Source organism: Canis aureus, chromosome 10 (genome assembly GCF_053574225.1).
Source record: "Canis aureus isolate CA01 chromosome 10, VMU_Caureus_v.1.0, whole genome shotgun sequence".
NCBI classification, from domain to species: Eukaryota; Metazoa; Chordata; class Mammalia; order Carnivora; family Canidae; genus Canis; species Canis aureus.
Window position 1 is genome coordinate 75,831,251 of NC_135620.1, and position 116,305 is coordinate 75,947,555.

The 116,305-nt window shown below is 48.4% G+C and overlaps 1 protein-coding gene, 2 long non-coding RNA genes and 2 other non-coding genes across 11 annotated transcripts; 2 read left to right on the forward strand and 3 right to left on the reverse strand.

Annotated features, from left to right (window-relative positions):
• Nucleotides 1-6,169: 6,169 nt before the first annotated feature.
• C5 (complement C5) lies at nt 6,170-81,442 on the reverse strand. 2 transcript variants are annotated; one of them, XM_077913127.1, is made up of 41 exons: nt 81,304-81,442; nt 77,499-77,691; nt 74,622-74,784; nt 70,593-70,663; nt 67,501-67,592; nt 65,278-65,360; nt 62,903-62,993; nt 60,782-60,896; nt 59,167-59,293; nt 57,070-57,185; nt 55,029-55,214; nt 53,936-54,139; nt 52,029-52,238; nt 51,756-51,905; nt 50,568-50,697; nt 49,480-49,542; nt 47,927-48,121; nt 46,596-46,689; nt 44,929-45,002; nt 44,052-44,191; nt 40,146-40,373; nt 38,642-38,702; nt 36,150-36,239; nt 34,505-34,717; nt 33,959-34,034; nt 30,873-31,032; nt 29,709-29,804; nt 28,772-28,943; nt 26,461-26,666; nt 24,618-24,770; nt 22,151-22,213; nt 20,840-20,921; nt 19,814-19,871; nt 17,777-17,879; nt 17,320-17,394; nt 17,099-17,204; nt 16,182-16,265; nt 15,247-15,336; nt 12,284-12,367; nt 7,315-7,453; nt 6,170-6,714 (listed from the first exon to the last, which is right to left on the reverse strand). In XM_077913127.1, the coding sequence occupies exons 1-41, from the start codon at nt 81,366-81,368 to the stop codon at nt 6,573-6,575; spliced, it is 5,043 nt and encodes a 1,680-aa protein (XP_077769253.1). In that variant the 5' UTR covers nt 81,369-81,442; the 3' UTR covers nt 6,170-6,572. The 2 variants fall into 2 exon arrangements, with proteins under 2 accessions (XP_077769253.1, XP_077769254.1); XM_077913128.1 differs by lacking the exons at nt 6,170-6,714; nt 7,315-7,453; nt 12,284-12,367; ... (16 more) ...; nt 38,642-38,702; nt 40,146-40,373 and adding an exon at nt 42,739-43,275.
• Nucleotides 14,758-14,948, reverse strand: LOC144322860 (U2 spliceosomal RNA). The gene has a single exon (XR_013388472.1). It is a non-coding gene; the product is annotated as a U2 spliceosomal RNA (small nuclear RNA).
• On the forward strand, nt 19,997-20,130 carry LOC144322845 (small nucleolar RNA SNORA70). Its single transcript, XR_013388460.1, has one exon. It is a non-coding gene; the product is annotated as a small nucleolar RNA SNORA70 (small nucleolar RNA).
• A 73-nt stretch (nt 81,443-81,515) lies between the features above and the next one.
• LOC144322766 (uncharacterized) lies at nt 81,516-97,993 on the forward strand. Of its 3 annotated transcripts, none has more exons than XR_013388415.1 (3): nt 81,516-81,739; nt 91,944-92,111; nt 97,626-97,993. It is a non-coding gene; the product is annotated as an uncharacterized LOC144322766 (long non-coding RNA). The 3 variants fall into 3 exon arrangements; XR_013388414.1 differs by lacking the exon at nt 97,626-97,993 and adding an exon at nt 92,188-93,110; XR_013388413.1 differs by lacking the exon at nt 97,626-97,993 and adding an exon at nt 92,212-93,110.
• On the reverse strand, nt 93,115-101,647 carry LOC144322767 (uncharacterized). 4 transcript variants are annotated; one of them, XR_013388420.1, is made up of 4 exons: nt 101,496-101,647; nt 99,439-100,666; nt 93,667-99,389; nt 93,115-93,209 (listed from the first exon to the last, which is right to left on the reverse strand). It is a non-coding gene; the product is annotated as an uncharacterized LOC144322767 (long non-coding RNA). The 4 variants fall into 4 exon arrangements; XR_013388417.1 differs by having other exon boundaries at nt 93,115-99,389; nt 99,439-100,340; XR_013388419.1 differs by having other exon boundaries at nt 93,115-93,781; nt 99,942-100,666.
• Between the last annotated feature and the right edge of the window lie 14,658 nt (nt 101,648-116,305).

Below are 116,305 nucleotides of genomic sequence, written 5' to 3' on the forward strand. Positions count from 1 at the left end.
CTAACTCAGGAGACAACTCAGCAGTTTTGTTTTTCAGCGTCTGGGACTCATAAACCTGGAATCCTGTCTTCGTTTTTCCACTAGAATTTTCCTTGGCTGGGAGCCTGGCCCGGGCCTTGGCCAAGAGGTTGCGCTCGGCCGGCCCTCTGCCGGGCTCCGTCCTCCCCACCCAGGGCATGGCGGCTCTACAGGTGGGGAGACTGAGTCAGGCGGTGGCAGCGGGGATGCCGCCTCGGAGGAGCCTGAGGGAAGCCTTGCCGGGGAGCGGCGTCCAGGGCGGCCCGTGGCCTGCGCCCGCGCCCCTCGGCTCGTGGGCCTGGAGCAAGGGAGGCGGAGCGGAGCCTGGGCGGCCGGGCGGGTGGGCCGGGGCGGGCCGGGTGCTTCACTCCCTGGGCCGTGGGCCGTTAACTGGCCAGGAGGGAGAGCGCGCAGGACCCCGGGCCTTGCTTTTGATGTCGTCCCCGTCTGGCAGCCCGCGGGCCACTGTCCCCACCGTGGTCAGAGCGGACGACCACCACTGCCTGCTGCCCTTGCGGGACCCGCAGCACTCGTCGCATCTGCGTGGCCAGGCCTGGCGCCCCTGGGCTCTGTGTCCCGCTTCCCGCACCCTCCTGTGGGTGCCCCCCTGTGTCCCCCCAGTCGCTCACACATCAGCATCGCTGTGGGCTGCTCTCCCTCGAGTGTCTGTGTGGGCATCTCCGTCCCCTTACAAGGACACGGCCCTGTCGGAGTGAGGGCCATCCTCGCCCCGCCGCGGCCTTCCCTTGCCCTGACCAATTCCACCTGCGATCACCCTATTTCCCAAGCAGGTCACATTCTGCGGGGCCGGGGGGAGGCTCCTGGGGGGGCACAGCTCAAGCCATCAGGCCCTCCCTTCCCACTTGGCGCATCTGTATCTCCTCCTGCCTTCCCCGCGTGTCCTGGCACCTGTAGCCTAAGTCGGGGACCGAAGCATCCTCGATTTCCCCGCCCCTATTCCCTCCACACTCCTTGTCCCACCTCCAAAAGCTCTCCTGGGGCTGCCCGTGTCCCCGCTAGTTCAAGCCACCATCACTTGGTGACACCAGCTGCAAGAGCTCAGTGGCTCCCGGCCTCCCTCACCTGCCTGGTCTCACACCCTCGCCTACGCAGAGCACAGTGTTCTAGGGATCCGACCCCCGCACCCCTGCCCCCTGCCCCCCACCTCCCTGCCCCCCGCCCCCCTGTGTCCCGGACCACGGCCTTTCTCTGGAATGCCCTCTCCGACCCTCCTACAGCTGCTCCTTGTCACGAGGTGAAGACCAGCTTAAGATCATCTTATTGACCGACACTCGGAGACCCTGCGACCCCCTGGTCAGGAGCAGCCACCGGTTGTTCCCCACCACACGCCCTGATTTTATTTCTCTGCAGAGAATTTTGTAAAGAGGTTATTTTTTCTCATTTCTGTAGGTACTTATTGCCTTTTGCCACAGTTGCAATGTAGTTCCTGGAGAGCAGGGGACCTTGTTTACCTTGGTCACACCATCTAGGACCGTGTCCGGCACACAGGAGGAATTCAATAAATATTTATTAAATGAATAATTAATCCTGCCCAGAAGATCTTTGTTTGTGAGCCCTACCCCACTCCACCCCCCACCTCCACCCTTTTGGAAATTTATTCTATGCATTTTTTAAAATAAAGATTTTATTTATTTATTCATTAGAGACACAGAGAGAGGCAGAGACACAGGCAGAGGGAGAAGCAGGTTCCATGCAGGGAGCCTGACATGGGACTCGAACCCGGGACCCGGGATCACAACCTGAGCCTCAACCGCTGAGCCCCCCAGGCGCCCCTGGAAATTTGTTCTAAATAACCAACAGGAGGAACAGGGGACACACACCCACTTTGGGTCTTGACGCCTGTTGTCCAAGTGGTTTGCGAAGCTGTGAGGTCAGGTTTCATTTCTCAGGCGACTTTCGAATCCCAGGGGCCAAGGGAGTGTCTGGCCTGGGGGAGGGGGCGTGGCGGTTAGAGACACCGAGCGGCGGGTTAGAGCTGCTGCCACGGGGCTCGGGCGTCCCCGTCCTCCGTCCTCCGGGCGCCCGTCCCGAGGTCAGCGGCCTGGTCGGCCCGCCTGCTGCGCCAACGCGGTGTGGCCGCGGGAGCTGGGGCGACCGGGGAGCTCTTCCCGGGGTGAGGCCGAGTCCCAGAGGCCAGCTGGGAGGCAGGAGGCTGTGCCAGCCGGGGACACAAGGGGGCTTGGGCCAGGATCTGCTCAGCACTGGAGCGCCTCCGCCTAGGTCACGGGGTCGGAGCTTCAGGTGCGTCTCTGCAGAAGCTCCAGAAACGCAGGCCTGTCCTCGTGGCTGCGCGCACAGCCGCTCGGCGCCCCCAGGTGCCCCGTCCAGGTCGGCCACAGGCGCTGACGACTCGGGAGGACGCGTGGGCACCGCTGCGGGTCGGAGCCTGCATTCCTCAGGGGGCCGCCGGCTTCCTGACGGCGGGAACCACCCCTGGGGCAGAACAGTCCAGAGTCCTGAATCCGGCCTCCACCACCTGCAGGCTCAGCGCTCCCGGGGGGCGGGGGTGCTCAGCCTCTCTGTTCCCCACTTTACTCCTCTGTACCGTGGCAGTAGCGCCGCCCCACGGGGTTGCTAGTGCATTCAGAGTCACGGGTGGAAAAGACACAAGAGACACCTAACACCTGGGCAGCGCTTGGAGGGCAAACGGGTCTCCCAGGTGCCGGGATGTGCCCTGGGCACGTCTGCCAGCGCCTTGCGAGGGCAGCCTGCGGTCCCCGTCGTGGCCTCGTGGGCCTCCGACCTCCCCACCGCGTCTGGCTGCCCCCCGCCGTCCCCCCTGCCGGTCCGTGAAGGGTGGCCTGCTAGGGCCCCGCCTGGCTCCAGGCCTTGCCCTCTGAGGACCAGCTCCGTGGCCCCGGGGCAGGGGGCAGGGGGCAGGGCCTGGGCGCGGGGCCCGCGGGGTCAGCCGGGCACCCCTAGCCTGCCGGGCTCTCCCCAGAGAGCGCTTTAAAGTGTGCGTTTCTAGGCTCGGCTCAGAGCCTGTGCTCAGCAGGGCCAGGGTGAGGCCTGAGAACCTGCCTTTCTGTCTGTCTGTCTGTCTGTCCTTTTTTTCCTTTAAGATGTTATGTGTTTGATACAGAGAGAGCGAGTACAAGCGGGACTGGGGCAGGCGGAGGGCGGGAGAAGCAGGCTCCGCGCTGAGCAGGGCCCGACGCGGGGGACAGCGGACACGGCTCCTAACCCTGCAGCCCCACCTGGCTGATGTCGCTGCTCCGTCTTCACAGGCTTGCTGACCTCAGGAGCATTGGGGAGGTCCCCGACCACGGCAGGTCCTACGTCCTCACCGTCTCGGTGCCCCGTGGTAGCACGTCCACCGCGTCCTGTGTCTCACACACACACACACACACACTGCGGCCACCCCAGGGGCCGTTTTCATTTGCACGCTCGGCACATAAGGAAGGAGCAGCCACCCGTCGGGCCCAGGCCCTGGGGAGTGGAGGGCACGCAGGGGAGGACACGCCAGGTGCTGCTGCCAGGTGGTGGCCCTGGCTCCCCGGGGGCCCTCCTGGCCTGTGCCGTCGGCGGGGAGCTGGGCAGGGGGCTGATGACAGGACCCAGGGAGCCCCATCGGGACCTGAGCGGGAGTCAGGGGACGCCTAAGTGGCCGAGCCCTTGCCGCACTCCCGGGCGCCTGAACCTCCCGAACTGTGGGGCCCGCGGGAGGACGCCTCGTGTCCATCGGCACGTTTGCGTCCTTTGAGGGGGTGGGGGGCCTGCAGCGAGACTTCCTCAAGTTGTGCTTAAACTGTGCCGCGTCCTAACGTCATGCGGAGGTCCTCGCTGCACCCCACGCCCACCCTGGTCAGGCCCTCACGGTGACTGCGCCGGAGCCCAGGGCGCAGGGGGCCCGACGGTGCGGGCGAGGGAAGGCGTGGAATGGGTCCCTAAGCTCGGGCCCAGCCGCCCACCACCCCACCGAGGGTGCACAGCGTGGCGGGGCCGCGGCCCAGGCGCAGGTGCTCCCCCGAAGGCCTCCTGCGTGGCCCGGCAGGTCGCTCCCTACATGTGTCGCGGGGGTCCCGGCAGTGGGGCCACTAACCTCCTGGCTTACAGGCGTGAGAGCAGAGGCTTCGGGAGGCAGAGCAGGTGCAGATGGCCGGGCGACCCCCCGGTCCCCCTGGAACCCCCCCCCCCGTCCTGTGGTTGGCGCCTTGGAGAGGACGTGGGTGTGTACAGGTGACGCGGAGGCAGGGGGAGGCGGGCAGTGTCCCCGCAGGGCCCACGTGGGGGTGCACACAGATCCTGTGGTGGGGGGCCTGTGGGGAGGCGGCCGTGTCGGGGGGTGAGGCCGTGTTGGGGTGCGGGCCTGGCGGCAGAGGGGACCCGCAGGGCTCTCGTCCCTCACTTCCGTCGCCCGTCCCTCCCCCAGGCCAGGTGTGTGGGAGCAGAGACGCCCATGGGGCCGGTGCCGAGTTGCACGTGGGGAGCATCTGGCGGGGCTGCCCCGGGGCGGGTCCACGGGGACCTCTGCAGTACTGGTGGGGCGCACGGCTGTGCCCCGTGTGGGCGACACGCCGGGCCCATGAGCCTGCTGGGCGGCCCGGAGGTGACCAGGCTGCCGTTGAGGCTGCGCCGCAGGGGGACACGGCACCAGCACCGGACACATGGGTCAGGATGAGGAACACGACTCTTTCAGCATCAGGTTTGAGCAGAAAATAGGACAAGAACGTTGCCCGAACCACGAGATGACGAGCCACCCCCTTCCTGGCCGACAGCACGAGGCTGCCGCTCCTCCACGCGGGACCTCAGAGGGTCAGTCCCCTCCCCTGCAGCCAGGCCGCATCCTGCCCGAGGCCACCAGGCCACCAGCGCCCCGGCCCGGCCTGCGGGGCCACATCTTCCTCACGCAGCAGAGAGGCCTTGAGCGTTCAGCCCCCAGTTCCCAGGCCGCGGGGACACAGGGCCTGCCACGGTCCCTGCGGGGCAAGGTCAAGCCTCGGGCGCGGGCCTTCCGCTGCGCATTCCCGGGGATGTTCCCCGTCGGGCCGCGCCAGCCGTGGGGGACAGCACGGTGCAGCCTGGCCCCGGGGCCCCCAGGGGTGCCAGCACCAGGGCTGATGGGCCCGCGGGGAGGAGCGGGGTGGGGGGAAGCTGCTGGATTGGCGGCGACGCGGCCGCGGGGTCTGGCGGCTGTTTGGAAGCCCTGCCACGGGGGACCCACCGCGAAGGCTGCCCCAAGCTTGGACAGCGAGCAGCGTCCATTGGGACACAGACCCCCCCTCCCCCCGGGCAGGGTCCGGGCCGCGGGCTGCACCTGCCGAGGGAGCTTCCACGGGAGCAGGAACAGATCCGCACTCCCGGGAGCCGGAGACCTCGGCGCTGCTGCCAGGGCCCTGCACGCCTCAGCCGCTCCCCTCGGCCATGCGCGGCCTTGTCCTCGGTCAGTCACCCTGACGGCCGGGCTGCTCCGTGGGTCACCTGGGGAGGTCTCCGCGGAGCTGCGTAAATCCGGCGAGAGGCTCCAGCCGCACCCGCCTGGGTCTGAGGCCACTGTCGAGCAACGGGCGCGACGTAACCGTGTGCAAGACGGGCGTGTGTGCCCGGAGCCGGACGGGCCGCTCTCGGGCTCGGCCGCACTAAGCGGGCAACGGCACCCTTCTCGGCCTCCCGTCCCCGTCCGTAAAGCTAAAGCGGGCCCATGACAGCCCTGCACCTCGGGGTGGGGGGGTGGGGGTGGGGCTTGACACGTTGAGTGGGGCCCTGCGTGAAGATTCCCTCGCGAGATCAAAGAGCTACCCCAAAATGTCACTTAAAAATCAACGTCCTTACAAATCGGGCGGGCCCCGGGGACCTGGTTGGGGCCAGAACACAGTCTTCCCGTTCCCACTCGGTCCCTCTCCTCCAGGTTGCTGCCCGCGGCCTGCCTTCCAGGGCAGCGATCCTTGGCCGGAGCAAGTCCCGGGGGCATGGCCAGGTGCTGCGGGGGGGGGGATCCCCACGAGGGTGAGGAGAGGGCACTGGAGGGCAGGGGCCTCCCACCGTCTGTTTGCTGAGGGCCCTGACGCTAGGCCTCCCGGGTCTGCGCTGTGGCTCTGTCCACCCGTCCCGCCTCCTGGGGGGTTGAAGCGGCCCCGGCGTGAAATAACAGCCCCCCCCCCCCCCCCGGTTCTGCACACGGAAAGCAAAGTCAGGTTTTAATGATCCATTCTGTGTTCCTTGGTGTTTTCTTTCAAGCAAAGGCCATGTGATGGTAAGATACCACACTTCAGTGGGGCTACTCTTGCGTCCCCAGCAAGCATTCCTGAGCGGCGGGTCTAGGAGCCGTTCCGATTTTTATTGCATCTGGTGTCCGATAACCTTGGAAGGAGGCTCTGTCTCCATGCCCCCCAAGGCCATGTTATTTCCGAAAGTTACAGCTCTTAAAATCATCCCCCAGTTAAAGCAAGTGCCATTAATTCTAAGGAAAGCGAGCTTTCCCACTAAGACCAGCCGTGAATGGTTTTTAGGAAAAAGAGAAGAAAGGAAGGAAGGAAAGGAAGACCCTTCAGCAGCAAGAGCCCAGGGTGAAAACTGTGCGTAGCTCAACTAGTTCAGGAGCTTTCACAGCCGTTTAGAAAGATGTCTTCCGCAAACTCATCTAAATTGGCCAAGAATGCCGGGCAGGCTGGGCACGCGGCGTCCGCCGTAGGCCAGTACTCAATCCAGGTCGAGGAGTCCAAGGGGTAGATGTACCTGCCGAGAAAAAGGACAATGGAGCAGCGTCGCGGCGGCCGCGGGGAGAGGGGGCCACGGCCCCGGAAGCCCTGGAAGCCCCGGCTGTTGGGGTGGCTCAGGCCCCTCGCGGCCGCGTGGTCAGCCGGGCTCTGCTCACCGCCCCCCCAGGGAGGACACCCCCAAACCCCAGGAAACTGCTTGGGGCTCCCACGATTAAAGGCAGGAACAGTATCTGTTTCAAGCCCTATTTTTCAAAAAGAGACAATAAAATGCATAAACACTTCTCTCTTACAAACAGAACATGTCGTCTGAGACCCTACTGAGGGGTGGATGTTGGGGGGGGTCGGATGAGCGCCCTCGAGGCGTCGTCAGACCCGGGCCCCAGGGTTCATTGATCAGTGAGCACTCAGCCGCCCTCTGCGTTTTGAGTGGTTCGTTGTCTTAAATTCGCGTGTTTCACTGCTTCTGGGCCTTAGATCAAGTGTGAATTCACACCATTGCATTTAGGCTCCTAACTGGTGGGCTGCTGGTTGACAGCAGGACACAGCGGAAACACGTAATTAAGAATAAATGACGCCTGGTTTTGAAGGGAAGAGCAGAAACTCCAGTAGGACTTACTTGAAACTGAAATTGTGTTTTATCTGGAGGGCTTCTTTACCCATAATTAAATAGCGTCTTCCTTTCTCCAGCTCAGCGTTCGCACACGTGGCCTTTTTAATGAAGGTGATTTCAGAGTCTTTCTGGGCAGCGGCCTCGCCTGGGAGACACACAAGTGGACGATCACATGCATGTCACGACGCCGTGAGCACAAGCGCCTTAACAACTCCAGTTCGTCCGGCTGGTGACCGAGGGGTCTAAGCTGATGCCGAGCGGCTGCCGGGGAGGGGCAGCGTCCCTACGGTTATGGCTCTGGGATCTGGAACCAGGCTCGCTGCCCTTTGCTGGCTGTGGGGCCCTGGACGGGCGAAGGCTCAGACCTCGCATCCGAAAGGTGGGGACGACGCTAAAACCCACCCCGTACAAGTCCCGCAGGAGGCCGTGAACGGTGAGGAGGGCCTAGGCCCGAGAAGCGCGCCGGAAGCACTTCTTCCTCCCGTAGAACCGGGAATTGCAAGACCTTCTCTACGGTTGAACATTAATCCCCAAATGTCACATAACAAGATGAAAAGGTTATTTGGTTGCTGGCAATGACCGGCTTTGTAGAGACGCGAAGGGTGTGTGAAAGGACTTGGAGGACTTGAAAGAGGGGAACTCTGGGACCCCCAGGGGAGGAACCCGGGAGGAGTCGGGACGCAGGCTCCCTTACCGGGCACGCATCCCCTCCCCTGAGGCCGGGCTGCCCTGCACCCGGGTGCATCTGCACCTCTCAAGGTCGCCAGCAAACACCCCAGATGTTCTTCGTGGTAAACCGCTGTCTCTCCCTTCCTCCCACCGTACCTGGATTTCTGTCACAATGTTGGCGTCTATGCGTCTGTGTCTTCAGCGAGGCTGGGAACTCCCTGAGGCGGGGCCTGGGCCTGAGCCATTGCTATAGACTCGGACCTGGGGGTCAGCTGTTTAACTCGGACAGAGTCATCCGAATCATTAAATCCTAAAAAAACTTCGGAACCTAGACGTAGTAGTGACTGCATATACGGTGAACCTCGAGTGTGCACACCTACGCTCCAGCCGATGTTTCTCCCCTGATGACTGTGAGGACATGACTTCCCCAGGCAGCAGGACCTAAGCTGCATCCCCAGCACTGTTTACCAGCTCGGCCCCGTCAGGGTAGCAGTGTTGCTGCTGGGGCCTTACTATTATTTTCAAAAGCCTTTTGCTGTGGAAATCTGCAGCCTACTCAGAAGAGGGACTAGGTAACTAACCTCAGCTTCTACGGTCACGGACCTTTTCCCCATTTACATCTTTACTCTGAGCCCCCTGTGTTTTAGGGGAAACATCAGCTCATCATTATTCTTTTTTTTTTTAATTAACTTTTTTTAATTTTTATTTTTTGCTCATCATTATTCTTGAACTGCATGGTTGCCCTCTGCTCTGGATAGTTTAGTTTTTAGTTTGGCTTGTTGTTCGTGTGCAGCAATTCTTGGGTAAGTGGTAAATAGGTGGTGTTCTGATATTTACATAAATTTAAAATTTATATATATTAAAAAATGAACACCCAGAATGAAGAGATAATAAAGTATGCAAAAATCTCTTAACATTTTCTTTTAAACGTCATAAGTATGAATCTTCCAGACAGACAGGAGGACAAAGAAGAAATGATACTGATAAAAAAAAAAAAAAAAAAAAAACAAACTACAGCTTGGAACTCATCTGATACTGTGCAATATTCCAGAACAACCTGGAGTGTCTTCTGATACTATGCAAGAATTGGTACAACATCAGACAAATAATTTGTATTTCCAGAATGAAGAGCACTTGATTATTTCAGTAAAAATAGGAATGGCTTATTCTCCCTTAGAATGTAAAAGCTGGTTGCAAACGGTGCTTCCCGCCCTGTGAGAAGATCAGAGTGCTAACCACCTGTTTTCATCAGAGCGACAATCATGGTTCAGATTAAAAAAAAAATGTGATCATCAATGAGAAAAAAATAGAATAATATCACAAATCGATTTCATACAGTGAAACATTTGAAATAATAAAAACCAGAAAAGCATTCTTTTTTATCAGAGTATTGATCAAGCAAATAGATTTGGAAAGCATTTATTAGAAGCTAACTCTAGTCTATGGCTAAAAATGCTCAAGCATTTTTGTACTTGAAACCCTCGAAAGAATTTCAAAGGAGAAGAAAATCAGTATAAACATAAAGGTACAATGTAGACTTGCGGTCCTACGGACTGCAAAATTTCTATCTACTGAAATGAGAACACAACTTTTTGGAAAATATAAATAAGGTGACAAAATTTCAATCGTTCTTGAGAAATCGACTACTTAATATAAAAAGTGATAAAAGTCACATAAAATTTAAAAATGGAAACTTTGACGATAACTTATTGGGTTTTATTGATTGCAAGGTACTGGAAGCAACAACAGAGCAACATATCAAACTGTTTGAGAGAAAAGGAGTCAATGAGGAATATTTATGTGAACACCTTATTGGTGCAAATAGAATGTTAGAGGAGAGCTAGGCTTCAGCAAAAATTCTGAAATTCCCAGCTGTTCCATTTGGCATCAACTGAATTACCCACCAAGCAGGTACCAAGTGTCTCTAGACACTACATAGATGCGAGCCAAGCAAAAACTCACCTTACATATTATCTTCATAAATTTAGTGTCTCCTACGACATACCTAATAGGACACTAGGCCAAAGTAAGTCATAATAGGAAAAGCTTTAAAAATTGCAATAATGAAAACTGGAAAAATATTGGGATTTTGACAGGCAGCTGGTAGTGCTAGCATCACAAAGGCAGTTTGGAAATCCTACCAAGCCCGATTGGCTCACTTTGATAGATGCTGTGGGATAGGAGGAAATATTTGGAAAGTGGATCGATATGTGTTGGTGATTTGCTCATGATAGTCTAGCAGTTATGTCAATACCATCTTCAGATGTTCAAGAAAATATATTTCAGCTTTAATAAGCTCAGAGATTAGAGAAAGAATAGTGGAATTGTATAAAAAATAAAGGAAACTATGAAATTGGAGCAAGAGCTGTTATAAAATCAAGCATGATTATAAATTTGGTGTAAAACCAAATAAAATCAATTTAAGGGAAAAGCTAGTTATACGAAAATGTTTTTGTTTTAGTGACAAAAGTAAAAAAAAAATACGATGAACTTCTAAGTTCTTAAAAAAAATTTGTGAATCCTAAAACTGCATCTAAGGTGTTTGTAAAACTCTCAGGGTTGAAGGGGAATAAAAATTAAGAAAGTCAGGAAAGCGAAATATTCAATAAATCCTCAAATTTCAAAAATTCAGTAGATTGTTGTCATGATTTAGCTGGTAATAGAGCTACATTATCTGTTAATTATTATTCGCTGATAATAATAAATAATATGATAATAATTATGATGATGATGACGATAATAATACATTAAAAATGTCAGACAGGGTCCGAAGGACTAGAAACATTTTGAATGTAATTACTACCAATTTAGCAGAAGCTGAGAGAGACTTGGGGACCACGAACAATATTATTGCTGTTAGGAGAAATTGCTTATTGAGATTCTACGTCGTGTAAAGACTATCAATTGAATAAAGATGTAATTGGAAAAGTTTGATGCGGTTCCTCACTGTCAAATCAAAGCTCAGACGGGGCAGTCCTGTGCTGAGTCAGACAAAATAAGAACCGACAATTTTCAAAAATAAGAAAACTTATTTGGAATCCTTAGAATGCTTTAAGGAATCCTTTGTGTGACCATTTATATAATTTGACAAGTAGTTGTGAAATATTTACAGCTTAGTTTAATTAGAGAATAAAAAGGAACATAGTTTACAGTGTTTTATATGTTATTTTCCACATGAATTCATTTCATTGTATTGGTTATTAAAAGCCTCATTGACCCTCACCTGGCGTCTAACCCGCCGCTCTGCGCTTCACAGATGCTCCGACCTGGTTTCCCCGCTTCTACTCTGATCCCTCCCACGGGGAAGCCAGGATGGTCTTTCAAAACCATAAACAGATCATGTCACTTGCCTGCCTCAAACCTTGTATTAAATAGCTTCCCCTTGGACTTCTAGAATAAAATCCGAATTTCTTGCCATGCCTTATAGACCCCTGGGGGGGCCCAGCTTCTGCCCATGTCTCAGCTTCATCTCATACCAGTGTCTCCCGGTCTCGGTCACTCAGGGGCTCCTTCAGCTCCTGATGGTGCCAGGTCACCTGCTGTCTCGGGGCCTTTGCATGTTTGGTTTCCTCTCCACCCCATCCCTTTAAAAATGGCTCACTCCTGGGACCCCCCGGGGGGCCCCGCGGTGGAGCGGCTGCCTTCGGCCCAGGCCGGCACCCCAGGTCCCGGGATCGAGTCCCCACAGGGAGCCTGCTTCTCCCTCCGCCTATGTCTCTGCCTCTCTCTCTCTCTGTGTCTCTCATGAACCAATAAAATCTAAAAAAAAAGAAAATGGCTAACTCCTAATGCCACCCCTAAAGGACGCTGGTATCGCACTGAAGGAGTTTCTCACATGAGTGAATGACGTGTCTTAGATGTCTACCTGTTACAGTTGATAAAGGTTTACTTTGTTCCTATTCTTTTTTTGTTTGAATGTGTCTCCTTGAACACTCTGCCTATTGATTTTTTATTTTATTTTTTTAAAGATTTTACTTATTTATTCATGAGAGACACAGAGAAAGGCAGAGACCCAGGCAGAGGGAGAAGCGGGCTCCCTGCGGGGACCCCAGTGCGGGACTGATCCCAGGTCTCCAGGATCACGCTCGGGGCTGCAGGCGGCGCTAAACCGCTGGGCCCCCCGGGCTGCCCCAGAATATTGATGTTATGAAGGCGAGGGCTCTGGCCGCGTTGTCCAAGCTGTGTTGTCTGTGTCTAATGTAATGCCTAGTCTATCAATATAATGTCTCACATAACGGTAGCTGGTAAGTACTAAATATTTGTTGAGGGAATGAATGAATGAATGAGTGAACGAATGAATGCTTACCAGCTTTGTAGACATCCAGGAGGGTCGCAGTGTACTTAATGAAGACATTTTCCTTAGTGATGGATGTGATATGGACTTTATAAGCTGGTGGAAGAAACAACACAGGGATGCAAGCTTAACATCACTGCCGCCACGTCCAGTGAAACCGGAGTTTATCGAACAAATGAGAAATGAAACCCAGCTCACGCGCTTACGGGCCCCCGAGGTGACTCTTCTCGCACCTCCTGAGTACCCCCATCTGCTTCTACTGATCGTGACTAATGATTCATTCCACTCAGTGATCAGCCCCGGCCACGGTCACAGGACGGGCTGACTAGGGGAAGAGCAGCATCAAACTAAAGGACCGAAGCCTGCTAGACAGACAGACAAAACACGCCTCGTCCGACGGGAGGCTCAGATTAGAGCCCTTTAGGGTTAGCGGCCATGCCCACGGGGAACGTGCCCACGGGGGGGCCCTTATCCATCAGTCCTGCCTGCCCGTGGGCCTCGGGTTCCCTCGCCTTGACTCCGCGGATACCCCCCAGGGCTTCGATCTTTGGATTTTGATAGGATTCCGTGATCTGACTCATCTTTGCTTGGACTGGCAGCTGACGTGAGACGTTCTCTATCCTGTTTTCATCCAGGCATCGATTTTTAATCCACGGTATTAGATCGCAGTTTTGGACTGAGCACCTTGAAGGGACCTATCCCTTCCGTGTAGTCTAAGAAAAGTTCCTCTCATTTTTGCTTTTGATGGGGTTGGAGTGAATGGCCTCAGAGATTCGCCCATTTTTGAGATCCTAGCTAGCAAGAGGAATGAACGAATTCTCTGTGCCGGAACCAAAGGCCAAATGAATTAGTAGTTAAAACAGATTTTAAAATGTCCTGAATATCAGATTTATAAGTCTCCGTGGTGGGTATGGGTAATGCCTACTATGCGCCTAAGAGGAGGGAGGGAACTATTTTCTTTCATTTCTATTTATTATTCCAATACCAACCCCTGGACTTCAAAAAAACACAGACAAGTCTTTTCTTGAAAGTAGTAAACTAAATCCAGATGGCATTGGTTGTCTGTTAAAGTACTTTTCTGATATTTAAGAGTTAAAAATAGTTCTAAAATGGAGGAGATAAATAATTTAGTGAAATTTTTATTAAAGCATCATAGTATTCAATTCTCAATGTATCTTAAAAACCGCAGTGGGTCTTGGCTGAGTTAGGCAGCTTTTTAGCCTCTTTAAAGAAAATCAGGGGGCACCTGGGCGGCTCAGTCGGGTAAGTGTCTGCCTTCAACTCAGGTCAGCTCCCGGGGTCCTGGGACCCGGTCCCAGGTGGGGCTGCTGCTCAGCGGGGCGTCTGCTTCTCCCTCTGCCTCTGCCTCTGCCCTCCCCTCCCTTGCTCACGTGCTCTCTCTTTCTCACTCTCTCTCTCAAATAATTAAGTAAAACAAAACAAAAAAAAATTAAGTAAAACCTTTTTAAAATATCAAGATGAAGTCTATGGAAACACAATAAGCCGTACCCAGTTCATTCTGAGGGCTGTATTTCCAGTAAGAGAGTTCAGTGTAATGCAATGGAAGTAATGCTGGAGACCAAGATGAGTCTTAGTTTTACTACTTATTTCCTGCATGACTTTGAACAGATTATTTAATCTCCTCGAGCCTCAGTTTCTTCAGTGGCAAACTATAGATGATTCTCTGTTACCTCAAAGAGGTCTTGTGGGACCCCAGTGAGAAACCATATATGAAAACAATCAGTAGACACACAGCGCTGAATTCACGGTACTTCTCTTTCTTTTATAAATAATACCCTACTTTCAATACACACTAAAAGGTTTGAGATAGTGTACAATACGCTCTCTTCCTCTCTACAAAAAAAAAAAAAGAAAAGAAAAAAAGAAAAAAAAATAAAGCCAGAAATAAACATTAGAAACCGTGGACAGAAGACAAAGGAATGAATCCTCTGAACTTAGGAGGACTACAACCACACTTGGGCGTTTGGCTTAGCTCTGAACAACCAGAAGATATTCCTTTTGAAGAGGAAGATGGCGATTTTGCATATGTTTAAAATGATTTATTTATTTTTTTAAAGATTTATTTATTTATTTATTTATTTGAGATAGATACAGAGAGAGAGAGAGAGGCAGAGACAGGAGGAGGAAGAAGCAGGCTCCATGCCGGGAGCCTGACGCAGGACTTGATCCCGGGACTCGATCCCGGGACTCCAGGATCGCGCCCTGGGCCAAAGGCAGGCGCCAAACCGCTGAGCCACCCAGGGATCCCCCTAGAATGATTTACTGTTGATATTTTTACCTTGTCTTTGAAAGGAGTTTGGAAAAAAAATTTTTTTTTCAAAAAAAATTCTAAGCCCCTAAACCACCTTTGTCTCTGCCTCTGCTTGAATGAAATCTTACACCTTTGTGGCCTCTCAAAAGTTCTCTCTCTCTCTCATATTTTTTTTTTTTTTTTACTCTTACATGACCTTTATTCCCCGCCCCGGAGTGGGGGCACCGTTCCTGGAAGTCCCGCAATACCAGGTCAATGCGTGGAGTGGACGGCCCACACTCCTACTCTATCTCCTAATCCCAAAAATCCATTTAATATATTCTCCTCGGACAGAGGATGTATCAGATGTTAAACTGACAAGAACAGATACTACCCTTGATCTTAGCCAGAAGGCCGAGAAGTGATTCAGAAGTTCTCTTTGGATATATTTTAACTCGACATGTTTAATTTGATGGGATCTATTGGAGTAAAGTGTCTTGGCTACATGCGTGCATCACTCCTGTCATTTCAAATGAAAGTCACATTTCTTTGCTGCAGGACAGGTAATCTTGCAGGTTAATGCTGAAAATCCATGGTGTTTTCTTTCAAGGGAACACATGGAACGTAGGATCCAAATTCACTGTGGAAAGTTGTTGATCTCTCTGATCGCGCATTCATAAAATTTCATGTTCAATAAAACTCTACATAGAAATTTTGAACTCACCGTAGGCAATATCTGGTTTACAGGCGGTTTCTTTCCTCGCATCTGCAGAGATCGTCAGATCCAATTCTGCCTGCATTTGTCCGCAGTCAGCTGGATTTTGTGAAAAATGGTAAAAGTTAGATTAACATAAAGAGGCAGACACTCCCTTTGGCAGCAAACACAGTGTGCAGAAACCCTGACAACCCAGTAGGACCTAACACATGCCAGGTGCCAAGACCTGTCCATTTTTCCCTCTTCCATGAGGTGAATCGTTATGTAAAGCAACAAAACAAACAAAAACAAGAGGCTTAGAATGGGTAGTCACCCCATATTCATGTGCTTCCATTAAGAAAGGAAGAAAAGTTCCCATTTTGGGTATGACTGAAAGTCCCTTAAAGGAACCACAATGATAACTGGACTTATTCTTGGCTATAACTTGGTACAATCAGTACCTGAGAAACATGAAAATGCGATGGTGTTTGAAAAACAAAGTAAACCCCGAACCAACCCAGACCCTCAGGGAGTCAGTTGTTGATCATTGTTGAGTTCTGGGTCTCTTCCTTGACCAAGGAGACGGCCTTGGATTTATAGACAACTGAAGGGAATTGAACAATAAAGAGAAAAGGACAAAGAAAGGAGCTAGTGGCTCCATCCTGAGCGTCTGTTCTCTCAGACCGGGGGCCTGGGCCTGTCACATTAAACAGACCCGGGGAAATGTGACAGCTCCACACGCTGCTAGCCCTCGGCCGTCCAACACTCGTCTAGCTGGCGCTTCTCTGCCTGTGGGCAGTAGGGACTAGCGGGGTGTTCAGACGCTGCTGAGGAGCAGCTCTACAGCATCCAAGGAATCAGCGGAGACCTCTGCTCCCGAGACGTGACGGTGGGCCCATTAGCCCCGGATGACGAGCGGCGTCTTTGCACAAGCAGGCGGCCTGAACGTGTTATGTGCACTTTACCTTCTACGCATTTGCACGTTACTCCTTCACAGACTTTCTGCAGTTTGGAACCGGATGGGCTATAGAACATGGTGCACTGTTTATCTGCGGCAATGAAAGCGTCATTAGGAGCGGGGCCGTGATTAGCACACAGCACATTTATGGCTCAGTGGGTCTCTCCCAGGGGGCCTCGGAGGTCAGTTATTCCAAACCCTTCTTTTTGTGACTTAGGTGCAGGGAGGTTAAATCGTGACTCGTCTCTTCTGGTGTGGCCCCCTCGACCCTCCCTCAGAGTGATTTCCCCTTCTGTGCTTGAAATTTTACTGTTCGATATTTATTTCTTAGAATCAAGATATTTGATGCTTCGGCGAATGAGAGGAGACAGGTTGTGTTACATGAGCGTCTACAGAGAGGCCTGTAATCGTTCAGGCTGGAGAGAACAGTGCAGGAGGGGCCAGGTATGTTCCGTGTGATTTCAGAAGATAAAACTAGAATGAATGGGTGTGAGAGTTTGGTTCATTTCGAGAATCTTTTTTAACAAGTAGAACTGTCTAAAGTGGAGCTGTCTGTCTTGCAGACCAAAGAGCTCTCTGATCATGTAGTGTTCTCAGAAAAGACCGAGTGATCCAATGTGGGGGTCATTCATTCATTCAACAGTTATCGATGCACGTTATGCACCAAACACTGTGTTGGATCTGAAGGGGCACAAGGATGAAAACGTTGTGTCTGGGTTTGGTGAGAACAACATGACAACAAATAGCTACAACGCAACGTGACAACGGCTATAACGGAGCTCTCTGCAAAATATGATGAGACCAAAGGTGGAGTGGTTGATTCTGGGGGGCTGAAGACATGGGGGAGGTAAGTTAGCTTCTCCCGAAAGGAGCGATGCAATGACTGCTGTGAGGAAGGCCCCTGAAGAGAGTCGGAGGGATTACCTGGCCTGTGGTATTCGTACACCGTGAATGTGGCAGGACTCAGAAACCCAACTTGAAAAAGCTCAAATATCCGGAATCGAACACAAAGGAACTCATCTGAAGGAATCTGTTGAGTAGATTCAGGGATTGAGGAAATTATGGGAGAGAAGAGACTCAGCGCCTTAAGCCCGTAAGTTCCGGGTAGTGATGGGAAACGGGCGCGGGTAGGAGGTGGCACTTACGGAATCGAGCTGCAGGATAACATGCCCGTCTTTGATCTGGTAGTCAGTGAGCAGCTGATCCACTCCTTCCACAAGCTGAGCGAGGACAGGAAAGCTCGCATTTAATTTCATTATTTTTTTTTAAGGTTGATCTTTTTTGTTTAAATGCGTTCACCCGATATCGGGGGTGTTAGACATGGGGTGTAATCCAATATTCAAAAAGTCGAAGAGCAGCTCCCCCCCTTGAAAAAGTCTGGACATGTAGTCATACGCGCTCACGTTTTGTTCAGACTGGGCCAGGATGCGCCCCCACTTTACTTTGAAAAATCAAAACCAAGGTCGATTGTTGGTTTGGAAAGAATATTCTAGGTGATTCTATGAAAGTGATATGTTAAAATGAAAAGGAAATAGCTTTATCTGTACGAGAATGCAGTAAAGAAAACCCAGCATCCAGAACAATATGTAAGAGAACACTTACAGCTCGTAGGTCTTCTATGTTTGCGCTGACTCCGGTAGGCAGGGAGATGTCCATCACGGCGTGGGAGGACCCAGATGATGATTCTTCTTTGCTGGGCTTGTAGCTGGAATAAATCAGAGATTAGGAAATGGAGTAAATAAGTGGACAAGGAAATCCCAGATCAGAAATGAGTGAAAAAAATGAACAAGAAATTTACATACAGAAAAATCCAAAGCACTTCATAAAACAAGATAATGAAAAGGAAAATAAGTGGACAGGATTGTTTAAGACAAGGCCTTATTTCTTAGTAGGCTTTAATTTTTATTCAGGCCTCCACTTACCTGCTTCTCTATAACCCATGCATTGCAATCCCTATATTTTAGAGTTGCAAGAGATCTTTGGGTCATCTAGTCCATCTCTTGGTTCACTTGACCAATACTTTATTTTTTTTAAGATTGATTTTTTATTTTTTAAAATATTTTATTTATTCATGAGAGAGAGAGAGAGGCAGAGACCCAGGCAGAGGGAGAAGCAGGCTCCACGCAGAGCGCCTGATGCAGGACTCAATCCCGGGACCCCAGGATCACGCTCTGAGCTGAAGGCAGACGCGCTTAACCTCTGAGCCACCCAGGCGTCCCTTAAGATTTATTTATTTGAGAGAGAGAGAGAGCATGAGTGGGGGAGCAGAGGGAGGAGGAGAGAGAGAACCCCAAGCCGACTCCACACCGAGTACAGAGCTTGATGTGGGGCTTGATCTCATGACCCTGAGAACAGGACCTGAGCCGAAACCAAGAGTCGGATGCTTAACTGACTGAGCCGCCCAGGGGCCCCCTGACTGATACTTTAAATAACGGAGCTGGAAAAGACCGTAGAAGTCATTCAGTCCTTTTAATGGACTAGTTGAGGAAACTGAGGACGATGGTTAGGTACTGGTTCAAGCTCACACCACTAGTTCACTCTCCAGAGCTGCATAAATCTATTGATTCTCATTCCTGTTCCCTTTCTAGGGGAGCCTATTCGAAAGAGAAAATTTGTTCTATGTTGGAAAGAGACTCAATAAGCATGTTCAGGAAAAGGCTGGAAGGAAATACCCGAAAATGTTCACGGCTACTTTCTCCGGATGGCGAAAATATAAGTGACGATCTCTTTTCCTTTCCATGCTTTTCTATATTTTCTAAGTTTGCCACAATGGATACTTTATCTTTCAAACACTGTTTTAAAGACTATCGTCTGTCTAGGAGGGAGCTAAGGAAAAAGGCAGAGGGGGGTAAAAATGGGAGAGCTGGTGGGTTTTTGGTTTTTAATGATAACAGAGGGAAAAAGCTCCGCTTGAACTGGGGGATCAGTTATTTTCCGTCTGGAAAAGGCAAGGAAGTGGACTCTCCTCCCCTACAGCCTCTAGGAGGAACGCAGCCTATTGATTTTTAGGACTTCTGGCCTCCAGAATTAGAAGAGAATAAATTTGGGTTTTTTCACCATTAAGCGTCTGGCAAATTGTTAGCTGGCAGCAATAGGAGCCTGTTAGACCAATGTAGGTGCCTGGGTTCGTCAGCAGAGGGTCAGCATCGGTGGTTCTCCCCGCTGGCTCCCGCCAGGATAACCTCCAGGGGCGAGGCCAGAGCTCTGGGTAGTTCTGAGCGCTCTCCCGCTGACCTCCACGTGCCGCCCGAGTTGGGAACCACTGGCTGATAACGGCCGGGGATTTTTCTGGCGGAGTGTGATTTTTCTAAGTAGGAGACTAGGAGCAGCTTATAAGAAAATCTTTTGCTTTTTCTTTTCCTAATACTTCTATCTCCTCTCTACCTTTCTGGGAGATAGAAAAAAATAATAATATTACAGTGTTTGAAGAAGGCCGAAAGTGGAAGGGAAAACCATGAGCAAAAACATAGCTGTTCTGTACGGGAAGTAGCTAAGAATATCCGTTATGTCCTGCATGTTAAAAAGTGCACGATTTTGCATCTTACAGGCTTCATAAGATTCAAAAAGATACAAAGAGAGAATACAACGGCACAAGTCAGACCTCGAAGTCCGCGCTCCCCTTGGTGGAAACAGGCTCACCTGGCACATGCTATGATGCGCTTGTAATCCGAGTCGCTGTAGCCTCGGAAGCTGGAAGCTAACACACACAAGGACAAACAAGCAAACAAAAGTGACAGTAAACCACTCTGAGCTGTTTTATACCTGTCGGAAGGGAATAATTGATGAAATGGTCTCTGAACACACTTAAAAATGATCTATGATCTGCAGCCAATTAAGCCGACTGTGCTCTTTCTCCATGGGGGCCCAGTGTGCCATGGCTGCAAACAGTAGCCTCCTTGGTAGTGTACGCAGCCTGTTGATTGTATGGGTTGCCCTAAGGGACCTTGGAGACAGCCCTTTGTGGTCGACTTAGAGGTCTGACATAATGTTATCTCCAATCTAGGCTGCAGACAGGTATGCGAGGTGCCTTTGGGAAGCCCCAGGGCACAGTAGCCAGGGTCCACATTGGCCAAGTCATCATGTCCATCCGTACCAAGCTGCAGAACAAGGAGCATGTGATTGAGGCCCTACGCAGGGCCAAGTTCAAGTTCCCTGGCCGCCAGAAGATCCACATTTCCAAGAAGTGGGGCTTTACTAAGTTTAATGCGGACGAATTTGAAGATATGGTGGCCGAAAAGCGGCTCATCCCAGATGGCTGTGGGGTCAAATACATCCCTAATCGTGGCCCCTTGGACAAATGGAGGGCTCTCCACTCATGAGAACCTTGCACCACCCGAACCCTATTCATGCCCACCAATAAATCCTGCTTCCTGTCAAAAAAAAAAAAAAAATGATCTATGATTTGGAAGTTGGCACTTCCAGTGATCTTATTTTTTTTAATATTTTATTTATTTATTTATTTATTCCTGAGAGAGAGCGAGGCAGAGACCCAGGCAGAGGGAGAAGCAGGCTCCATGCAGGGAGTCCGATGTGGGACTCGATCCCGGGATCCCAGGATCACGCCCTGGGCCCAAGGCAGGTGCCAAACTGCTGAGCCACCCAGGGACGGCCTCGGGCAGGGGGAGAACGGGGCACAAGATTACAGTGCAAACCACGCTGCTTTACCTTCTATGTCTTGGGTGTCAATTTTCAAATCAAAGCTGCAAACTTCCTCAGAGGTACTGGTTTTTTGAACCACGGTTGTCACCTACGTGGGGACGAGTGAACAAGAGCATTTTATTCAGAGTAGGACGGCGGGGAAGGCACACTGGCAGCACTTTTGCTGCAGATGGTGTGCCTGAGGTATCGTGTCTACAATCCAGTGCAAATGGGGTGCAGTAAAGACTCATTTCACGGTAGCTGGGACTGTCAGCAGACCCCACAGTTTGTAGCACAGCTGAGAAGCCCCCGGAGGGGAAATAAGCAACATCTTTCCAGCCAGAATCTTCCCAAATCCCACGCAATCAAATCCGAGCACCCGACTGTTCAGGAAAGCTCCTAGGCCTCTGACCCTTGAACCCAAGCACTCTGATTTTACGCATAATATTACAAGGCTAGGGGGATCCCTGGGTGGCGCAGCAGTTTAGCGCCTGCCTTTGGCCCAGGGCGCGATCCTGGAGACCCGGGATCGAATCCCACGTCGGGCTCCCGGTGCATGGAGCCTGCTTCTCCCTCTGCCTATGTCTCTGCGTCTCTCTCTCTCTCTGTGTGACTATCATAAATAAATAAAAATTAAAAAAAAATGTTACAAGGCTAGGATGTGTGGTTTTCACCCGGGCCCCGCGCCACTGTGGTAAACAGCACGTCACAGGTGTGCATGGAAGGGCAAGGGCGCTGCGGGAGGGCGTGTGTCGAGAGTACCTAGAAGCGACAGAGAGGTGGACAGTCCATGTCCCCACCAACCCAAGCTGCCATCTTACAAAGTCTTTGAAGGGATAAATGTGCTCAAGATACGAGCATCATTGGAATCATCGATAGAATGCTAATTTATGCTTACAGTATGGAATCTGTCTTACTTTAGCCATTTGGCAGTCACGAGCTTTTCTAAGCTGTCTACGTACGCGCGTGCAGTCTACGGCTACAGTGAGGGCAGCCTGAGCCCTTGCGTACACACGTCCATCCGCAATGATGCGGGATAAACGGGGCGCGCCTCTGTTACCAACCATAGAAAACATGGTACGTGTGTTGTGTCCGCACACTCGCATCATGCGCACATACACGTCGGGAGCCAGAGGGTGGCTCTGCAAAAGGTGGACCATTTGCAGAAGGCGGTTGTGAGGACAGCTCCCGAGAGCGAAAGAGACTTAGATGAACGAATCCTACGCTGGTCGAGGTCACCCAAGCCCCGCTTTCCCCGACTCTGTGGCCCAGTCCCTGCCTTTCCGTCGCTGCGTGCAAGCGGGCATCCCTGAGGTCGGCTCCCTGTGAAATACTTACGTGCACCGTGGCCAGGCCGTTGCTGAACCCAGTACTGACCACGAGGTCATCATTGAGAGGCACCTGGACAGGGGACGAGAAGCCGTGCTTTCTTGTCTTGTTCGATAGGAAGGAGCCGGAACAACGCCAGGCCAGCTTCCTCTCTAGGATCCAACGGGTCAGAGCGGGAAGCCTGTGCACACAGACGCCGGAAGCCCGGGAATTCCGCCTCCCCCCTGCACGCGAGGACGGCGTCTGGGCTCCCCCGGGCCGGCCAGCAAAGCCAGCTCTCGGGAGCCGCCTCTGGTCACCTCCCCCCGGATGTACGGCTACGACAGAGCTGGACCTTCGCCTCCTTTTGCCAACAGAGGAAACTCCTTTCACGGCCTCTCGGTGCCGTGTCTCCTGCACTTCGCGCTGGCCTGTTTACCAAAACCCTCGGCAACCCACCCGCACCCCACACCCCAGCACCCCACCCAGGCCTGCCGAACCCTTGGGAGCTGATGCTCTTCTCTCATCCTCAAACTCCTCTCCGGGGCGCCCCGTCGTCCGAGGGCCTCCTGGTTTGTGGACAGCAAGGGACGGACCACTGAGCAAGGGGCCCAAGGGCTGGCTCCCGGCTCCTCCAAGTGCGCGGCCGTCCTTCCCCGCGTAGCACACCAGTGCAAACGGGATTTATGTGCCTCACATACGGATCATGTGCCATCAGCCCTTCCTCTCAATTTTAGTGAATGTACGTAAAAAGGCCAACTTCCCTAGTGCCCTGCTGGAACACAGCAGCGCCCACCGCAAAGGCAGCGCACCAGGAGGCTGCTTGAGGAGTGGGTCCCGTGGAGGTAGGCGGCGAGCGAGGCGGGGAAGTGCACGCGGCACCCGGCCCGGGCCCTCTGCCCTCCTCCCCAGTCCCCACACTGGCTCACGTGCCTGTGGAGCATGGGCTGTACCCCACGGAACAGCGGTCTGGCCTCACGTCAGTGGCAGGTTCCCACACTTGCTTGTCCCCAAACCTTTCTTGTGTGTTGTATTTCAGGACCCGCTGGCGTGGAGAATTCAGAGCCAGGTACGCGTCGCCGGGGTCTCATACACCCATGGTACCATGGGCTGGGGGTTCAATTACTTAAGCATAGCAAGGGGCGGGTAGCTGGGTGACGGCACTGGGAGGCCGCACGATGAGAGGAGCACTGGGTGTCAGACTATACGGTGGCAAATTGAATTTAAATTAAAAAAAAAAATGGTGACGATTAAAAAAAAAAACGGCGAGGGCGCCCTGGCGGCATTACCCTGCAGAGAGCTGAGGCCAGCGCGCCCCAGCCGCCCGCCGCACCCCGCAGGCCCCGCTGCCTCCCGCTGAACCTCCCGACAAAGGGGACGCGGTGCCAACCCGGGCGCCACGAGCACGTGCACCTGCCAAGGCCTGGGTGCAAAGCACGACCAAGTGCACACACAGGCCACGTGGCCGGCAGGCCCCGAGCACACGGAAGAGGGCCCGCCGCTGCCAGCACCTCGTGGCCAGGTCATTTGGTTTTTCAAGAGCATCTGGAAGCAGATTTTTATTTGAAGTGTCTGTATTTTTAAGTGTTGGAAGATGTCCATAGCTCTACCCATATGTCATACCTGTCTTTTTTTTTTTTTTTTTCCTATGAGCCACTAGGGTTTTTTTTTTCATTAAATTTTATCTGTCACGCGTATTTACTTTTCCTAAACATGGACTCGTGGAGGATATAGGCAGTTAAAAACTATTCCAGTTATTTGTATATTTAAATATGATTTAAAAGCATCTAAAATGTGGCAATTAGAAAAATGTATCTTAGCAACCGTTTACTGGCAGCTCCCCTTACTGATACACAAACTAGTTTTTCCAACATGTTCTTGTCTTTGGGAAATTTTGTAGGCCATCAAGGTTTTCACTAAAAAAAAAAAAAAAAAAAAAATATTCCAGGGACACCCCGGGGGGCTCAGCGGCTGAGCGGCTGCCTGCGGCCCAGGGCGTGACCCCAGGGTCCCGGGTTCGAGTCCCTCCTCGGGCTCCCCCCACGGGTCTCTGCCTCTCTCTGTGGCTCAGCGGTCCAGCGTCCGCCCAAGTGCGTTTTCTCTCTTCCTCTACCTCTGCACCCTTATGTGTACTGGTGCGTCTGGAACGTTCTTCCCTTTTCCTCACCTGCCTACGTCAGTCTGATTCCTCCCAAATTAACTTGCACACCTGGACGTGTTGGACAGGTTCCTACCTCTCCCCTTGGGCCAGGAGGCCCTGCTCTGTCCTTCCACATCCCTGTCAAGGCCCTCGTTCTTCACTGTCTGTTAAAACAACTGCCTCCCGAGCACACAGTTTCTTCAAATACTTTGCTTTGGACCCCCCAGTGCCCAGGGCGTAGCAGGTGCGCAGTACGCTTTTAAGTAGGAAAGTGATACATTTGTGAAATAAGAGTGGAACACATGATTTCAAAGGTCGCACCCAATTACAAAATACTGTGAAAAGCCCTTCATTTACCTCTATTGGCCTCCCCAGGAAATTCTTCTCTGTCATCTTATAATGGTAGAGGTCGCCTTTATGCTTATAAGAAATCTTGACATCCATGTTCAAGTGCAGTTGTTTAATCAGGAGTGAATATTCTGTGAGGCCCTCGATGGCATTGATTGTATCCTATCAGCAATCGGCGGGGCACAAGAACAGGTTTAGCTCGTTCATGTAATCTCTAGTTACCAGTACTCTTCCTTACCAGGGGTGGGGATGCGGATGCGCTAACCCGTGCTGCAACTCCAGCTGCCTGAGTGACATTGGTGAAGAGCCCCCAGGTGGAGGAGGGGGAGGGGAGGAGGGGGAGGGGGAGCAGAGGGGAAGGAGAGGTGGAGGGGGTGGAGGAGGAGAAGGTAGAGAGGAGGGGAGGTGGGGAGGGTAGGGGGAGGAGGAGAGGGAGGGGAAGACAAGGGGGAGGGGGAGAGGGAGGAGAAGGTAGAGAGGAGAGGGAGGGGGTGGGGAAGGCAGAGAGGAGGGGGTGGGGGAGAGGGAGAGGGAAGAGGAGGGGAGGAGGAGGAAAAGGTGGAGGCGGAGAGGGAAGGGGAGGAGAAGGTAGAGGGGAGGAAGAGGAGGAAGAGGAGGAGGAGGGGGAGGGGGAAGAGAAGGTAGAGGGGGAGGAGGAGGGGGAGGTGGAGAGGGAGGGGAGGTGGGAGAGAGGGAGGAGGAGAGGAATGGGAAGACGAGGGGGAGGAGAAGGTAGAGAGGAGGGTGAGGGGTGGGGCGGGGGGGGGAGGTGCAGCAGGGGTTGGAGGAGGAGGGAGGAGGAGGGAGCGGCAGTAAGGGGCCCCGGGGCAGGGGCCCGGAGCACCCCGAGTGCCTGCCCCCAGGTGAGTCACTGTGCACATTGCCACCGAGTCTGTGCCCGACTGGGTCCTTCGTCTCTGCAGGTGCCCCCCGGAGGTCCTCCGCCCCCGTCCCCCCCAAAGCCATCTGCATCCCCTCCCCGCCCAGTGTTTCCGGGCGCCGTGGCCTGTGGCAGGTACCCACGCGCGCTGTGGGACAAGTAGTTGATGGAGGAAGAGATGGATGAATGTGATTCTTGTCGGCCTCCTCGTCCTCGTCTATGCAGCCGGGGAACGTGAGCAGCTCAGGGCTGTCCCTTATGTCCCCCCCCACCCCCGTCACGGGCCGTGGCATGCGAACCCCGGGACGGCCTTCCCTGAGAGGCCCATGCCCGTCCCCAAGGTCCCCCAAACTCGAGCGGCCCCGCAGTCGTCGTGCAGGACGCCCTCGCTCTCGGTTCCCTAAACACGCAGACACGCCGTGTCACCCTGGACACCCGCGCGGGGACCCCAGGTGCACGCCCGCCACGGCCTTCGCCGGGAGCTCCTCAGCTGTACGAGCCCACGTGCGTGTCACTCACTGTGGGGAGAGAGCGTGGGGCGTTGTCCACAGGGCCCTTGCAGAGGATGTGACGGACTCGTGGGCCCTCGTGGTCAGCGGGGTCAGGACAGAGGGCGCCGGGGGCTCGGGGCACAGCGTCTGCCTGCAGCCCAGGCCGTGACCCCGGGTCCCGGATCGAGCCCCGACTTGGGGTCCCCGTGGGGAGCCTGCCTCGCCCCTGGCCCGGGTCTCTGCCTCTCTCGGGGGTCTCATGGATAAATACATAAAATCTTAAAAAAATAGGATCCCTAAGGGACACAGTAGGGTTAGAGTCTGGAGACGGGAGCCCTGACGCTGGCCGTGCCACTAACCCCGTGAAGGGACCCGGGGCGTATCTGCCATGTGTGCGCGTGCGGAGGTCGCGCCGCTGCGACACGTGCAGTGGGGGAGACAGGACACACGTCGTCAAGACGGCAGGACGGGGGCGCGTTACCTGGGTTGAGTAGAAGCCGCCTCCGTACCTCTGCTCCTCCGACAGCCACCTGACCACCGGGTTAACGTAGGCGACGTCTCCGAGGCTCAGACAGGTGAGCAAAGCGTAGGCGGTGGTTTCCACCGTGCGAGCTGTGCCCGCGGTCGCCGTGGACCTCTCTTGCTCTTGATGGTCGTCCTTCCAAAAACGGTAGACGACGGGGTCACCTGAAGCCAACAGATCGCATTCATTAATGTCGAGAAACGCGTGGAGGTGACGTGAGTGTAGCGGGCTTCCGGAAGTTTCTTCTGGTGGTGGCCGCTGGCGTTCTGGACGTTTCTTACTCGCTTGCGAGGAGCAGCTCGCCGAGGTGACCAGTACAGGGAGGGGGTCCTCAGACTGTGCTGCTTGTCTTTGCTGGACGAGGTCGTGGGGCAAAGTCCACACGCACTCGGGAGCGGGAAGTTCCGTGAACTGGTCCCTCGAGCACCCAGAGCACCCAGCTCCGCTCTCTGCTCCCCGAGGGACTGGCCGCAGCCACGGGGACCCTTCCCTCAGCCCCGAGGGACTGACTTTTGGGTCCTCGGGGTATGTAGGACTGTTCCCTGGCAGCGAAACTCAGCTGAGACCCCAAACGGGACGATTAATCCACCAGGAAGCACCGCACGCGCAGGAAGCCTTGCTGTTACCACGGACACTGTGGGATGGACTGGACAAGTTTTCTCCTCGACAGAAAAAGAAAAAAAAAAAAAATCCACGTCCCGGCAATTAGGAGCTCGTGCCCGACACCTTGGTTCAGTCTCATAATCGCTTTCCAATGTGAAGAATCCCACGCGTGCGATGCTTCCCGTAGGTCAGGGCCTAAATTACACTCGTGGCGGCTCTAGTAATTGAACCTTGTCACTCTACGTCGTTTTTTGAACAGATTATCTTAAAAAAAACAAACAAACCGGTAAGGCATATTTGGAAATCGTTTTTGAAGATTAGTCGAGGTTTCGACATAACTGTCTGCAATTCATGATTATGTTATTTGCGTGAGTTTGGACAATGTTTCCCTTCCCTCTCAGAGACTCAGAGCAGCTGCTGTATTTAGGTTGAAAATTTGCTTTTTAAGGATACCTGCAGCTCGATGTTATTTGAATTCTTAAGATCTGTCCGTAACTGCTATAATTTCATGATCCCTATCTTACAAGACCCAAGACAATTCTTTTGTGTTGTTTTTAAAGTCCTATACGAGTGGTGGGAGGCATGTATTAGGATTCATTTTTATTTTTATCATTATTTTTTTAAGATTCGGTCATTTTAAAATGACAGAAATCAAATCTCAGGGCGGCCTGGGGGCTCAGTGGTTTAGCGCCTGCCTTCAGCCCAGGGTGTGACCCCGGGGTCCCGGGATCGAGTCCCGCGTCGGGCTCCCTGCATGGAGCCTGCTTCTCCCTCTGCCTGTGTCTCTGCCTCTCTTTGTGTCTCTCATGAATAAATAAAATAAAATCTTAAAAAAAAAAAAAAGATCAAACCTTGTAGATACTGGTTCACCTCACGTTGCATTTATGAAGCTGTTAGAGAACCTCAGCCAGCAGAGGGCCGGGGGTCACTGCCACCCTCTTTCTACTTCTATACTCTTGACCCAGAGGAAGCGGAATTTTTATTTTCCAGGATGAAATACATACAGAGCGAGGCGGGTGCAGAACAAGCCAGGGTGGAGAGTGCAGGCACCTGGCGGTGGGCACACCTCGCCGCTAAAAACCCTCCGACGCCTTCCCTTTCTACTCAAAGTGGAAGTTGAAGATTTGGGCTTCCAGGGGCCCCGGGCGCCGGGTGATGGGCGACGGACCAGGCAGGCCGTGCAGGGTCCTAACCAGGAGCCGCCAGGGGAGTGTGCAGGCCCGACCTCGGCCGGGTTCTCGGGCGGCTGGGAGCTGTGCACGCGCACGGGTGTGTGCAGGTGGGCGGCCCCGTGTCGGGCGTGTGCACTGCGGCTCCTCCGGAACATCCTTCCCCCCACGTCCCCAGGGCTCCTCCCAGGGAGCCGTGGGTTACAGGCCGCACCCAGTCCCGGGTCCCCTCCCTGCTCCCGCGTCCTTTGTACCGGTTCCCGCCAACCTGTTCCCCACACGTGTCCGTCCCCGTAACGACCGTGTGTCAGAGGACCTGGCCCGTTTTCCTTCCGGTCTGTGGCCTTAGCTCTGGAGCCCGGAGCCGGGCGTGGGGCCAGGGTCCTGCACACTCGCCCAGGGAGCGCGTCCTGCTCCAGCTCCGAGAGTGAGCGTGCCCCGAGTGAGTGTGCCCGCCGCCTGTCACTACTCGGCGCCCGGGCAGGACCGAGCCGTACCTTTAACCAAAGCTTTCCTCTTCAGCCCCGAGACGATGGAGTAGAACTGCGGGTGCGTCCTGTCCCCCAGGGAAAGCGCGTAGGCGGCGATGGCCAGCGTGAAGGTGCTGCGGGCCGAGGGCGCGCCCTCGAGCAGGAAGGCGTCCGCCCTGGTGAGGGCCGCGTTGATTTTCTGGAAGCGACAGCAGAGGACGCCTGGGTTCCGGGGCCTGCCACCCGCCCACGAGGCAGCCCGGCCGGGAGGGCCCGGGGGACGGAGGGGCCCGCGGGGAGGCACTGGGGGGGCCCTCAGGCCCTGCCTCCTGCAGGCCCCGGGGCACAGGGGCCACGGCCTTGGGACACAGCCAACGGGGTATTTGGTTTTGCGGCCGCAGCCCCGCCAACCCCCGGGTGTTTCCGCATCCACGCGGGTTCGGGGGCCGAGTCCAAGTCATTGCTGATCTACAGGCCGGGGCGCGAGGCCGGACGCTCGTCCCTTCCCCGGAGGCCCACGCTGACTCGGTCAGGCGAGCCCTCGGCGTCCGGCCTCCGCGTCCAGCCCGGGCCCCAGGACGCCGACGAGCTGGCGCGGCTCCCGCTAGTCCCCGCCACGAGGCGCCTCGGCTGCAGGCCAGCGCCACGCGCACCGGGTGGCCTCACGAGACTCGCGGGCAGGCAGCGGGGGCGCCGCGTCCTGGACCCCGGCCACAGCTGACCGGCCCCACGCCCGCTGCGTGGCTCTGTAGCCCAGACGGTGACAGCGACCCCGCCTGCACCTCCGTGTCCTCGCCGGCCCGCAAGCAGGGGCTGGAGGGGCTGCAGCACGCGCCGCCACCGTGCGGCCCCGGGGTTTCCGAGCAGAGGCCAGTGAAGGCGGCCCCCACCCAGGCCGCGGGCACCCAGGCCACGGGCACCCAGGCCATGGGCACCCAGGCCGTGGGCGGAGGCCAGACCTTACCTGCAGTGGGCACAGGTCAAAGGCCTTTCTAATTCCAATGACCGCGAAGGCCGTGAGGTACAAGGAGTGCTCGTGGGCTTCAGTAGGCAAGGTCCCCTGAAAATGAGGAATGATTCCCACGGAGGCTGAGCCGGTGTCCCGCAAGTGAGGCGACCGTCCGCCCCGTGGCCTCCCCGGGCAGCCCCAGGCCTCAGCTGGACGTGGGCATCCTGGCCCCCAACCCCCACCCTGCGGCCCCCCCAGGGCTTCCCGACCCCGTTGAGCCCTGGTTCCGATGCCATCTCTGCACTCTAGGCCCCTGCCCTCCGCGCCACTCCCCCCGGGTGCCCCAATGCCCCCTGGGCACCCCGACTGCCCCCTGGACACCCCGACGCCCCTTGGGCACCCCGACTCTCCCTGGGCATCCCGACACCCCCTGAGCACCCTGAATCCCCCCGGGCACCCCTGGGCACCCTGACTCCCCTCTGGGTGTCCCGATGCCCCCCTCGGGTTCTCCAACGCCCCCTGGGCACCCCAACTCCCCTCTGGATGCCCCAACACCCCCCTGGACACCCCGACGCCCCCGAGTGCCCCAACGCTCCCTGAGCACCCCGACGTCCTGCCTGCAGGTCCCCACCCCCCAGCTCACCCATGCTCACCCCTCCGTGTCTCAGAAATGAATCGTAAGATCTTAGAAAAACAACCCAAAGCAAAGCACCCCAGAACACTGTTGGCTTTCGAAGGATCACGGTGGGAGGAGAGGGGGAGGAGGCACCAGAGCGGAGTCGTGGGGAGGGACCGTGGGCCTCACCCCGCACAGTGCTTGGCCCCGCAGCTTGGGGCCTGACCCCAGCCTCTCCCACTAACAGGACGTGAACGGGGCCCCACCTTTCAGGGCAACACCCCACAGCCTCTGTCCGTGAGGCTCAGGACTTGCGGTTGGGAGTCTACACCGGGGGCGCGTGGACGGAGGGGACATGGCCCTGCTCTGGGTCCTCCAGCACCTGCCCCCGCGCACCCCGGCGCGGCCACAGCCGTCCCTCCTCTGCCCTGTCGAGCTGAGCGGCCCGCGGGGTGCTCCCAACAGGGGCACGAACCTTCTCTCCCCCTCAAACTGCTGGAATAGGAACGGAACTCCGACTTGTCAGTAAAACTGGTGCTCAGCTGTGCGTTTGGTTTCCTTACCTGTAACTTTACTGGTTGGTACTGGGAGTTTTCTTTGAAAGATCCGTTCTCCAGTTGGCAGTTCTCCGTCAGCCACAGCAGAGTATTGCAGATTGAGTTCTGGTTCTGGCCTATGTACTTCTGCACCTGTCCGAGCACTCTCAGAGCAAACGCTGTTAACCTTTAAGGCAAAAATCAAATAATTTTAGGTGGTCGACCCCTTTGGCTTTCAATTCATAGTGTTTTTTATGTGTCTGTGTGTGTTTTAAGATTGTATTTATTTATTCATGAGACACAGAGGGTGAGGCAGGCTCCGTGCGGGACTCGATCCCAGGACCCGGGGGTCATGCCCTGAGCCGAAGGCAGACACTCGACCACGGAGCCGCCGGGCGCCCCATAGTGTGTTTTTACTTAATACAACATTTATTCTTTAAAAGAAAAATAGTATTTTAAATCAAACAATTCTAAAGTAGGTAGTAGCACTTCACAAGGAAAGAGAAGATTCTAGGAAGAGCCGCAAAAACCCTCCGTCGGCAAATGTGAACGGCGCGTCCTCTGCGGCCACGGCCTCGCCGTGACCAGCGCGCGAACCCGGTGCCTGAGGATCAAAAACAAGATTACTCTGACGTTGAAGACAGTAGCGGTGGGGCAGAGTCTGGAGTCGGGGCCCTGACGGACGGGCACGAGCCACGGGAGAGAAAAACCCTAAGGTTCCAGGTGGTGCGGCGTGGACAGGCTGGGACACCTGGAGCCTCGTCTGAGGCCTGCGAGTCCGCCCGCGCCCACGGGAGCGCCCAGCTCGCCCCTCGCGCCGTCACCCACCCGCCCTCGCAAGGGGCCGCCGCCGTCCCGGGCGCCGAGGTTTCTTGTTTTCGTTCTTTTGCTTTTTGTAGCAATTTCAGCCTCCACGAACATCTGTCACGAGCTCCCCAGCATCTGGCTCACGGCCCCACGACGCCCCTTCTCCTGCCGCGGCCCCGCGGCCCTTCAGCCTGAGCCGCCCACAGCCGCCCGCTCCTCAGACGCTCTGAGTCAGCCCTTGACGCTCCCTCTCGCTTAAAAATTTTCCTTTTCATTTTTCTTTCTCGGGGATCCCTGGGTGGCTCAGCAGTTGAGCGCCTGCCTTCGGCCCAGGGCGTGATCCTGGAGACCCGGGATCGAGTCCCACATCGGGCTGCCGGTGCATGGAGCCTGCTTCTCCCTCTGCCTGTGTCTCTGCCTCTCTCTCTCTCTCTGTGTCTCTCATGAATAAATAAAGTCTTTAAAAAATAAAATAAAATAAAATAAAATGCATGATATTGGGGCACCCGGGTGACTCAGTGGTTGCACACTGCCTTCAGCCCAGGCCGTGACCCTGGGGTCCCGGGATCAAGTCCCACGTTGGGCTCCCCGCACAGAGCTTGCTTCTCCCTCTGCCTGGGTCTCGGCCTCTCTCTCTGGGCCTCTCATAAATAAATAAATAAAATCTTAAAAAAACCCAAACCATTAAAATGATGTTTTGTACCCCTTTTTTGTTGTTACCTTCCTTGTAGTTCTCAAAAAAAAAATACTTTGAAAGTATTCAGGTACTGGGCATTTTCCTCTGTGCAAGCTTCTCCCAGGGAACTCGGGGAGTGAGTGGGACGATACCCGAATATTTCTGTGCTTCTGGCTGAACACCATCCGCTCAGCCTGGCCCAGAACTCCCAGAGGCCCCGGTTATTAACTGAGAAGCTATTGTGCGTCCTCGGGTGAGGGGGCGTTTGGTCCTCAGCTGGTCCCCAAGCCCGGCCCCCCATGTCCCGGCTGCTGTCCTTGGCCGGTGTGCTCCGGGGCCCGCACGTCTTCACATGTGCCGCCCACACAGGGTTAGACCCGCTTTCAGGTAGAGCCCTTGGGACGTGGTGACCGACCGGATGCAGAGCCACAGGCAAAGGGAAGGTCCGAATGTGTAGAGTATTTGCTGCCCACGGATCAAGGAAACCCAGACAGAAGACTGGGCTGGCATGGGTCCCGGCTGAAGGGCCTTTGGCACCCAGGTCCCTAGAAATGTGGATCTGGAGCTTAGGAAAGAAGTTAGGCCCAGGGACTCCACAGGGAGCCAGAAATTATGGAAGTCGGGGGCGAAGGTGGGACTGCAGGGGGAAGGCGGTCAAGGGTGGAATCCTGGGGCCTCTCATGAGTTACAGGGCTGAGCTACAGAGTCTGCAGAAGACACGCTGCCACGTGCACCCTCCGTTAACGGGGCGCTTGCCCTCCCGTCATCAGAAACGAGGAAGTTGTTCTGCTTCGCTGAGCACTTAGTGAGCACCTGCTGTGTGCCAGGTATGCGCCCGGCGCTGGGCGTACGTGCAGCTGCCCCCGGGGAGCTTACATCCTACTGAGATAAGTAAGAATGTTAACGATCAATTTTAAGAAGAAATGGAAAGCTGGGGAGCAGGATATGAAATATGGGGATGGGAACGGGATGCAATTTTATTTTATTATTTTATTTTATTTTATTTTATTTTATTTTATTTTATTTTATTTTATTTATTTTATTTATTTATTATTTTTTTTAGGGATGCAATTTTAGACCGAATGATCTGTAGATGATCCACACTGACTTTTGGTAAAGACCCGAGGGATGAAGGGAACCAGCCCCTGATACCCGAGGAGCGTTTTGGACAGAGGAACAGTCGGTGCAAAGGCCCTGAGACGGAAGCGCCTGGATGTTCAAGGAACCTGAAGGGCCAGAGGGCTTGAGGGGAATGAAAGGGAGCAGTCGGGGTGCAGCTGGGAAGTGAGAAGGAGCAGACCCCACAGGGCCTCGTGGTTCATGGCAGGGAGTTTGGCTTTTACTCTGGGTAAGATGGGGAGCTCCCAGAGGGCTCTGAGCAGGGGCCCTGACTTATGCTGTGAGCGGGGCGACGCCAGTTGCTGGGCTCAGTGTAGACGAAGGGGGGCGGGCTGAGGCTGGAAGGGCAGTGACCCAGGGAGGAAACAGGAGAGGCCTGGGCCAGGATGGTGAGCCGCGCGGGGTAAGGACTAGCCGGGCTCGGGGCTCATGCGGAGGCACAGCCTTCATCGTCCTCCGTGGCTGGTGGGCACCTGTCGGATGAGAATGGGAACGAAGGCCTTCTGCTTACCAGGTGCTAGCGTCTCCGCCCTTCCACATGCTGTAGGAGTAGTCGGCGTTCCGGTAGGACGTGATGCTCACCATCCCTAGGAGGCACCGGAGAAAGACACGTGCTGCCCTGCCCGCCGTCCACACGGCCAGTGCTTGACGGGCTCCCGGCAAGGGGCCTTCCCTTGGGTGCCGGGCGGCGAGCGTGTGCTCTGGGGCCAACCCTCAACTTCCCCGAAGTGTGGGAATCATGAATCGCTTGAATTGGGAATTATCAAGTGGGACATTCTGAGCTCACTCAAGAGGGAAGGAAGCGCTCTGCTGAGGTTGGAATGCAGGGGTCTTGTCTCTCGTCCAGGCATTTTGGTAAGGGAGGCCAAAATGCTACAGAAAACAGTATTTATTTATATCATTGTGTCTATCTCGTGATTTTTCTTTTTTGCAGAAAAGCTTTACAATTCCCCTTTTGTATGATTCATAAAAACTCACATATTAGTTGATTGCATCCTTAGTTTAAAAATCACAAGATTTTTATGCACAATATGTAAAATAGAATTTTTTTTTTTACCTTGTTTCAGCTGATTCTTCAGGCTCTGCTTTTTCATTAATGAATTAGGAGAAAAAATATTCCAATTACTTCCTGCCTCCAGGTAGTGAAAAACGTAGAACACCGGGACAACGCTCATCAGTTCTGCTTCTGCGTTCCCCTTGGGGAGGTGGGTGAGGATGTCAATGCCTTCCTGACTCAGAACGGCAGACATAACCTCACCCATGAGCATTCCTGTAGTAAACAAACAAACAAGTCAGGGTAGATACAATCAATCAATTTCTATCAACCGCTGAGGAATGGTGTATTTTAAATAGAAGAGTAACTAACCCTCTTCTTTCTTTTCTTGAGAGAGAGAGAGCACGTGTGAGGGAGCTCGTGGGGGCAAGGGGCCAAGGGGTGAAGGGGCAGAGGGAGAGCAAGAGAGAGAGTCTTAAGCAGGTTCCACACCCAGTGCAGAGCCTGATGCAGGGATTGATCTCACGACCCCGAGATCACAGCCTGGGCTGAAATCAAGAGTCAGACACTTAACTGACCGAGCAACCCAGGTGCCCCCCTTGTTCTTTCCCGTTTATCCAGGCAGTTGAATTACTCCTTAGCTGGGGAGACTCAAAAAGCTCTGGTTAGGAATATGAATGTAAAAGAAACACCAAGGGGACCTGGGTGGCTCAGTCAGTGAAGCGTCTGCCTTGGGCTCAGGTCATGACCCCAGGGTCCTGGGGTTGAGTCCTGAGGCGGCTCCCTGCTCACTGGGGAGCCTGCTTCCCCACCCCCCCGCCTGCTTATGCTCTCTCTCTCTGTCAAATAAATGAATAAAATCTTTAAAAATAAATGAATAAAAGAAACAGGGTTAACAATGCCACCGGGGGGAGTTGGCTTCCCCCTCTCCCTCTCCCTGTGCTCGCTCGCTCGCTCTCTCTCAAATAAATAAATCAATGAATAAATGAATGAAAATCTTTTTGGAAATGCCACTGGAATATGCTGGCGAGAGGGCACGCTCAGCAGGCCGCGGACTGCGGAGCCCACGCGGCCAGTTCATTGCCCTTCAACCTGCCAGCTCTGGACGCCAGAAGCCGCCTCAGTCAATCGCTCGCAGCAAGCAGAGCAGACAGCCTGGTGGTGGTGCCGGGCCCACCCCAGGATCCTGGTCACACAGATGGGATCACAGTGGCCGGGGACCTGGGGGAAGCCAGGGACGCCGCCACCCCTGCAAAACTTCTGGGGGTGGGGGGGGAAGGCGGGGGTGGGGAGGGCCAAGGGGGAGGCTGGGGCAGGGGGGAGCCCGGCATGGGGGTACCCCAGGGGGAGGCCAGGGAGGGGAGCCCAGCGTGGGGGGAGCCCCGCGGCCCGGCCGTCCAGCAGAGCGCTGCATCCCCGGGGGCGCCCAACGGTGCCCCCTGAGGTTGTAGAGACCCCGAGAGAAGCCTTGAGGGCAACAACAGCCCCCCAAGCTGGGAGAACAAAGTTCCCCCTACATCAGGCCAATGGAAGAAAATAGTCAGAAAAGTGGTTGCGGGTTTGAAGGTGAGGAAGGAGCAAGGTTCCCCTAATGGTGGATGTGCATATGCGGCGGAGCAGACGAGAGGAGAAATGATAATCAGGATATTTGATTGTTGTTTTGAGGCATAAAGGGAAGGAGAAAAAAAAACAACACTTGTCAATTTACCTTTTACACTCACAATCCTTTTGACTTCTGTTTTGGGGACCAAGTCTAATGGTATCCTGTATGGGAACTCTTTCCGTCTACTAATGACACCTGGAATTTAAGAAAATTATTAGATTTACACAGAATTCTTTTTTAATTTGAATTCAGGTAATTACCGTATCATGTATTATTAGTTTCAGAGGTGGAGGCCGTGATTCATCAGGCTTCTGAACACCCAGGGCTCGTCCCTTCAGGTGCCCTCCTCCATGCCCGTCCCCCGGTTACCCCGTCCCTCCCACCCCATCCCCTCCAGCACCCCTCAGGTTGTTTCCTATGGTTAAGAGGTTTGTCTCCCTCTCTGATTTCATCTGGTTATACTCTTCCCCCCCTTCCCCTATGATCCTCTGTTTTGTTTCTTAAATTCCACATGAGTGAGATCAAATGACAATTGTCTGTCTCAGACTGACTTATTTCACTTAGCATAATACCCTCTAGTTCCATCCCCATCGTTGCAAATGGCGAGATTTCATTTTTCTGATGGCTGAGTACCATCCCATTGGGTACGTAGACCACATCTTCTTCACCCATCATCTGTCAATGGACACCGAGGCTCCTCCCACGTGTGGCTCTTGGGCATGTTGCTGCTGAGAACATTGGGGAGCAGGCGCCCCTTCATTTCACTGCATCTGTATCTTTGGGGTAAACCCCCAGCAGTGCAATTGCTGGGTCCTGTGGCAGCTCTATTTTTAACTCTTTGAGGAACCTCCACACTGTTTTCCAGAGCGGCTGCACCAGTTTGCGTCCCACCCACAGTGCAGGAGGGCTCCCCTTTCTCCACGTCCTCGTCAACAATTATAACAATAAAATTTTAAAAGGAAGTTAAAAATAATCGAGGATTTTTATCAGACCCTAAGCTTATGTAATCTCTCTCTTTAAAAAAAAAAAAGATTTTATTTATTTAATCATGAAAGACACAGAGAGAGAGGCAGAGACACAAGCAGAGGGAGAAGCAGGCTCCATGCAGGGAGCCCCACGTGGGACTCAATCCCGGGTCTCCAGGATCACGCCCTGGGCTGAAGGCAGCACTAAACCGCTGAGCCCCGGGGCTGCCCTATTACTTTTTTTTTAACCAAGATTTTTGCTCAAGAGATCTATTCCCAGATAAAAGACCATTCCCATCTCGCAGGCCTGCTGTCCACACCTGGGACTACACGACAGGGCCGTTTTGGAAAGCGGTTTGCAGGAACGTCAGCACGGGGGGCGTAGGGCTACTCAGGAAGAGGAGCCAACGGACTGTGGCTCCGAGGCCGGAGGTAACTGCGGGAGGCCCCAGACCTCGGCGCTTCTACTATCTCTGCTCTTGGGCTGGAAGAGGGTCTGTGTGAAGATGAAATCAAAGAAAACAGCCTAAGGATGTGTGCGTCTAGGAGGGGCTTTGCCTTCTGCTGCGCATCCTTAGTCGGCTTATGAGACTCGGCTGACTGAGAGGTAGAGGCCCGAAGTCTTTGCACCCCCAGAGGAAGGGCTCTCTGAGTATAATGGTCTTGATTTGTAAGTAAACTTTTTTTCTTTGCTATATCACTGAAAGAAAAGACACATGAAGCAGATTTTAAACATTTAATAAGAACTATGGAGGCCTGTCTTTTTTTGTTGTTGAAAAGAATTGTTAATTGAACATATTCTAAATTTTATAAATATATATGCATAAATGTAAGTATATACATTACAAATAAATATATGCATATAAATATATACGCATTATATATATATATATATATATATATATATATATATATATAGGCCTTGATTAAATGCTCAGATATTTGCAAAATTCTAACTGTGAGAAGATTCAGAATATCTTTATGGAAGGGTAAAAACAGGGAAGCAGGAACAAAGGGGAATGGGTTAGTTAAGTGATTAATCAGCATTATTGTGTTTCCAAATAATGTGTGTTAAGAAAGACAGAAATGGGGGATCCCTGGGTGGCTCAGTGGTTTAGCGCCTGCCTTTGGCCCAGGGCGTGATCCTGGAGTCCCGGGATCGAGTCCCGCGTCAGGCTCCCTGCATGGAGCCTGCCTCTCCCTCCTCCTGTGTCTCTGCCTCTCTCTCTCTGTCTATGTCTATCATAAATAAATAAATAAATAAATAATTTTTTTTTTTTAAAGAAGGACAGAAATGGGTTTTTCTTAGGTGTTCTTTGGATTGATGATTCTATAAGAAAATATTGTAAATTATTATTGTGATAGATACAAAATGACCAACAGCGAAGAGAAGTGATCCAATCATTACCATTTCAATGCTTTGCACTTTAAACTAATGGAATTCTTTTTCTTTGTTCTAAACCCATCCAGATTGGGATAGAACATATGTTATCAAGAATGTCAATGAACTAAGAAGTGGATTTTTCTTATTTCAGACAAATAACATTTTGAGAAACAGCGTTTCGGGTTGCCTCTACACTTTAATTTCCGGCGCGAAAGACAATATGTAAAATACAAAATCACTTTGCCTACCGTAAATACCCCTTGGGTCCAGAGTAACACCAGCGTAACTTTCCTTTTTGATACCTTCCGGCTAAAAAGGCAGAAAACATTCAGTCAAGAATATGGTTAAGCTTAATTCCCTCAGTAGAGCCTTAATTTGTTCACTGGATTTTATTTATTTTTTATTTTTTGTTCACTGGATTTTAGATGCCCCCTTCAAACAATGAAAGAAAATAATTCAACTTATATGACCTGAATTCTTGGGTCAACTCGACTACTTTCCAGCTGACAAATTCTTTTTTTTTTTTTTTAGAAGGCAACATATGTTTAAATATTTATATCCATACACGCAAGAACAAGATTTTCTGGCTACTTACAAAATAACCAGAGCAAATACTTAAATAGTATTACAAGCCAGGTAACTGATCTAAATGCTTTGTACGTTTTAGCTCATTTAACCTCAAAAAGTGCTCTATGGAGGGGAAGCTATTATTACTCCCATTTGATAGAAGAGGAAAACGACCGTAGAGGAATCAGGAAGCGTATGCAGTGTCACACCACTAGGAGGTGGTGGGGACAGGATTCAAACCCAGGCCTGTCCCCAGAGTCTGCAGGGCAGCACCACGCGAGGTGCATCAGAACACGCCTCGCACAGCATAAGCCCGTACGTGTTTACTGAAGTGGTTTCACGGCTGACAACAGGAGCCAGAGACTGAAGACCCAAGCAGGCCCGTCCCGTCATCGACCGGCCACGTGGGGAGTCTTGCCAAGACAACGTGAACACGCCCAACAGACTACGTGGGTCAATACTACTTAGCAACGATAGTTTTCTCCCCTTTTTGGCCCGTTTGCTCATTTGCAAATGGAACATATTCTTAGACCGCAAGTTCTAAGCTGTGAACGCACGGGCCGTGTCTTATTACGGTCGGATCTCCGGCACCTGCCGCGACGGCTGGCACCTGGATCTCAAGAAACGCCTTCGGAACGTGTTGGGGCCAGAAACGTGGAAGGCCATTCGCCACCTGTCGCAGCTGGGTATCGCCGGCTGTGGGAGTGATCTGTGATTTTCACGTTCTTCCCTGTGGTTTTCCGTTACTCCGTATGTTCCACAATAAGCAAGTTCTCATTGTCTCACTTAAAATTGTAAATCATAGTGTCGGACTTCAAGAAAAGTCACAAGAATAATGTGAGACAACCCCCACCCAGTTTCCCCTAAATCTAGCATTTTGTTATATTTACATTTTCTCTGTGTTTTCTGATCCACTAAATGGTAAGTTGCCAACAACTTTTTTTTTTTTCAAAATGAAAAAAGTGTTTTTTTTTTTTTTTCTTATTGTTCTTTTTCTTTCTTTGTTCCTTAAATCTTAATTCCATTGTAATGAGCTTACGGCGCCTTGTCGGTGTTGGTGTCGGGGGCAGCACCGTGCTCAAGCCTCCCTGCCTGCTCAGGGCTCATCAGAGGGAGACTCCTAACCCCCTTCACCACAAGAAAAGTGTTCTTAAAAAGAACCGGAGGGAAGCGTGTGTTTCTTACCACCACTCGTAGTGTTTTTACTAAGATTTCTCTTCCCAGCGACGTCTCCAGCGAAAAGTTGATGTTGTGGAGGCCGATCTCCAGCGGCAGCACGCTGAAGGTCACCAGGTGGCTGGAGGAGCCCTCTAACCTCAGGGACCGGCATTTGGAGGGGTCTGGGCCCCGGCGGTCGCCGGCCGAGCCGCCTGCCGTGCAGATTCCCTCCGCAGCTGACATCTGAACACAGAACTGAACACCGACAGTGAGCAGGCGTGTGCCTGTGCCCCGCCCCGTCCGTGCGGGTGCCAGCTCTCCTGGAGGTGCCCCCTCGGGCTCCCAGGCCGGGCATCACCGGCCTCACCTTCTAACGCCACAGACTCGGGCGCTGGGGGGCCGCGTGCAGGCGGCGGGCAGGGTCGGCCCGGCTCCGGGACGTCTCGGCTTCCCTGCGTCTAACCTTCTCGGTTCCTGACCCCAGACCATTTGTGACACGGTCTCTTGACGCCTGTACCTCAGACAGTGGGAACCCCGGGCGCAGGCGCCTGCCCGACCCGCTGCTCCATGGATCTTTGAGCTCAGCCTTCGGTATTCGGCAAATGATGGTTTTAGGAAACACTAAAGACACTTGGAGTTTCCCACTTGTACCCCATTTTACAGCCACACTTCAGCTCCAGAAAGATCTAGGTTCAAATCTTGGCTCCGCCTCTCACTGTGTGACAATAACAGGCCACAGGAGCCCTATCACTGCTCATTTCCTCATCTTTGTCCCGGGGGTAGTCCTAGTACCCACCGACTTCTGACCTAAATTGTAGAAATTGTTCATCTTCACCCCAAAATCTAGCAACCGGTCAGAATTAAGAACTATATCTCAAAGAATAAAACCATAAGATGCTGAATAAATCAAGCAGGTAAACAAGAAAGAGCGCCGACCTTCAACAACAAATTTGAAGGGTTTCTCAAAAATGGAAAGTTCTGGCTCCCTCTTTGTGATCTTTTTAGGGAAACAGCAACCTGGGGGGTGGGCGGGAGTTAGAGAAGCCCTTGGGGGCAGCCCCAGGTCCGAGATTCTCTCCCCGGGGTGGATGCAGGAGGGCGAGGCCAGACAGTTCGAGAACAATGCTTTGCAAGAGTTCCGCATGAATTCATCATAAAAGTTCTTAGCAAGCTGAGAATAGAAAGCGATGTTTAAAGCAGAATATGTTCAATTTTCAAATCTAGAAGGTCAAGAAAACCCACAGCAGCCGTTCAGCTTTCGCGGATGGCCGAGGACACACCGGGGCATCGGTCCCCAGACACGGCCTCCGGCCCCCAAGGCCTGGCCCAGCCCCAGCCCAGCCTGTGGCCTGTGTCTCCGAGGCCCGGGGGACAGGGGACCCAGCAGCCACCAGACTGAGAAGTGGGGGCTCTGAGCGGCCGGCGCGGGCCCAAGGCACGAAGCCCAGAGCAAGCTCTTTGGAGCGACTCCATAGACCCCAGAGTCATGCGAACCCACCACTGGTAGGTCCCAGGCCCAACCCGAAATGACTAGATAGAAAGAGGAAAATGTGACCTACACTGGAGAAAAGATAGGGACTAACCCTGAGATATCACAGATGTTCTTGTTTCTTATTTTGGTAAGATGAAAACGCACTGCTAATTTAAAAAGTAAATAAAATACGGCAGTACAGCAAGATGCAGGGCACGTAGAACCCTGTCGGGTTACAGTCGTGGCACTGCAGTTGGTGGTGCTCTGAGCAGCAGCACAGGGCGTGAAAGTGCAGCTTCAGGGGACCATGTCACAGCACTCAGCTTTGCCATGGCTGAGACCTACACAGGTAAGTGTGGCAGGAAACTTTATTTAGGATACTGAAATCTGGGATGCCCGGGGGCTCAGTGGTGGAGCACCTGCCTTTGGCCCAGGTCATGACCCCGGGGTCCTGGGATCAAGTCCTGCATCGGGTTCCCCGCAGGGAGTCTGCTTCTCCCTCTGCCTGTGTCTCTACCTCTCTCTCTGTGTCTCTCATGAAGAAATAAATAAAAACTTTTTTATAAAAGGACACTGAAATTTGAATTTCATATAATTATCATGTGCCATGAAAGTTTATTCTTTCTTTCAATCTTTAAAAAAAAAAAATGTAAAAGCCGTTCTTAGATTATAGGTCGTAAAAGGAGAGGCAGTAGGTCAGTTTGGACCCACAGGCAATAGCTGGCCACTGATCTAATGAATAAAGCAAAAGGACAAAGAGATGTAAAAGATTCAGCATCGTAGGCAGGCCGGTTTCCCTTGCATTAATTAGGACAATATGCATCAAAATCCTTACATAATTTTAATTAAATCCACAAGCAATTACTTGACACTTAGAGTCTTATAGAATTCAAAAATATTTCAACTTTGATATATCTACATATTTTTGTTGCCTCAAAGTATGAGGTGATCAACCGGAAACATTCAGGCATAAAGCGTATGACATTAGGAGAGTGAAATGGGAATATGTGTTCACAGAGAAAAAGGAGCTGATATCCAACCTGTTAATAAGAGATTATTGGGGTATTTTAAAATGGAATGCTATGGTATTTAGATTCTGCTGTATACATTTATTTTTTTTTTAATTTTTATTTATTTATGAGAGAGAGAGAGAGAGAGAGGAAGAGGCAGAGACAGAGACACAGGCAGAGGGAGAAGCAGGCTCCATGCACCGGGAGCCCGACGTGGGATTCGATCCCGGGTCTCCAGGATCACGCCCTGGGCCAAAGACAGGCGCTAAACCACTGCGCCACCCAGGGATCCCTGCTGTATACATTTAAAGTTTGTTATAACCATTTCTTTGGAAAAAATATTAATATTTAAGTATTTCCAAAGTTATAGATTTTCAGATTTTTTGAACTCATGCTGAAAAATTTTAGGTGCTAATTAGAAATGTGTCAATGGGCTGCACAGTTTTCCCCTCAACATTTAGAGAGCATGTAAGCAAAAATTTTGGAAACCACAAAATATTCATTTCTAAGAGTGAAATTGGAGCTTTTTATAAAACATAAATTTTTGGACCACACTGAGTTCCCACATAAAGGCTGGAGACTATTATTTTCAGATGAAATCAGTCTCTTGAGCCGTGTGTCGACAAAAGGAAGGCAAACCGTCCCACCACGGTTGGAGTTGTTCAGGGAGTGTACCCTGGAGTGAGAGAGAATTAAGGGAATTAGCATGATTTTAATTAGGGTGCTTATAGGGGTAGCTTATGAAGTCCTACCCGGACAGCGGAGGGCTAGTGGCCAACAGAGGGGTGAAGCCAATGGCTGGCGGGTTTCAATGATGCTGCAGGGCCTCGGCTGCGAAGTAACAGGGCGACAGGCCTGCCGGGGGGACTGCGGAGGGGACGGAAGGTCTACAGAGCGAAGATGCGCATGAATGGCTGGACTGGAGAGAAGGAAGGGGTAGTGAGGCGCGACATCAAGAAGCTCAGAATCCAGGGCGATAGATGAACTACCTAGGATCTCGTCCTTCTCAGAACCTCCACAGCACACCGGTTATCTTACGGACTTGTTTTCTTCTTTATTTCTATTTATTTATTTTAGAGAGAGAGAGAGCGAGCGAGCAGGGGGAGGGGAGAGGGAGAGAGAGAACATACAGCAGACTCCATGCTGAGCACAGAGCCCGACACAGGGCCCGATCCCACGACCCTGAGATCATGACCTGAGCTGAAACCGAGAGTCGGATGCCCAACAGACTGAGCCGCCCCTTGGCTGCTTCTTGAAATTGGAGTCATAAGAACATTTGTCTTAAGTCTTCCTCCTTCCTTCATCCCTTCGCTGAATGTTTGTGTTTTTTTGTGTATGTGATAATTCCATGAATAGAATTCTAATAAAATCATTCTTCCTTTCTCCCATTTATTTGAATAATATTTATTATTATTTATTTCCCATAAATTTGAATGATAAGCACCTACTTACCCGTATACCAAACCTTCTATAGTTGTAAACAGTTCCTTTCAATTCGATCTGCTCCCCTCGTACAACAGAATACGGTATATTCATTTCCAGGAAGATATCTTTGAACACCTGTACCTTGAGAGTATCAGCGACGCATATGCCTTCAGTCCAAAGTGGGAGAGAAGTAGAGGCATATTAGGGAATTCTGTAAGGCCTCATTAGTACTACTGTGTCTCAGATTTGCTTTGCTTCAAGGAAGAAAAGGAATATTGTATCATGTTTTTCTCTGCACTGTCACGTCCTTGAATTTTCTACTAATTGATCTGTATTTCAATAATTATAGGTATTTATAGAAAATTTCATTTATCTGACAAATATTTAATTCTACTAAGGCATGAGAATGCTTGTCAACTTAGGTAATAAATCTCTTTTTAGATATTCATCATTGACTCTCTTTACTCGGTATAGCATTTTGATTTCGGAGACCAAGACTTTAAATAAGAAATAGCTGATAAATAAACAAAACCAACCCTGAAGTTATTAATAAAGTATCTGTACTAAATTGCCACAGAAGGGCATTAGCCCAGGAGAGAAGTCACACGTTTGCTTCTAACTCTACTCAAGCTCCCAGCCAGTGAGAAAAATGAGGGAAGATGGGGATTTGACATCAGCATTGATAAAAATGGTGGTTAACAGATTAACAGGTAGTTAACAGAACAAATTAATATGGTCAAAGATACGGGCATATCCACGTCTTTTTGTAATACGTTAAAAAGGATATTTAACAAATGATATACCACTCAAGTCCTGAGTACACTATATGGATTATAACAAAAACCCCCTACATTTTGCTAATCAAGCCACCCCTTAAATAAGTATATGACTTAAGCTTGCTTACCACTGTCTGAAATGCCAACACCTTGAATTTCCCAGGTAGTTAGAGAATCAGGAAGCCCAAATTGTAATTGGTTTCTGGAAAGTTAAAACGTTAATATTCAAATCCAGTGATTAGCCCAACTTGCCAGCATTCACTAACAGGATCTTTGCTTCATACTACTTTAGGGTAAAGAAAAAAAATCACAACCCAACGAAATCACATCACGTATTAAGGAAAAAATCAAGCAAGAAAAAAATACATTCATGAGCTCTCCTAGATGTTGCATGTTTTAAAATACGTCACTGGTATGATGAGAATTCAAATTCAGAAAGATGCACCTTTGAAACCCCACAAATTCAAAACATACAAAAAATATTTACTGTGTGGTATGTTCTAAAATAGGGCAGCAAAGCCATGCATTTAACAGCGCTCGTGACAAAGTCAGCATAGCTAAACATTTCTAAGATTAAGCTCATCTATTTATTTATTTCGTTCCACAAGCAGCCACTGTCCGCCGACTTAGTGTCCGGCGGAGCACTAAGGCCGAGTAGACGACGCCTACAGCCTACCGCGCTGTTCCCAACGGGTTCACCTCTAGTGGAAGAAACAGGTGAGTAAATAAATTGCAATCACTGGAATAACCGTATCGATGAGCATTTAAAAAGTTGGGACGCGGCCTGCATGCCTCAGCGCCTCTCTCTGAGGGCCTGTGCAAGTGGGGCTCTGCGCCAGGTCCTGGACGCAAAGCGGTAATGCGGTGTAGGCTTTGCCCTGGAAGTGACGTTTTAACATGGAAATCGGGCCGTTATAATACTGTATGTTCCACGCAGCAGGATTCGTCAGGAGGGGCACTTAACGCAGTCCCGGGGCGGGTTGGGACAGTGGAGGGAAGGCTCCGGTGGAGGCGCTACCCAGGGGCAGCACCAGCCGCGACGGACAACGGGGGGAGGAAGGGTTAGAGGCAGAGCAGAGGCCGGACACGCACTCAAGGCCGATGCAGGCTCCGGCCTTCGGGCTTCGAGGCTCCTTAAGGTCAAGGCTGGAGTCCACAAGGACGGGTGATGCTCAGGGACTCAGCGTTGTTGACTCTTTTCAGTTCCGGGGACAGAGAAGGCGCAGCCATAAAAATGTGTTGAATAGGAGCCCTTGGGGGGCTCAGAGGCTGAGCCTTCAGCCCAGGCCGTGACCCCGGGTCCTGGGATCGAGTCCCGCATGGGGCTCCCCGCACAGAGCCTGCTTCTCCCTCTGCCTGGGTCTCTGCCTCTCTCTGTGTGTCTTATGAATCAATAAATAAAATCTATTTTTAAAATGTGTTGAATAACAAGAAAGGAACCTTTCTTCTTATTAATCAATATTTATTTCACAGTATAGCTATTTCAGGATGAAAATGCGTACCACAGCAGTTAGCGCACACTTGTGCTCAGTGAAGGCTTAGTGAAATGGGACGAAATAAAAGGGAAGCGTACCCTTCCTCACCAAGAGTGGGTAATCTTGCCCTGGAACTAGTTACGAGAGGAAGCACAGGGAAAAAAAAAAAAAGGTGAAGCAAATAAAACAAAATTTCATTAAATGGTAATATTGTCTTAACTCTTAAATAAACTATTGGGAAATGGGTAGTTTCCAGATTTTTTACCATAATATTTGCATTTTCCCACATTTTTCAGAGGAATGTTGAAGAAGTATAATACCTTCTTCCAGAGACATGGTGAACTTCCCATAACCAGCTTTCTGGAAAATAGCTCCTTATTTCTGGCTTTGTTACTGGTAACAGGTGCTTTATTTCTGGGGGGGAAGGAGGAGAAAATATGTGTGATTATGAAAAAACAACACAAATTTTACTTAGAGCCAAATTTTGAAGCATGGGCATTAATCTATAACTTGAGTATTTCCTAAAAGGTCCATGAAACATTTTGTTCAGTCGTTTCAAAATAGGACTTCATGGGGGTTATTCTGTATGTTAGTAAATTGAACACCAATAAAAAATAAATTAAAAAAAAAATAAAACAAATGCACATGTAATAAAATTAAAATAAAACAAGTGCTTCTAATTAAAAAAAAAATAGGACTTCAAAAGCCTTGGTACTGACAAAGCAAATAAAGTATAATAATATCTTTAATGATTTGTTTCCTTTTTTGTTTTTTAAATTGCTAAATGCTTAGTGTGCCTGAGATTATAAAAGATACTGATCAATCTATACAGTTATTTGCATTTTTATAATTATGGTAATTGTGTTTATATTATAAAATAAAAGAGGTTTACCTAAGGGAAATTTATTTATATTTCCCTTAATAAAAATGGACAGAATTTCTGCTTCTGTCCAAGATGCACTGATGGGAGTTACTCTTCTCTCTTAAACACACACACACACACTTTAAAAAAAAGAAAAAAACTTAAGAAACAGGCGCCCTATATAAAACAACAGTGTTCAGACATTACAACGTAAGTGGCCCAAGGCTGTGACTCCTGAGAGAAGGGAGACAGGTCAGGTGAGCCTCGAATCGTCCGGGGTGACGGTCCGGGGGCCGCAGGCTGCGGGGCAGGCACAGAAGCCACCCAGACGCCCGCAGAGTCGCAACACCCAGGGGAGTTTCGGGAGGCCGCGCTGTCCCCGGCGAGGGGCAGAGTAGCCGAGGCTCGGTTCTGTGCAGCCGGAGCCAAACCGACGGAGAATTGTACCGTGAAACTATGTGGACGGGACTGTGAAAATTCTCCTTGTGATAAGCAAAAAGCTGAAAACAACCTAAATAAATCTAATACCATAGTTTTGATAGATGGCCAGAAAAATATACATTTAAAGAAATACAGGCTCAGCGGCGGAGCATCTGCCTTGGGCTCAGGCTGTGACCCCGGGGTCCCGGGATCGAGTCCTATGTCGGGCTCCCTGCACGGAGCCTGCTTCTGCCTCTGCCTGGGTCTCTGCCTCTCTCTCTCTCTCTGTCTCTCATGAATAAATAAATAAACTCTTTAAAAAAAAAGAAAGAAAGAAAGAAAGAAACCCGACAGAGAGGCCACACTTACGCAGCCTTCCCAGCTGGAGGGGCTTGTTGGAGTCGGTGCGGTGCTGGCTGGCGATGTCGCAGCAGGCCCTGAAGGCCTTGGCGCACCAGGGGCCCACCTTGATGCGGGCGGCGCGCTGCTCGCACGTCTCGTCGTAGTTCCGGTTGGCCCCGTCGTAGCAGCATTTCTTCAGCACCGCCTGTTTGTACTTAGCAGCTGCAAGGGCAGAAGGCGAGGGTCATGGCACCGCCGGGCCTGCAGGGACCGCGGGTACCAGGCCCCACCGCCCCGCGAAGCCTGCCTGCAGCGGCCGGGCCGGGACAGCGACCAGCTTGGATAGTGACTGGCTGGGACAGTGCCCGAGTGGGACAGTGACCATGTGGGACAGCGACCAGCCGGGACACTGATCAGCCAGGACAGCCATCGGCTGAGACAGCAAACGGGCTGGGACAGCGACCGGCCAAGACAGTGACCAGGCTGGGACAGGGACTGGGCTGGGACAGTGACCAGCTGAGACAGCGATCGGCCAAGACAGTGCCTGGGCTGGGACAGCGGCTGGGCCGGGACAGCGACCAGGTGGGACAGTGACCGGCTGGGACAGCGACCGGCCAGGACAGCGACCAGCCGGGACAGTGATCAGCCAGGACAGCGACCGGGCCGGGACATTGACCGGGCTGGGACAGTGACCGGCTGCGCTAGTGAGGCAGGAGCCCTCAACACGCCGTCGTCGGCTTCGGTCGACATGGTCGAGGAGCCTGCAACTAAGCCCAGTACCAGCTCTGGAACCTGGTACCGGGCTCAGCCCCTCGGAGTAAAATCAGTTAACTGAGAAGCTTTCACCCATGTGAAGGGGACTAGCGCCAACATTCAAGGGTTTCCTTCTTTAAGCTACAGATCCTGTTTTTAAAGACTTTTCTGATGTGGTTTCTGGGCCATCACTCGCGACATCATCCCTCATCATGCTCAAATGGCTCGGCATCTTCCTCTTCACATCATTAAAACTTAGAACAAAGGTTAAAATTAAAATAACTCACGTACGGATGGGAGGAATTATGACATTAATCGAAGCACGATTATTGGTTGAACTCAAGTGACTGACTTCTAGTTCAACATTCTTCTTATTTTTACACCGCCAGTACGTCACATTTCTACTTAAATAATTGTTTAAAAATAATTTCTATTGGACTGATTTGCCAAAGAATAATCCAAAATACTCTTTGCGGTTAAATATACAGAATAGAAGAAATGGGTTTCGAGGTACGCTCCAAAGTTAATCAAATCATGAATTTTGTCAGAATAAAAATGGAAGAATATATTTTTTTGTGACAAAAGTTAATCTTTTAGATTTTGGAGATAGAAATAATACTTATTATCTTCAGATTGAGGTTATAGCACAAGAAATACTGGATTTATTTGGATTAATCTTTCTGAGAGAGGCAAGTGGGACATCTGTACGTATCTTTCTTTGCATCCATTCTATTCGGATGAGGGAAAGTTAGATAATGATTAGTTTTCTATGGCTTTTGAATAAAAGGATCATAACTTTTTCACAATCGCATGCAATTCTAGAGTACCTTCCTCTTCTATTTTCTTTCGCAGCATTCGTCTTGGCCTGAGAATTTCTTTACAAGGCTTATCTGTTAAAACAAAACAAAGAAGGGTGGGGGGGAAAGGAGATAAAAATCTCAAGAAAGAAAATCGCATGAAATTATTCAAGTATTTAAGACATTCCCAAGTCACTCATTTTATTCAACAAACCCCGAGGGCCTGTTTTTTTTTTTTTTTTTTTTTTTTTTCCGAGGGCCTGTTTTTGATGAGGCAAGGTGCCCCGCACGTCTTAATATGCCTTGCTTTATCTTAGATGATCTCATGTCATCTGTAGAGTTTGGCTTCAACCAAATCCTGGAGTTTGGTCTTAAATCCTGCAACCTTTTCGATCCACTGATTACAGAGAAATATCTAAGCATGTGGAAGTGAGCAAAGCTTTTGTTGGGTACGGCTCTTTTTATTATTTGTTCTTTGTGCTGTATTATCAGGAATCATGGGTCAAATATAATCAGGAGCAATTTTAAAGCCACAGAAAGAATATGATTAAGAGGTGGTCCTTGTCCTTGAAGAATTCACAGCACAGTGGCTGAGACCAGACGGTGACGCACCGCTGTGCCTGTGAGCGGAGCGGGTCCCTCCGGGGCTCTCCCTGTGAAAGGAGGGGGGCGAGCACTCCTAAGCGGGGAAGAGGCCTGATGGAGGCAGCGGTCCTCTCACCGGCTTCTCCAAGCTAATAGAAGGGGAAGCAGTCCTGATGGGGAAAGGCCTAAGGTGTAGAGAGCATCGTGCCACCCACGAGGCCCCGGGCGGAGCGCCACTGCACCTGGTCCTGCGCGGCCCCGCGCAGGGTAAGCGGGGCTGAGACAGGGGACAACTGCCGAGAGCTGCGCAGAAGCTCATGGAAGGCTCTGAGGACCACACTAAAGACTCTGTGCTCTCTCTTGATGGTCAGCGAAACCTTTTGTCCCGGGGCGTTATGGAGCCCTGTCTCCCTAAGGCCAGCGTAGACAAGACTGTGGAGGAGAGTCACACAGATGATGTCCAGGAGGCAAATGATCACTGTAAATTTCAGGAATCAATTTGCAGAATAAGCCAAAAATGCTGAACGTTTTACCATCTTCTTGGGTGTCATCCGCATTGGCGTTGGTGAGGAAGGTGAGTCCAGCCAAATAGAACACTTCTGCGTTGTTGCGGCCACCACCTGCCCCGCAGCCCAGGTCGCTCGTCTCTAAGGCTTGAAATACCTGTCCGGAGGTAGTCAGCTAATTTAATCCTTCTTAAGAATTAACGAAAGGCAAAATGTCAGATGAATGAATCATTCCTCCGAAGGACTCAAGGTGCAAGTTGTCACATGGTTACAACAAATCAGGCCACTTGTTTGTCAAATGGTCAAAGACTAAGTTTCCCAACTCCATTATTTTAGTTTGTCCTTTTATATTTTATCAACATACACCCATTCAAAATTAAAACAAGAACTAAGTTTTAAGGTTTAGAGAGAAGATTCTTGGGAACGACTCATGCTGTTTTGTACGTAGGATGCTTATTGTGATCAGTGTAACAACGAATGATGAACCAGTGAATTACCAGACAAATCAATTTTTAAGTTGCTAAAAAAAAAAAAAAAAAAAAAAAGGAGCATAGACTCTTGTGTTTTGGAGAAGAGGGCTCAAGGTTGTAAATGGGTGAGAGCTTGTTTGGGGAAGCTTATTCCAGTTTTAATTTTGATCCCAAATGTTTTTTCTTTTTTTCTTTTCTGAATGTTTTTAACTGTATAGATTTTTTTCTTTCTTGTTCAAAGAAATTTAAGCTTAGAAAATAGTAGCAGGGCATCTGGGAGGTAAACAGGAATTCAGGGGAACTGAATAATTGTCATATTCTTTTGTGCCACAGATTTTAAAAAGAGTAAAAAAAAAAAAAAAGAAAAGAAAACAAGACCAAAAACCCTCCAGAGGCTGCCTATCCAGACTTCTTAGGCTGCCGCGATAAAGCCCCCTACTCTCTGATCTGAAAAAATCCTCCCAATCGGTGGCACTTTTGCCCCATGAATATAATTTGCCATCATGGTCATACGTTCTTGAAGTGCTTAACTCTACACTTGGAGAAACAGAAAAGGACGAATCTATGCTTCAGGGACCAACACGAGGATGGCCTACCTTCCTAAGAACCATTTTTGAGTATGTTATAGAAAAGCAGGCCTGGTCTTCCCCCAGTTCTTCCCCACAAGCTAGCCCTGGGCCATCCTTCCCGAGGCGCTGCACAGAGCCACCCCCTGCCCCCGCAACCAAGCCGTGCACTACTTAACTCTTTGCATGGGCTTTTTGGCTTGCCCCTGGACTCCGTATATAGCGCTGTCCACGGCTGAGAGAGCCACCCAGGAACTGGACTCAGTCACCATATTAAGAGACACACTTTGGCCTGGATAATACGAATTTGCACTCGGAGACAGATGAACCTGAAAGATCATTTGAAAAAGGGAAGGAAAGGTCAACTGTATGAGATAAAGCATCAAGTGGTTTCATCCAGAGTCGCCTGTAACAGAAGGAAATTGGATTGTGACTCATAATTTGTGGCTCACCTGGAGTTGGTTGCCACACTTTTCTTCGATATTTAACCAGACTGAGTCAGACACTAACTCTGCTGTCTGCTCTCCCGTGACGATGTAGTAGACCAGGAGGCGGGCTGAAGGAACCATGTCTGGGGTCACTGGAATGTTTACGCTTTGGTAAGATGAATCTGGAAGTTTCTCCGCTTTGCCAAAGTGAACAATTTTGCCCTTGGATAAAACCTGAAAATAAACAGCCGTGGCGGCCGTTAACAATAAAACCTTTGCTTCAGGATGGAGCTTGGAGCTGGAGTAGAAATTATGGTAGAGAAAAAGAAAGTCATAAGTTTGGGTCCACAACGAGTCGGGAGCTTTTACATTTACTGAATTCCTTTCTTTCTCACGAGGACCAGGACAGGGGTAGACCTTCACTGTGCACAGATAGAGGGACGAGGGCTCAGGAATCCACTACATGTCAGACTGATATTAGCTCAAAATCACAAAACTAAGAAATCAGAGCACTAGGATTTGACCCCATGTCTGCCTAAAGTCATCACACTGTCACTAAAATCTTTCATTTTACTGGCTAAAAAAAAAAAAAAAAAAAAAGATGAGTAAGTAAAATGCGTCTTATTTGGGAATTCAGTTTTAAAGCCAGAGATTAGGGACGCCTGGGTGGCTCAGAGGTTGAGCACCTATCTTCCGCCCAGAGCATGATCCTGGAGTCCTGGGATCGAGTCCCGCATCGGGCTTCCCGCGTGGAGCCTGCTTCTCCCTCTGTCTGTGTCTCTGCCTCTCTCTGTGTCTCTCATGAATAAATAAATAAATAAATAAATAAATAAATAAATAAATAAATAAATAAAATCTTTAAAAAAAATAAAGCCAGAGATTAGGTTCTAAATTGGTGGCATGTGGTTTAAATAAAAAAAGGTCACAAAACACATGTGGGCCAAATGTCCTCAAAGATCCTTTAAATTGTCCTTGGAAAGCAGGGCTGCATATTTGGTTTTGGTACGTAGCCTCTACACAGGTCCCATAATTCTTCACCAGTCACTATGATCTGTGCTTCTCATTTATTTTTAAGTCTTTTTCTCAAAAATGTTGAAAAAGCCATCACCACCTGTTTGGCTGGCCGTCGGAATAACACATTTCCTCGACAATCGTCAGGAAGCCCTTAACATGGTCCCCACCTTCTGTCCTGGCTTCCATCCACAGGCTTGATGGGCCACCTTTGATTAAGGCCGGTGATGCAACAGGCTTGCTGCTAAAATACAGCATCAGAGTAGGTATCGGATGGACTCTTAAGAGCAGGACTAGGGCCCCCTTATGTCGCTGAAATGCGCATATTGGAAGAGGTCTGGGCCTGTGATCTCTGGCCACGAAGTAGAGCAGGGGACGTGAGGACTTAACCAGGCTCTGGGGAGTACGCGGGCGCTCTTGTGTGAAAGGCGTATGGGACCAGGTGTCAGAGGTTCCAAGTTCAAATCGAAATCTTCCTCTTCCAAGCTGGGTGACCATGGCAAGCCTCTTAACCTCTGTTCCTCAGTTTCGTCATCTAGGAAATGGTCACGAAAATCATGGGCCATCTCAAAGGTTTTTGAAAAACTGATTATCAAATTTGATAATGTTCTTGAAAGGGCTTTGTAAAAGCAAATTTTAAAGTTTTGTTCTGATGTTCTTTTTTTTTTTTTTTCTTCAATTTTACTTATTGATTCAGAGACACCAGCAGAGGGAGAAGCAGGCTCCCTGCGGGGAGCCCTATGTGGGACTCGATCTCGGGACCCGGGGTCACGGCCTGGGCCCCAGGCGGACGCTCCCCCGCTGAGCCCTGTTCTAACGTTCTAGAGCTCAAAAGTTCTAATGTCCCTCTGCTCCATTTTTCCAAGAAAGTGTTCCAGGCGGGGAATAGTTAGATGTAAATCTGTCATTACTCTACTTACCAAGTAATTATAGTTGGTTATGTTGTCAATATATGGACTTCTGGGGGTGACGATGATATTCAGATGCTCCCCCACTAGGAAGGGCTTATAGTTTTCTGTCCAGTCAATATAAAGGTAACTCTGGCTGAGGGATGAATAGGCTATTGCTTGGTAATCTTTGCTGGCCTGATTTTCTTCTGGAAGATCTGGGTCAGCAGTCTTGACCTGAGAAGGAAAATTTCAAAAGAGACATGTGGACCGTGATGAAATATTTCCTATGAAAAATACCTCTTAAATTTCTTCCCTGCCTTCTAAATTCCACACCAGCAAACGCTAAAGGGAAACGACTCCGGGACCCCGATGTTCGAGCAGCTGCGGAATCTAGTGGCCGCACAGCCCGTGGACAATAACCGGAATGATACGGGATTTCGAGCTCTGGCGGGGGAGTCTGGTGAGGTGGAGAGCGGGGCTCCCGGAACAAGGGCCCCCCCCGCCCCCCGCAGTGTCCCGCAGCCACCAGGCCCCCGCCCCGGGCCGCCGTCCCACTGGCTGAGCCTCCATCACGAGAGAGCCTGGAAGCCTCCCGTCAGCCCTAAGCGCGCCCACGTCCACGCAGGCCGCCTGCTGCAGCCCCCGTGGACTCCATCGACGACTCATCTTCTATTCGGGGCTGGGACCCTGAGCATTAGTCGCTGGGAGAGAAGCCTGTGAACTGAGCAAAGGGCAGCTGGGCAAAGAGGAGGCGTCCACGTTTGACCCTTTTGTGTCCCTGAAAAAAGACAAAAAGTGGGGGCGAAGGAGGGACTATTCCTGCCACTGACTTCCACTGCTGCGCCTACTCGGAAGCTTCCAGATTCTAATATAGTCTTACTAACATAGGGGAGAATAATTCATTCCCAAATAGGAAGTGATTGCTGCACGCTCCTCGAGGGCCGTTCAGCGGGTTAGCACATTGCCTCCGGTTCCTCTGTTATTTTTCCTTTGGACGCAAAATCGTGGATCTGTTCTCTGGACCCGTGTTTGAAATCTGCTGCATCTGTTCTGCACACGAGCCAAAACACACAGTCCAAAGCACACATTGTCCTAGGAAATGCAACAGGAGAATTTAGCTCACGTTAAACTCCAGCACTGTTGCTCCAGATGGAAGATTAACCACAAACGAAGCTACTCCATCACTGGAACGGGTCACGCTTTTCTTTGACTCCAAGTCAGATACTTCTTGGTTCACGTTGACCGAGTGCGCACTCAGGGTCACCGGGACCTCTCCCACCAATTGGTCCAGCACATCCTTAACCTGCACCTGTTTGTCAGAACAGTCCAAATCCACCTCAGCAACCCCTCACTACTTTTTAAAAAGCAGAACAATTCTGAAACGATTTTCCTTCCTCCCCACAAGAGTAAATTATTCATGTCTACTTCAATAAAGGGAAGTATGTTCTTAGATTATAGAAAAGCTTGATTCTATTTATTTTTAAAATATTTTATTTATTTGAGAGAGACAGAGAGAGCGAGCGAGCGCACATGTGCAGGAGGAGGGGCAGAGGGAGAGGGAGAAGCAGGCTCCCCGCTGAGCAGGGCGGTGGCCGACCACGGCTCTATCCGGGGACGCTGGGATCATGACCTGAGCCAAAGGCAGATGCTTAACCTACTGCACCACCCAGGTGCCTCTGTTATTTTGTTTTTATATGTGATATAAAATATATAAGAGAGATTTTTAAATCATATATATATATTCAATATATTATGCTTATGGTATTTTATTACATATTATTATATATTATCTATAACATACCTTAAATTATCATATGTACTCTAAAATAATATATGTTATAATATATTTATATGAAAGAAAGCTACAAGCTTGGCTAAAACTTGCTTTAGCTTGGCAAATCTTTTTCTCTTAAAAGCCAGTGACCACTTAAGCCACTCTCTTAAGACAGTGAGTATTAGATACATTTGAATTATACTAAAGTTGATTTCTTAAAGCAACACTTTTTTTTTTTTTTAGATTTTATTTATTTATTCATGAGACACACACACACACACACACACAGAGGCAGAGACACAGGCGGAGGGAGAGGCAGGCTCCATGCAGGGAGCCCGACGTGGGACTCGATCTTGGGTCTCCAGGATCACGCCCTGGGCCAAAGGCAGGCGCCAAACCGCTGAGCCACCCGGGCTGCCCAAAGCAACACATTTTTAAAGAATAAAAAAATAGGGGTGCCTGGGCGGCTCAGCAGGTTCAGAGTCTGCCTTCGGCTCAGGTCGTGGTCCCGGGGTCCTGGGGTCGAGTCCCACATCGGGCTCCCTGCCCAGGGGGGGAGTCTGCTTCTCCCTCTCCCTCTGTCTCTCTGATCTCTTTCTCTAGCTCTCTCTCAAATAAATAAATAAATAAATAAATAAATAAATAAATAAATAAATAATCTTTTAAAAAAAAGAATAAAAGAAACTACTGTGTTCTAGTTTTCTAAATTAGAGACAAGGAGCAACAGATTCCCTCTTAAACATATCATAGGTATTGCATATAATGAAATACATGACACTAAATAAAAGACAATTAGGAAGTCAAATGAACGTATTAACACTATATGGTCAGCATTTTAAAAAGGAAAAGTTGAGGGAGGAGAGAAAATATTAAAAGGGCAGGAGGAAGAAGAAAAAAAAAAAGAGAGAGAGGCAAGAACCCAGAGCCAAAATGGAAAGGATGGAGAATAATAGAGAGAGGGCCCGAGACAGGGTCATGGGCAAGGACTGAGACACAGAGATGCAAACAGAGAAGGAGACAATGGTGGGAGAAAGGGGTTTTGTTTTCAAGGAATGATATTTAAGGTTTCTGGAGAACATGCCGCCAAATAATTTTCAATGTTAGCATTCTTTAAAGTACAGGCTTACCGGGTTTCATTTACATCTGACCTAATGCAGTGCTTTTCAAGGGGCCGCCTATCGCAGGCCAGCTCCCCAAACCCTGGCCCCTGCTGGGAGGCAGCTCCCCCCACCCCGGGCCCAGGCGGCCACTGGCCCCTGCAGGGGGAGGTTTGCAGGCGCCTTCCCTCCGCGATCCCTCCTCCTGCAGGGTCCCTCCCGTTTGCCACCCTCATGCTTTCGGGACACAGAAGGCAACGAGCATATTTAGCCATTTTCCCTCTTTCGTCTACCTTGATAGAATATGGGATCCCAGGCTTCAGGAACAGAGGAGTGGCCACCAGATTCAGTTTGTAGGGAGACAGGATGTACTTGATGCCAGGAATTTCCGCCTCTTCAGAAAATCCACCTGAAGAAAGGACACGCGTCCCGCTGGGGTAGGCCGCGGGCCAGGCCCGGGTACCTGCGCTCCGTCCCACGTTCGCTGCTCATGGGAAGCGGGGGTCTGGCGGTGCAGAGGCGCTTAGCCCAGGAGATGCCGAAGCCTTCTGCCCCAGGCCCGCGTGCAGAGGCGTCCTCGAGGAAGGAGAGCTAGCGGGTTGGACTGAGGAGGGAGGGGACGAAGGGACCCCGCTTTCTGTCTGGGGCCTGAGTTTCAGCGGAATGCATACGAGGGATTCCGGACACAAGGAAAGGACTGGACACTAAGTCTCCCGGGCTTCACCTGCACGGTGCAGGGGAACGGAGAGGAATTGAGAAGACGGAGGAAGAGCGCCTGACGTAGAAGGGAGAGGCCGCTGGCAGGAGCCCATCCGCACCCGAGCCCCAGAATCCCCAAAGTCCTTTCCAGTGTTGGCTCCCTAGCACGCCTCTACGCACCCTGCGCCTCGGCCAACTGCGTGGACCACCTGGGATCCCAAAGACCAGGCCTTGCCCTCCGCCCTTGGCATGTCCCCTGTGTGGAGGGTGTCCCATTTCACCCCGTCTACCATCCCTGCCTCAAAACCCGGCCGGTCCCTCAAGACCGAGCATCCCCAGGATACTGTATGTGGTTGCTCAGCCATCGCCTAGGAGCTCCCCTTCCTCCGGACCTCAGTAGTACTAAGTACTTGGCTCACTAGAGGGCAAAGAGAATTCCTGCTCATAACCAAACTCTGCCTGCCTGCCATGGCTGATGCTAGCTTGCAGGCCACGTGAGTGCCGGGGTTGTACGTCATTTGTATCTGGAAGCCCGTATGCTTAGCAACACTCTGACTATCTCACAACTATAGCCTAAATGGAATTTTTTTGAAATAAATTGAGAAAAAGAATACAAGTAGAAAAGAAACATTAAAATAATGTCAAAAATAAAGGCCTGGGTAAAGAATATCATTCTCTAATATCTGTTGCTCATCTGGTATGTACGAGGTCCTCCGTAATGAATAATTACCGCAGTTCTTCACCCTAGCACCCGTGAAGGACAAATTTGACGAGGTGGAGGGGGCGGCATTAGGGATCATCTGGTCTAACTCTCATTTCTATAAACAAACAAAAGGACTAGTGTGGTGACATTAAGTAGTTCAAGGTGGTTTCGGGATTCAATATAAACCCAAAAACATAAAGAATATTAGTAACCAAGACACTAGAAGTAAGACAAGTCGACCTCATTTATAGTAATAATTAGTGACTGTTAAAAACAACTGGAGCTGAAAGGCACTAGGTAAGATTTGAAGGATGCTAAGAAAGTAGCAGGTAGGAGGAGGAGAGGGGAGGAGGACGGGGAGGAGGGGGGAGGGCGAGGGATAGGAAAAAGAATGAGAAGAGGAGTCGGGGGCGGGGGGGAGCTGACGCTTACACGGTTCTCCCTGCGTCACGTGTGCTGTTTAGCGCTTTGCAGACACTGACTCTCCGGCCGTCTGCGCAGCCCCGCGAGGTATGGGCTATTATGACTCACTTTGAAACACTGCCTCCCGTTTTAGAGAGATTCCTGAGGGTTACGGCTGAAACGGGCCTTGGGAGGTACTTAGCTCACCTCCATCATTGTACAGACGAGGAGACTAAGTGACAATACGGCCTCGTGCACGTGCGCGGTACTTTATCAGACTTTCTCACATATGTAATCTCATTAGATATTTATTCTCACCAGGTGAGAACACACTGGGTGCTAGATGTTCAAGGCAGGTATCAGGGTAGCAATCAGCCGGGCAGGTGCCGTGCCGTGTTCACACCTGGGGTCATAGAGACCAAGGACTAGCGTGCAGGGGAGCGCTACTCCACTACTAGTTTTTAAAGATATGAAAAGTCAAGTTTAACCAGGAAAGAAAATGAAAGACAAAAGACTTACAGAAATTACTAATGCTTTTAATACACTAAATTAAATATCATTCAAGAGAAAGTAGAGAACAGCTTACCTGTAGACTCTATGACTGTCACACCAATATAAAGGTACTTGTCGTTCAGATCTTCCAGACTGCTGTAGGACAGTTCTTTAATCGCCGTTTCGGAGTTAAAGGTGACTTGGGCAACTCCATTTATCAGCTTTTTAAAAGCAGGAAATGAGAGAGGTGTTTCAGGGAACTTAACAGAGAAAATGGACAAAATCTGCCTTTCCTAGCTCCTGACTGGCGGCGACTCTCAGGAATGGGAGGGTGAGTGAGCGTCTGCAGCTCAGGCCCGAGCGTCCTTCCTAACGTAGGGCCGTGGGCGCGGGAAGGGCCAGCGGGCGGCCCAGCCGGGGTGTGGGCCCGGTTTCCCATCGTTGAGTCAACATCCAGCTTCTGGGCCCACTTTCCAGTTTCCTTTTGCCCCCGAGAGTTTATTGGGTTTTATGATATTTAATTTGTACCTCACTGCTTGCATATTGAAACGGTAATTTGAAAACGCACAGTGGGTAGAGGGGGATGAAGTTAAGTCATATTATGTGATTTGATCATTAACCACAACAGTAAAATGGATTTTTGCCTCATTCTTTCTTCCAAGATTGAGTGGCTTGAGGCCAGGGATTTTGTCTTCTTTGCCTTCAAATCTCAGCGTCGAGCATAGACTCTTACAGTAAGAAGAGGTGTCTTCTGCTTTATACCCTGAATAAATAAAACTCTCTGGAGAAGCACAGGCTAAGTAACCGATGATACAAACCACACGAACGTGCAAGAGTGAGCGAGCGATGGGCGTCCCTTATCAGCTGAGGTGTCAGGGCAAGGTTGCGGCCCAAGGGGAGGGGAGCCGGGCTCTGCTCTGGGCTCCCGCGACCACAACCCTTCTCCAGGGACAGATAACTCCCCAGCGAATTCGATCACCACGAAAAGGTGTGGACACCTACTCCTTGCCAGGACCCAGGTTGGCTCGGGCCGTATAATGCGAGCAGCTCGGAGCCGCGGAGAGTATGGTGTAGACAACGACAGGGCAGGAGAGGAGCCGTCGCAGTAGGAAGGGTTTCCCGCTGTCCCCGCAGTGGACGGGTAGGACGGGGGACTCTTGCTGAGGCTGCTCCGTGCACCGTGGGACTCGGGCAGCATCCCGGCCTCCAGCCACAAACGCCCGGGGCGGCCACCCTCCCGCCTGCTGAGACACGGCAGGCGTCCCTGGACGTGGCTGGGCCCCGCAGGGAAGAGTCAGGCTGGGCACCGTGCTCCACCAGGGAGGCTCCAGGCCCCGGGTTCACAGGGCAGGGGGGCCGTCAGGGAAGGGGAGTCCACCCCGAGGCCGTCCCAAGGAATCAGCCAGAAGATGAAGAGGCAGAGGCCGTGGGGACAACGGGCGGGCGCGATCGCAAGTGGACGGGGCCGCTCTGCAAACACCCGGAGGCGCTAAGCTCCAGGAAGGTGCCCAGAGGCCAGGAGAGGGAGGGAGGCCGCGAGGGGGGCCGCAAGGGGGGCCTGAGGTCCTCCCTGACGTCAGGGTCCCCCTGAGGACCGGGACAGCCGGGACACGCTGGCTCCGACCGAGCAGCGACGGAACACCAGGCCTGGCAACGCCCCCCTTCGTGCAGGCTCCTCAGCCACGGGCGGCCGCGTCCTAGCGTCTTACCATTGTGTCTCGCATTGCTTTTTGCATCATCTCTTTTTGATCACTTTTTAAGTCGTCTCTTATTCCAAAAGAGATATACACTTCGGCCTCAGTGACGACCTTGTTATAAAAATATCTGCCAAACAATAATACCATAGAATTGCTTTGCTGACATGGTTACAATAACAACATCCAGACCCACGTAACAATTTGAAATCACATAAAGCGCTTGATAGACTTTCGAGTGCCTTCCATCCACTATTACATTTCATCCTCATAAAACTACAATAATAAAACCGAAGTGCGGATGTTTATTACTCTGCTCTAGAGGAAAACATGGACCTTGAGGAGATCAGAGGACGCAGGTCTGGGCCAGGACACGCTGCCTCCTCGGTGGTCCTGGTAGCCGTGGGGCTCAGCTCCCTATTGTCTTTTGTATCCTGAAAAGCAGCGTGCGATCTCGTAACTACATTTTTAACATTCTAACCGCGTACTTCCTTTTCAGTCTGGAATTAAAGTGAGGCTGAAGGAAACTTGCTGCGTGCCAGTAATACTATAGCAAGAGCTAACCTTCGGCACCGTGGTCTGAACAAACATAGTGTCTCCATTAAGAGGTCAGTTTCTAGAATTCTCTGTCAAATGCGCCTTTATGTTGGTTCAGACTAAGTAACGCTCCATCTCAAGCATAAATGCCAACAAGAAAAGCAGCTCAGGGGCAGCCCGGGGGGCTCAGCAGTTTGGCGCTGCCTGCAGCCCAGGGCCTGACCCTGGAGTCCCGGGATCGAGTCCCGCGTCGGGCTCCCTGCATGGAGCCTGCTTCTCCCTCTGCCTGTGTCTCTGCCTCTCACTCTCTCTGTGTCTCTCATGAATAAATAAATAAAATCTTTAAAAAAAAAAAAGTTCAGGGTAGTATCGAGGGCTTGAATTCTGAAACCAGCTGGGCCACACAACTTACTAGCCATGTGATCTTGGGCAAATTACTTACTGTTTATGTACCTCTGCTTTTTTTTTTTTTTTTTGAAATACGGGGGCAGAAATATTATCTGCCTCACCAGACTTCCTATTAAGTGAGCTAATATATACAGAATACTTAGAAAAATGCCTGGCACACACAGTTATATAAATTGGCTATGGTTGCTGATAACTACATTATATTGTCCTTTTTAAGCGACCTGAAGTTTTGGGGAGGCTGCTTGCAAAACCAGCTCTGCTTCTCCCCGACCCCACAGAGCCCCCACTTTTGTGGCCCCTTGCAGATGAAAGCTATGAAGGGAATGTTTCCTTCGGGCTGGTCTTATTACTTGCTGTGACAAAAGTGGTAGGAGTGAGGGGGCCAGTCCTGAGCGCAGGCCCTAGAGGACCTTCACGCTTCCACGCTCCTTCTCTGGGCATCGCTGTGACTACAGGCTCGTCTGCTGGATGATGAGGGACACACCAAGTCCAACTGTCTTTGAGACTTTAGTCAACTGCCAGCATGTGAGTACGACCTGCTGGGACCAGCCAGCCCCCAGGCCACCAGCTGATGGCTTGCAGGCGCACAGGTGAGCCCGCTGACACTCAGCCTGGCCCAGGTCAGCTGAACAGCCCCGGTGCCCCATAAAGGGTCGAGGTTTTAAAGCTCAGGCTCTTGAAGCAGCCACGTAGCATTAGCTGGCTGAGGAAGCCACAAGACAAGACAAGAAGTAAGGCCTTCCTATCTCGGTCCTAACGTCCTCAGTTATGCTGGCTCCTAAACACACACATTGAACTTAGAACTTTAGGATTTTTTTTTTCTGTGTGTAACCAAAAAAAGCTAAAATCAGAATTAAAGAAAGTTATAACAGGTAAGCAAACCACAGGCCGATGTCTCCTCAATCAGCCAATCCCAAAGTCATAGAAAACACTGCCAGTAAATCACAGAGCTCAGCAACATGCGAGTGCATGAGGTCAAGACAATGTACACCTCAAACGCACACAATGTTACGTGTCAATGATATCTCAGTAAAGGGAGGGAAAAGTCACACTTCTCACTTTGACAAATTGTCACCAACCAGAATTGGCACTCAATTTAGCTGGGTAATCTGAAAAAAAACAAAAACAAAAAAACAAAAACAAACAAACAACAACAACAACAAAAAAAGACAAAGAAAGAAACTTTTTTACCTTGCTTTTATAGTAATTTCAAAATTATTGAAGTCCTTATAGCCAATGAAACTCTTTTCTGGTTCTATTGAGATAGTAAAATGTGGCATCACTGAAAATAAAAACAAAGAAGCCATTTTACGATTTACATTAGAGTAGCCTTCCCTCTGGCGGTTACCCAAGCTGTGACGTCAACTCCACCTGCACGTCCGCCTGTCGTCGTCAGGATCGTCACCATCACTGTCAACCTGCGGGCGCCTCCCGCTCTGCCAGTCAGAGGGCTCTCCAGCTTTGTGTGCCAGAAGCTCCTTGCTTCCACTTTGATCACAGCATTTATTATAGGCGATTGTTTATTTCCTTCGCTAGCCTATGGGGTCCGTGAAGACAGAAGAGACCCCACGCTGTGCGTCTTTGTATCTCTCCCCCTCCCACCCTCTTCATGAGTCTTAAGCACAGTGCACCCTCCATGAGTGTTTACCAAATTGAAAATAGGAAAGGAAAACTCTTGCTCATTTGACACTTTCCTTTCATATCTCGTAGATAAAACCCATCCGGTCTCTACATTCCAATATAGAACTCGGACTCTAGTCAAGAAGGGAAAGCTTACAATTAGCTAAAAGAAAGAACACCCATGCAAAATTTAAAATAGGGCAGAAAGGAGGCGTTCTCTCTCTCTTTCTCTCTCTTCCTCTCTCTCGATTGCCTGAGAGAAAACAGTTTCACCTACTGACGTGGCGCTGCCTTCTCTTTACAGTAAGACCCTGCACCAGGGCGTATGGATTCTAGCTCTACTGGGTAGCTGAGCGGCTCTGATACTGTGGACAAAGAAGGACGCGGTGTAAGTGGGATCGTCGTCCTCAGATGTGGCGCGTGGTCTCCAGATGGAGAAAGGGGAATGCACTTTGCTGCCCTCGGTGCGTTTCTGTTGCCCGAGATGAAGGCGGGTGGGTTCTCTCCACGGAATGAGGTGCAGGGAACACTCCATCCTGCCATCTGATACCTACTTGCTATCAGCAGGCACAGTCCCATCAGCAGGGATGTCACAGTGAACGGAAAGGCACGAACCCTGTCCTTACTGAGCTCGCAGCCAAGCAGCGAAGACAGTGACAAGCAAATAATCACACAGATAAACACCTACGCCACAGGAATGAAAACCAATATATAAGTGCAGGGAATCCTTCCCAGGAAAGAGAAATTAGGAAAAGATTTGCTGAATGAATGGCTTTTTAGCTGAGACTTGAAACATGTGTAGGAGTTAGCTAGGTGATGAGGGACGGAAAAGTACTCCAGGCAGATGAACAGCGTATCCGAAGTTACCGGCTGGAGGGAAATAAGGGGATGAACAGTATAAAATGAGGCCCAAGGGGAGGAAGGCCGGGGCCAGCTTAAAATAAGGATTTTGATTTTTGTTGGCAAAGGAATGAGGAACAATTGGGGACTTTTCAAAAGTGAACTAACATGATGAGATCTGCATTTCAAGATTATTTTGGCCAACACCAAGTAGCTTGGAAGAGGAGGCGGCAACTAGGAGGCTTTTGCAGCCGGGCAGGAGGAGCCTGGTGAGGCCCTGGTGAGGGTCGCCTCAGATAGTAAGAGGTGGACAAATTCTAGATACACACAGTAAAAATACTTGGAGGAAGCAAGATCAGTTGGGATTACAGCTTATTGAGAGCCCATAATCTTTAAAGCTGTTTCAGTAACAAATATTTCTGGTCACTGTTTTGTTCGCTAATCATTAACATTTGTGTATCTATTCTCTAGATTATTAATAAATCTCCTGGAGGAATAAAAAAAATGACCTCAAGCAAAAAAAAAGTTAAATTTGATATCAGAATGCACAAATGCTCTAGTAAACAACTATAAGAAATGGAAAGATAAGCTATTTATATGTTAATTATTAGTCCATTAATACGATTGATTTCAAAATAAGAATATCTTAAATCTTCAGATAAATATATCAGATTTCTGAGCTAGAAGGAAAATAAGGGGATGCGAGCTGAACGAGGGGGACAGAAATCCAACAGTTTTTGTTCTGTCACTAACTGGGTGTAATGATCTGAGTAAATCGTTAGTCTTACTGGGTTCTGCTCACCTCATCTCTGCCTATTTAATTTTCTCCTAAAATCATAATTTTGGACGTTAACTCATCAGGCTCCATGGGTCACTAGGTCCCTCCCGGCTCTATGATGAGGAACACGAGTCCAGAGAGGCAGATGAGCTTGCTCAAGGGAACTGAGTGTGGGCGTCCCCCCACCTCCTTGGCCAGTACTTCCAACCATCCCAGCCAAGCTGTGTCATCGTCGTCCGGGGTGATCCTGCGTCCAGTCCACTAATGAGAAGCATTACTGGAAAAGCACTAACTTTTTACAGGTAAACTTTTAATTGTCACAAATTACCATATTCTTTGACTTCAAACTGTGTGGTTCCGGTCGTTGAAAAGTCCTCTTTATATTTAGCTCGGATTGTCCACACACCGTATCTGTGGAGACAACATATTTAAAATCATAGAAGTCATCAAATATTTTTAATTTGTCCAGAGGACATCTAATCAATTCCTGTTCTAATGAGGAAAAAGAAAGTAGAGATGTATTTAGCCTGAGTAATATATTTTATTTGTGCAGAGCTTTAAGTATAAAATAGAAATAATTGAGTGTTTGGGGGCTACTAAAAATTTCTTAGGAATGAGTTTTTCATATATTATTTTCTTCAGGTACTTTGTCTTAACATAGTCAACAGTTTTGATTTGAAGAGTTTATGAAACCTGAGGACTAACTTAAACCTGGGCCATAGTTATACTAATATAATACTAAAATCCATGGTAGGAAAAAAATAAAATAAAATAAAATAAAATAAAATAAAATCCATGGTAGGACATCCATACTAACATCTCTAGAAACACATAACATGTCAGACTTATCCAGATGATAAAGCTCACACCTCACACAAAACAAGTTAGGGTTAGAGACAAAGTACGGTTTGTTTAAAGAGGAAAATGACCCGAGTTTGATTAACAATCTTCATTTAAAAATATTTACTGAGCACTGGAGTGAGAACTGGAGATAAAAGTGAACAAAATAGAAGAATTTCTGTCTTTGTAGAGCTAACAGTTCATGGGGTTTCCAATTCCTACTTCACCATTTACCGGCAGATTGGGTTTGGGCAAGTTGCTTAACCTCATTTGTGCAATGAAAAAAATAATATTTATCTTGCATGTTGGTTATGCAATCAATACACTTAGTATTATGACTTTCATCATCATCATTAATTCAATGAAGATTCATCAAGTGCCTATTATGTTAAAGTGCTGAAGATACAACAGTGAGCAACACAAAGTAAAAAGGCAAATTAAAAAAGCAAACAAATAAGTGTGACACTGAGATGAGTGCCGTGAAGTAAATCAATAATAGAAGAGTTTTAAAGGGAGAGGGAGCACATTAAACTGTGCATCTAGGAATACCCTCTCTGAATAGGGAGCGTTTATTCTGTGTCCTCGAGAATAAAAAGAAGTCAGCCTTGTGAAGAGCAAGGTGAAGCCCAGAGGGGACGACATGTGCAAAGGTACTGGGGTAGCAAAGTAGTGATCATGAGCGGCCACCATGTCTGACACACAATCTGTCAAGGAGCAAATGGCATAAGATAAAGTTGGGTAATGGTCGGATAAACGAAAATAGTCACAAAACGGTAAGAGCAATTCTGTGCTATGTGCATGCAGTATCTTCAAGGAGTCTACAATTTTAAAAGTAAATCCCCAACTTCGCTCACGTAATTTCTAGAAAACCCTCCGTGAATTCCCTGCAGACAGCAAATGAACTGCAGACTCCCTTCCAGAGGGCAGAAAAATGACCGTGAGGAGATTCTGGTTCACGGGGTCAACCATTCACCAATGCACTTGTTTGTCCCGCCCGTTACGAGCTCCTTGGAGGCGGGGATGGGGTCACTCACTTCTATGCGTCTTGCACATGCCAGGATGTGTTCACCAAATACCTATCATATTGAATTCTGTCCAGACATGTCCTCAAATCCTTCAACATGAGGCCAAAACCCGACGTGGCTCTGAGGACGCTGCCCTCTGGGAGTCTATGCAGACAGACCACGGAGGATCGTCACCCCCAGAGCAAGGCGGGGGCCAGCCAGGCTTTTGGACTGACCGCCCGTTAGATCCCTTGAAGGGTAGAGGGTCGGTGGTTCTATGATGAAGAAAAGCCCAGGGACCGTTCTTGCTGCGGCCAAACTTTTATTTCTGTCTATAGAGAGGGCTGGAGGGAAGTACCGGGGGGTTGTCGTTTGCCAGAAACTGGGCCTCACTTCTCATTAGACTTAATTTTTTTTTTAATGTTCAATCTTACATCGTGTCCTTTTCATTTTTTATTTAGAGAGTTTTCGGGCCTTTCTACTCTTACTCATCTCATCGTGCCTGCAGCCCGGTGGGTGAGCTCCGGTGTCACGTCGTGTCAGCACGCAGGACAGCGCCGCACGAGGTCTCTGCGCCCCCCACGCGCCCTCGCTTCTTACACCCTTGGTGTCACCGGTGGCTGCACTTGGCTGATCATCTGCCTCACAACCCAAAGGTCTAGATGTGCTTTCTAGAGAAAATTTTAGCAACAAATACTTTAAAATACTTAGGGTTCGATGGAATCTTGAAGTCAGGAAAAGAGATGATTCCAGTATAATCATTTTCTTCTACGATGTCCACTTCTGATCCTTCGGGATCCTTTGAATAAAAACAAACAACCTCAAGCATGCAAGTCACATTAAGAAAGAAAATCAACTGATAAAAAAAAAAAGAGAGAGAGAGAATCAACTGATTATGTTATCTTTGACCTACGGAAGTGTTTACTGACAAATGTCTACGTCTTCGGATTAGGAAGGGGGGAGGCCGGAGGTGGGGAGCGGGAGGGGAGAGCATTGTTGAGCGCCCGGGACAGCCTTGCTCAATTATCCAGAAGACACGCCACTTCCTACTGTGTCACTAGAAAGGCCAATGTAACAATAATTGATGTTCTAACCAAACAGATGTGAACCTGCAGGCTTTACAGACCCCAGAATCTAAATTTCGCATCTGTTCAGTTGAGGTCTCTCCAGAGCAAATACCCTCTGAAACGCTTCTCCTGGCTGCGCACTCTCTACCTGTGAACCGTGGGCCCCTGAGCCCGAGGAGACACTGGGGAAGGTTAAACAAGCTTGAGAGGTTTCGCAAAGCTTCCCCGTAGACGCCCCTTTGTGTGTAGGCTTGAGAATGAGCCAGACGAGGTATTTACTTTCTTCGCACAACAGGTAGGGTCAGGGCGACCCTAGCCCGGGAATGCAGCACCGTGTGCCGTGACTGTGCAATTCGTGGCCGGAAGTTTAAGGTATTTTCCCTCGAGTTACAAAGGTCTATTCTGCACAAGCATGAGGCTCGCAGCTAACGTCTTCTGGAGGCCGTTCCTCATCCCTGCGGTCGATCACGCACAGTCCTTCCCAGATGGTCTCTCTTGAGCATGGTTTCCAGGTGCTTCTTGTATCGGGATTCCCTGCGGCTCTGGGGTCGGATTCCTCAATCCTCTCTTCCGAGGGGCAGCTCACACACGGTCCACTCTTCCTTGTGTGGTGCAGGGTTTTTCATCACTCAAGCTCAGCCAGGAGAAATAAAGAGCATCTGTCCACATCCTCTAGTATCTTCTGACAGAAAAACGGCATGTGAACTGTTGGTCTTCTTCATTCCCTTCATCGCCCTATACTATTACCTATACCCTATACCATTACCTGTACCCTATACCCTATACCATTACCTATACCCTATACTCTATACCATTACCTATACCCTATACCTCATAACCATTACCTATACCCTATACCATTACCTATACCCTATACCATTACCTATACCCTATACTCTATACCATTACCTGTACCCCATACCCTATACCATTTAGCCACTTTATTTGCTATCTCAGTTCTTAAGACCTTCCTGCCGCCGTTGGAAAACTCATGCTATTTCTTAATAGGACGGTCTTCACTATTTTTTTAAAACCCCGTGTCTATGTCTTTAATTGAAACCCATTCTAGGGATGCCTGGAGGGCTCAGTGGGGGAGCACCTGCCTCTGGCTCAGGGCATGACCCCGGGGTCCCAGATGGAGTCCTGTGTTGGGCTTCCCACAGGGAGCCTGCTTCTCCCTCTGCCTGTGTCTCTGCCTCTCTGTGCATCTCACAAATAAATAACATCTTAAAAATCCATGACACGACATGACATGACACAAGTTGTGCCCCAGGGCATCAGCCCCGCAGCCCGCTCTGCTCTCTCTGAGCCACGCGTCTGTCCCACCGGATCGCCGCTGCCTGCGCTGGGGGCTCGCCCCCCAGCACCCTCAGTGGGCGTGTCTACACTACACTCTGATCTTGGGTTCGGAGGAAAGACCTCGCAGCTGTAGGACAAGTGGGCACACGCTGACTGTTGCCGTGACCTGGGCAGCCCCACGGGCTTCCAGGGGCTCAGCGCGACCCTCCCCGCCTCACCCGGGCAGTCTGAGGCCGCCCCCTGCACTGCCCTGCTGAGGGGCCGCCTCCTCCTGCTTCCAGAGTCTTCTGCAGCAGCCCCGCCGGGGCCTTCCCTCCTGGGTCCTGTCCCTCAGCGGCCCCGCAGTGACTCCCTACAGCCTGCCCCAGGAGCCCTGGCATCGAGGCCCACCTGTCCGACTGTCTGGCCCTGGTCTAACCTTCAAATCTTGGCCCTGGGCTCGCGGGGACACCCCTGCTCTGCGGTCGGGTGGTTTCCCCCCTCCGACCCCCTTGGTCTCTCTGGCCCTCCCTTCCCGCAACCCGCCCATGTTCCTCCTCTGCTCTCAGTTCTACTCATTGTTCCAGGCCCAGCTCCCGGGTCACCTCTGCCTTGATGTGTCCCTGGCCTCCCTAATGTCTTCTGGGCCGCCGGGGTTCGTGGGGGGAGCTGCAGTTATCAACCACAGCCTCGGCACACTCACGTCACTCGGTGTAAAATAGTCGGGTGTGGAAGTCTGCGAGGGCCTGTGGTGTTCGTGAGCTGTAAAGCATTCGGGGTCATCCCTATACATTCCCCTTTTTACTTGGGGTCTGGGGAGGTTTTCGTCGTATAGGGTTGTTCACAGGAGAAAAGGTGCTGCAGCCTTTAGGGAAAGACCATAGGTGATAAACCGACTCTTAACAGGTGCACAGCTATTTCCCCCAGAAACCATACAGGGTCGTAACACGAACTGGGTAAGACCTCGGGAGCTTGCTGCGCGTGTGCACGTCACTCTGTTATGCGAGTCTCAGCTGATGAAGGGCTGCTAACTGCTGACCCTTATTTTACCGTCTGACACTATTTTTCACACGTGTTAGTATGTCACTAACCTCTGAGATTCCTAAGTGCAAGGGCCCAGACTGTGATTCTTTATCTTGAATTATACAAACCAAAAATCTCATACGTAATAATTAACATTCAGCCAATTCTTAGCAATTGATGGATGCTCTTTAGGAAAGAAACAGTGAAGGATATAAAGGATTTCATTCAAGTCATAACTTGCGGAAAGGTAATTTTCACGAGCTTTTTGCATGTATCTGTTGTAGAGGTATAGACTCAAATGTTACAGAAGATGTTAAATAACCGTTTACCCAACATTGATGAGTTAGTGTGACGGTAGGGCAGCGTTAGGGGACCATGCAGCTTATCCTGAGGACAAGTTAAGCTGTTATTTAAATAAATACCATACTTACTATGTAAGTCAAGACAGTTTCTCTTTTGGCTGGCTTCAAGTCATCATTCAGTGAGTAAACTCTAACCTTTACTGTAAGAACAATTGATAGCATCAAAACCTCGGCTAAACACGGGGTATTTTGATTTTTTTTTACAATGATCATCCTTAAAAGAGATGAGTATACTTTTTTAAAAGTCACAAAAAACAATACACAAAAATTCATATTTAAAGGAAAGAAAAACTTAGTTTACAGACATATAAGTTACTAAAGATGATTTTCCTTTGAAGAGAATCCTCTTGGATTCCTTTAAAGAGCCATTTTTTCCTAGTGGATTTAAGTACAGTCCAGTTTATTAGGACATATTTCCATACAACTTTTTGGGAACACACATTACGCCATGGTTTACCGAGAATTTCATTATAGCAAAATAGTGATCGCTACCATATGGTTATATGGGAATATAATATATTGTCTCCTATTAGGATTGTAGGTTTTAGTGGAAAATCAGTTTGATTTTGACATTACACACCTTTGCGCATAGAAAAACCAGCAAGGCCCCAAAGTGTCCCGTATTGTCGCTGAAGGCAGCTTTGAACTGTGTGGTTTTGTTAGATTCATTGAGCCGAATCCGACCATTATTGCATCATTGTTAAATGAGTAACGGCAAGAGCTCAAGAACAGTTAGTTCTCTCCGTTTCTTTCTGTCCATTAATAGGTCCCTGCCTTTCCAACAACGGCCATCTGCTTAGAATTGAGCTCTTAGCTGCCTGAGACGTGCCGATCCTTCCAGCCTGACACACTGTGATTTCTCTGACATTCATTACTGATGCTCAAGTCCTTTCGTGGCCAAAACTTAACTCACAAAATAAAATTGACCTGGAGCCATACGCCTTTTAAAGGGTCAGTATTGGGGATCCCTGGGTGGCTCAGCGGTTTGGCGCCTGCCTTTGGCCCAGGGCGTGATCCTGGAGACCCGGGATCGAGTCCTGCATCGGGCTCCCTGCTTGGAGCCTGCTTCTCCCTCTGCCTGTGTCTCTGCCTCTCTCTCTCTCTCTGTCTCTCATGAATAAATAAATAAAATAAAAATAAATAAATAAAGGGTCAGTATTATGGAGAGCTCCACGTAAGAAGTCACAGTAAACTCTCCAAAACTGGTTTCACTGAGACCATAAGGTCAAAGCAAAATGTTCAGCAACCCGCCCCACGCACACCCTGCCTCCTCCCTCCCCTCGCTCTTCCCCACCTGTGTCCTCCCTCCCGTATTGCAGACACACCCGGTTCGTCCCCAAGCATCACCGAGATGCGGCCTGGCCCGAGGCAGTATGGCCTGAGTGAAGAGCTGGGGCCCAGGCGTTCAAAACTTTGCTTTCACTCCCACGCCTACTACTTCCTGGGGTCCTGGGGTGGGGACTCCGTCCCTCAGAATCTTAGTTCCCTCATCTGTAAGAAAGAGTGGCTCGCATCTTGCTTGATGAGAACTAAATGAGACAAGGCTTTCACACTGCCTGGTGCATGACAACCACTCAACAAATGCTTATTATTTTTGTTTTAGTATTACTATTTCTATGACGACTACTCATCTACCTTCTAACCCGGTCTGTGTTGAGATTAGAAAATTCACCTTGCCTCTCTGTGTCTATGAATAAATAAATAAAATCTTAAAAAAAAAAAAAAAACAAGAAAATTCATCTTGTCTTCATGGCAACAGTGTGCCGGAGGCAACATCAAGAGCATTCCCTGGTGCCACAGATAGGCCTTATTAGGCTTTTAAAAAATGTATTGAATGGCTCCTCCGTGCAGGCGCTGTGCTGGACCGGGAGGCAGGGCGGGGGGGCGACCCAGGGAAGCCTTCCAGGGGGTGGAGGAGAGAGCAAACCCACGCACATGAGTGCACACAGCCTGGCTTCCCGAGCACAGAGAAGGGGGAGACTTGGCGCCGTCAGAGAGGCCAGGCCAGGCTGCTCCACGGGTGACGCGGTGACACGTAAGGGTGCAGCAGACGTCAGCAAGGCCAAGGTGGGGCTGGCGGGTGAGTGCACCAGGCCTCGCGTGGGGGCGGCGAGGAGGGATAGAGTGAGAAGGCAACGAGAACAGGTCAGCTTGGCTGGTTTCCACAGACAGGGAGATAGATGGTGACTGATAAAGCTGGGGGGAAAGCGGGACACACACTGCATAGAATTGGAGGATTTGGGTCAATATTCTAAAGTCCTTATCCCTCAAAGCCTTGGAGATTGAAGCCTTTACCCTAAAGGTGCTTATACTAAAGAAATCCCCCAAGGATCTTCAGATTAAGTGGGTGGATTAGGACCTGGGAGCTCCAGATAGCAAGGTTTAACCAATTTCTAAGAGAACTACTTTTAAGTAATTTTTTTTTCCTTCTTCTGCGTAAATAAGGCTCCGTGCCATCCCACAGATCAAACAGTAGGGGAAAGCACCTTCCCAGTGCTCCCCTGCTCTGGGCACGGGTTCGGGCGCTCGGCCCGTGTGAAGTCACCGACCTCTCACAGTTCTGGGAGGGGGGTTCTCTGACTGTCTCTGTTTTACAGAAGAGGAAAGTGGGGCTCGGGGAGGTCGAGTAACAAGGGGTAACAAGGGCAGGGGTGCAGAGCTCAGACAGCCGAAGCTGGGGTCTGGACGCAGACACTTTGGCCCCGGAGTCTCCAACCTTCTAAATTCGTCCTTTAATAGAAGAGGAGGACGCGGCCAAACATACACTAGCTTCTAGGGCTGATCGCGGTTTAACGGGCCTGGCCCCACGGGCTGCATGTGCACACCGAGTCCTCCTGGAGTCAGAGACGGTTCTGCTCCAGCAATGACAGCGTGGTCAGGCTGAGCGACGTCCCTTCCCCTCGGGGCCCTCCCGCTCCGAGCCCAGAACAGGAGCTCCTGCTGCCGCGCGGCCCTCCGCTCTGTCCTTCGACCTGCACCCTCGCCAGCAGGTAGCAGGGATGCACCGTGGGAAAGGGGCTCCGGAGCCCACCTGCCTCCCGGCCCCAGTAGCACTGGGAAGCTCCCTACGCGGCCCCCACCGTGTCCTCTTCCAGCCCTGACGTGCCCCACAGTGATTGTGAGCCAGGGAGATACAGGATTCAAACGACTGCGCACAAGTGACCGTGTGTGGGCAGCTTTTACACTTCACTGGGCTTTCCCTTTGGCTCACTGGGAATCCGTCCAGCCGTGTCTCAATCACACAGCCCCGACCGCTATCCCCATCCTGCCGTTTCTCCCACCAACAGAACTACGGACACGAACATCTTCTATTAGAAACTTTCTTAGGTAGGTCCCCTTAGAACATTAATATCCACTTATTTCTGTGACCCAGATTATTCTTGGCCAAAACCTCTGATCCCTTAGGGTTGGATTTATTTTCTGAATTAGAGGAATAGCTCCAAAGTCCAAGGAACCTTTTTTTTTTTTTAAAACATGAATATGGCTCTATGATAAATTATTTTCCCGCTGCCAAAATTATATTTGCAATTACATCTTATGTTTGTTTAATGAATAAGATATAACGCAACATTTCACGATTTTTAAAAAGCTTTTCTCTTCACGGAAATAACCAGTGGGACAGATAATATAATTGTTGATTTTGTAGTTTCCATATGCATTTAAAATTTATATTTAAGTTTAAATTGCTCATTTCAGGGGATCCCTGGGTGGCGCAGCAGTTTGGCGCCTGCCTTTGGCCCAGGGCGCAATCCTGGAGACCCAGGATCGAATCCCATATCGGGCTCCTGGTGCATGGAGCCTGCTTCTCCCTCTGCCTGTGTCTCTGCCTCTCTCTCTCTCTCTGTGACTATCATAAATTAATTAATTAAAAAAAAATTTAAATTGCTCATTTCAAAAAAAATAAATCAATTGCTCATTTCACAATTTCTATACAAATTTTAAATTAAAATGCTATTTATAAATGTAAAAGTCATTGGGAGTTGAGACTCTTTGAGCAAGTTAGAAACTTGTCTCCACTTAATTTTAAGTGTTGAAAATCTCTACAATATGTCAATCACCCCTCTTCTCCACCAGAGAAAGAAGCATCTTATATCCTACCTGACTGTTGTGGAGTGTAAATGGGTTTGTCTGTATGAATAAAGAGAAATCCATTGTCATACGTTATTGGCACTTTTTTTGATTTTGAAAAATGCCTCGATACAACTTCCAAATACACATGTGAAACTGGGCCTTGTCCTCCAGACAACTGTTTGGGTTGTATCTGTAAAAGAAAATGTTGACGTTTTAGAGTATAATTTTTAGGTTATAAAACATGTTGATTTTCTAAACACCATGGTCATCTCATTAGAACAACAACAACAACAAAATGAGTATGTGTATTTAACCATTTAACAAGTAGTACAAAAACCAGAATAGTGAATAAATTCTACCCAAAGCCTGTCAGTGTCAAATATCATAGCCAATATTTAGCTTTAAGCAATTAAGTCTTTTAGTTTCCATGTTTCCTAGATTTTATATACATTTAGTAAAACTCCTACAGAAGCTTCTTCACAAACTTTCACTCCATCAGCACTGAGCTCATGCCGTCCACTCCCTCAGTTCCACATCCTTATTGATGTTCAGAACACGTTGTACTCTATCTCCATCCCTCTCCTCCCACTGATTGAGCCACATGCTTTCTTATCTCACGTACATAATTGTAATTATCCACTTTACATTGCATGACATACACATATAATACATAAGGAGTAATTTAAAAAAGTGTTTCTATGAAAACTCAGGCTTTGGAAACATGGGATCCAAGTTAATCACTAAAACCAGCTGCTGTGGAGCCAAACGTGTGAGAACGCAGTCAAAGTTTGGGAGAAGGTAACAACCTAGGGAGATGCTGCACTCAGACTGCCCTGCAAGTGTCTTTAAATCTTTCTCCACTTTAAAGGAACAGAAACTGTGAACAAAGATGATTCATTAAAGGTATGACTTGTAATAATAAGATGTGAACCTCCAACGAGGGGACCCTCTTTACAGAAAAGGCCTTGGCATAACCTCAGACAATTGGCAAACAAAGATATGTTATAAGGTTGAGATAAAATCAAGTGCTGAGGGATCCCTGGGTGGCTCAAAGTTTGAGCCCCTGCCTTCCGCCCAGGACATGATCCTGGGGTCCCGAGATCGAGTCCCACCTCGGGATCCCTGCAGGGAGCCTGCTTCTCCCTTTGCCTGTGTCTCTGCCTCTCTCTCTGTGTCTCTCATGAATAAATAATAAATAAATAAATAAATAAATAAATAAATAAATAAATAAATAAATAAATATTTTTTAAAAATCAAGTGGTAAAGATAGGCATCAAGTTTTGATTCTCTATTTAATCTTCCAGTTGATTATCTGAGTCTCCACGAGACATGAGAACTTTCTACGATGGTGAAAACTTTCAATATCTACGTTGTCCAACACAGCAGCTGCCAGTCACATGTGGCTACATGAGCCCCTGGATGGAGCTACTATGAGTCATGAACCGAATTTTTTTATTTTAGTTAAATTTGATTGATTTAAACTTAATAGTAACAGCACACTAAAAATCTTAGTGACATCGGAGAAGAGTGTCCACTGAAATTAATGGGAAAATTAATTTTAATTCTTAATAAATCTAGTAAGTGGAAGTATTTAAGAAATTCGAGCATTTACAATCAAGAACATACATGCAAAAATTCTTGCATTTGGTTAGAATTTATTCAGACCAGTGTTTCTTAAACTTGAATAATACACAGACCTCTTTTAAAGGATGAAATGTTCTGGAGGATTCTCAGTGCTGACTTCTAATTATTTATAATATAATAAAAACTAATTATTTTTATTATAAAGTTTCTTTTTTAAAAAATATTCTATTTATTTATTCATGAGAGACACAGAGAGAGAGAGAGAGGCAGAGACACAGGCAGAGGGAGAAGTGGGCTCCTCACAGGAGCCCGATGCGGAACTTGATCCCGGGACCCCAGGAAACACCCTGGGCTAAAGGCGGTGCTAAACCACTGAGCCACCTGGGTTGCCCTAAAGGTTCTTAAATATGTACAAACCTAAGACTAGGTTTCATCTTCTTCTCCTTATGAGTTTTACATAATCAATTATAAAACCAAAACAAATTTACAAAATAAATTCAAAATACTAAATATCAATATAATTCTAATCTTAAGCTGTTTTAAAATTTAAAATTTAAATTTCTTTCTAAAGAGCTCACTTTAAAGAAACATTGGTCTAAATGAACCTCAGAGCCCCTTCTAAGTCTAGTAGTGTTTGATTTTTTGGGTTTTTATATTTGAACTTATATCAGAATTTAAAACAGTATTCTGAGTATGAAAATAATATTTTGTTAGGATTTTAAATAAGAGATGTGTTGCAAGCCCTTCTCTAACCAAGGTACACTATAGTCTTAATAGAAGGAAAAGTTATTTGATCCATATTGTTCTTTATATTAACTACAGGTTGTCAGGATGAGCTATTCACTTTAGTAATCAATAATTTTATTAGTTTTGGAAACAATAATTGACCAATATTAGAATTTAAACTAACAAATGTTTAATAGCATCCTTGGGTTTTTGTAGGCGATGCATTACAGATCAAGATGCATATTTGTATTTTTCTATTTCTTTATAATGATAATTTTCAGAGAGAATAAGTATTTTCAATTCATTTCCAAGTGTTTTTGCATTAGTATAATTTTATGTTCCAATATGAACATTATAATTTACATGCATCGCTCAAAAAGTAGACACAACTCTCCTATTTAGAATTTTCTGTTTCGTCCATATTATCATTGGTGACTGACATCACTTAATAATCACACAGTGGTGAGGGATATAAATGGCCAGATCTCTACGTTATCAACATTCAAACTTGGTACACATTTTATTGAGAATATTCTGTACGAAAAAAAAAAGAATATTCTGTACGTATGAAGAAAATGAATAATAAACGCATACCGTCAAGACCACATTGTTTTGGAATTTATTTTCTGGGGATAAAGTAACATAGCCTGAAGAGTAACTAAATTTTCTATCAGGATAACTTTTAATAGAGATTGTTGCATCAAATTCTTCAGTATATCCATAAACTTGAATTACAACATTTTCAGAGGCTCCAACACGGAATACTTTTGGTGCTGAGATGACATACCTGTTGAAATAGGAAAAGAGTAAGACCAATATCTGAAGGTGATGTGTCTTGTTATAGTTCTGATTTTTTCATCTCACTTGAGAGATTCAAATAGGCAGATTTTTTAAAAGTGATTATTTTTTAAATCAAAACTTACTTGATTTAAAGAAGTAGAAGTTTCTTTAAGAAGAGGAAGTAGCTTAAAATCAAGACTTGAGAAACAGAACTGGAGAGTTAGCTAACATTTAGAAATAACAACACTTTGCCTGAGCTGCTGCCGCAGAGAAAGACTTTCAGTGCTGTTGACTGGAACATGCAAATAGGGCCAACGTTTTTGCTCAATGAAGAAAAAGGGCAAAAGGCCCCAGGGCTGGAGTTGCAGCCCTGTCATGTACTGGCTGAGGGGCCACGGTAAAGTCACATAGTGTTTCTAAGACCAGAATGATTTACCTGTGAAAAAAAATCACCTTCTTGACCAGCTTGCACTAAGGAGGAAGTGGGAACACGTAAATGAAAACATCTATAGCATGCTTCCCACTCGGGAAATGTTAAGATGCATTAATTTCACCAAATAGTTAAAAGGAAGTTATCTTAGAAGTATCGTGTTACCCTGAGTGGGTAAAGAAAAGGACACGGTAAGAGTGAGCTCGGGATGGCTTTAGAAATGCAAGGAGAAGAATGGTAACAACCGTAGAGGACGGCGATGGTGCTGCTGAGTGCCCACGGAGAGGCCGCGTGAGCCCTCAATATTCCACTCTTGATTTTGGCAACAGGCCAGTGATGTAGACACTAAGATTACTCCCACTTTGCAAGTGAAAAGAGGATAATTTGACCAAGGTCACATGCCATATAAGTGAATGAGGCAGCACCTTATATTCAGGTCTTTCTCCTGGTCGTTAACGTGTTATGATTGAGGTCAAGGATATAAGCTATGTTCACATCCATAGGCTCTTATTCCCAGTTTCATTTTTCATGTGATTTATACAAGAATGGAAATCAATCTATAGAAGTCTTTGAAATAACATTTAAAAAACGTGTGATTTTCATTGTTTCATTAAAAGAAAACCTAAAAGTATAAGCGAGCTTATTAATTAAATATCATGGAAGTACCTAATTTGAACAGTGAGAGCTACATGTGCTGTTACATAGGAAGAGAGAAGTGTGTTTCAGCCCAAAAGGTCACGGTGACTAATCCAAGTGGCTGAACAGGCCTGGGCCCCGCGCCACTGCCCCCCCGCCCCCGCACAATTCCTGCAGGCCCTTGTGAACTCATGATGCTAAAAAGTCAGCAAATCTTCAGGAACAGGGAAGTTAATTTGGAAGCAATTAAGTCTCTTTAAAACATCTGGCTGTCTCCTCTGTGACAAGTAATTTAGAATCACTTATAAACAAATTGTAGAAGAGGGAAAAGAATCTCCAGACTTCCAACCATCATCTGAACTTGCAGACTAACCCAGGAACAGCAGAAAAGGAGAAAAGCTAAGCTTTGCTGATGAGCTACATTCCCGAAATCTTGCCCTGTGCTAGGCACTGTTTGAAGGACTCTGGATATATAAACTCACTGAACTGCTACAGCCACTCTGTGAGAAAGGTCTTATCATTACTCCCATTTTACAGATGAAGAGACTGATAATTAAGCAGCCCAAGGTCACACAGTTACGTTACAGAATTAGGAACTGAACCCACGCAGCCTGTTTCCTGAATTAACAATTCCAATTGCTAGACTAAACTGGACTTAGCAAGAGCTTTGCAATCCGAAAAATCTTTTTTTTTTTTAAAGATTTTATTTATTTATTCATAGAGACAGAGAGAGAGAGGCAGAGACACAGGCAGAGGGAGAAGCAGGCTCCATGCGGAGAGCCTGACGTGGGACTCGATCCAGAGTCTCCAGGATCACGCCCTGGGCTGCAGGCGGTGCTAAACCGCTGCGCCACGGGGGCTGCCCGCAATCCGAAAACTCTAGGGGGAAAAAAGCTATTTTAATTTCAGCATTCTTATAAGTTGTATCTTTTTTTCAGTTTAATATTGTTTTAATTTTGAATTGTCTATGTGGTGGCGGCAGTGATAAAACATAAAATATTCTGTACTTAGAAGTTCCTAAAAGATGGCTCTGGAATCACCCTTCATACAGATTTTGGTCCTTACTGGTTTACCAGTACCACAATCTATTCATATAAAAAAAAAATCATACTTAAAAAAATATAGTATACTTTTCTTATTTTCTTTCGATAGTTTAAGAGGATTGGGCCCCTGAGCTTGCAGAGGCAACAATATTATTTTGGCCTCTACCTAGAATGTTCTTTCTCCCCAGATATTGCGTAGTTTGCTCCCCTCTCACTTCCTTCGAGTTCTGTTTGAGTGTCACTTCCTTAAAGATCCTCTCCTCTCTACAGTGTGGGGTAATGCCCCATCACTTCCTTACCCTCTGACTCCTTTGTGTTTTTCTTCCTTGCATAATAACCACCCGACCTTATTCATTCATTTATTCATTTTGGTTCATTCATCCACCCATTATTTGCTTCTCCCCCTAGAATGCAAGCTTCATACCATCTACTATATCCCTAGTGCCTGTCACAGGGCAGGTGCTCAACAAGTTTTTGTTGAATCAATCAATCAAATTAATTAAATTGGTTGCCACGCTGTACATGGCACTTCTTCAGAGAAAGAGAGGAGATGCTTACTCAGGGCCAGCGCAGCGGAGGAGAAAGAACTCAGAATCACGGGACCCAGGTTCTAGTCCTAGTTCTACACTAATTTGAACTCCCTAATCTCGATCTTTCTTGAACTTCTCCTATTGTCTTTTAAAAAGGAATCTACAACCACCACCTGGGGAATGGGGTGACTGTGGCCTGTGCAAAGATCAGATCAAGGGTGGGAGAGTGTTATAAATTTGGCATCCTGAGTATACATCTATATTTATATTTCACCTAGTTTTATGTACATATTTATGAGAAAATGAAAAAAAAATTGAAGTGGTAACAAAGAGTCCTTAGTAAAAGCCCTGCTTTGTCCCCCTCCAGCAGCATGATCTTTGGCAAGTCACTTTCCCCTCTGTCTGGATTTATCCTCGTTTGTGAAATGAGTAGATTCCATTACATACTCTCCAGTTCCTTTTCGGTTCTAAGCTGTTATTTCTAGATACAAAATCAGTATTTTAAGACATACCTTGAAATGCACAATATTCAATAATCACACTAAAATTTGTGAAGAGTTAATAAATTCAGAAATAATTATGATCGTTTTTCAAATCACAGTATTAAAATTGACCCCAAAGTAACACTTGCTGTACTACGTACAGTGCCAGGAACATACGAAGAAACCTGTGTACCAAATACAAGTAAGCAATCATGGCAGGCAGGTGTATCATCCTGAGTTTGTTTTGTGCTTTTTTTTGAAGAGGAATCCACATACTCCCTTATATAAATTTTAAAAAAATAACAGTCTCATAAAGCTGGCGTATTAGCCATTCATCAAATCAAGATGTTTCCATGACTTTCTCATTCACAGATGAGACCATTCACTTGGTGTTCTAGGAAGTAGAAGGTTATTTTCAAATTAACTGTCTGTTCAATTTATTTTTCACTCATCGCAACTAAGATGCATTGAAAAATGAAAATGGGTTCGTTTACTTACGTTTGCTCCTGTCCCCAACTTTTACCTAGAAAGATCAAAAACCAAAGTATGCCCCAAAGGCCCATGGCTGGAGGCAGCAGCAAACCATGGATGTAACCTCTTGAAGCTACTTTCCTTTTTAAGTAAACTGAGCTTGAAGATTTTGGGTAAGTTAGTTTACTGGCTAATTATTAATGTCAGAAGAGGGACTGCTAAGTAGGGGAACTAAAATCAGAACCGAGACACCCTTTAGTGCCCAGATGTAAAAGAAGGAGGTATTTTTTAGGGATTTACATCTAGAGATTTATTTTGGATTCATACAAATAAGGCTATTCTGCCATGGGAATTAGCACCGTCATGAACAGCTCCACGCCAGAGCCACCAAGCCTCGGACCTCGGCCTTTCCCCTCCTGACCAGGACACTCGCTCCGATGGGTCACCTGCGAGCACACCTCTGGTAGGTCCACTCGGACACTGGCAGAGACCCACCTGGACTCCGTTTCAGAGTGAGGGAGTTTAGGATGGGTCGGTTTAGACGGGGCTCACCAGGTAGGCTTCCTAGTGAAATCTGGAGTGGCAGCGTCGTCGGTGTTGGAAATAGTGGGGATAAGACGGATCGGTGTAGACGTTCTATAGAAGGGCTCCTTGGTCAGTCCCAGGCTAGAGAGGAAGCCGAGCATCAGGTAGAGGAGACCCCGGGAGAGGTGATGACACCGCTGTGCTGAAGACGCCGGCATCACTCTCTCGGAGACAGCCCCGCAAATACTTCCGTATTTAGTAGGGGGTGGATATCCTCCAATATCTATTAATTCGCACCGCACAGGTTCAAAATTCACATTCATTCTGATGGAGAATATCTTTCTTAAAAGAATAAATTCATGTATGTACCTTCCAATGAAGATTTTAATAATTTTAATGCAAGAACTGAAAAAAACAAAGCTTCCTATAACAAATGAGTCTAATAACTATAGAATGAAATAAAATTTGATCTTTGAGATTTTTATGTCTCATGTTTCACTAGGAAAAAACAATTTTTAAGATTTTATTTATTTATTCATGAGAGAGAGAGGCAGAGACACAGGCAGAGGGAGAAGCAGGCTCCGTGCGGGGAGCCCGATGTGGGACTCGATCCCAGGACCCGGGATCAGGACCTGTGCCAAAGGCTGGCGCTCAACCGCTGAGCCACCCAGGGATCCCCTAGAAAAATTTTTATATACAACTTTCCTTTTATCTGTTCTCATTTCTCCCTTAGTATATAACAGGTAGTCTATTTTATTTTATTCTTTTTAAAGATTTACTTATTTACTTGAGAGACAGCGAGTGAGAGCAGGGGTGAGGAGGGGCAGATGGAGAGGGAGAGCGAGAATCTCAAGCAGACTCCGCACTGAGCACAGGGCCTGACATGGGGCTCGATCCCAGGACCTTGAGACCATGATTAGGTACTCTATTCTAAAGTAACAAAACAGATTTATCTAAATATTTTTTTATGCTTCACATGTTTTATGGCCACACTGGCATTCCTTGCTTTGAATTAATAAGGTTTTACTTTACCAACACTTTAGTACTGAACTGATCAGAAAAAAGTCACACAAAGGAAAATTTCATACACAAATTTCACTAGCAATATTTCTTGCAAATGCTATTGAAATGATAAAAATCTGCCACAGTTGTCGGACAATCTACCCCATTTGTTTCCAAAGGGAATTTGTAAAATGATTAAGCTGGGTTGCGAAAGATGGGTTGAGTTAAAACAAACAAAGTCCTTTTGCCATCATTTTCGGGAAAAGATCCTTTGGAAAAAAGCAAGAATACTCAAATCATAGAGTATTTGTATTTTATGTGCAAGGAAGTTTGCTTGTATTATATAGTCAATATTGATAAATGATATTTGTAAGCCATTGGCATATTTTTCTGGGAGAAAAAAATTGTAAAAATAATGGATCCTGGGGCACTTGAGTGGCTGAGTCGGTTAAGCTTTTGGCTCTTGATTTTGGCTCAGGTCATGATCTTGGGGTCGTAAGATTGAGCCCCAGACCTCAGGCTCTGCGCTGACTGTGAGGCCTGCTGAGGATCCTTTCCTCCTTCTCCCTCTGTCTGTCTGTCTCTCTCTCTCTAAAAAAAAAAATAAAGTAAAATAAAATAATGGATCTTAAAGATCTTCAATGAAACCAAAATTGAATTCACAGATTTCACGTGTGTTTGAACTTTTCTCTGGCTTTTAAACATGACTCCGAGGTAGATTCTCCTTCACATTTTAAAATGTTGCCTTTTGAGAGTCTGTGGATTTTATACAAATATGAATCGCTAACAGAAGAGAGTCCAAGTCTGGCAGAAACTTTGGTGGTCGCCTGGTCTTCCTGCTAGTGCCACTTCGATTCTGCCCTCAAGACCGAGCCCGAATGGCTCCCTTAGTTCACAGGCGCCTCCTGACCTGGGTCCTACTTGATTCTCCAGCCGGCAGCCTGAGTGCCGATCTTCCTGGGGTCACCGTGGCATGGAGGCGTTCCTACCAGGGGAGCAAACAGTCTAATTCTATCACCATTACTCTTAACCTATTCAGACCCCCAATTTGATATGTCATCAGAAATACGGGGTGTGCGTGGGTCGCTGTGCCACCAGCACTCGGTCTGTGTAAGTGCTCGACCAAACCACCAGCGCGAGAGGGAATAGTGGGGTACAAGCTACAGATAATTGGGGAACCTTCTAAATAAATACCTCCCATTAGTCACCGGGCTTCCTGTATTTTTACATGGCTCTCAGGATGAAGGAAGGTCTTTATCGTTGAACGCAGCAGAATTCCGCCCCGACTTCTTTTGTTTACTGTCCGTGAAAGGTCTGGGATTAGATGACTGACCCGTTAAGAGTCCCTCCAACTGCTGTGTCCCGAGAGTCTGACATTCTAACTCAGTGAGCAAAGGAGCACAAAAAGGTTCCCACAGACCAGAAACTTTTCAGAAGGTATTTAAAGAAATTTTTCGCTTGTTTACGACGCTGGTTTCCATTACAGAGTATGTGCATCCTGCCCCTTTACCTCATCGGTTGTGAGAGGTCTTTGCCCAAAGACCTCAGCCTCACGCTGACCCTTATGAAAGATACTGTTTGAAGCATGTTCTCGCTTCTCAGGAGCTGGTCCAGTAAGTAAGAAGGCGGGAAGGTCACAGGCGTTCATTCACCATCTCAACAAGACCTGCTGAACTCCAGGGCATTTTGACAGGTGCAGAGAGGACACGTCCCCAGCTTTGAAAGAGCTTGTCCAAATAACAACAGCACCATAGCTACCAATCACTAGCTCCTGCCATGGATCAGTTATTGCAATAATGAACTTAACATAAATGGTCTCTCATCTGCACCCCCGCTCCGAAGGGTGCTACAACCTTCACGCTACCAATGAGGAAACCGGGGCTCAGAGAGATACAGTGGTTCGCCTCAGGGAACACATCCGAGAACCTGCAGAGATGGGGATTTGATTGTGGTGAGGTCAGTAGGAAAAGGAAAAGAGACATTACCAAAGCAGGCTGGGCTTACCTTCTCTTTGGCGCCTTCTCCAGCGATTTGTAATTGAGTCTCCAGTTTACAAACTCTATCGAACTTTATGGAGCCCGGTTCACACATTGTGATTCTTATTTATTTATTTTTAAGATTTATTTATTTATTTATGATAGGCATAGAGAGAGAGAGAGAGAGAGAGAGAGGCAGAGACACAGGAGGAGGGAGAAGCAGGCTCCATGCAGGGAGCCTGACGCAGGACTTTATCCTGGGACTCCAGGATCACGCCCTGGGCCAAAGGCAGGCGCTAAACCGCTGAGCCACCCAGGGATCCCCTTCATTCTTATTTATATGCCATTGAATATTCTAGGCAGAGGCTCAAAGGTCCCCCAGGGGAGTAAGTGTGGCATTCGGTGAAGGACTAGCCTGACTTAGGTCTGGTTCTCCCTTCCTCTTGGGGCGCTGAGGCCAGACCAGCTAATGGGACCACCAGGGCAGATGGTAGAGGGGGAAGGTGCCCTGACAGGGCGAGAGGTGGGGAGAGCCGGAGAATCGCCAGGTGAGCCACATCCTAGGGGACACGGTGACTCAAATCCAGCAGCAGTGGATGCTCCTGTATCTGGGTCCTTGAGAGCACCCAAGCCAAGTGACCCAGCTGAGCCATCGCTGAATCCTTCGCTCATAAAAACCGACGCCGGTCATTCCTTGCGGTTACACTAAGCCACAGAGTTTAGGGGCCAGTGACTACCTAGCAGGACTAAATGTGGACACCGGCATAGGGGCTCTCTAAAGGCCCAATGCTGGCGCAAGCTCCTTGCCCTCCCGCCCCCACCAACGGGCGCTCGCTCACCTAGATCGATACTTTAATTTCCAAGCGTCCAGAACAGCAGCCTCAGAGGCCCATCCCAAGGTGCCACCTGCTGCAGGAACCTGCAGCATCCCGAAGCAGGCGGGCACCCCGCGTGGCCGTGGGGCCGACGCAAGCCTTTCCCCGGCAGGCCCGGGCTTCCCGTTTCTCGGGTCTTCTGAGAACTGGCTTCTTGGTTCCTGGAGAGAGCAGTGCCTGCCTGGCTTCTGATAAGGAGGCTGAAACGTGGAATCTCGGAGCCCTGAGAGCCATATACACATGTAAGGAGTTCTTACGATTATTTTTTAAGCGTCTGATTTCTCCTGCTTTATCAGCTCTGTTCTTTCTACCTGAAAACACGAAAAAGTCTCCATTAATTGGGGAAAAAAGCCAAATATCACAGAACCTTTTGATGGGTTTTTCTCTAAAGGTCACTGCTAACCCTCCAAAGGCTTGGTCTGCCCCCCAACTTTATACGATTTTCTTTTCCTCCGTTCATCCATAAATTCCCCTCACTAGAATGTTTCATAGATTATCTTAGTGGAAGTTAGATAGAAACAAAATAGGAAATGAATAAAAGGATTTCCCAGCAGCAGAGGCCACTCGATGTTGGTTGGCAGGTGTTGGCATTATTCCCATTTTACGGGCAAAGAAACCAAAGATCAGAAAGGGCTTAAGGGAACGAAGGAAACCCAAAATCACACAGAAAGCAGTGGCCAAGGCCACCTGTACAGTGTGAGGGTCCCAGGGCGAGATGAAGACGTAGGCTGCTTGGTCAAAGAGGTAAGAAAAAGTGCTGTTAAAGGTAGTAAAACATAAAGCATCTTCTGTGGTCTCTCAACTTGCCAAGATTTGCTATTTAATGTCATTTTAAGTGGAGGAAAATGAAAGGTTTAAATTAATGGCCCGATTTTTACCTTTCGTCTTTGGTGCAACGCCGTTTAACTGCAAACATACGGGCTCCTAATTCGTCAGAATGACCCGGGTGGCCTTGGGCGGCGGCGCACACTGGGTGCTGTGCCCGCGTCGCCGGGAAGGCCGCTGCTGCTCGGGCCGGCCCGGCGACACAGCCCTTGGCTCAGGGAAGCGGGAGGAAGGGCCGAGGGAAGCGCGGCTCCGGGCCGCCCCGTCCGGTCTCCGCCGTGCCATGTTCCGGGCAGCTGCCGGCCACGACGTGAGCAGCGGGGCGTGCCTGGGCAGGCGGAGGCCGGCCAGCTCAGGCTGTCGCCAGCGAGGAGCGGGGTGGCCGCTGCCCAGCCGGGTGCGCTCACGGCCGCCGCTGCCCCAGCGCTTGCGACGGTAAAACACCAAACATGCTGTACGGGGGTCACTGCGAGGTTTTTGAAGCTGCAAAGAGAAATAGAGAGCGACCTGGCACTGGGCTTCCTGGACCCGGGAGCAGGGAAGATCCGAGGCGAGGCTCGGGTGACAGGGAGGCAGCGGAGGCCACAGCGTGACAGCCTCCCGCCTCCCCACCAGCGACAGTCACTTCTGGGGGCTCCGCAGCCCTCCCTCAGGAGAATGAGTCCTGGGGCCGGTGGGCTCCGTGTGGCTGGGCTGGGGGTGGGGGGTGGGGCCTCTTGAAGGCTTTGCCGGCCCGGCAGCTCAGTGTGGACACCTCCCCGCTTGCCTGGGCGGGTGTCCTCATCTGCAGCCACTGTGCCAGGCCTTGGGGACAGAACCTGGGCCTGAGACCACAGGGATCTGGGCAAGGGAGCCCTGATTCTGCAAGTGGGGGGGCTTGCAGCAAGCCCTGGCCCAGGCCACGGTTTAGGGACACCTGAGAGCTGTCAGGGCCATGGCTTTGTTTGGGATTGCCCCTAGAACTCCCTCGGGGTCCCCGCGACCCCAGCTCCAGGTGCCACATGGACCCGGCTTCGGTGCACCTGCAGAGGAGGCCCGTGCCAGCATCCTCGCCCTCCCTGGCCACAGTCAGTCCCTGACCCTCATGAAGCTGGTGGCGTGCATGGTGGGCGTCCCTGGCCTGGGACTGAGGGGTGTGGTTGGGAGAGGCCGGGGAGGCAGAGGGAGCTGCCGGGGCAGGTAGAGGCCGGAGGTCATCAGGACGGAGAGACACGCAGGGGCTCAGTCGGGGGGACACGGCAGGCAGCTGGGATGATACCTGAAGGAGAGAAGGGCAAGGGAGCCCAGGTCCTGCTTACCCGCGGCCATCCATCGAGCAGGTGAGCGCCCGTCACTGAGCTCACGGCCGGGGCAGCGACTGGAACTGGACCAGATGCTCTAGAAGCTGGTGGTCGAGCGCTGGAGACACACCTCCAGACCACCCAACACTACCGTGACGAACGCCGTGCCGGGGGTCTACACAGCAGGGAAGACGGCAGGTTCTCGGTAGCGGAAGTGGGCTCTGCTGCACGGGCGCACCTAACTCTCTATCGCCTGAATGGGATGAAGGTTCGTTCCCTTCTCGCATTCAAGAGGCTCAGGCCACCCCCGCGTTCCCGGTGTCCCGGGAGGCAGGCCCGGGATGCCTTTGCGCCACCAGGCTGTCATCTGGCTTCCTGCCTCACGGTCCCAGGCGGCTGCTGGGGCTCCAACCATCGTTTCTGAGCTGAGGGCTGCAAAAAGAAGGCAGAAAAGAGACGCTCCCTGTCGAATCGACTTGCTTTGCGCAGCCTTCCTCCAAGGCCCATAAATACGTCTCATCAGGACTCGGGAATAGGCTGTGCCCAACTTCAAGGGAATTGAGCGGCTAAAACTCAGGTTTTTACAATAAAGAGGAAAGAGTGGGTTCTGGTGGGTTAGTCTCTGACACAAGTGTTTTCCTCCTTTGCATCCCACACTCGTGAAGATCGACGCACGGCATCGGGTTCCGGGAGAACTACCACAGGTTCCTGCTTTTGGCCAGAGTACCCCCCGCTAATAGAAGGCTGGGTCCACGTCTAAAGATTTCATTTTAAGACCTCGATCTTAGAGGGGGAGGTGGATTTCTCGGCGGCGCGGACGCCCGTGGCCAGGGATGAGCGGACCGCCACGAAGACGCCCAAGGCGAGGGCAAGGGCCTGGGGCAGCCGGCACGAGTCAGGGTATCGGGCCAAGGTTGACCAAGCTGATTGGCTATTGCAGAGTGATCTCAGTTGTAGCAAAAAGGAGACTTCTATGCTGACGGCGATGTCGGGGAGGCATCTGGGAAGTTCTCTTCGGCTCTTAGGCTTCAGCAGATAGTTCTGAGCAGCCCCATCTGGGTGCTGGCACCTGCGTCGATGCTGATGGTCGTGGGCTGAACGAGCCCTGCCGACGGCCCCGTCTCTGAACAATCCCCTCTCTTTACTTGCTTCTAACGTAGAACAACTCAGAGTCCATGACTTCAAGTTTTTTAGTGTTTCCAAGGAGTCCAGGAGCTGAGTAAAAACCTGAAGGTCGGGGATCCCTGGGGGGCTCAGCGGTTTGGCACCTGCCTTTGGTCCAGGGCATGATCCTGGAGTCCCAGGATCGAGTCCTGTGTCGAGCTCCCTGCATGGAGCCTGCTTCTCCCTCTGCCTGTGTCTCTGCCTCTCTCTCTCTCTCTATGTCTATCATGAATGAATAAATAAAATCTTAAAAAAACAAACAAACCTGAAGGTCTTGCTGTGGCGCCAGAAACTTGGGGTTGATGCCTAAGGTCTGGATCCCTGCTCCAAGGCCCTGACGTGGCCCCGTAGGTGAGAGCAACTCACTGTTTTCCATCCGTCTGTCTCGTAACCTCTTCCTGGTTCTAGGTGACCGCCTATCTAATGGGTTCATGATTAGGACAGCCAGTCACACGTCAGTGACCCCACTACCGTTTTGAAAATGGAAACCGACTCCCAAGTAATGTCATTCCACTTAAGACCTTAATTAAAAGCATAAATGACATATATGAATCTTGGGAAAGCTGAACCCTGAAGGAAATAAAATCGAGCATGTTCCCAAAGATCACAGAAGAACCTAGGATCTGTGGGAAGCCTCTGTCCGGAGGTAGCTGGCCACCACCACTGGGAAGTCACCCACGCAGGCCACAGCAGCTACGAGCGACGTGCCCACGGAGGCAGACGGCGGCCAGGAAGACTTCCGTCTTCACCTTTCTTAAAACGCCTTTTTCTTTTTTTAAGATTTTATTTATTTATTCAGGAGAGACAGAGAGAGAGGCAGAGACACAGGTGGAGGGAGAAGCAGGCTCCATGCAGGGAGCCCAACGCGGGACTCGATCCCAGGACCCCGGGGTCACGCCCTGGGCTGAAGGCAGCCCTAAACCGCTGAGCCACGTGGGCTGCCCCTTAAAATGCTTTTTGATCAAAATTGAATCCAAACCCATGACTGTCTCAGGTAATTAAAGGATTTAGAAGAACATGATTCATGAAGCACCATTGCTGTGTTGTCCTTTACATTCATATTTATTTAAACGTTCATCCTGGGGGCGATCGGGGGGCTCTGTTGGTTAAGTGTCGGCCCTCGGCTCAGGGCGTGATCCTGGGGTCCTGGGATCAAGTCCCGCCTCGGGCTCCCTGCTCAGCGGGGAACCAGCTTCTCCCTTTGCCCCTGCCGTTCCCTCCGCTTGGGCTCTCTGCCTCTATCTCTCTGTCAAATAAATACATAAAATCTTTAAAAAAACACCCAAAAAACCCAAAAGCCCCTTTCACTCACATCCGAGCGGTTTTGACCTGTGTGTCGTACCTGAACCTGGAGGTAGGATAAATACTGATTTCAAATTCAGAGAGGGCAGGCGACTGGCTCAGGGCTGCACGGCCGGCCAAGCCCCCGGCAGGCATCGAGGCCGGACTCACGGTGGTTTGGTGCGTGTCCCCGTGGCAGGTGCGCCGGGAGCCGCCGTGTGTGGCCTCATGAATCGGCTGCTGGGCCCGGGCCTGCCTCTGCGACTCTCTGACCTTGCACGAAGGGCTCAACCGCGTTGTGCCTCAGTTTCCCTATCTGTAAAGAGGGGGAAAGAATAAAATACGTACTTCGTGGGGTCGTGGTGGGGTTTAGGTGAATTAATTCTTGTGAAAAGCTTAGGACAGACTCTGAGCTCGAGCAAGTCCTCCCGGACGTCAGAAATCATCAGGGAAGGGTGACGGGTGCCCAGCGAGCTGCTGGGGCCCCGGGGTGAGCGTCAGGGCCCGGGCGGGGCGGCGGGGGCTCCGCGGGGCTCCAGAGGCTGGCGCAGTGCTGGCAGCGGGCACAGGGGGGCCTGGGCTCTGGGTCCCCCGGGGCGTCACCCCAGCTCCGCGCCCGGGTTCACCGGGGGCCTGAGCTCCGAGACCAGCCCTTTCCGCGGCGGCAGGTGCAGCGGCCCGCGGGGTCTCACCTGGGTGCCCGCAGGCCGCCCGAGGCCCCAGGAACGTTCCTCCCCGGCCCGGGTCGGGCCCTCCCCCCAGCCTGCCCCCCAGCCACGCCGGCCACCCCTGCCCCCCACCTGCCGGCACAGACCTGGGCTCCCCCCAACCCCCAAGGCGCAGGAGCTCCCTCCCTGCCCACCTGCACCCTCCACCCGCACCCCGCACCCCACACCCGCTCTGCCCCCTGCAGGGAGGCGTGCACAGCGCCCTCCCCAGGGCGCCCCTGTTGGAGCTAGCCCCACATTCACCCTCGCACTCGGGTGCCTGGGGCCCTGCGTCACCGCCCCGGGAGGTCACCGCGTCTGGAGGGCCCCCCCGGGCTGCAGCCTCGGGTGCCGCTGCACCTGCACCCGCTCTCCCGCCAGGTGCTCGGCTGCTCTTTGCGTCGAGGCAAAGGGAACCCGGACACGGAGTTTGGGTCTCGCACGTGTGTCCTGCTGAAGGTTCCAGCGAGTGACGCTGCTTCTCTAACCAGTGACGCCGACGGGCCAGAGGCTCTAGCGAAGCAGGCGGCGGGGAGTGCGGCCCGCAGAGCCCTCCCTGCACCCAGGGGGACACGCGCCACACGCCCCGCGGTGACCCGGGCGCCCCGGCCTAAGGGAGGTGGGCCTCCCCACCCAGGGGCGGCACCCCCGGCCCAGCACCCGGCCCTCGCAGGCCTGCCTTTGCCTCCAATAGTCAGATAACGGGCATGAACAAAGAGTCCTTTTTATGATTATTTGTAAAGTTAAAAAAAATGCTCTTTTTGTTATAGGAAAATTTGAACTGATAAAAAAAGTAGAGGGAATGGCATGATGAGGCCCGCTGCCCGCAGCCGCCTCCAGCGATTATCCGCTCGTGGCCAGGCTGCTTCCTGTGCACCCACTTCTCCGCCCTCCCTAGACTATTTTGAGGCCAATCCCTGCATCACTTTATTTTATCTGTAAGCATTTCAGTATACAGCTCCCAAAGACAATACTTCCTTTAAAAAAAAATAATTCTCACCCTCAAAAACAATGATGTCTTGATATCATCAGATAGCAGTCAAGGCGCCCGTTTCCGCCGGCAGTCCATGAACCTCAACCGCCACCAGCGCAAAGCATCAGTCACTTCCATCAGCCCTGGGATGATTTCCACCGAGGCACCAGATAAAACACTCAGCGCACACACGCTACGTTTCTCAGCCGCCGTGTGTCCTGCTGCAGGTGAGGCCTGCCCGGTGCTTAGCGCGTTCCGACAATAATGACAATAATGACAATAATGCAGCCTTCTTTCCTGTAGCACTTGAATACTTTTTGCCACCAGGTGATAGGAGCCGAACACGAGGTACACGAGTCAGCAGAACGCAGCCGGCAAATGAGAATCGGAGCAGTAGGACGTGGTGCCCGCTCACCCCGCACGCTTCCCCGTGGCTCCGGGCGGCCTCCGGCTTCCCCGGATGATGCACCATTCACGGCCGCCAGCGCTCGGCGGCAGCCCCCCAAGCCCCCGCTCGGAGGGGAAGTACCATGGGCACCATCGTGGCTTCTTGTTGGAATTTCATCTCTCTGCAATGTTGCTGTTGTCAATGCTCTGGTTACAATTTTTTTTAGCAATCTGTCTCCATCCTATTTTTCAGGCTAGCAGAAAGGGCAAGGCTCAGTTATGGAAACCACTTGATGGATGAAATACTGAACCGTAAAAAATCAAATATTCTTCTTAAAAATATTTTATTTATTTGAAAGAGAGAGAGAGAGAGAAAGAAGGAGCAGCAGGCAAGGGGAGGGGGAGAAGCAGGCTCCCCTCTGAGCAGGGAGCCCGAGGCAGGACTCCATCCCAGGACCCTGGGATTATGACCTGAGCCAAAGGCAGATGCTTAACGGACTGAGCCACCCAGGTGCCCCCAAGTCAATATTCTTAAAAATATTTTTCAAATGGTACTGATTTGCACTGCTACCCATAATTTGAGGGAGAACTCATTACTGAGTTCTATTTTGATCTTTCACCCCAACCTCCCAGCAAATCAGAAAGGTTTTAGGAAAATAGGAACTTGAAATTGTCGCTCACAAAATGATGGCTTATAAGAACATGAAGTGAACAAAATATGTTCAAAGACATAGATGCTTCTTTTTCATACTAGATTACAATGAGAGTCTAAAATACGCTGTTGCCAAAGTTCTGGGTAAAGATGTCAATAAAATGATAAACACATTACAGTGAACAAACCTGTTTATCATACTGGCTGTTTACCTTTATTTGAAATGTGAACACCTTGAATTTCCCAGGTTGTTAGAGGATCAGTTAGCACCAACTCCAGCTGATGCCTGGAGAATAAAATATTTCATAGCTACCACACATACGTGAGCCCTAATTAACCCGGACAAATTTAACATGATCTATTAATCAGAAATGTCTATGGTTTTCCCCTATGGGGTCTTGAAGCAAATCGCAAGGAAACAAAGTTGAATCAGTTGGCCGTGGGTGGGGGGAAGGCTAAGAGAAGAGCAAAGGCCAACAAGGGACTTCTACGTTCTCCGAACAGTTGGCTGCACACCCACTGAGTTGACTGATATGAAATGCCTGTTTGTGTAGGTAGAGGAGTTCGGACACAGGCACATACGTATGGTTTGCCATAGATTGAGTGTTTGTGTTCTTCCCACAATTCACATGTTGAAGGGTGACCCCAGTGTGATGGCTTTTAGAGGCAGATCTCCGGGAGGTGCTTAGGTCCTGAGGATGGAGCCCTCGCGAGTGGAAGCAGGTCCTGGGGGATTCCCTTACCCCTTCTGCCATGAGGGGTCACGGTGCAAGAGCGCGGTCTGTGACCCCGAACGTGGGCTCTCAGCAAACACTGAATCTGCCACTGCCTCAGTCTTGGACCCCGCAGCCTCCAGAACTGTGGGAAAGAAATGCCCGTTGTTGATAAACCACCAGTCTGGTAGCCTGTGACAGCAGCGCAACAGCCTACGGGATGGCTTAACCTAACACACACTCCTCTGGTTTGTTCTCATCGCTCTAGTTCTACAAATTGAAAGGCTGTGATAAGCTGTCAAATGAAAATTACGTTATACTTAGTGAACTCTACTAAGAAAAGTCACCAAAAACCAGTGAAACATAAGGATCAAAGCCCATTAGTCCAAACGGGGTATTTCCTAAGTGTCTGTCACGTGCAAGGCACAGTCCTAAGGATAAATATGGGGATAAATAACAAACTGTCTTCAAAGAATTCATTCTGGAAGAGGAGAGAAATATGTAAACAAATACATGATCACAGAAGGTAAGAAGTGCTTCAGTAAAAGCACGTACGAACTACAGTAAGAATATGAAGGGACGCGTGGGTGGCTCAGTGGTTGAGCACCTGCCCCAGGCTCGGGGCGTGATCCGCGGCCTCAGGATGGAGTCCCACGTCGGGCTCCCTGCCTGGAGCCTGCTTCTCCCTCTGCCTGTGTCTCTGCCTTTCTCTCTCTGTGTCTTTCATGAATAAGTAAATTAAATCTTTAAAAGAAAAAAAAAGAATATGAAGAGTAAGCATTTAATTCTTTGGGGGATACTTTTTGGAGAACTCAGTCTCTGAGTTGGGCTGTCAAATCCATTTGTCAGGAGGGGATTAAGAAGGGGTGACGGGCATGAAGGAGGGCACTCGATGTGATGAGCACCAGGCGTTGTACGCAGCTGATGAATCACTGAACTATAGCTCTGAAACTAATAATGCAGTATATGTCAATTAAATCGAATTTAAATTTTTAAAAATTTGTTTAAAAAAAAGGATTTCCAGGAAAAGGCAAGAAAACTGCAAAGAGCACTTAGTGCTGGAGCGGAGAGGGCACAATAGGGTAGTGGCAAGAGGAGCCAGAGCCGTTGGCAAGAGCAGGGGATGAGAGTGTCTTGATCCACACAGGTTTTGCCCGATAGGTCACGGAGAAGAGGTTTTAGGTGGCGAAGTAGAGTGATCACATGAGCAGCGAGCTGGAGAGCAAATCAGAGAAGGGAAGTGGTTAAGGCTGGACTCAGGGAGGGTAAAGAAGGCAGTGGGGCATCAGGCAGGTCATGATAACTCAACAAAAACTGATCATTTCTCAAACCTCTGGATGATCAGTTATGTGCAGTGTGTGTTTATTATACGAGGAAAATATTGCCTCCTCTTTTTTTACTTTTTAAATTAATTTTATTTTAATAGTTTATTTAAATTCAAGGTATCAATATATAGTTTAACACCCAGCACTCATCCCATCACGTGTCCTCCTCAGTGCTTGTCACTCAGTCACCCCGTCCCCCCGCCCGCCTCCCCTCCAGCGACCCTCAGATTGTTTCGCAGTCAGGAGACTCTCCTGGTTTGTCTTCCTCTCTGAGTTTTCCCACTCAGTTTCCCTCCTTCCCTTATGGTCCCTTTCACTATTTCTTATAGTCCCCGTATGATAGAGACCATATGATGATTGTCCTTCCCTGATGAACACCTACCACTTATGTTGACGTAGTTGGAACCGGAGAATATTATGCTAAGTGAAACAAGTCAAGAGGAGAAAATAGTGCTTCCTTTTATTATATAGATAAATAGCATTGGAAATACATACCTAAATGGATGATATACATTGTCGGTGTGTTTGTTACAAAGCAGTTGTTTAGAAAGACTGAAATAATTATATAGAGGCATAAAGCCCGGGTATCACCCCAAACTACATGCTCAGTATAAGTCCAAGGTAAGTCACATGGCATTCTTCTACAGAGATCGTCAGAGCTACAGTTAATCCCGCTCCTGATAAAAACCAACCCAACAGCACTGGTTCAACATCAGTGCTATCTTTAATTATCGAAGAAGCCCTTGGAAGAATGACGGACACATCTTAATCAATAATTTACATTGAAAATAGATGTAGTTAACTTTAAAAGTTAGAAAAAGAACAATAAAACAAAGAAAGTTGAAGGTAGAGACTAATGGACTGTGTAGGGGGAAAGCAATAAAACTGAAAACAATTATAGATAGTCAAACTAAAAGCTGTTTCTTTGAAGATTTATTTAATAGAGAAAGCTGATCAAGTCTGATCGAGAAGAAAAGAGGACACGTATTAACAACATGGAAGGTATTACGCTAAGTAAAATAAGTCAGTCTGAGAAACACAAATACTGTATGATTCCACTCAAATGGAATCTAAAAAAAGAAAAAGAATAGACAAAAAGTGAGATCTGACCTATAAATAGAACAAACTGATGGTTGCCAGACGGGAGGGGGGTCGGGAGTAGGGAAAATGGGTGAAGGGGAGAGAGAGGTACAGGCCTCCAGCTATGAAATGAATACATCACAGGAATGAAAGGCATAAGGAATACAGTCAATGATATCATAATAGCAACCTAACAGGACAGATGGTGCATTTGTAGTGAATAAACGATAACGTACAAACTTGTCAAATCCATAAGTTGTGCACTGGAAACTGATGTAACATTGTGTGTCAACTGTACTCAAATGTTTCAAAAAGAATGATATTGCCCTCAATCTATACAACATATATTCTGGGAGAATTAATTTTTGCACCATAATTAAAATATCAATAATAACATTTATTATTAGGAATACTTATAGATCTATTTATGACATAGGCAAATAATGAATGTTTTATTTTATATAAATAAATTATATATATATATAGAGAGAGAGAGAGAGAAATACTTCTATAAACTTGGAGCAAGGAAGCTTTTCTAACCAAGACACCAACCCCAGAAACTCTAGGCAGTTTTGACCTTCTGAATATTAAATACTCCTGATGCCATAAACAAAGATTACAAGACCTGTGGATTAGGAGAAAATATCTGCAGCATATTTATCATATTTTATGTGTGTTTGTATATGGGTGTTATATATTTTTTGCAACTTGCACATAACAAAGATTGGTTTCTGTGATGTATAAAAATGCCTAGAACATGATAAACAACAGACAAACCAAGCAAGAATTGACAAAGATATAAAAGGCTAATCCATTGGAGGAATATCACTGGCTGATAAACATATGTAAGCACAGGTAATAACTGTCACTTCACACGGAATCAATTTGCTCCATGAAATAAGATATCACTTTCGATTCATCAGATTGGCAAAAATTATGGATGGACAATAACCCATTTTGGCAAAGGGGTTGAACAGTAGGTTTTAAAGATTGTGGGAGGGATCCCTGGGTGGCGCAGCGGTTTAGCGCCTGCCTTTGGCCCAGGGCGCGATCCTGGAGACCCGGGATCGAATCCCACATCGGGCTCCTGGTGCATGGAGCCTGCTTCTCCCTCTGCCTATGTCTCTGCCTCTCTCTCTCTCTCTCTGTGTGACTATCATAAATTAATAAAAATTAAAAAAAAAAAAAAGATCGTGGGAGTGCAAATCAGTACCATCTTTTCAGAAGGCAATTTTTAAGTAGATGTCAAATCGCAGATACGCCTATTCTTTGATTCGGCAATCCTACGTGTAACAATGACAACTATCTTACAGAAAAATATACATATGTATGAAGAGAGATGCAAAATGATGGTTTTCTTTGCATAGCTGTTTCTAAGACTGAAAATCCAAGAACAATTTAGATACTCGTTGTAATTGGTTGGATAGTGGCCCCAGAGAGATATGCCCAAATCATAGCTCCTGGTACCTGTGGATATGACCTTATTTTTGGAATAGGGTCTTTGCAAATGTAATTAAGGATCAAGAAATGAGATCATCTCAGACTAGGGTGAGCCCTAATCCCCATATGGTGTTCTTATTACAGGTAAAGTATAAGGTGTCCCTATAAGAGAAAGAGGAGTAGAAGACACAAGAGCACAGGAGACACAGCTACGTGAAGACGGAGGCAGAGGCGGGAGCGATTCACCTATAAGCTAAGGACCACCGAGGAGCACCAGGTGCCACGAGACGTTCCAAGAGGCAAGGAAGTAGTCTCCCCTACAGCCTTTGGAAGATCACGGCCTGTTGACAGCTTGGTTCTGGGCGTCTGACCTCCAGAACTGTAAGAGAATAAATTTTTGTTGTTTGAGGCCACCAAGCTTGTGGCAATTCGTCACGAGCAGCCCTAAGAAACTAATAGACTCATTAATGTGTGAGTCATTAAATAAATCAAGGCATACGGGTATTATCAAATACTGGATGATCACTGAAAAGAATGAGGCAGCTTTCTCTGTACTGTTGTGGAAATAAGATTATGATATTTGGCTAACATTTTTAAAGAGCATGTGGTAGAAATATGTCCATTTATGTAGCATGAGCCTATTTATAAGGAAATCTGTTCATAGTAGTTAACACTGTAGGGCCAGAGGGGCTACAAGAAAACCGACAGAGGTTTTTAAATGGTTATTCTTAAATTTTTTATTGATTTTCCTCTACATTTTATTGTTTGGCTTTTTTAAGCCTGTAGGTTATATTATTTTTATATATTTTTAAAATAATGAAAATACATACATCCTATGCATTCATAAGTTCAGGAAGATTTCCCAACAGTATCGCTGTTTTGAAGATTAATTTTTATACTTTAAAATATTTTTCAGAGCTTACTTGTTTATACGCTTTTATAGGTTCATGAGAAGGCACAAGGAAGTTATTAAATCCCTTTTCAAAACCAGTTATTTAACAAAAAGTTGTAACAATGAGAGCTAATGGATGTTAACTAATTATGGCAATCACTTCACAGTTATACGTAATTCAGATTATTATGTTGTACACCCTAAACTTACACAACGTTATATGCCCACACATCTTAAGCAAACTGGAGAGGGGGAAACCAAAAGGAAAAGATGTTTTTAACGATGAAATTTAAAAGTTACTTTTTAAAGTACCAGATTAAACCAACCTCGCAATATTTTTCTTAACTATTTCTCTTCCTTAACTTGCCCGATCTCCACACTAGGATAGTTAATTCGAACTCAGATGAAACCAAGGAAAATGTGGTGAAAAGTAGGTCAGTAAAATCAGACACAACTTTAAGGAGTCGTGCTCCTCAGTATTCCCCACGAAACCACGTGGAACAGACTGAAGGAGATTCTCCTCTGTAGGTGCTCACTGGGATTTCTGGGATCCCTTCTGCCTCTAGGTGATCCTGTTGGTTCTGCCTTGGGGCAGAATCAAGAATTATATTTGGATTCTTCACAGTTTGCTGTTGTCTCCACGCACGATTCTGGGTGTCTGTGGTGGGTGATGTGCGCGCAGAGCCCGCGTCCCCATCGCCCAGGCAGGTGTTCGCACGTCACCCACCAGCTCCTGGGGGTAAATACTGACCTGCATCTGCTGCGCCGGGAGTCGTGAGAGGTCTGGTGAGTGGGCTGGTGGCTCCCGACTGGGATCACTGCCACTGCCACTCTCGTTTGTTTGGTTTGCCCAAGCCAAAGTGCAGGGGTTTATGCTTCGTGTTTTCTGCGTTGAGCCAAGTTGGGAAGTCCTTGCCCCAGAGGCCGCCCAGGCCCTCCGGCAGCCTCCGCACCACAGGCTCGCGCACCAGGCCTTCCCACCCTCGTGGGGCCCGGGCACGTCCTCCTGGGGTCACCTGCAGGCGACTGCCCCCTGAGCATGGGAGCACGTCCTCCTGGGGTCACCTGCAGGCGACTCCCCGCTGACTGCCCCGAGGGACCAAGGGACTGAAAGCTCTGGGACAGTTGGGGTCAAAGGCAGTCTGGCGGCTCCCTGCGCACAGCTCCCCTCCTTTCTGTGGGCTCCGTCCCGGCCGCAGCTCTGGGCCACGGGGGTCCGGGTGCTGCCCCGACGACGCGACGGGTCTTGGCCGAGCACAGGCTCCAAGGCCCATGACACCCCCCGGGCTGCCCGCTCCCGCCCCGGCTCCATCCGGAGAGCTCTGCCCCAGGGGCGCCCATGACACCCCAGCTCCCGGGCCCCTGCCCCAGCGCTCAGGCCCTCACGCACACTCGCTGCATTCCCCCCGCCACAGTCCCAGGCCACCAGTTCCCTGAATAGCTGGAGCCCTCGTGACCCCTTGACCCCTTACATGTGGCCCTTTCTCTGGCAGCACCCCTGGGGCTTCTTAGGCCACGTTTCCGTGGCAGATGACTGGCTTGAAAACTCGGCCTCTGCTGGACCTCACCTGTCCCGCCGGTGGGCCAGAGCCTGAGCAGGTGAGCAGGTGAGCAGGTGAGCAGGTGAGCAGGATGGCGAGACGTTCACACAGGCTGCCCCGCGGCTGGAACGGGTCGCAGCCGTCTCTGTCATTTAGAAACGAGGAAGTGGCAGGACGGGGCGGGCGGGGGGGGCTCCCCGTGGGCACAGCTGCTAAGCGGCAGAGTCAGGAACCGAGACGCAGCATCACGAAGTGAAAAGGCCGCGGAACCACAGACCGGGAGCTCCGACACCTGCGGTGGCCCCGCCGGTCCTGCCACCCAGACGAGACTGAAGAGACTTCAGCTTTCAGAAGCTCCTTTGCCATCAGGAGAGGATTACAGTTCCTGTGTCGCCCAGGTCGGAGTGTGGCTTTGCTGAAAAAGAGCTTTAAAAAGGATAAAGCCTCAAACATCACCGTTTCCAGCAGGGCCCTCCCCAGCTGCGCGTCGCCCGCGTGATCGCATCCTCTGTGATCGCAGAGCACAGACCACTTGTCCCCGCCTCACCGGGCTAAGGTCCCATTGCCGTAAACAGGAAGCCCAGACCGAAACCTGGCAGCTGATTCCAAAAGCTTGGTTTTTTACGTGACACCTTCTAAACAGGCCGTTTCGGCAAATGCCTGCTGGAGCGGCCGGGGTGCGTGTAGGTCTGTCATCGTCATTTTCATTCAAGCGCAGTGTCTGTAGCTCCTTGACCGTCCTGAGAGTGTCACTGAAATTTAAGTGCTAACTAAAAATCGGTTTTTTTTTTTAAATTTTTTTATTTATTTATGATAGAGAGAGAGAGAGAGAGAGAGAGAGAGGCAGAGACATAGGCAGAGGGAGAAGCAGGCTCCATGCACCGGGAGCCCGACGTGGGATTCGATCCCGGGTCTCCAGGATCACGCCCTGGGCCAAAGGCAGGCGCTAAACCGCTGCACCACCCAGGGATCCCTGAAAATCGGTACTTTGAGACCCGTCTCCCAAATAATCTGGACGGGTCCTGAACGCCGAAGGACAGAAACCGTGCCCGACGAGCACGCAGTCACTAGCGTGGGGGGCCCTGCTATCAGTCTGAGCCGCATTTACACTCTGCCTGCGTCACTCACGATCCCATGATGTTGGACGTGCTAATTATTATTACACCCCCTGGCCCTTGATGACGTCACCTGGAAAACGGGGGTAATGAGGGTTCCTACTGCATGTGATTGGTGGGAGTGTGCAAGGAGGGAATCTGATTATGAGGCATCCACGGTGCCTGGCATGTAGTAAGTGCTCACTTAGTGTCAGCTCTTTTTATTTCATCCTGAAGTTCATCAGACCTAGTTTTTGTGAGAATGTAGAGGAAGCCACACACGTGCCGGAGGCACCAGCTGCCCTGAGACACAGTAAGGTCTGGGAGACAATTAGGAACCATCTCTATTATAACTACAGAGAAGGGCTACCATGTGACCTATTTCCTTTAGGTTATAGGACTCTGCTAAATACACGTGGGACAACTCACCCTGTTCGCTTCACCCCTACACAGAGTGGAAGCTGGAAGAGCCCACAGAGCTTCTCACCTGGTCCACATCAATCAGTTAGAATGAGAGCATGTGGCAGCTTCTGGGTCATTTCATCACAACTTCTGAAAACAACACGAAACTCTGGAGCACCTGGACTTCCTATTTTCTCTTTCCATTCTCTTCTTGATCCAGGAATCTTCTTGAATGATCCACCTGTTGAAAAACAGAGAGAGAGAGAGAGAGAGAACATCCCTCAGAATAAATGCTTCCATCAGATTATCTAAATTATCAATTGGTAGAAGGGGCTGAGTATATTTTTATCAGAGACCTGCTCTATTTCCCACAACTATTCTGATCTCTATGCCCTTAATGCAGGGATGTCCATGAGTAGAATAAGCATATTTTTGGTAGCAGTATTATTATTTGTTCTTTGCTAAAGTATTACCTCAAGAAACTCAGATATAAGACAAAAAAACCCATCAAGTACACACATTTTTAAGGTGTTTGTTCATCTCTTAAATCATATTTAGGGAGTGCCTTCTCTCTCCCCGTCAGGGAGCCAAAGATCAGCGAAACCCAGTGCCTGTCCCCAAGGGATATCACAAATATCTAAAGATATGAAACGGGGGGTTATTCTATGATGCTACAATGTCAGACTGAGCACAAAGGAACTGTCAGCGGTGAGTGCAGTGTTCCTCCACAGATTCGTACGTGAGGTCCTAACCTCTAGTACCTCTAAAGACTTGGAAGATAAGGCTTTCAAAGAGGTCGTTATGGTTACACTGGGTCGCTGAGTGGGCCCGATCCAATCTGCCTGGTGTTCTTCTGAGAAGAGAGTAGAACACAGGTGATAGAGAGGAAGACTGTGAAGACACAGGGGGAAGGTGGGCATCTGTGAGCCAAGGAGTGAGGCCTTCGCGGAAACCAGCCCTACTGACAGCTTGATCTTGGACTTCAAGTCTCCAAAACGTGTGGGGAAACAGTTTCTGTCGTCTAACCTACTAGTCCGTCCTACTGGGTTACGGCAGCCGCAGCAACTAACATGGGGGAGAGGTCAGTTCTCCACGGCCAGCCTGGGAGTGGGGGAATTAGGTGGCGATAAAGAAAAAGAGAATTACATCCCTTGGGCATCTACTACACATCAGGCATCTACAGATGAACATATTCAAATCTCACAATAGTATATTGTGGGGGTGTCCCTGGGGGGCTCAGTGGTCGAGCGTCTGCCTTTGGCCCAGGGTGTGACCCCGGGGTCCCAGGATCGAGTTCCGCATCGGGCTCCCCACAGGGATCCTGCTTCTCCCTCTGCCTGGGTCTCTGCCTCTCTCTCTGTCTCTCATGAATAAATACATAAAATATTTTTAAAAACTGTATATTATGGTTTTATTAAGCCCATTTAGTAGTTATAGAAACTGAAGTTCGTGGGTGTAAACTGTCTCATTAGCTTAAAAGTTTCCTCTGTCAGAATCGATAAAGTCATTGCTTACTCCAACAAATGGCTTAGGAAACAAGATGATGTTAACAGCCACTGAAAGGAAGAGAGTTTGGAATTGTTCGCATCCAAACGTTTGTTTTGCACGTGGATTTATCCAGGGAGGGAACCCTGATCGTCCTGACTCAAAGCCCGTATCTTTTCCAATATATCAGGCTGCCGTCCTTGCTGGCCTCTATTTTAAACAGCAACGAATAATGCCTGGAATCACTGTGTCCATTCTTGAGCTCACTACTTAAATTCTTCCCTTTGTAAACAAGACATGTTCTTGCGGACCGTAGCAAGGCCTAGCGGTCTGACACGCGGCCGTGCTCTGATTGGCCAAGAAGTGTGGCTGGGGTCACGAGTCGGGGACTGAATGAAGCCTCTGAGCAAACCCTTGGCATCATCCTGAGGACAGAGTATCAGTCGAAGACTCCTAAAACCTTAAACAAAATCCTAAACCTACCGCCAGCTGCTTGTGAACACGGCAGGTCATTTGGCCTCTCCAACTGGTTCCATTGCGGGCTCAAAGAGGTGTTGGAATCATTTAGAGGATTATTTGCGTAAGTAAAGAAAACGCTGGGAGCAAGGGCCTTGGTGCAAGGAAGACATTATGAAGTTTACCAAGTAATCCTAGTGTGTGATCTTAGCAATTTACGGGCTGTTAGGAGTAACGTTATGCTCAGATGTTCTCGCACAAGCAAACTCTTAAAAACCGCGTGTGCAGCTAAGGGAAAGGAAACACTGGCTGTGTGCCCAGCAGGCGCCGCTCGATCGCCACTCTAGCCTCATAGCTCTCCTGGAAGGCCTGGGTCCTCAGTTCTGACCTAAAAAATATAGCGTCAGAAACATGTAAAACACTGATGCTTAACTCTGCCTCAATGATGATGATGGTGGTGACGCTCGTAACTGTTAGCACTTTCCTCGCACCCACTTAGTGCCAGGTCCGGCCTTCAGTGCTTGACGTGTGTGACTGTGTCCACATACCTCAGACATCTCTCAAGCTTCATGCCATCTTTGAGAAGGCAAATTAGTATTCTACTCCCTTAACATCGTGGCAAGCCATAGGATCAAGTGACTACGGAAAGGCTGTTTATTTAAAAAACTACCCAGTTAACTATGAAAATCTAGAAGAGTCCAGTGAAGTCAAAGAAGAAAAGATCCTAGGTCTAAGGTTGACTTGTTTCTTTCTTTCTTTCTTTCTTTCTTTCTTTCTTTCTTTCTTTCTTTCTTTCTTTCTTTCTTTCTTTCTTCTTTCTTGATTTTATTTACTCATGAGAGACAGCAAGAAAGAGGCAGAGACACAGGCAAAGGGAGAAGCAGGCTCCCTGGTCGGCTTTCTTTCTTAAATAACATGCCAACTTCTTGATTCATCTCCTTCTGCCACAGGTTTGGCAGGAACTAGGAATTTTGGGAGAGGGAAAATGGGGGGAGAATGTGGCAATAATTTTTATTTTTTTAGAAAAAAAACCATCAACTTATTCAATAATTCTGTAGGTCATATTATGCTCACATATTTGAAAAAGCTTAAGGAAATGAAAAAAGGATTTCTATGAGAATATGAATTATAAAAATTGATCTAGGATGAAGTTTAAAAGTTAAAAAAAAAAAAAGCCAGTCACAAAGAAGAGATTTTAAAAGCAGACAAAATCCACTTCCAAAAGGCATCAGGAACAGATGCAATACAGTTTTCATAGGTGAGTCTCAAAAAATAGTGAATTAATAGAAATTCCTACCTGATTGGGCAGCCCCAGTGGCCCAGCGTTTTAGCGCCACCTTCGGCCCAGGGTGTGATCCTGGAGATCCAGGATCGAGTCCCACATCAGGCTCCCTGCATGGGGCCTGCTTCTCCCTCTGCCTGTGTCTCTGCCTCCATCTCTCTCTGTGTCTATCATAAATAAATAAGTAAAAAATCTTTAAAAAGTAAAATAAATAAAACATTAAAAAGCTCTCTTTAAAAAAGAAAAAAGAAATTCCTACCTGATTTAAACAATTTCAGAAATAAAATGGAAACTTGCCCAACATATTCTATAAGGCTTACATTAATTCAGTATCAAAACTAGGTTAATATCTTTTTAAAATATAGATGCAAAAATCCTAATAGACTGTAGCAGTGTATTGAAATTTAAAAAAATCATGTTCAAGTAACGCTTATCTCTGGAGTAGGTTGGGTTCAATATAAAAGGAAAAACTTAAGACTGTTGTACCACCGTCTAACTGAAGCAATCTTATCCAGATTGAAGACAAATATCTCTGTAACTTAGCTGCTTTTGGCAGTGAAACTGCCCAAAGCCCGAAGCTCTGTTGGTTTTGTTTTGTTCTATTTAATTCTGTGGACTCTTGGGGGTGAAGCTCACGTTTACTCTCCACATGCTGGTGAACCGCACCCGACCAGAAGGCAGCGTGACCTCTTTTCACCTCTGTCTTCTGCGTTGCTTCCTGCATCATTTTCTTTCCACTATCATCTAAATCTTCTCTTGTCCCAAAAAAAGAGATGTTAATCTCTGTTACATTATTATTATAAGAATATCTGTCAAAACAGAATACAATTGACTGCCTTCAAATAACGCGGTAATAGTAGTGACACCTACAGATAAAACATAACCACGTGAAGTTTGCTCTGGACTCTTGAAACAGGGTCCACGTCCAGTACCGCATTTCCTCCTTACGCTCTGCGGGTGCAGACATGAGGTAGGTATTTTTATTCCTGTTGACAAACCAGGAAATTGAGTCCTAGAGGGATAAAACTAACTTGCTCAACTTCTCAGCTTTAAGTTCATAGCGAGAGTGGAGAACTGAGCTTAGGATCCAGGTCTCTAAAGAGCCACGCTTCTTCCACGACTGTAGCATATGGTGTGGCAGCAAAGGGACCCACTCCCCAATGCTCCTTTTAGCAAAAGGGGAGACATCACAACCATCCTGTCATTTTCAGTTTAGCCCCATATTTGTCTTTTGAGGCAAAGAAAAACATGAATTTTCCCTATTTAAATGTAAATCAGGAAATTCAGTGTTCCCATTAGCTGATCTGCCAACGGTGATTTCTGAGCCTGTTCAATCAGTTCTATAATTGCTTTTGACACTTAAATTGTATGATCAATTAATAACAATGTCACAAATAAAAAGAAATTAATATTTTCATATCATATTTTTAACGGCTGAACAGAGTTGCCTGAATAGTCCCCATGATTTCGATCTTTAGGATTCACAGACTATAGAACAACTGCGAGCCTGGACTTAGCCAATACACTTCAGGCAAGTCTCCTTGAATCCATTGCCCACAGCTGTTAAATATTATTAATCACAGTAATTTTTTTCACTGAACCACAAACGTTTTTCCAACGCAAGACTCCAGGCAAGTACTACCAATGAGTCAGGTTTGACTCTTGAAATGAAACCTGTTTGCCAGGAGGTAGATCCATCTGAAAATAGTAATTTTCTTGCCTTGCCTTTATAGTAATCTTGAAGTCCTCAAAGTTTTCATGGCTAATGAAGTAATTTTCTGGTTGGTTCTGCTAAGATAAAGAAGTGTGACTTCAGCAAATACAAACCTAAACATAAGAAATCATACAGTTTAAACTAGCAGGAAACCTTTCGGTAAAGGGGGCAGATGAATATTATAACATAGATATCCTTCCCCCCGCGACAGTCATCAGCATCCCGGAAGCTTCTTTATCATCCAATCAGAGATCAATCTCATCTTCCTGCTCCAGCAGTGATGCCCTCATTAAAGCTGAGGTGTTACTACTAAAGGATGAGCTCCGTGAACACAAGGCCTGATCTTGTCTATGTGTATAAACTTCCCCCTCCCAGTGCCTTTTACGTGTTTGATAAATGTTCATTGAATTGGAAATTCCTTGCTTCTTCAGCATCTTGTGTTTAGCTATTCTCTTCCACTCAGTGTCCAAAATGTGAGCATGAATTTAAACTCTCAGGACAAAGCTCTCATTTTCTCGTTACTGACTTTAGAAGATAAGAATAAGAACAAAGGGCAGCTTTAGACCATCCATCTCTTTGAGGCTATCATTCACAAACAATACGTTTTGACTGCTTCTAGGACTGTCCTGTCCTTCTGGCCGTTCAAGGAGTGAGGCTGGGTTGTACAATCCTACTTGTGCCCCGCCTGCTGACTGCTAACCCCGACGGGAGGAGCTGCCCTTCGCAGAGATGGGAGGCCCCGCGGCAGGGGGTGCAGGGCAGGTGGCGGGGCCTGGCCGCAGGGGGCTGAGCGGCTGCCTCAGGGGGCCGAGCGGCTGCCTCGCTGCTCAGGCTGCTTCGTCCTGAGCCGTCGCAGGAAATGCCTCCAGCGCGCTGGCGAAGAGAGCAGGGGCCTGCAGGCGTGCGCAGCATCCGAGGGCGTCCCGGGCAGCTCCCAGGTTGGGCCTAGTTGCTTCACAGGGTATTCTGTTGCTGCGCGTTAGCGTGTTTAATGTCTCAAATTTGTACATGTGCTTGCTCTTCTCTCCCAATTATAAATACCTCCTCCCTGCCTCCTCCTCAACCCCTGAGGTCGAGAGCACGGTTTAAATAGCTTATTGGGAAAATCACGTAAGAGCACACAAAGTAAGACTCCAGGTCGCATGAGAAATGCAGGAAGGAATGATCTCTAAGCTAATTATTAGTACAAGTAATGTTAATATTTACAAATTAAGTTATATCACGTTTTTTCCTAAACATTATAATTTCCCAAACACAGCATTGATTTTTTTAGGGCTGATGGGAAGGAGCACTGGCTGGAAGTCAGAGGTGCCATTCTCCTTCTCAGCCCGGACAAAGCGGTTGTGAGAACCTAGACTCGTCTTCCCGTTTCTCCGGGCCTGAGCCTCCTCACCTGGCCTCGTGTTGAGGTGACGGGATCAGACTGGGTGATCCCTAAGAGAGATACAGAACCAGAGATCTCGCAAAGATGTTACCTAGTCCTGCCTTCCCTGTGCAGAATGACGACGAGGAAACGAGGTGCAGAGAGGTCAGTGACCCAATGGAGGTGAGCCGGATGAGAGCCAGGGCTTCGGCCTTCTGTCCCCTGGTCCGTCTCTGTCCCCCAGGCCTCACTGCTCTGTCTTTATTCTTTTTCTCTTTCAGAGACAGAGACAGAGAGAGAGAGACAGTGCGTGCGCACACTCCGTGGGAGCCCAGGGCAGAGCTCTACCTCACAGCCCGGACTGAGATCGTGACCTGAGCCGAAACCGCGAGTCACATGCTCACCCGACTGAGCTACTCAGGCACCTCCGTCTTTATTTTTTTTAAGATTTTATTTGTTTATTCATGAGAGACACAGAGAGACGGAGAGACAGAGAGAGAGGCAGAGGGAGAAGCAGGCTCCATGCAGGGAGCCCGATGCGGGACTCGATCCCGGGTCTCCAGGATCAGGCCCTGGTCCAAAAGCAGTGCTAAACCGCTGAGTGACCCGGGCTGCCCCCATCTTTATTTTTTGATGAGCTTTTAGTCTATGAAATTATTGAGAATGACTTTCAAAAATACACATTGGAAATCTCAGTAATTTATGAGAAATGACCATAGCTTTTAACCTGTAGTTTCTGTGGTTTTCACGTCCTCTTTGTATTTACTTGTCTGTAAACCATATCTGTGAAAATGATACATTTAAAAATTTAGGCATCACCAAATAGTATATATCTAATTCATCCAGTGACTCGAGGTAACATTCAAATGAGCATTTAGTACAGGCCAAGCACTGTTTTAAGAGCTTTACACGTATTAACTTATTCAATCCCCACAAAAATACCATGGGATAGGTTATATTATTATTATCCTCATTTTATCATCAGAGAAATGAGGCTCAGAGATGTGAAGTAAATTGCTCAGGGACACCCAGCTAGTAGGTTGTGAGACTGGGGTTCAAACTTGGTCATTCTGGCTCCAAAATCGTTGACCACAACTTCATGCTTAGAGGACCCTGAGGTTCAGATTTACACACCACCTAATTAATACACTATTTCTAAAAGGTGTTTTAAAATTATAAACAAAAATATGCATTTTAAGAAGAGGTGTTGTACATACACTGAAATTTACTTCCATATTACTGGCTCATTCTCTTGTGTATCAGTATATATTCAGCTAGAAAATATTTTCCATTTAAAGGCATTGATGGGCACTCGGTGTCATACTATATGTTGGCAAACTCCATTTTTAAATAATTTTTTATTTAAAATAAATAAATTTATTTATAAAAATAAAATAAAATACAATAAAGGCGTTGATTATTCACTTGACGAACCATGCTTGAAGTTTAATCACATTAATATATACATGATACTATATGACATGCCAGAAAATCAAGCCTACGTTTCCAGGACCATTTGATCAGGTGAAATTTATCAATGTCTTGAAAATTTTACAACTCAGGGCCAGTGGAAAATTAGTTTTAAAGAGACAGTGTGGTAGAAGGAAAGAATAACGGTAAGTCTGGCCAACAGAGAGATCTGGGTTCCCATTTCAGGGAATGGTTTCCCACCATTTAAAGCTGTGTGGTTTTGAATAAGCCTAAACATTTATCTGAGCCTTAATCTCCTTATCTTGAAAGTGGGAATAATAAAGGACTTAGCAGAATGCTTGGTACACAGTAGGGGATCCATACATCGCAGTTGTCTCACTGCTTTGAAGTATTACATTTTCAAGACGCGCAACACAGGTCTCAAATCAGATCTCAAAATACCTTCCAAGTTCTGGGAATAAACGTCAGAGAAAGTTCTAAATCCTCTACAGAATACCAAACGCATGCTAGTAGACATCTTCCTTTTGTACATGTTTTTCTTTCTTCTGTTATGCTGTCAGCATTTGGGGGACAGGGTCTGTCTCCCACAGTACCCACGACCTGGACTTTGGTGTGGAAGATGCTCACCGAATGGAACAGAGCAGACAAGCTTGGTGCTTACAGGTGGCGGCGTTACGTCAGGCCCCCTGCCTCACTGCAGAAGCGCCCAAGCAGGCGCCATCTTCCCGTAGGTTGGAAGGACATTCAATAGGGCCTGATAAGCAGCCAGAACCAACCTTTGTGTACATCAGTATCTTTTGGTCACATGTAAATGGCTCCATCAGACTGTTCACTAACCCCACATACCTCTATGCTTTTGAGAGAAACAACTTTACCCAAAAATAATTTAAAATACTTAAGATTCCATGAGAATCCTCTTGCTTTTCACCACATTACCCTTCACTTTCAGGTAGGAAGAAACCAAGAAATAAAACTCCCTCTCTTTGGTCAATGTGTCGTGTGTTCAGCAACTACACAGATGAATTATTCAATAAAATAAACCTTTACCTGCCAACAATAAAATGAAATAAGATAAAATATTTAGGATTAAATGGAATCTTGAAGTCAGGAAAAGCGATAATTCTGGCGTAATGTATTTTCCCTACTATGGCAACTTCTGGACCTTCTGGATCCTTTCAATAAAAAGAAAAAGAAAAGTAAAAAGAAAAGCAAGTTTTGTCTTTTAAAACAACTATAAATACAGAAGTTACACACAAACATGACACGTGGCTGGTAGTTCTTACAGAAATATTCACTAAGTGCTAAGAAACTTTGTGGAAACCAAGCACATGCCATGTCGGCCTAGCATTGAGGTAATGACTGTCGGGTGGTCAGGCTTGTTAACAAAGACTAATTTCTTTTTTTTTTTTTTCTTTTCTTTTTTTTTTTTAAGATTTATTTATTTATTTATGATAGGCATGGGGATGGGGCACAGAGACACAGGAGGAGGGAGAAGCAAGCTCCATGCCAGGAGCCCGATGTGGGACTCGATCCCAGGACTCCAGGACCATGCCCTGGGCCAAAGGCAGGCGCTAAACCGCTGAGCCACCCAGGGATCCCCTAAAGACTAATTTCTAAGGCACAATGACATAGTTCAAACAGGGATAAGTGTACAGTAAATGCTTAAGATACATTAGGTAAACTCCCAGGACAGCTCTTTTCCACCACCCATCTTCCTCAGCAGGACTTCTGGATCATCTTCAAGCACCATTTTCATAATGTCACGTCACACCCAAAAGGCTTCTTTGGCTCCTGTTGTCCTCAAGATCAAACCGGAACACATCCGGGCGTGCCACAGCAACAGCCTCCACCTGTTCAATGTCTTACCTCCATGGGGAACTCTAACAAGGCAAGGGTGGGATTTGTGGAGCAATTCTGCAACAGGTCCACTTGAATCCGTCTGTCCTCCCACAATCCCCCAAACGTAAAATAATGCTTCAAAGCTGTCACTGTTCTTTCTCTAAAAGCTGTCCCTCAAGTGTTTCTGGGCCACATCTGCTGCGGCCAAGCCTGTCATGGTCATCCCCTAGTCTTGCTTCTTCCTGGCTCCATGTCACCTGAGATATCCTCCAACTTCTATCAAGCCCTTTCATGGTTTCCATTAGAACCAGGCTCAGGACCAGCCTCCTCCCTTTCCTAAATCCCTCCAGAATAATCTGGTCATCATCTCTGGCTTTGCCTCCTGTTCAAGCTGGCCTGCTCTTGGTCCTACATCATTCCTTACTTCGTTCACTGCCTTACCTGTGCGTGTCAGGCCTGCGGAACTCAAATGCTCATGGAGGGACACACCCGCTAGCCCCCGCGAACAAATCAAGGAGCTAAGTGCTGAGGTTCTGGAGACAGACAGACCTGGGTTTGAATCCTGATTCAACTCATTAGTATCAGTACAATCTCAGTGGTTATTTAACTTCTCTAACCCTCAGGCTTTTCATCCATAAAAAGGAGATGATAATTATATGGATCGTATAGGGCTGTGGTACCGACATAATGCGTGCCATGCACTCCTCACAGGTGCCACAATTTATACCTCTGTCATCCTCACTACATCTGCCCATGCTCTTTACAGACGGCAAGAGGATACTAACCACATCCGCTTTGGAGATGGAATTACCAAAAGGTGTTCTTTCATGGAGCTGGATAAAATATATTTCAACTAACATTTAATTTACATACAAAAATTATCAATTGGGATTTTTAAAAGTATAAAATTATCTGGTTGTACCCTAAATAAATGCCTGCTGCTATTTAATATTGAATAAATTAATGCCACATTTGACTTGTGTTACAGTAATGAAAAATGTTCATATATGAAAATGCCAAGAGGCACCTGGGTGGCCCAGTTGGTTAAGCATCTGCCTTCGGCTCAGGTTATGATCCCAGGGTCCTGGGATTGAGTCCTGCTTCTCCCTTTCCCTCTGTGCACTCTCTCTCTTTCTCTCATAAGTATATAAAATCTGTTTTTAAAAAATGCCAAGGCTAAATTTTTATCTAAATTAAAGACATACTCACTATAAAAGTTATGGTAACTTCTCTTTGTGTTGGTTTTAGGTCTTCATCCAATGAATAAATTCTAACCTTTACTATAATGGAAAAAAACTGTCATTATTAGAAACTCTGATCAACTGTAAATGGTCTGACAATACTATTAATAACCCCATAACATTAGGCTCATAAAATTTAAAATAAAAATTTTAAAAGCCCAAACATAAAATCCAAGTTTAAAGGAAAAGATGAATTAGGGGCATCTGCCTGGCTCAGTTGACAGAGTATGTGGCTTTTGATCTTGTGGTCATGAGTTCAAGCCCCATGATAGATCTAGAGCCTACTTTAAAAAAAGAAAGAAAAAAAAAAAAGAAGATGAATTAGAATATTGGATGTGAACTTACATCAAAGTAAAAAAAAAAAAAATGTTCTTTTCACCAAAAATTTCCTGAATGGGTTCTTTTAATTTCTCTTTATGCACTTAAAATATTACTCAATTCATTAAGTATTTTCACTCAACTTTTTTTATTTTTAAACCACTGATAGATAAAAAAGACTGCAGCTCCCTGGTATCCGAAATTCTTATAGAGTAGAGGAAGAGGAATGTAAGCAATGAGTTGTGTTAACAGCCCCGCGGAAGCATTCTCTATCAGATAAGCTGCAGGCCAGAATCTGCGTGTGTCACCGTATCAAGTACTCGGGTGCAGAGAAGGGCGAGAGGCTCTCAGGCAGGACATCTCTCCTTAGACATGCAGTGATTTTCTGATCGAGTGTCCAAGAAACGGTTCGGAGTGTTTAAGGAGTGGCTGACATGCACTGGCAGGGAGCTTGTCCCGTTGCTAAAATTATGGAGGTGACCTCCATCATCTGCCACCGAGTTAGCATCATCACCATTGCCAGCATCTTTGGCGGCGGGCCACAAAGCGCTGCTGTCTTCAGGGCACCCGCCGGCCTGACCTGCCCTCCCTCCCTGGAGATCAGTTGCAGGAGGAAATTTACTGGAAGAAGACTGAAACCGTTTCCAACAGAAACATGGGAGACAAACATTGTTAGGTGGATTTTGCAATCTGGTTCACAATTTTTTTATGTTAATATGAAACTGAAATATTTTTTTGTAAAAGATGATATTGAGAATAAACATGAGATTTTTTTTCAAGTTAAAATGCAGCCTCTTGTATTAACTAAGTTTTATAATATGCTATTTCAAGTTTTTTTTAAAGCTATTTTGAGGGCAGCCTGGGTGGCTCAGCGGTTTAGCGTCACCTTCAGCCCAGGGCCTGCTCCTGGGATCTGGGATCGTGTCCCACGTCGGGCTCCCTGCGTGGAGCCTGCTTCTCCCTCTGCCTGTGTCTCTGCCTCTCTCTCTATGTGTGTGTGTTTCTCATGAATAAATAAATAAAATCTTTTTAAAAAATTAAAAATATAAGCCATTTTGAAAGGAGACTTGGCATCATTCTAAGAAAGGTTCTTCCTACCTCCAAATTATGCTCATATTTTGCTGGTTCTTTGTTTTCATAATGTACAATTTACCTTTAGTTTGTCAATTCTTTTATTTCTGTGTATGGTATAAAGTTGGGAATTGACTTCACTTTTCCCCCCAAAGATAAGCCGCTGGTCTCAATACCAGTAATTGAGTCATTCCACTTTTTTTCCCAGAAATTAAAATCCCTCTTTATTATATCTGACTCATCCGGATTGTAAACAGATTTTTTTCTGTCTGAATGAAGAGAAATCCATTGTCATAGCATAGTGGAATTTTTGTTGCTCTTGAAAAATGATTGGATACAACTTCTTTTTTTTTAAGATTTTATTTATTTATTCATGAGAGATACAGAGAGAGAGGCAGAGACAAAGGCAGAGGGAGAAGCAGGCTCCATGCCAGGAGCACGACACGGGACTCGATCCCGGGACCCTGGGGTCACGACCTGAGCAGATGCTCAACCGCTGAGCCCCCCAGGCGTCCCGGATACAACTTCTAAATATATATATGAAATTGCATTTGGTTCTCCAGATAAATCTTTTGGTTATACCTGTTAAAACAAAAAGTTAATGGAGGAATGTTATATAATAAAATAGTAAAGGAATTTGTCTTTTAGCTATGACAATGATTTGAATAATTGCTTAAATGCAACAAATATAAAAATCTTGTAAAATAAAACAATAAATATTTTTTTCCAGGAACACCTCTAATTTGGTATCGAATTTAATTTGAAACAATTACTTCAAAAAATAGATCCAGACTTAATGTCTATTAAAAATGACAGTTGGGGAGCCTGGGTGGCTCCGTTGACTAAGCATCTGCCTTCAGCCCAGGTCATGATGTCAGGGTTCTGGGGTCAGGCCCCCCTCCACAGAGAGTCTGCTTCTCTCTCTCCCTCTGCACCGCCCCCCTCCCCACCGACGTGCACTCTTTTTCTCAAATAAAATCATTTAAAAAAATGACAATCACTGAAAAAAATTCAATTTTTTTTATTTTTTATTTTTTTTATTTTTTTTAATTCAATTTTTTAATAGACAAAGTAGCCAAGTCATTAAGAAAGATCAAAAGCTCAAAAGCTTCCCAGTAATGAGAAGTGGGATAATGAGGGGATTAACTGCCCTACCACATGGTAATATAAATGAACAAAATATCTCTTACATGTATAGTTCCACATGTACTTAAATATTAGCAAAAGAAAGGTTTCAAAGTATAAGTGCACGTCTATTGGTCATTATATAAGTAGTACATAGCCTTCTTCAAATATATAGTGTATGGTCAGTTTTATTGTAATGAGGTTGTGAACACGTCTCTAATTTTCCTTGAATATTGTTCAAAAATTTGTTTGAAAGAAAATTTGTTCGATCCAAGTCCAAAGAGAAAGTACAAAAGGCCTATGATAGGTACACACTTTAGGAAAAAATTAATTTTTGTAGAAAACAAAGAAGTTAGAATGTCATACATAATTTGGGAAAACATGTTCAAAGTGTTCTTTGAATTTTTTTTAGATGGAGTCAAACCTATGTTTTCGTCTTTCTCTTCCTCTATTTTTTCCTCCGAATATATACAATTTAAGTATATAAATTATCTCTTTCTAGCATAGTAGTTTCCCTTCATCCATGGGGGATATATTCTAAGCCCCCACCCCCATGGGGGCCTGAAACCGTGGATAGTGCCAATCCCTATATATAAATGTTGTTTTTTCTATATCTAATACCCATGATAAAGTTTAACATAAATTAGGTACAGTAAGAGATGAGCAATTATTAATAATAGAACAATTATAATAATTTGCTGTAATAAAAACTATGTGTTTGTGGTCTATTTTTCCCTCTCAAAATATCTTACTTTACTGTACTCACTGCTCTTGTGAACTGAGATGATAAATGCCCACGAGATGAGATCAAGTGAGGTGAGTGACGCAGGCACTGTGACATAGTGTGAGGCTACGACTGACCTGATGACACACCAGGAGGAGGACCATCTTCTTCGGACCACAGTCGGCTGAATTAACTAAAACCATGGAGAGTGAAACAGCTGATAAGAGGGGACTACTGCATTCATCTTGCAATTTTTAAACGGGTGTGTGTGTTGGTTGACTTTGTTTTCAACTCCTGTCATCAAATCTTTTCACCTTAATCACCTTTATCTGCTTCGTTCAAACTTTTACATTTCTTTACATTCTTGCCAAATCAGAAGCAGATTCTCTATTTAACATTTCCCACTTCCTTACCTGCGTAAACATATGGCACTTACCCCTTTTCCACTAGTAAATGCACTTAACAGTCTGATGTAACACATTTTCATAACCACATATGTAAAAAGGGTCAATGTGTGTTTTACAAAGGAACATTTGGCATATAATAGAAACTATGATAAGGTTACATATAGTTGGGCAGCCCGGGTGGCTCAGCAGTTTAGCGCCGCCTACAGCCCAGGGCATGACCCCGGAGACCCGGGATCGAGTCCCACGTGGGGTTCCCTGCATGGAGCCTGCTTCTCCCTCTGCCTGTATCTCTGCCTCTCTCTATGTGTCTCTCATGAATAAATAAATAAATATTTTTTTTAAAAAAAAGAATACATACTGTTATGTTTACAGAACTTTGAAATTTATTTTCTGGAGATAAATTAACTTGGCCAAAAAAGTTAATCTGTTAAACTATTTT

Bases quoted from the DNA above. Each gene is read 5' to 3' on its own strand.
- C5 (XM_077913127.1), bottom strand. From the start codon at position 81,368: ATGGGCCTTTGGGGCATACTTTGGTTTTTGATCTTTCTAGGTAAAAGT. The intron at 34,718-36,149 runs GTAAATTGACAA...TGTTTACTACAG, and splicing joins AAGGATTGTGAGTGTAAAAG to GAATGCTCATGGGTGAGGTT. The intron at 17,880-19,813 runs GTGAGCCTGTTT...GATTTATTCCAG, and splicing joins CGCATCATAGCATGTGCCAG to CTACAAGCCCAGCAAAGAAG.